General features: G+C 39.2%; 8 protein-coding genes and 3 pseudogenes across 8 annotated transcripts in view; 4 read left to right on the forward strand and 7 right to left on the reverse strand.

Annotated features, from left to right (window-relative positions):
- LOC135277710 (olfactory receptor 14A2) overlaps positions 1–723 on the reverse strand; it is a 942-nt gene extending 219 nt beyond the window's left edge. The window contains 1 exon segment of the mRNA XM_064383702.1: positions 1–723. This exon segment is cut by the window's left edge and continues 219 nt beyond it. Coding sequence (XP_064239772.1) covers positions 1–723 — 723 coding nt within the window.
- Positions 724–14,516: 13,793 nt separating this feature from the next.
- Positions 14,517–15,512, forward strand: LOC105731067 (olfactory receptor 14A16). The gene has a single exon (XM_012472647.2). The coding sequence runs from the start codon at positions 14,583–14,585 to the stop codon at positions 15,510–15,512; it is 930 nt and encodes a 309-aa protein (XP_012328070.2). The 5' UTR covers positions 14,517–14,582.
- Positions 15,513–23,425: 7,913 nt separating this feature from the next.
- Positions 23,426–24,370, reverse strand: LOC105731090 (olfactory receptor 1C1). Its single transcript, XM_012472665.2, has one exon. It carries the CDS (start codon positions 24,368–24,370, stop codon positions 23,426–23,428), a length of 945 nt encoding a protein of 314 aa, XP_012328088.2.
- A 14,458-nt stretch (positions 24,371–38,828) lies between these two features.
- Positions 38,829–58,694, forward strand: TRIM58 (tripartite motif containing 58). The gene is made up of 6 exons (XM_064383708.1): positions 38,829–39,251; positions 41,558–41,653; positions 46,139–46,369; positions 49,485–49,507; positions 49,603–49,703; positions 56,354–58,694. Exons 1-6 carry the CDS (start codon positions 38,829–38,831, stop codon positions 56,941–56,943), a joined length of 1,464 nt encoding a protein of 487 aa, XP_064239778.1. The 3' UTR covers positions 56,944–58,694.
- A 350-nt stretch (positions 58,695–59,044) lies between these two features.
- Positions 59,045–89,593, reverse strand: LOC105731112 (olfactory receptor 2L13-like). Its single transcript, XM_012472722.3, has 4 exons — positions 89,409–89,593; positions 85,412–85,453; positions 62,613–62,739; positions 59,045–60,768 (listed from the first exon to the last, which is right to left on the reverse strand). The coding sequence occupies exon 4, from the start codon at positions 60,748–60,750 to the stop codon at positions 59,815–59,817; it is 936 nt and encodes a 311-aa protein (XP_012328145.2). The 5' UTR covers positions 60,751–60,768; positions 62,613–62,739; positions 85,412–85,453; positions 89,409–89,593; the 3' UTR covers positions 59,045–59,814.
- Positions 85,847–86,772, reverse strand: LOC105731115 (olfactory receptor 2L8-like; annotated as a pseudogene).
- Positions 89,594–89,800: 207 nt separating the features above from the next.
- LOC135277711 (dual specificity protein kinase CLK3-like) lies at positions 89,801–90,852 on the forward strand (annotated as a pseudogene).
- Positions 90,853–91,372: 520 nt separating this feature from the next.
- Positions 91,373–92,314, reverse strand: LOC105731087 (olfactory receptor 2AJ1). Its single transcript, XM_012472663.3, has one exon. The coding sequence runs from the start codon at positions 92,312–92,314 to the stop codon at positions 91,373–91,375; it is 942 nt and encodes a 313-aa protein (XP_012328086.2).
- A 15,210-nt stretch (positions 92,315–107,524) lies between these two features.
- On the forward strand, positions 107,525–111,483 carry LOC105731077 (olfactory receptor 2L13). The gene is made up of 2 exons (XM_012472654.3): positions 107,525–107,644; positions 109,677–111,483. Exon 2 carries the CDS (start codon positions 109,695–109,697, stop codon positions 110,631–110,633), a length of 939 nt encoding a protein of 312 aa, XP_012328077.2. The 5' UTR covers positions 107,525–107,644; positions 109,677–109,694; the 3' UTR covers positions 110,634–111,483.
- Positions 111,484–114,895: 3,412 nt separating this feature from the next.
- LOC105731076 (olfactory receptor 2L8) lies at positions 114,896–115,834 on the reverse strand. Its single transcript, XM_012472653.2, has one exon. It carries the CDS (start codon positions 115,832–115,834, stop codon positions 114,896–114,898), a length of 939 nt encoding a protein of 312 aa, XP_012328076.2.
- An 18,839-nt stretch (positions 115,835–134,673) lies between these two features.
- Positions 134,674–135,590, reverse strand: LOC105731086 (olfactory receptor 2L3-like; annotated as a pseudogene).
- Between the last annotated feature and the right edge of the window lie 8,589 nt (positions 135,591–144,179).

The raw sequence follows: 144,179 nt of genomic DNA on the forward strand, positions 1-144,179 counted from the left end.
GGGGAGGCATGTGGAAAAAGCTTTTGACTGACCTTTAGTGGTAGGAATCTTCAACACAGTGGGGATGATATAAATATAAGAGATCACAATACAGATGAAACAAGAAATGCTTAAATATGCACCAACTCCAATATCTGGATACATTACCATGAGTGCTTCAGAGCAGGAAATCCTAAGTAATGAAGGAACATCACAGAAAAACTATGGGATCACACTGGAGCCACAGAAAGGCATGGAAAATGTGCCAGCTGTGTACAAAGCACCAAAGAGCCCTCCAGTGGCCCAGGAAACACTTGCCATTAACACACAGACACCACTATTCATGATTACCTCGTAGTTCAAGGGACGGCAGATGGCTACATAGTGGTCATAAGACATGGCAGTGAGGATAAATATCTCACTTGCTCAGAAGGAAGTCATTAAAAGTAGCTGGAAGGCACATCCTAGAATGGAAATGGAATTGTTGTGGATCAGGTTGTTGACAATGAATTTTGGGATTGGAACAGACAACAGGAAGACATCCAAAAAGGGTAAGTTCTTCAGGAAGAAGTACATGAGTGTTTGGAGCTTTACATCTAGGGTAATGACAGTAATGATGAGAAGGTTACTCATAAGGGCTGCCAGGTAAATCAGGAGGAAGAGCACACCATATAAAATCTGCATTTTCTGGACAGTAGAAAACCCCATAAGAAGAAATCCTGTCACCAAGGTGACATTGGCCATACTAGATTCTCTTTAATGCCTGTCAAGGTGAGGAAATATGAAAAAAAAAAAAAAAAGGAAAAGAAAGAGAAAAAAATTAATTTATGCAGTCTAGCAATAGTCATATTGATACACAAAAATATTTAGTGGAAAGGAGTCATGTACCTACCTAAAGTGGCTCTGCATTTACTTAAAACTTCATTGTTCATTTTTAAAGATAAACTCCATGAGTAATGTGTAAAGTCAATTAAACTTTATAAGAGTTTTACCTAATTCTAAGTCTCAACCTTAATTTGTTACAAGACAGATATAACTTGACTAAACACAGAAATTTTTCCAACCCACTGGGAATTTGCATCAAATTATTATTATGCCATGCTTCATGATGAATTCTTTGATTTCAGAAAAGCAGTCCAAAGGCTGATGTCTTTAGACTGTTAGTATTCCTAATATTATATACATGTGCAAAACGTCAATTCTCATGTGATGTTACAAACATAAAGTCACACTTACACATATATTAAACAATCTAACATAGGTAGATAACTTTATTCTAATGATAGTAAGCAAGGGAAAATAAACAAGGATTTGTTGTTTAATGTTTGTATTATCATGAGATCATGCAATTCTAACACAATGAACCTCTCATTTAATGTAGAAATAAAAAATTATTTAGGAAAATTTTATGTTCTTTGAATGTGTACTAAAGCTACATCATTATAAGGGTGGCTGATTTGTTTATAAAGGAATTTTGACAGGGCACCATGATAAAATGACTTTCCTATCCTAACTGAATAATCTTTCTTGGTCACGATAAGTTGTCCATAATTTACTTCATAAAACTATCCAATATCTTCTTTTAGTGTTCACAATATTTCCCTTGATTATTAATCAATATTATTGATTATTTAGTTATATCAATAACTAAATAAAAATTATTCAATATTTAGTTGTTGAATAAATAACTACATCATTAGTTACTGATGTAGAGTTATTTATTCTTTATTGAATAAATAACTTGATGTAGAGTTATTTGTTCTTTATTGAATAACTAATAAGTCCAATTATTAGTTACTGATGTAGAGTTTATTTATTGAAAAAATTGGAAAATGTTTCTCATATATCAGACATCAAACTAGATGGTAGAGATTTAAAAAATAAACAACTTGAGAATAGGACGGATCCAAGATGGCCGATTAGGAGCAGCTCAGGATTGCAGCTCCCAGCAAAAGCGCAGCGGGTGAGTGGATGCCGCATTTCCAGATGGATTTTTATAGCCCACAGACCAGGAGATTCCCAGGTGGAGGAGCCCCACGGGTCACCAGCATGGCTGTTTTGGCCAGCACGCTTGTTTTAGCCGGCACCCTGGCACTGCAGTTCTCTGTACAAAATACACGGGTCCGGGTGCCTTTTTAGCTGGCGATTGGAGCTCCTGGGAGACAATCACCCATTCAACTGATTAAAAAAGGGGACTGAAACAGGGAGCCAGGCCAGGAGATTCCTTGGCAAAAAAGTACCACGAATCTCAGCACGGCTGTTTCAGCCGGCGCAGTTGGTCACTGCATGGGAAATCACACAGATCCCGGCGCCTTTTCAACAGGCGACTGAAACACCTGGGAGACAGAGTCAACCCTTCAACTAAAAAAGAAAAAAAGGGCTCTGAGGCAGGGAGCCAGGTGATCAGGCTCGGCTGGTCCCACCCCCACAAAAAAACAGCAGTCAGAAACACTCTGGATTGAGAGTTTCACAGCAAGCACAGCTGAACCCAGGATGGTCCAGCTCTGTGGGGGAGGGGTGTCTGCCATTACTGAGGCAGTCCACCACTATGGAGGTAGTTTGCCATTGCTGAGGCAGCCCACCATTGCTGAGGCAGCCTGCCATTACAGAGAGAGTCTGCCATTATAGAGGTGGGCCGCCATTGCTGAGGCAGTTCTAACTATACCTGTATAAACAGGACTGCAGGGAAGTTCACATGGCAGCTGGGCAGAGCCCACAGCAGCTCAGCAAAGCCTCTGCAGGCAGACAGTGACTAGGCTGTCTCCTCACTGGGTGGGGCAGCCCTGAAAAAAGGCAGCAGCACAACAGAAACTCATAAATAAAGCCCTAACTCCCCGGGACAGAGCACTTGGGAAAAAAAAAAGGGGGGTTATGAGTTCTGCTGCAGCAGACTTACATGTACCTGCCCAGCAGCTCTGAATGAACAACGGAGTTCACACCTCAGCACTTGAGCTCCTCACACCTCAGCACTTGAACTCCTATAAAGGACAGACTGTCTCCTCAAGCAGCTCCCCAACCCCAACATCTGGCGGATATCCTTCTGGGACAAAGATAGCAGAAGATGAAACTGGCAGCAACCCTTACTGTTCTGCAGCCACTGCGGGTGATCCCCAGGCAAGCAGGGCCTGGAGTGGACCTCAGCAGTCCTACAGCAGAGGGACCTGACTGTTAGAAGGAAAACTAAGAAACAGAAAGAAAGAACTTCATCATCAACAAACAGGACGTCCACTCAGAGTCCCAATATGAAAGTCAACAATTACAAAGATGACAGGTGGATAAATCCACAAAGATGGGAAGAAACCAGTGCAAAAAGGATGAAAACACCCAAAACCAGAATACCTATCCTCCTACAAGGGATCACAACTCCTCACCAGCAAGGGCACAAGGCTGGATGGAGAATGAGTGTGATGAATTGACAGAAACAGGCTTCAGAAGGTGGGTAATAAGAAACTTCTGTGAGCTAAAAGAACATGTTCTAACCCAATGCAAAGAAACTAAGAACGTTGAAAAAAGATTTGATGAAATGATAATGAGAATAAACAACTTAGAGAGGAATATAAGTGAATTGATGGAGCTGGAAAACACAACACGAGAACTTCGTGAAGCATACACAAGTTTCAACAGCTGAATTGACCAAGCAGAAGAAATGATATCAGAAATTGAAGATCAACTCAATGAAATAAAATGAGAAGGCAAGATTAGAGATAAAAGAGTAAAAAGAAATGAACAAAGCCTCCAAGAAATATGGGATTATGTGAAAAGACCTAATCTACATTTGATAGGTGTACCTGAATGTGACAGAGAGAATGAATCCAAGCTGGAAAACATTCTTCAGGGTATTACCCAGGAGAACTTCCCCAACCTAGCAAGGCAGGCCAACATTCAAGTCCAGGAAATACAGAGAACACCACAAAGATATTCCTCAAGAAGAGCAACCCCAAAGCACATAATTGTGAGATTCACCAGAGTTGAAATGAAGGAGAAAATGCTAAGGGCAGGAAGAGAGAAAGGTCGGGTTACCCACAAAGGGAAGCCCATCAGACTCACAGTGGATCTGTCAGCAGAAACCCTGCAAGCTAGAAGGGAGTGGGGGCCAATATTCAACATCCCTAAAGACAAGAACTTTCAACCTAGAATTTCATATCAAGCCAAACTAAGCTTCATAAGCGAAGGAAAAATAAAATCCTTTGTGAACAAGCAATTGCTCAGAGATTTCATCACCACCAGGCCTGCTTTACAAGAACTCCTGAAAAAAGCACTAAACATAGAAAGGAACAACCAGTACCAGCCACTCCAAAAATGTACCAAATGGTAAAAAGCATCGACACAATGAAGAAACTGCATCAACTAATGGGCAAAACAACCAGCTAGCATCAAAATGGCAGGATCAAATTCACACATAACAATATTAACTTTAAATGTAAACAGGCTAAATGCCCCAATCAAAAGACACAGACTGACAAATTGGAGAAAAAGTCAAAACCCATCGGTGTGCTGTATACAGGAAACACATCTCACATGAAAGGATACACGTAGGCTCAAAATAAAGGGATGAAGATAGATCTACCAAAAAAATGGAGAGCAAAAAAAAAGCAAGAGTTGCTATCCTAGTCTCTGATAAAATAGACTTTAAACCAACAAAGGTCCAAAGAGACAAAGAAGGGCATTGCATAATGGTAAAAGGATCAATGCAACAAGAAGAGCTAACAATCCTAACTATATATGTGCCCAATACAGGAGCACCCAGATACATAAAGCAAGTTCCTAATGACCTGCAAAGAGACTTAGACTCCCACACAATAATAGTGGGAGGCTTTAACACCCCACTGTCAATATTAGACAGATTAATGAGACAGGAAATTAAGAAGGATATCCAGGACTTGAACTTAGACCTGGATGAAGCAAACCTAATAGACATTTACAGAACTTTCCACTCCAAATCCATAGATTATACATTCTTCTCAGCACGACATCACACCTACTCTAAAATTGACCACATAATTGGAGGTAAATCACTCCTCAGCAAATGCAGAAGAATGGAAATCATAACAGTCTCTCAGACCACAGTGCAATCAAATTAGAACTCAGAATTCAGAAACTAACTCAGAACTGCACAGCTTCATGGAAACTGAACAACTGGCTCTTGAATGTTGACTGGATAAACAATAAAATGAAGGCAGAAATAAAGGTGTTTTTCAAAACCATTGAGAATGAAGACACAACATACCAGAATCTCTGGGACACATTTAAAGCAGTGTCTAGAGGAAAATATATGGCAATAAATGCCCACATGAGAAGCGAGGAAAGATCTAAAATAGACACCCCATTGTCAAAATTGAAAGAGCTAGAGGAGGAAGATTAGAAAACTCAAAACCTAGCAGAAGACAAGAAATAACTAAGATCAAAGCAGAACTGAAGGAGATAGAGACACAAAAAACCCTTTAAAAAATGAATAAATCCACTAGCCAGATTAATAAAAAAGGAAATAGAGAATAATCAAATACATGCAATAAAAAATGATAAAGGGGATATCACCACAGATTTCACAGAAATACAAACCACCATCAGAGATTACTACAGACAACTCTATGCACATAAACCAGTAAACCTGGAAGAAATGGATAAATTCCTGGACACTTACACCCTCTCAAGCCTAAACCCAGGAAGAAGTTGAAACCCTGAATAGACCAATAACAAGGGCTGAAGTTGAGGCAGCAATTAATAGCTTACCCATCAAAAAAAGCCCAGGTCCAGATGGGTTCACAGCTGAATTCTACCAGACATACAAAGAGGAGCTGGTACCACTCCTGAAATTATTCCAAACAATCCAAAAAGAGGGAATCCTCCCCAAATCTTTTTATGAGACCAACATCATCCTGATACCAAAACCCGGCAGAGACTCAACAAGAAAAGAAAACTTCAGGCCAATATCCATGATGAACATAGATGCAAAAATCTTTAATAAAATACTGGCAAGCTGATTGCAACAGCACATCAAAAAGCTTATCCACCATGATCAAGTAGGCTTCATCCCAGGGATGCAAGGCTGGTTCAACATACGCAAGTCTATAAATGTAATTCACCACATAAACAGAACCAAGGACAAAAACCACATGATTATCTCAATTGATGCAGAGAAGACCTTTGACAAAATTCAACAGCCCTTTATGCTAAAAACCCTCAATAAACTAGGCATTGATGGAACGTATCTCAAAATAATAAAAGCTATTTACTACAGAACCATAGCCAATATCATACTGAATGGGCAAACACTGGAAGCATTCCCTTTGATATCTGGCACTAGATAAGGATGCCCTCTCTCACTACTCCTATTCAATATAGTATTGGAAGTCCTAGCCAGAGCAGTCAGGCAAGAAAAAGAAATAAAGGGTATTCAGTTAGGACAGGAGGAAGTCAAATTGTCTATTTGCAGATGACATGATTGTATATCTACAAGACCCCATTGTCTCGGCCCAGAATCTCCTGAAACTGATAAGCAACTTCAGCAAAGTCTCAGGATACAAAATCAATGTGCAAAAATCACAAGCATTCCTATACACCGATAACAGACTTAAAGAGAGCCAAATCAAGAACGAACTGCCATTCACAATTGCTACAAAGAGAATAAAATACCTAGGAATGTAACTAACAAAGGATGTAATGGACCTCTTCAAGGAGAGCTACAAACCACTGCTCAACGAAATAAGAGAGGACACAAACAGATGGAGAAACATTCCATGCTCATGGTTAGGAAGAATCAATATGAAAATGGCCATACCGCCCAACATAATTTACAGATTCATTGCTATCCCTATCAAGCTACCTATGACCCTTTTCACAGAACTGGAAAAAACCACCTTAAACTTCATATGGAACCAAAAGAGAGCCCACATAGCCAAGACAATCCTAAGCAAAAAGAACAAAGCTGGAGTCATCATGCTACCTGACTTCAAACTATACTACAAGGCTACAGTAATCAAAACAGCATGGTACTGGTACCAAAACAGAGATATAGACCAATGGAACAGAACAGAGGCCTTGGAGGCAATGCCACACATCTACAACCATCTGATCTTTGACAAAATTGACAAAAACAAGCAATGGGGAAGGGATTCCCTGTTTAATAAATGGTGTTGCAAAAACTGGCTGGCCATGTTCAGAAAGCAGAAACTGGATCCCTTCCTTACACCTTACACTAAAATTAACTCCAGATGGATTAAAGACTTAAACATAAGACCTAACACCATAAAAACCCTGGAAGAAAACCTAGGCAAAACCATTCAGGACATAGGCATAGGCAAGGACTTCATGACTAAAACACCAAAAGCATTGGCAATAAAAGCCAAAATAGACAAATGGGATCTAATTAAACTTCAGAGCTTCTGCACAGCAAAAGAAACAGTCATTAGAGTGAACCAGCAACCAACAGAATGGGAAAAAATTTTTGCAGTCTACCCATCTAACAAAGGACTTATATCCAAAATCTAAAAAGAACTAAAACAGATTTACAAGAAAAAAACAAACCCATTCAAAAGTGGGCAAAGGATATGAACGGACACTTTTCAAAAGAAGACATATATGAGGCCAAGAAACATATAAAAAAAAGTTCATCATCACTGGTCATTAGAGAAATGCAAATCAAAACTACATTGAGATACCATCTCACACCAGTTAGAATGGCAATCATTCTAACCTATGCAACAAAATCTGGAGGGGGGCTGGGCGCAGTGGCTCATGCCTGTAATCCCAGCACTTTGGGAGGCTGAGGCCAGTGGATCACAAGGTCAAGACATCGAGACCATCCTGGCCAACATGGTGAAACCCCATCTCTACTAAAATACAAAAATTAGCTGGGCATGGTGGTGCATGCCTGTAGTCCCAGCTACTTGGGAGGCTGAGGCAGGAGAATTGCTTGAACCCAGGAGGTAAGATACAGTGAACCAAGATCGCACCACTGCACTCCAGCCTGGCGCCTGGAGACAGAGTGAGACTCTGTCTGGGAAAAAAAAAAGTCTGGAGACAACAGATGCTGGAGAAAATGTGGAGAAATAGGGACCCTTTTACACTGCTGATGAGAGTGTAAATTAGTTCAACCATTGTGGAAGACAGTGTGGTGATTCCTTAAGGACCTAGAAATAGAAATTCCATTTGACCCAGCAATCCCACTACTGGGTATATAGCCAAAGCATTATAAATTGTTGTATGATAAGGACACATGCACACGCATGTTCATTGCAGCACTGTTTACAATAGCAAAGACTTGGAACCAACCCAAATGCCCATCGATGACAGACTGGACAGGGAAAATGTGGCACATATACACCATGGAATACTATGCAGCCATAAAAAACGTGTTCGTGTCCTTTGTAGGGACATGGATGAACCTGGAAACCATCATTCTCAGCAAACTGATACAGGAACAGAGAATCAAGCACCGTATATTCTCACTCATAGGCGAGTGTTGAACTATGAGAACACATGGACACAGGGAGGGGAGCATCACACACTGAGGTCTGTAGATGGTGACTAGGGGAGGGACAGTAGGGGGTAGGGATTTGGGGAGGGATAACCTGGGGAGAAATGCCGGATATAGGTGATAGGGATGGAGGCAGCAAACCACATTGCCATGTATGTACCTATGCAACAATCCTGCATGTTCTTTACATGTACCCCAGAACCTAAAATGCAATTATACACACACACTCACACACACACACACACACACACACACACACACACAACTAAACATCCTGGAAGTCAAAGTAAAAAAATAACTAAATAAAATAAAATGCTCCTGCTGAGTGAAGGGTTAAAAAAAAGGGATGGTAGCTTGGAAAAAAAAAATAGATGTCTTTTGGCTATTTGTTTAATAGTATGAACTGATGTATAGTAAAGGAGGGAAAAAAATCTTACCTAAGCAAAACCCCAAAGCCAGAAGCCTTAAAGGAAAAGATCAGTAGATTTAACTGAGTGAATAAAATCACATGGACGAAATGTAATCACAAAGAGTTTTAGAAAGCAGTTTTAATTTTTTTTTTGTATTTAAGAAGCATTAGACCTATGGGACCTAAATTTTCTAATATATAGAAAACTTAAGCAAAGCAATAAAAATTAGCAACATAGGGAAAAGTTATAAAAAGACAGTAGATAAAAAATTAAAACAAATGGCTCATTACTTTGTAAAATTTGTACAGACTGCCTGACAAATATATGCACATCAGAACAAGAAGGCGTTTATTTCTCCTCTTATTTTAAGGAAGGATGGACCTGGATTGAAAAGTTGAAATAATCTATCTGTCTTTTGAGACTTCCTTGCATCTCTGGGAGTAAAATGAGGCAGCTCCTGTAAAGTCTTGTTCTTTCCAAGGGCAGGATGCTGGTTAATTTGGTTCTACTCCCAGGATAATTATTAACCAATCAAGGAGAATCACCTTAAAACAGGGAAAAACCATGGGCACAGCAGTTCATTGTTCTTGCCCTGTCTGGGTGAGATTGTTTACATGATCAAACCTGCAGCTAAAAGAATCCAATGAAACTTGTGTCATTATTATGTTTGAACCTTTACTTTTCTTTGCAACCCTAGTTGGATGTCTTAACCTCTGTAAGTATTCATTTTTTGTCTTTAGATTGTGAATAATTGGTCTACTTTGAAGCTCAGCAGAGGCAACATGAGTACCATGGACAGAGTAAGAGAGTTAGGACACTAGCTGTTAGTGACATTAGCTGGAAGCCCACAAGAGCCATAGAAAGTGGGAGACCTCCCAATACCACCTTCCTGGAATTCACTGGACTTTGATGGATGCTATCCAGTAGGGGAATAGAGAAAAATGAAGATGTGAAATTGGTTTTTATAAAAAAGAGCACCATGCTAAGGAGGAGGGTTATCACCTCTTCAGAAGCCTTGTATGACGCCATCCTGGGATACAGCTGAGTAAGCCTGCATTCTTAACATTGTATAGGACATTGTAGCACAGAGGCCTATGAAATGAGGCCACCTGTGTTCAAATCCAGCTCCCACTCTTGTGTGACCAGGGGCTAATTGCTTAAGCTCCCCGCAGGTCCAATTTCTCCATATAATAGGCATATAAAGGTTTGTTTTGAGCATTGATGTAAGTTATATTCAGTAATATTTGGAAACATGTTAGAATGTGACTGGTGTAGGTAAGTGCTCTAGAGCTCACATTCCCAAGAGCACATTTCTCAGACCGTGAATCATTCCTGCCTCTGACCATCCTGGCAAAATGCATGCCCTCTCAAGTCCCCTTATTCTGAAGAAAATAAAACAACAACTTGTGGTTACTGAAGGATTAGAGTGTGGGAGGGTGATCTGTATAAACTCCTTAGTATATCCTCCTACACATAAACCATGGATCTGATCTCTTAGATACTTAAAACAAAAAAGATGGACAGTTTACATCAAATTTATTTGCAAGCCTAGAAATATTTTCAGAGGCTTACCAAAATATAAGCTTTAATTTTATTTCAACTGAGGTTTGAGTTCATTTGTTTATCTGAATCAATATAATTTTACAAACCTTTTCTAATATGTTGCCTTGGTCTACGATGGTTAAGAGTTTGCCACTGTTTTGACATATACAGTTGGGATCTTCCTTCCTATAGCAGTCCAAGGAAGGGAAGAGAGACAAATGCTGCTTCCACTCTGAGCCTCTCCATCGAAGCCAGGGTGAATCAGCCTATGGGAAGTCTGCTAGTATTTTAAGGGGCAAAGGCATCCCTTCCCCCATATAAACACTTCTAACCATGCATTGCTAATGCAATGACTTTCTAAACACTAGTGGCAAGTTTTTTATTTGTATTTCATAATTAATAAAGATGTCTATAAACAGTTTATGTCAAGACATAAATTGTGGTGATCATCCTCACTGAGGTAAGAACACATTCTTGCAGGCCCTCTCTCTCAAGCCTGTAATTAATGGAAGAGTTTTCTATAGCACTGGGGTCTGGGGCACAAGGAGATATGAACAACAAGAGCCACAGGGGGAAGCAGACAGAGATAGGAGGCCGTCTGGGAGCATCCACTTCTACCGCCTTCCTAGTTTCAAAGCAAAGGTGGAAAAATTTATATTCACCCCTCTGTATCTAGCATTTTGCCCTTACCTTGATTTCACTTTACTTTATTCAAGAAAACATTCAAACTTCCCATGCGTCTTCTTTCTCAAGTCAGTTTGTGTTTTCTCTTTCCCTTTCCTGTTATGACCGCTTATTTCAAATCTTTTAGTAACTCATTGGTTTACTATTAAGTAATATCCTCACTTGTTTATCTGCCTCAAAATTATCTTCCTTGCAAAAGCGACTATACATAAAGAAAATTAAGTTATAGAAAATGCCACTCTCACTATGCCACCTCCCCCTTAACTACTGAGGCCCCCTTTGCTGTCAGCCCATTGCTCATTCTCTCCAAACCCCTTGCCCTCCTGGCCCACACCACATGCACAAACCTTTGCTGCAAAGCATTCTGCCTACACATCGCTCAGGATGCTGAGGTCCTGCTATGTTCACACTGTTCTTGTAAAGGAACAGTGGCTTAAAAAAAAAACCCTCTGTTCCCTTTTCTTTTCCTAAATAGTATCATTTTCCAAAAGTTAATTATTTAATTTTCCACATTTCTACATCAAATCTACCTTGATTCCCTCGAACTTCTGAAGTACTTAGCGCCTTCCCTTATCTGGTCCAACAGAGGTCGTCGTACATGCTTATTACAATTGTAAGGAAGGAAAATACCAATTGTTGAGAAACTAAAATGTATAATCAGAGTAGTAAATAATCATAAGTAACTGGATCACCAGAGGAAATTTGAGATTGATGCTAAATTAATTTTGATTGCTGGAATCCCCAAAGTACATTTAGGAAATAGAAAAGAAGAAAAGCAAAGGCTATTTGGGGGTAGGGACAACCACTTCTGAGAGAAAAAAAGAACGCAAAAGTCTTCCAGAAAGAAATGTTATGAATCAGGACACTCTAATGCAGTGGTTCTCAAACTCTAGCATGTATACTGAATATTTAAAGGGATGGTTAGAACACCTCTCACTAGGCCCTACTCCCATAGTTCCTGATTCAGTAGATTTGAGGTAGGGACTCGAGACTGTCTTTCTAGCAAGTTCCCCAGTGACACTGACATAGCTGAGCCAAGGACTACACCTTGAGAACCAGTCAGGCCTGTGAAGAAGATTGTAATAAATATCAACAGATATTTGTTGTAAATTCAAATAAGAGATTTATGAAAAAGAAGAATTGACTCAGTCAATCATGGGTAATAACATATTTTATTTTGTGTTTGTTTGTTGTCTGATTGGTTGCTTAGCTGGTTTCACTATAGGGCATATCAGATGGGTTTAGGTCTGTAATTTCTGATTTCTCCCACCATGAGCAGGCAGCCTGCACAAAGCAACCTTTTAGAAAATATGAAGTTTACAGTGGCAGAAATTACAATGAGACCCAGATAAATAGATTATGATGAGAAAATACTTTTTGAGATAAGAGAACTCTGCTGGATACTATCTCACCTGTAACTGACATTGAAAAGCTATTTTTTACTTATTTTCCAAAGTGTGAATTTGCCTCAGGCCAAACAGTGAATTCTACCCTATTTTCATTGTTGTGTGATTATATCTAATGATCACTTGTAGAATACAAGCCTCTAGTGTTTTTTTCCATTAAGCATATACACTTAAAACCAACACCAGCACTTCTGTTGACTCTTATGCGGTTATCTGAATAATGGAGCTACAAATGCAGGCGAGAGAGGAGAAACCAGTAAGGAGCAAATTCTTGGATGCAGAAGTTTTATTAAGATCTAGGCAAAAAACGTAGTTGTAAAAATTAATAATACAGTTCAGGAAAAACAAACTGAGCAAACAGTTATTAGACTAGGAATCCAAAATACTGAGGAAAATCCTGAATCTACTTAATGTAGCTTCATAATGGGATCCTGCAGAGGTTACCTCCTCTCAACAATGCTTATGAATAGGTACATTAAACATGGCTTATTAAATGACACTGAGAGTTTCCAATGTTAGATATCACACTGCAACCTTATGAAGGAGGAAATCATTTTTTCTCTGAGACAAGGAAGAAGGAATGGCAAAACGAGAAGAAATCAGCTTGACAGAGAAATACAGGTTTAATTTGTGATTCTCAGCCATGCAGATGATGAGGTAACCCACAGAGGATGGAAGGAATATGGACAGTGGTGAAAGCTCAGAGCAGGAAGAACAACAAAAGAAAAGGGAAAGCCGGCCCAGCAGCTGTGAACCAAAAGGAGAGCTTGTTGTCCCAGCTAACTAGATAGGAGCCTTGACTAAAACCACATGGAGCAATCAATTGCTGAAAGGTGGACAGCACTAATGCTGAGACATCTGGTAGAAGGTAAAGACTTTAACATATAAGAAATGAATGTGAATATTATGTTGCACAATTCAGATATTTCAGTTCTACTGAAGGACAAGTAGTTTCTATCGAACAAAATGTAGTACAACAACAGAAATGAAAAATTTCTGACATTTTTTCTGTGTGTCCCTATAAATTAGAATGATTTTTCTAAGATGTCACAAGTTTTTTCATAAAATTTGACTGTAAGTGTCAGCAATCACTATCCATGTCAGATGCTAAAGGGTATTTTTTAAAAGAGAATAAAATCATGAGTCTCATACGAATATAAAACAAACACAGGTCAAAGATTTTATTTAATTCAATAATTAGTAGGGGGAATTTGCAAGATATTCCAACTGGTTCAGAAGAGAAATCAAAATGCCACACATATAAGGGCAGATAAAGAAAGCTGAAATAAATTTACAGATAGATGTAAAATAGGTCTACCTACAGAACAATCAATTACATTACATCAGAATATAACTAATTTATATTTTTGTGAACAAGAATAATTTGCATATTAACTGCTTCCTACAACTTCCAGAATTGTAACGCAGCTCAAAGATAATAAAATACAACTAGACAGGACACTTAGTATTTTGTATTGTTATTTTCTTTCTTTCTTCCTCTCTCTCTCTTTCTTTCTATTCTTTCTTTTCTTTCTTTCTTCTTTCTTTTGAGATAGAGTCTTTCTCTGTTGCCACGTGCCAGGCTGGAGTGCAGTGGCACAATCTCAGCTCACTGCAACCTTCGCCTCCCGGGTTCAAGCAATTCTGCTGCCTCAGCCTCCCTAGTAGCTGGGACTACAGACATGCACCACTATGCCCAGCTAATTTTTGTATTTTTTGAGTAGAGACGGGGTTTTACCATGTTGGTCAGGATGGTCTCAATCTCTTGACCTCGTCATCTGCCCACCTCAGCCTCCCAAAGTACTGGGATTACAGGCATAAGCCACCATGCCTGGCCTTAGTATTTTCTTATTTCAAAGTTTTTCAAAATTTTTCCTGACTCTGGCATAAGAATGAAGATTGGATAAGCAGAGAAAATGCTATTTGTGAAAGTCCTCCTTGTTCTTTGGTGTTGTCTGATGTTATCTTGAATTTTCTGGCAGATGCACATGTGAGTGGGAGAAAGAGAAGTGAAGAAAATAAAACAGTAAACCCTTTTGTCCAAGTCTAAAACTGCTTACTTTATATTTTACAGTAACTGGTAAAATGTTCAAAGAAATGAACAACTTTACCTTTGGGAGAACATTCTTCCTCATGGGTTTCTCTGATACTTGGGAGACCCAGATCCTACATTCTGTGCTCTTTTTGCTAATTTACTTGACAGCATTGCTGGGGAATCTTCTCATCATCACCCTCATCATCAAGGATCATCGGCTCCACACCCCCATGTACTTTTTCCTAAAGAACTTATCTTTCCTGGATGTGTGTCTCATTTCCATCACTGTTCCTAAGTCCATCACAAACTCCCTGATGAATCGCAACACCATTTCATTCCTTGGATGTGTGGGTCAGGTTTTTTTCTTCTTTCTCTTAGCCACTACAGAAGTAGCTCTTCTGACGGTCATGTCCTATGACCGCTATGTTGCCATCTGCCACCCACTCAGATATGAGGTCATGATGAGTCACGATGCCTGTGTGCAGATGGCTGTCTCTTCATGGGTCAGTGGAGGTCTCAATGCAATCCTGCACACAGCTTGTACCTTCTCTGCACCTATGTGCGGGTCTCCTGAAATTCATCAGTTCTTTTGTGATGTCCCACAACTCCTCTCCCTCGCCTGTTCCGATAACATTGGCGAATTAGTGATCACTGGGCTCAGCCTCCTGTTGGACTTTGGCTGCTTTGTGTTTATTGACATTTCTTACGTTCACATACTCTCCACGGTGCTGAGGATGCCCTCCAAAGAAGGCAGGTCCAAAGCTTTCTCCACATGCCTGCCTCATCTCATTGTTGTAGCTTTATTTCTCTCTTCTGGGTTTTTTGCCTATTTACGCCCTCTGCCTAAATCTCCATCACCCTTGGATATGCTGGTTTCATTATTCTACACTGTGATGCCACCTACCATGAATCCCTTCATCTATAGCCTAAGAAATAAGGATATGAAGATGGCATTCCGAGAACTGCAAATGAGTAGATAGCATCTTTCAAGTGAGAAGAGTTACTCTCAAATATAGCATTTTTTCATAATCATCTGAACCATATGGTTACATAGACTAGCGATGATATTGAACATCTAGAATAAGAGTTCTCATGAAAAATCTGGTGGCACTCATTGGAGTGCTACTGAGAAGCGCCCTTATACCCAGATCGAGTGTGTGGTGAGGCCAGTAGCATTCCAGTTGTAGACACTGGGAAGATGTTTGCCTTGTATGTGTCACCCTGGTGGGAGCTCCTTTGTTTCTGACAACTGGACAGGATGCTGGGACGTTGGAGATAAACTTGGACACTCCCAGGAAAACCAAATGTATGCTCATTCTTAACAAAGATAATACCTGAAATGCTATGTGAGGTGACATGTAAAATTAATTCTCAAATTAAAAGGACTAGAGGTGATAGTTGCACAACCTTGTGAATGTGATAAATGCAACTGAATTGTACAAGCGATAATGTTTGATTTTATGTTATGTGAATTTCACAACCAATAAGACAAAACAAAACTAAAACCAAAGAAGTCTCTTTTCCTGTTTTCTTTCCCAAATCTACTAACATTTCCTAGCATAGTGTGTGTCCTTATCATCTGGAAAGAGACAGATATATTAAAACTCAAGTTTACTACATATCGATACATTTTTTTTTAAATATTAAAACAAGTTCCTGGGTACCCTGAGTAAAAGTGCTCACATTAAAGTGCTTAGAATAAATCTGGGTGTACGGAGGCAATATAATATTTTTTTTGGAAAGGGAAATATCTAAGCTGTATTTTAAAGGATGAAGAGGAATAAATCTGGAAAAGAGAGAGAAAGACTAAAATGAAGTCTGAGAGGAAGGCAAAACTAAACAAAACCTGCAACGGCTGGGAGAGGATGAGAGCCTGGTCTAGGAGGGGAACCACAGTGAGCTGTGTCCTGAAAAGGAACGAAAAAGACATAGGGAAAAGCTTGGGTAGGCAGAGGGATAAAGGCTGGCAAAATTTTGAGAGGCCGAAAACACACACAGGGAGATGAAGCTTTGCTTGGCTGTTGACATGAAGAGAAAGTAGCTACAGAGGCCTTTCTATCACATACCTAAGCTATTAGATGTGTTTAGAGAGACAACAGCCAGGAAAATTGAGGTTACTCCCGATAACAATTTCAGATCCTATATGTCTGGATATTCAACTCTCTGTGATTTTAAGTCTGCTTTGCTTCCTACTGTAATGATTATTTCCTGTTGTGGTGCACTAGTGTGGATCACCTTGGCCTAAGAATGCTGCAGCGGAGCTCCAATTCTCTCCTTAGACGCTCTCCTAGCCCCACTGGCCTCCCTACGACAATGCTTATTTCGCTGTGATTTGACATTCTCTAAGTCTTTGATATCTGCTGTTTTCCCTGACTAAGCTGTGCATTGTGAAGGTAGATTTCTTTCTACACATACATAACGTGTGTGTGTGTGTGTATATGTATATATGTATGTATGTATGTATGTATATATTTTACTTTAAGTTCTGGGATACATGTGCTGAACGTGCAGGTTTGTTACGTAGTTATATATGTGCCATGGTGGTTTGCTGCACCTATTGACCAGTCATGTAGGTTTTAAGCCCTGCATGCCTCAGGTATTTGTCCTAATGCCTTCCCTCCCTTTGCCCACCCGCTACAAGCCCCAGTGTGTGATGTTCTCATTGCTCAACTCCACTTATCAGTGAAAACGTGGTGTTTGGTTTTCTGTTCCTGTGTTAGCTTGCTGAGGATGATGGTTTCCAGCTTCATCCATGTCCCTGCAAAGGACGTGAACTCATTATTTTTTATGGCTGCATAGTATTACATGGTGTATATGTGTCACATTTTCTTTATCCAGCCTATCATTGATGGGGGTAGATTTGTGTCTTTAGCATATGGCTTCATATATGGCCTACAGTGGACATTTACCAAGCGGTTAACACCTGGGAGCTACTCACATCTTTCTCTGTTGTCAGAAACCTTTGTTATTGTCTCTATTGTCTCTATCTTTACAAAGTTTTAGGCCCCTGTGGCTGCCTGACCTTGGCAGCCCCATGACCCCTGGGAGCTCAAGGCCATCCAGACCTAGAGTGATGCATGGGGCAGCACAGCGTCTGTGCCGTTGCCAGGTTCTGTCTGGGAGAATGTGGACCAGGGAGGGCAATCTTTGTGGCCGTAGGTGTCAAGATGGCAGCCATGGCTATGGAGGATGGGGAGCAGGAGGTGGAGGAGATGCAGGAGGGACAGTAAAGGGGAGGGAAAAAGAGAGAGGCATGGGGTGGGGGAGGGGAAAGGGGAGGGGCCACCAGACCCACCAGACCCCCTGGGGCGGGTCCTGAGCCGGCGCCCACCATGTGTCGAGGCCATGCGGCTGGAACACGTGGGTCTGTGGTGGAAGTGGCCCTGGGGAAGAGGCCCTCGTGACCAAACTACAGGGTGCAGAGCGTGGCAACAAGGAAAAGGTCCGAGTCTCTACCGCCGCCTCCATGGCGAGGATCTAGGCAAGCACAAGCGCCACAGCAGTGGCTTCTGGAGGGAGCCTGCAGCAAAGCCCTGCTGGAGCCTTGCCCGAGCCCCTGGTGGCTTGTGTTGCAGGCCTGCCTAGGGCCTCCGTGGAATCCTGCAGAAATGGGCTGAGCATACTGATCACGTGGAATTTCCACCACAAGACATGAGGGAACGGGAAGTAAGTGCTCTTGGTGCCTTTGTCAAAAACCAGTTGACTGTAGATACATGAATGAATTTATGGGCTTTTGTATTCTGTTCCATTTGTCTATGTTTCTGTTTTTATGCCAGTACTATGCTGTTTTGGTTACAATAGTTTTATACTTATATTGTTTTTAACTTTTAGGTTCAGTAGTACATGTATAGGTTTATTATATAGGTAAATTGTATGTCATGGGGGTTTGGTGTATAGATTTTTTTGCTACTCAGGTAATAGGCACAATACTCCATAGGTAGTTTTTTGATTCTCACATTCCTTCCCCCCACCCCTCAAGTAGGCCCCGATATCTGTTATTCTATATTTTGAAGTTTGGTAGTGCGATGCCTCCAGCTTTGTTATTTTTGCCCAGGATTGCATTGGACTTGGGGCCTTTCGTGATTCTATACAAATTTTAAGATTTTTCTTTCTATTTCTGTGAAGAATGTCATTGGTATTTTGCTAGAGACTGCATTGAATACGTAGGTTACATTGGGTAGTGTGGCAATCCTAACAAATGAATATAAAATAAATTTAAATAATCTTTCCAGTTGTGTGTATCCTCTTCAATTTCTTTTATCAGTGTTTTGTAGTGTTTCTTGTAGAGATCCTTCACCTCCTCAGTTAAATTTATTCCTAGGTATTTTATTTTTGTAGCTGTTGTAAATGGGATGGCCTTCTTGATTTTTTTCAGCTAGTTCATTGTTTGTGTATAGAAACATTACCAGTTTTCGTATGTTGATTTTATATCCTACAACTTTATTGAATTTGTTTATCAATTCTAAGAGTCTTTTGGTAGAGTCTTTAGGATTTTCTGCATAAGATCTTGCTATCTGTAAACAAGTGTCAATTTGACTTCCTGTTTTACAATTAGGATGCCCTTTATTTCTTTCTTTTTCCTTATTGCTCTGGCTAGAACAGACATTTTACAAAAGAAGGCATACAAATGGCCAACAAATATATGAAAAAAAATGTTCATTACTGATCATCAGAGAAATGCAAGTTAAAAACACATTGAGGTATAATCTTACTCTAGTTAGGATGGCTATTATCAAGAAGACAAGAAATAACATATGCTGGTAAGGATGCAGAGAAAAGAGAACACTTATACACTGTTGGTGACAATGTAAACTAGTACAGCCACTAAGGAAAACAGAGCAAAGTTTCTCAAAAAAGTATAGATAGAGCTACCATATGATCCAGCAATCCCACTACTGGGCATATCCACAGGAAAGGATATATCAGTATATATTGAAGAGGCATCTGCAATCCCATGTTTATTGCAGCCCTATTCACATAGCCAAACTATGGAATCAACCTAGGTGCCCACCAACAGATGACTGGATAAAGAAAATGTAGACTGTCTATACAATGGAATACTGATCAACCATAAAAAAAAGAAGGAAATCCTGTTATTCACAGCAGCATGGATGGTACTGGAGGTAATTGTGTTAAGTGAAATAAGTCAGGGACAGAAAAATAAACAGTGTGTTCTTACTCATATGTGAAAGCTAAAAATAAGTTAATTTTATAGAAATAAAAAAGTAGAACAGAGTATAATAGAGGCTGAGAAGGGTAGGGAGAGGATTTTGATAAACAATTGAAAAACTCAAGAAGAGTTTTGATAATACAAAATTACAGCTAGACAGGAGAAATAAGTTTTGGGTGTTTTGTTTTGTTTTTTTCTTGAAACGGAGTCTCAGTCACCCAAGCTGGAATACAGCGGTGCAATCTCGGCTCACTGCAACCCTGCCTCCCGGGTTCAAGCAATTCTTCTTCCATCAGCTTCCTGAGTACTTGGGATTATAGATGGGTGCCACCACTCATGGGCCACCAGGGCTGGCTAATTTTTTTTTTTTTTTCATTTTTAGTAGAGATAGGGTTTCACCATGTCAGCCAGGCTGGTCTCAAACTTTTGACCTCAGGTGATCCATCTGCCTCAGCCTCCCAAAGTGCTGGGATTACAGGCTGGAGCCAATGTGCCGGCCCCCAAGTTCTAATGTTCTATAGCACTGTTGAATATCTATATTTAATAATATATAGTTTCAAATAGATGGAAGGATGATATTGTTGTCAACAAAAATAAGTAATAAATGTTTGAGATGGTAGATATGTCAATTACCATGATCTGATACCTATATATTATATATATCAAAACAGCACTGTGTACTCCATAAATATGTATAGTTATTTTACATCAATTTTAAAAATAAAATAAATTTTTAAATGCAATACAAAGACACAGTAATCAAAAATGGCATGGTACTGGCATAGAAATAGACGCATAGAAGTAAATTGATACACTCATGGTCAGTTGATCTTTGACACAAGTGCCAAGGACACACAATGTGGAATGGACCATCTCTTCAATACCTGGTGTCAGAACAACTGAATATCCATATGAAGATGAATAGAATTGTACCCTTATCTCACACCGTATACAAAAATCAACTCAAAATATATTAAACACATAAACATAAGACCAGAAACTATAAAACAAATAGCAGAAAGCACAGAGGAAAAGCTCCATGACTGGTCTGCACAATAATCCTTTAGATATGACTCCCACAACACAATCAACAAAAGCTAAAATTAACAAGTGCTATTAAATTAAACTAAAAATCTTGTGTACAGCAAGGTAGCAACCAAAAGAATGAAGAGATTATCTACAAAATGGGAGGAAATGAATGCAAACCATTCATCTGATAAGGAGTTAATATTCAAAGTATATAAGAAATTTAAATAACTCAGCAGCAAAAAATTGCCAAATAACCCGATTTTTAAAATGAGCAGGACACTTGAATAGACATTTCTAACAAGAAGACATCCAAATTGCCAACAGATGTATGAAAAAATGCTCAAAATCATTAATCGTCAGGGAAATGCCTATTAAAACCACAGTGAGATGTCACCTCACACTGTCTGAATGGCTACTATAAAAAGGCAAAAGATAAAAAAAATTTGATGAGGATATAGAGAAAAAGGAATCTTCTTCACTATCGGTGGGAATGTAGATTAGTATAGCCTTTATGAAAACAGTATGCTGGGGACTGCTATACCTCCACTGCCAGCACTCAGTATCACTTCTTCCTTCCTTATTGCCCACACGTCTCTTTTCGTTTCTTCTCTTCCTTTCTCTTCTAAACTTAAATTTAAAAATAAACCCTGTAAACTAGAAGCAGGACATTTAGGAGCAGCATCCTCTACTTTGCTGTTAAGTGAACGGTGGAATCTGAGATCCTGTGATCTTCCATTGTTCCATGTTTTTGCTCATGTTTATCATCACCAAGCAGGTGAAATTTTAGAAAATATTATTGAGAGGAGGATATAGTATTTCCCCTTACATAATTGTGCTATTTTTGCTATTTAGAGAAGAAAGGAGTCAAACAATTAGGCTTATATCACTGTTTTCATTCTGGAAAGTTACTACATGATTCAAGCTTTACTATGATTCGGTAATGCAGTTTAAGGATTTAAAGCTGATAAAAGAAAATGCAAATTAATGTAGAGAAGTAGACTAACTCAGGTAAGACAGGAAAGATGGTAAGAATGAAGAGTATAATATATTCCTTACTAGACGAAATTACCATTGTTAATGTAATATTTGATATCATGGGGTCGTAGGGCTGCCCAATCTGGGACTGGCCTGTGGGATATTTGAAAGCGTAACATGGATGGTCTCCAAACCCTAGCAATGTCCTGCACCAAAATTTGTCATCTTAAACAGTTTTCTACACCTACACTCTAGTGACAGATTGAATTCACTTTTGTGACATAATCTTTTCACTACAGACAGACACATGAAGCAAATATCCATTTTTATTGGAAAAAACTGAAGTTACAATTTGCTTCACCAATGCATTTATTCATTTATTTATTTATATTCTGAGAATCTACATTTTTAAACTATTATTTTAGGGTCAGGCGTCCATGTGCAGATTTGTGCAGGTGAATTGCGCGTCACAGGAGCTTGGTATACAGATTACTTCTTCCCCCATGTAATAAGCATAGTAACTAGTAGGTAATACTTTGATCCCATTTGGTGTTATAAATTAGGTATACATGTTAGAAGAGCTAAAATATCTATGTCAACATTCTTGCTTTTTTGAAGAAACATTTTTTCCCTGAATGGATTTAAATTTTCTTATGTATGCATGTATTTGTTCTTCCTTGAAAAAAGGGTGTATGTGTGTGTTTAAAAGGTTCTAAAAGTATTGTACATGTGTTCATTCAAGAAATTATTTACAGAGGTCTAAGAGCAGACATTTTAATACTAGAAAAGATCTTAACTCATTCTTAGATGTGAAATTCTAGAAAGAAACTAGAATAGGTTGAATACACAACTAGATTGGATTGGATGGTTAATATCTTTCATGGAGTCTGTTTAATTGAATGACCTAAAATATAATTATTTTTGCATATTGTACATTCATTTTTGTTAGGAAATCAAGATAAAATGGGATTGGGCATAAGGCTTTGTTTTGAAGGAAGTTAATGTATTCCCCACATGAAAAACACAGCTGAGAACCTGATCTCTTCCTTAAAAATGTTGTATACCCAAAGCACTCCTAGTTGTTGGGGGTATCAGCTAGCCTCTGCCCTATAAAGATGGCTGGGAGATTCTGAGTTCCTCATGCCTGAGATCAATTAGGGACACACATGACAAGGACATGAGTCAACAGAATAAAATCACTGACTGTATTTGAAGTGAGGGGAGATTGGAGGAAAGCATACATACTTTAAAACTTGAATAAATTATTCAAGTGATTTTTAAGATGACTTATTATTTAAAAAGTGAGAACCTTGATATTCTACCACATTGTGGAATTAGCATTCGAGTTTATGTCCCTTTAATTCTAAATCTGAACTCACAGACAAGAAGTTTAGGAAAATGTATCTTGATTGGTAGAATTTGGGGACTATATCACAGAGATTTTCATCACTAAGGTATATGTGTACTGGAGTCAGAAACTATTTATCAGCTGTGAATTGTATGCAGACTATTTGACTTTCTGTATAAAGAATGCTGTGTAGTTTTTATATATTTACTCAGAGGATTTAATGTGATAATTCATATAAAGTACTTAACACAATTTCCAGCGTAAGGGAGACATTTAATAGCAGTTGGTTTCTCTTATCACTGTTATTATGAGCATCTAGTCACATTTTCTTATCACCAGGTTAGTATTATTTAATTCGGTCCCTGAGATCATTATTGCTGCTGAAAGACTGTACACCTGGAAAGTATTTTCTGAAGTCCTCTCTTCATATCCTTATTCCTTAGGGTGTAGATGAAGGGATTCAGCATCGGGGCCACCACTGAATACATGAAGGTTGACAGAGTGTCACTCTCAGGCGTATGGGAGGATGAGGGGCTAAAGTAGACGGCAATGGCTGTGCCATAAAACAGCACCACTGCTGACAGGTGGCAGCCGCAGGTGGAAACAGCTCTCTGTTTCCCCTGAGTAGAGGTGATCTTCAGAACAGTGGAGAAGATAAGTCCATAAGATACGAGGATACAGACAAGGGGCGTGAGAGCCAATAGACCTCCTACTGCAAAAATGATCATTACGTTGAAGGAGACATCAGAGCAAGAGAGCTGTAGGAGAGGGTTGAGATCACAGAAGAAGTGATGGATGATATTGGAGGCACAGAAGGACAGATGTGCTATTAGGGAAGTATGCAGGAGGGCGTGGAGGTAAGTAACAAGCCACAGCGCAGCCACTAGCTGGACACAAAGGCGCAGGTTCATTGTGGCGGTGTAACGTAAGGGCTGGCAAATTGCCACATATCTATCATATGCCATCACACACAGAAGGAGGCTGTCCATATTCACAAAAGAAACGAAGAAGAAGAGCTGGGTGAGGCAGGCTGCAAAAGAGATAGTCTTGGTGCCAGTCAAGATACTCACTACCATTCGGGGGACAGTAGTTGACGTAAAACAGATGTCAACAAAGGCCAAGTTACCAAGGAAGAAATACATAGGGGAATGGAGGTGAGAGTCAAAGCCAGTGGTCATGATGATGAATGTGTTCCCCAAGGTGGTGACCAGGTACGTACAGAGAAAGAGCACAGACAGGAGGTGCTGCTGCTCCACTGAGCTGGGGAGTCCCAGAAGGACAAATTCCCTGATGACGGTTAGATTTCTTTCTTCCATGTTCCCAACAATCTAGAAAAAGAAATTATTAAATTGTAAAAGTCAGAAGTGTCATCTCTTATTTGAGAGAGAGAGAGAGAGAGAGAGAGAGAGAGAGTGACAGAGAGTGTGAGAGAGAGTGTGTGCGCGCAGGTAAGTACAATCCAAACTCTTGCTTGCTTGAATGCTTGCCAATTACATCTTGTGTTTATGACATTCTGTCTGCATAGTCACATAGATACGCTGGACATGTCAGTATCAACTTCTTTCAAGATTGATTTCTTCCCCCAAAAGAAAATGCAAATTATATGAATAATAACCATTTTTATTTGGGTTAATTATTTTGCCTTGTCTACAGTAATCACATAATTCATATTGACTTTATATATAAGATTGTTTTTTTCTTTTGGTGTTTTTTGTTTTTTTGTGATGGAGTCTAACCCTGTTGCCCAGGCTGGAGTGCAGTGGTGAGATCTTGGCTCACTGCAACCTCTGCCTCCTGGGTTCAAGCAATTCTCCTGCCTCAGCCTCCCGAGTAGCTGGTACTACAGGTGCACACCACCATGCCTGGCTAATTTTTTGCATTTTAGTAGAGACGGGGCTTCACCATGGCCAGGATGGTCTCTATCTCCTAACTTTGTGATCTGCCCGCCTCCAGCTCCCTAAGTGCTGGGATTACAGGTATGAGCCATCGCGCCAGACCAGTTGTTATTTTTTAGTAGTCAAGCTATTTACTCTTATCCAGTAGAAATATGTACCTTTAACAAATAATTTTCCTTTCAATCCGATGCTTATACTTGTGATGGAAGATATCCTCATGTTAGCTTTCTTTCCTTTTAATGTATTTGGTCACTGATAAGCGCCAGCTCACCTCTGTTCCTTGAATACACCGTTGCTGTTTTGATCTCTGCTGGTCGTTTGGTGGAGCCTCTGACTTGTGTAGTAAGTCATCAAGAGACCAGTGTTTGTGGTCTGTGCTTTCAGGACCCTTCCTTATAGCATCTTGGGTGTATCTCGTTATCTAGAAGATACCAGTATCCTCCCATACCTATCAACATTTTTTATAGAATGTCTTGCTTCTTGACATCCCACACTGTACTCTCCAAATTCTCACTTCTGCGTCAATCCAATTTATACCTTCTTTTTAATTATAAAAATTATCAAATTACACAGATTGTTTTATAACAAAAAGCAAGCAAACATACATCATTTATGTAACCCCTTCAGCAAACATTTATTGAGCAACTTCTATGATCCAGGTGCTGAGCACAACTTATTTAGGATCAAAGTTTTTTTCTGACTGAAGCAAAATTTGTGATATCTTCCCAAACATTCTCTTTGACATCTGAGGCTTTTCTGGTCTTTTCAAACCTATATTATTTCAGTTTGTGTTGTTTTAAGCCATATGGCTGTCAAGTAAAGGGCATGGTGTAGAAATGGGAAGAGATTTGAGATTTTTAGTCCAAGTATCATTATTTTCTCACAATGTTCCAAGAGTTTTTCTAGGACTTCTATTTTATTGATTTTTATAACAAGGATCCTAATGAACATAATTTTAAAAATACTTCTCTGTAGAGCTTGTGTTATATATATTTATTAGAACACTTTTTTTTTACATTTCGAGGTTATCCCAAATTGATAATATGTGTTTTTTTTTGTCTAGAATTATTTACTTAAACATTACAAAATTATTGTATTCCACCAGATGTATTATTATATATAAGTAAGGAAAACATCTCCTTCAAGACATAGTCATACACACATGCTCAGAACAGGGTTGTAGGATCAATGCCTTAATGGAGGCTACTCAAGATGCCTCATTTTCTTTCTTTACCGATCATTCCTGCCATAAAATAATACAGTGTAGCACTGTATAATATACATGTTCTGGTTTTATGCTAAGACAGCTGATTAATTCTAGAGAACATAATACAGTATGTTTGTTTCTATTACAATGTTTTGAATTCCAGCTTAATCAGAAACCTCACTAACACTAATGATTACATTCATCTTCCTCTGGTTCCTGTAACTTCAATTCCATGCATCTTCTCTTGCCCAGCTTGACGCATGTCAGGATAAAAAGTGTCCTGAGAAGAAGCTACGCACTCTTGTACTTGTGTGCCTTTGAGGGAGAAGCACTGTTTCAAAGATAGTTTCCTTCTCCTGTAGGCACTATCAGTTATATTATTTTTATTAATCTCATACTCTGTACAATATTCCTTTCATGACAAGCATAACAATTCCCCTTTTTCTTGGTCTACTTCATTGTAATCAGTGAAATGTTAAGGAAATAATTGTTATTTATTATATTGAATTCTTAGGATATAACACACATAGGCATGTAGTTTGCACAGAGTTGGTGTGAAAGAGTGCTTATGGAAATAACATTCTGGAGAAACCATTTGAATATACAATGAATATATGAATTTTAGAAAGTATTTTTTAATTCTATATTCTTATTTGCAGCATATTTTCTTAACTTCAAAATGTTCTCAACTAGGATTTGGAAAAAGTTAGTCCACCACTGAAATGCTTAATAGCTTCATTAAAAAACTTTCATACATTACAACTCAGAGGATTACACATTAGGTTTGTCTTCACTAAAACAAGGAAAAAATGTGTGAATACATACCCTTTCCTGAGACCTTTTGCCAGCTATGATTTTTCTCTGTCCTGAATATCCAATCACAAAAACATAGATAGACCTATGCATTGATTCAGATTTCTCGTCAAGAGTGAAAAAGAGAAGAATGAGATATAGACAAGTGTGTTTCTCTCAACAAAGAATAACAGTATGTCACAAGGGGAGTAATTGCTGAGATTTATTTACTTTTATAATACAAAGGGGCAGGCCTTTAACGTGGCACAATTTTATCCCTTGAGCTGAGCACCCGAGAGGCTTCGTGCAGTTCTAAATTTAGCTTCTAATTTAGAACTAATTTATTTAGTTTACAAATTACTTTTTCTTTTATTTTGAAGAGAAGACAAACACAGGGTGAAATATTGTTTATAGGAAGAAAGCATGAAAGCTCATGAAGTTTCCAAGATACATTCTAGTTTTCTTTACTGGGTGCTTGGGCGAATGAATGATACAAAAAGATGGAAAACTGAAGCCACAATTTTACAAACATATCTATGCCATCTCAGTAAAGCTTAAAGCATATCATGTCTCCCCAGTGCTAAAGAGAGATGTAGAGATACACTTTTGGAGTAAGACACATTTCACTTCAAATCTTAATTTGTAAATTAGTAAGCAGTTGCTTGATCTTGCACAAGGCATTGTATTTTGTATAGTTTTTTCATCTATAAAAACATAAATACTACTTGTCTCTTTTAGTTGCTATAAAAATACTATAATATTTATATAAAAACCTAGTATTTTGCATAGACCCAAAGGTTATCCTGAAGCCTCTGGTCATCTAATGAATTAATGGCTGAGATAATCAAATATTTGCAAACAAGAATGAAAATCAACAGAGAGTCTTTTTGGAAATGAGATTTTTCACTGTACATTAGATAAAGATTATGTGTGTGGGTGATTGCAGATAGATAGATAGATAGATAAATAGATAGTTTAAAATCATACCATGGGCTACATTGTTACTCCACAGGACTATATAACTTAGTTCAAAGACTACAGCTAAACCAACCAATATTATTTCAAAACATTTGAAACATATGCCCATTTAGCTGAATCCAAAGATGTATTTATTCTTCTTTATTGAAATTGATATTTTATTAAACACATAGGTTTTGGTTTGATGTATTTAGGTAAATATAGGAACAGTCTACAATGACAAACATTCAAATAACCTTAATGTATGCTATACATGTATATAGATATATGTATGTATACAGACACACACACACATATATAATGCAAGGTATACATTGTGTATTATATACATATACAATTTGTGTATGTGTGTATAAGTGTACATTTATATTTACAAATACATTTATACTTTTTTTCTAATATGGGGAAGACCTCTATATTATCAATTGAAAGGAAAGAAAAGAATGGAGGTTCACTTACATTGATGTTTAGTGATAACGTATGTTTCAAATTTCATACAATGTGGATAACTTAACAGCTTTCCTAAAATTCTTTTATAAGTATTAAGTGTTAGACTCTTGCAGAAGATCCATGAGCTACCAAAAACACTTTAGATTTAGATATCTGGAAAGGAGCAAAACAGGGATGATCTGTTAATAATTATCATGTGTGGTGCACTATGAAGTGGCTTTTAATGCATCCTCTTAGGTAATACCTAAAACAGCTTTGAGACAATTCATTTTCCTTTTAGAGAGAAAGAAACAACACTTAGAGAAGTTAAGAAGCATGTAAGAAGTATGGAAGAATGGAGGAACCCTGAATATGGTCTGTGTTTGCATGTTCTGTCTATTTGTACATGTTAAACCTTTTAAAAACACCCATGTAATTGTTGCTTATATTCAAGAAGACAAAATATATTTGTGTCTCTGCCAAACAAAATTTGATTTACGTTAACTCATGCCTGTGAAGAGATGGGTGAATGGTAAGCTTCATGTTAACAATTTGATATCCAAGCAAAACTCCAGTTTTTACTCATTTCTATCCAATATATGTGTGTGTGTATGTGTGTGTGTCTGTGTGTGTGTGTGTCTGTGTATGTGTATAATGGGAAAGGTCAGAGGGGGGTTGAAACAGACAATGTTTTGTGGGTCTGGTGATAGGGCATCACAATTAAAAACTATTTATGATTGGGGAATACCTGGGGTAGCCATGATCTGTTCACAGGCACTGCAGTAAGGATGTTGGAATAACACACATATACTATATAAAGTTTATAACATAATAATAGACAAATTCTGTAAAGTTATGGTATACAAAATCAACTAACATATATCAGTATTTTATACATAAATAATGACCTAGTTGTCAAAAAAAATTAAGAAAAACAATCCCATTTATGATAACATTAAAAAACCTTAGCAAAAAATTAAAGGAGTAAAAGATCTGTACACTGAAAACTATAAAAGATTGATTAAGGAAACTAAAGAAGACACAAGTAAATGGTAAGATATCCATCTTAGATCAGAAAAGGTTCATGGATCAGAATAATATCAAAATGCTCATAACAAAATCAATATACAGATTTAATGCAATCCTATTAATAACTCAATGTCATTCTTGATAGAAAAGATAAAATAACCTTATAATCTGTGTAGAACCACAGAGGACCCTGAATAGTTCAAACAATTTTGAGACAAAACATAAAAAAAAAAAAACAACTAAGAGGTACATACTTTTGATTAAAAATTATATTACAAAGCTATAGTAATTAAAACATATGGCATAAAAATAGACACATACACCAGTGGAACAGAGGAGGGATCCCAGAGATAAATGCAAGCATATATGATCAACTAATCTTTGAAAAAGAAGAGCACACAACAGAGGAAAGGATAATCTCTTCAATAAATGGTTCTGGGCCCATATATTTATCACAGCACTGTTAACAAGAGAAAAGACATGGAATTGACCCAGGTATCCATCAACAGTGGTTTGGGGAAAGAAAATTTGGTACGACTACACCATGGAATACTATGTAGCCCCCTCACACACGCACACAAAACACAAGAAATCATGTCCTTCACAGCAACATAGATATAGCTGAAAACAATAATCCCAAGCAAACTAACACAGAAACAGAGAACAAAATATCATATATTCTCACTTACGACAGGGGAAGAGTGAAGGGTTGATAAAACTACCTATTCGGTACCATCCTTACTGTCTTGGTGACAGATTCATTCATACTCCAAACCTCAGCATCACACAATATACCTTTGTAACAAACCTGTACATATACCTCCTGTTTCTAAAACAGAAGTGAAAAAAATAGTAAATAAAAACAGTACTGAGACAAGTAAAAGAATAAATTAAACCCTTACACCATACACAAGTCAACTCAAAATGGTTAAAAGTCCTAGATGTAAGACTTAAACTATATAATCACAAGAAAATTCTATAGGGAAAAAGTTCCTGGACTTTGGCCTTGGCAATGATATTTTTTTGGATATCACACCCACAGCTCAGGCCAAAAAGCAAAAATAAATACATGGGACTACATCATCAAACGAAATAGTTTTTCACAGCACAGAAAACAATCGACAAAACAGACTCATAGCCTATGCATTGGCAAAACAAATGTAAGTCATATATTTGATAAGGTGTTAATATCCAAAATTTATACAGAACCCATGAAATTCAATAGCAGGAAAACAAGTAAACCAGTTATAAAGTGGGCAAAGTAGTTGAAGAGACACGGAAAAGTATAAAACATTGATTAAAGAAACTGAAGAAGACACAGATAAATGGAAACATATTTATCTTGGATGAGAAAAGATTCATGGATCAGAAAAAATAATGTGAAAATGCCCATAACACATAACACTCCCAGTTTTTCAGTTAATTTGGATATTAACCCCTTATCAAGTATATGGCTTACATTTGTTTCCCCAGTCCATAGGCTGTCAGTTCATTTTGTTGATTGTTTTCTGCGCTGGGCAAAACTTTTTAGTTTGATATGTCCCATTTATTTATTTTTGCTTTTTGGCCTGAGCTGTGGGTGTGATATCTAAAAAAATCATTGCCAAGCTTTTCCATGCTTTTTAACTGTTTCAAAGAAGACATAAAAATGACCAACAAGTATATGGAAAGGTGCTAAACATCATTAATAATCAAGGAAATGCAAATCAAAACTATTATGAGGTATTACTTCACACCTGATGGGATGGCTACTATTAAAATGTCAAAAGATAGTAAATGCTGGTGATGGTGTGCACAAAAGGGAATATATATATAAAGTATATATATATAAAGTATATATATATACTTTAAGTTCTGGGGTACATGTGCAGATCATGTAGGATTGTTACATAGGTATACACACGCCATGGTGCTTTGGAGCATTTATCCCCCCATCACCTACATTAGGTATTTCTCCTAATGTTATCCCTCCCCAATCCCCCTATCTTCTGCTTTCCCTCCCTTAGCCCTCCTATTCTCCCAACAGGCCCCAGTGTGTGATATTTCCCTCTCTGTGTCCTTATGTTCTCATTGTTCAACACCCACTTATGAGTGAGAACACGCGGTGTTTGGTTTTCTGCCCTTGTGTCGGTTTGCTGAGAATGATGGTTTCTATATTCATCCATGTCCCTGCAAAGAACATGAACTCATTCTTTTTTATGGCTGCATAGTATTCCATGGTGTATATGTGCCACATTTTCTTTATCCAGTCTATCATTGGTGGGCATTTGGGTTGGTTCCAGGTCTTTGCTATTGTAAACAATGCCACAATGAGCATACCTGTGCATGTGTCTTTGTAATAGAATGATTTATAATCCTTTGGGTATATACCCAGTCATGGGATTGCTGGGTCAAATGGAATTTCTATTTCTAGGTCCTTGAGGAATCGCCACACTGTCTTCCACAATGGTTGAACTAATTTACACTCCCACCAACAGTGTAAAAGTGTTCCTATTTCTCAACATCCTCTCCAGCATTTGTTGTCTCCAGATTTTTTAACGATCGCCATTCTCACTGATGTGAGATGGTATCTTAATGTGGTTTTGATTTGCATTTCTCTAATGACCAGTGATGATGAGCATTTTTCATATGTTTGATGGCTGCATAAATGTCTTCTTTTGAAAAGTGTCTGTTCATATCCTTCACTCACTTTTGAATGAGCTTGTTTCATGTAAATCTGCTTCAGTTCTTTGTTCATTCTGAGATGGGTAGATTGCAAGAATTTTTGCCCATTCTGTTGGTTGCCAGTTCACTCTAATGATAGTTTCTTTTGCTGTGCAGAAACTCTCAAGTTTAATTAGATCCCATTTGTCTATTTTGGCTTTTGTTGCTATTGCTTTTGGTGTTTTAGTCATGAAGTCCTTGCCTATGCCTATGTCCTGAATGGTATTTGTAAGGCTGGTTGCCTTGCCGGGAGCATGGATGCACCCCCTCCCCACCCACTCGCTGGGAGCTCGCACACATACCTCCTTCCCTCGCCGGGAGCTCGGACACACCTCCTTCCCTCGCCAGGAGCTCGGACAACCCCGGACGAGCTTGGGCATGCTCAGGCATGTTCCCTTTTCCCATGCTCGCACAGTGTGACCTTCCCTTAAAAAGCCCAGCATGCAAACAAGGTGCTGCAACCCTAGCCTCTTTCTAGCCAATAGCAGCCAAGTCTTTCTAACCAACAGCAGCCAAGTCTTTCTGGCCAATAGCAGTCGAGCCTTTCTAGCCAATGGCAGCTGAGTAATTCTAACCAACGGCAAGCCAAGTCCTAGCTGAAGTCTTGTAATTCTACCCAGTGACAGTCTTGCTCTCCCACAACCAATCAAGCGCCTTCACTCCCTATAAAACCCCATGTCTGAGAGGCGTCCGTGTGACTTCTCTGGCCCCTCCTGTCGGACTGCAGAACCTCGTCCGGGAGCCTGAATAAATCCTTCGCATTGGATCTTCTTCTGTTGGCCTCAGTTTCTTCTCTTTAAGCTCGGCAAGAACAAACCTTACAGTATTGCCTAGGTTTTCTTCTAGGGTTTTTATGGCATTAGGTCTTATGTTTAAATCTTTAATCCATCTGGAGTTAATTTTAGTGTAAGGTGTAAGGAAGGGGTCCAGTTTCAGCTTTCTGCACATGGCTAGCCCAACCATAATTTCAACCATGTTGCTCAATTTTGTTAGAAACAAAAAAGGACTAAAAATATTTCTTTTCAATTTATCCTGAATTTTATAATTTGATAAGTGAATTACCTTGTTTCTTCTGTAACTCTCTTTATAGTAAAACAAGATATGAAGCATGTAAAGGGGAAACTGGACATTACCTGAGTTTATTCTTAATGGGGATACCGACAACTGGAGTCGTTGGGGGTCTCCTCTTTGTGATATTTTTATCAGCCCATTTGGTGACGGTCCTTGGAAACACCCTTATTATTACTCTGATTCTTGTGGATTACAGGCTGCACTCACCCATGTATTTCTTCCTCAGCAATCTTTCAGTGAAATGTTAACCATAACCTGTGCTGTTTCTACAATGCTAGCATGCTTCTTGCCAGGAAGAAAGACCATCTCATTTGGTAGATGCTTTGCCCAATCGTATTTCTGTTTTCTTTCTGGATGCCCTGAGTTTATTCTTTTTGCTGTCATGTCCTATGACTGCTATGTGGCCATTTGCGGTCCTCTTCAGTACCCTGCAATTATGACCAGCTCACTCAGTGCCCGCCTTGTCATCTTTTCCTGGGTGGGCGGTTTTCTCCTCATCCTCCCATCTACCATCCTTAAGGCAGGACTGCCATACTGTGGTCCCAATGTGATTGATCACTTTTTCTGACAGTGCCCCTCTCCTCCACCTGGCCTGTGCTGACATTCTTGCCATTGAGCTGTTGGACTTCCTCAGCTCCCTGGTCCTGCTCATCAGCTCCCTCTCACTCACAGTGGTCTCCTATGTTTACATCATCTCCACCATTCTGAAGATACTGTCAGGCCAAGGTCAATGCAAAGCCTTTGCCACCTGTGCCTCTCACTTCACGGTGGTCTCCATGGGCTATGGGATCTCTATCTTTGTCTGTGTTCACCTGCACAGAAGAGCAGCCTGCACCTCAACAAGATCCTCTTTATCCTGTCCAGCGTCATCACCCCCTCCTGAATCCCTTCATCTTCAGTCTGCAGAATGAAGCCATGAGAGATACACTGAAAGACGCCTTGGCCAAAGGACAGAGCTTGCCCAAGAGGATGGAGCTTAAATGACAGAATGTTTGACAATCATCCCCAAACTTGAGTGATCTCTGCCTTGCAGAGAATGAATTAGGGAACTGAAACTATGAATGTGGAAGAGTGGCTATGTTAAGTCCTATTATTTACACTCATAACACAAACTGTATTTATTTACAAGTTATTTTTAATATGTCTAAATAAATATTAAACATAGTAATTGGCAGTGGTGACAGTGATACAGTACTACATTCACTAGTTTATCAATGTGCTGGTGGCAGATCTGTCTTTAGAGTGGTCAAAGCAATAGTCAGTATTACAGATGGCCTTGATTGTGTGTATTACTTTGTTGAGTTTATATGTTGCAAATTCAGGAAAAAAAAAAAACCTTTCAACTCTGTGATTCTATATGAAGTATGTGCAAACACATTAGAATATAATCAGTGTGAAATAAGTAGGGAGGAATATGGTCAGATGACTGCAGATTCTATGTTTTAATGATGTCACAGAGCAGGGAGGAATATGGTCAGATGACTGCAGATTCCATGTTTTAATGTCACAGAGCAGGGAGGAATATGGTCAGACTGACTGCAGATTCCATGTTTTAATAATGTCACAGAAGGCAGGACACAATTGGAGAGGAATATTAGAGAAGGAGGATGGTTGAGGATGGTATTAGCTAAAAGACTTGCGACTCTGCAACCTGTAAATGAGTCAGAGGATGGATTTATGCTACAAATTAAGGAGGGAGTGGATTAAAATTTGGTCGTATTGACAAAAACAAAGAGATGCTTTATTCAACCCAAAAGAACTCTCAGGAGAATATATAAATTTAAGTTAGATTACTCCTATTAAACCAGAAACTGCCTGGTGAGACACTCCACATAGCATCTGTAAATACAATGACATCTACATATAATCCAGTCCACCACTTCAATGCATGGATGTGCTGTAAGGGAAATGTGTTTCTAAGAACAATGCTACAGATGACATTCTGTCAGTCAGTGTCAAGAGACAAAACAGCTTAAGCTCAGCAACTCTAGAACCAGCAGGGGAAGAAGTGAGCTGACCCACTCCATCACACCCTCCTCAAAACTAGTGACCCTCAACATCAGAAGCCAGTGCCTTTCCTTAGGATCCAAGGCACTAGGAAATCTGAATTCAAGTGAGCCTGGTTATCAATTCGCCCATACATTTGAGCAAATATATTGTTTTGCTGTGTCTCATTATGCCTGCAAAAGAGAAAAATGTTCCAGCATCTGCCAGAGTTACATAGAACCAGAGCAAGATCATATACATAAAATGTAGAAAAACATGGATTTTACTTTTGACATAATCATCTTTTAAATTCCCTCTTTCAATAGCTTCTATGATAAACTGTGCTAATTCTGTTCATTCACTTATTAACTTGTTTATTCAGTTAGTATTTGTTGAGGGTCCATATGTGCCAGTTGCTCTTCAAGGTCCTGGGGATAAATAGAGCAGTGAGCAAAGTCAAAAAAAAAATCTCCCTACCTAATGCAGCTTACCTTTTGACTCACCATCCTTCCACTCATTTTGCTATTTCATTTCCTTTTCTTCAATTAAATATATTTAATACATGCCCAGGCGAGGTGGCTCACACTTGTAATCCCAGCACTTTGGGAGGGCAGACTGCTTGAACCCAGGAGTTTGAGACCAGCCTGGCCAACCTGGCAAAACCCTGTCTCTACAAAAAATACAAAAATTATCTGGGTGTGGTGGCGCATGCCTGTAGTTCCAGATACTTGGGAGGCTGAGGTGAGAGGATCATTTAAGCCTGAAAGGTGGAGGCTGCAGTGAGTCACTTTGTGCAACTGCATTACAGCCTGGACAGCACAGCAAGACCCTGCCTCAATATATAGACATATATACATACAGACATATGCCAGGACCTATACTAAGCATGTATTATCTATTAGCTCATTTAATACTCTGAACGGCCTTCTAAGTGTGACACTAACACCTCTTCATTAACTGTCAGAAGAAATGCAGCAGCTGGGTGCGGTGGCTCACGCCTGTAATCCCAGCACTTTGGGAGGCTGAGATGGGTGGATCACCTGAGGTTGGGAGTTCGAGAACAGCCTGACCAACATGGAGAAACCCTGTCTCTACTGAAAGTACAAAAAATTAGCCAGGCGTGGTGGCACATGCCTGTAATCCCAGCTACTCAGGAGGTTGAGGCAGGAGAATCACTTGAACCTGGGAGGTGGAGGTGGCAGTGAGCCGAGATCATGCCACTGCACTCCAGCCTGGGCAACAAGAATGAAACTCTGTCTCTCCAAAAAATAAAAAAAAAGGAGAGGAAGAAATGATGCAGCATGAAAACGTGGCACAGCTTGCCTCGATCTTCTTAGCAAGGGACACAGCCTTTAATTTGGAGCCAGAGTCTATTTTTCTTTGCTAAGCCTTCTGCTCTTTAGCTTTTATCTTTAATGTCACATCTTTAATGTTTTGCTAATACAGATCTATGTGTGTTCTCCAAGAAACTATTCATTTTAATTATGCACTTGGCCAGGTGCCTGTAATCCCAGCACTTGGGGAGGCCGAGGTGGGTGGATCACCTGAGGTCAGGAGTCCAAGACCAGCCTGGCAAACATAGTGAAACCCTGACTCTACTAAAAGTACAACAGTTAGCCGGACGTTGGTGGTATGCACCTGTAACCCCAGCTACGCGGGAGGCTGAGACAGGAGAATTGCTTGAACCTGGAAGGCGGAGGTTGCAGTGAGCTGAGATCATGCCACTGCATTCCAGCCTGGCAAGAGAGGGAGACTCTGTCTCAAAAAATAAAAAATAAATTATGCACTTAACCTTTAGGCAGAAGGCCTCAAAATCCTTTGCTCTGGCTGCCACCAGAGATCCAGGCCAAGACTTTGTCCTTATAATAAAGACCCACAAACCCCACAGGATCCCCAAGGACCTGAGTCATCTGGCCGGGCCTCTCACTGCAGCCTTATCTGCTGCCACCAGGCTGGCCCCGCCTGCCAGCCTGCCTGGCCTTCCTGTGTCATCTGCGTATGCCTTGCTCCCTCCTGCTGACATTTACCCTGTGCCCTTCATGCCTTCTGGGTGCATGGCCTTGCGGAGTCCCACTTCCGGCTTTCCAGCTTGTGTTCACCTATCAAAGGTTAGCTCAGAGACCTCAGGAGTCTGCCCCCGACCCTGCAGCCTAGTTCAGAGTCCTCTGTTCTATTCCTGCAGGACTGGTGAGTGGCCTTCCTTGAAGTTATTAGTTTATCATTGTGTGTTTGCATGACTTCATATCCACCTCTTCTAGTTGATCTTAAGGCTCCTTGAGAAACGGAGTCCTACCTCTTTTCCTTAACACGTGTGCTTTCAGTACCTGGAGTAATGTCTGAGGCTCCTGGCCACAAACAAATGCAATGTGTGCTCAGGGACCATCACTTTAAACTCAGCCATACTAAAGTTATTTTGCACAGATGCAGACACTGCCCCAGACTTGTCTCCTTTCTGGACGACATTAGAGACTTCAGTCCCCGCACTGGATGGAGTAACATACTCTCTGTCAAATCATTTTGCTCCTATCTCAGCCTCCCCCATCTGACAGGTACAACACTGAGAGGCTAAGCTTGAATTATTCCTTCTGATAATCTCTACAGCTCTGTCATCTCCAAGACTGGCTTTGCAACAATCCTAAAACACGTGTATTCCTTATGGGACCCTCATTGAACTAGGCCAGATATTTATTGAAATATTTAGAATTGTTTTTTGCTGGCCTACAAACCTGTGATTATACACACCTAAGGCAGGCTTCTTCTCGGGTCAGGCGGTGTCTCATGTCTTTATCAAGAGGTAATTAGTGTAAGAGAAAAAATGAGGTTTGAAAGAAAACATTTTAAAGAGTGATTATGCCATATGAAGGGGAAAAGGCTTTTAAGAAACAAAAGGCATGAGAGGACCAGTAGCTCAGTAAACAATGAAAGGGCCTCGGAGGGTGGAAGGTGGGCGAGGATGAGCGATCACTTAATAAGAACAATGTACAGCATTAGAGCGACCGCTGCACTAAAGCCTAGACTTGATGCAATGTATCCAAGTAAAAAAACTGCACTGGTACCCCAGAAATCTCTACAGCATCTATTTAATAATGATGGAGGCCAGGCACGGTAGCTCATGCCTTAATCCCAGCATTTTGGGAGGCCAGTTTGGGAGACCGAGGGGGACGGATGACCTGAAGTCAGGAGTTCAAGACCAGCCTGGCCAACATGATGAAACCCCCGTCTCCACTAAAAATCCAAAAATTAGCCCTGTATGGTGGTGCACACCTGTAATCCCAGCTACCTGGGAGACTTAGGCAGGAGAATCGCTTGAACCCGGGAGGTGGAGGCTGCGGTGAGCCGAGATCGCGCCACTGCACTGCAGCCTGGGCGACAGAGCGAGACTCCTCAAAAAAAAGATGGAAGGAAGAGTTGAGCAATTCTCCAAATCTACAGACAGTGAAGGCGCAGCACGAGGGATTCCAGTTAGAAGCGCTCAGGTTCCCGGGGCGCAAGGCGGTTAGTTTTATCCTCGCCGGTGGGAGGGCCTGGGCAGCAGCTCTCACCGGCGTGGCTCGTCTCAGCGCTCCAACTGGAGCCAGCGGTCGCCGCCCACCCGCGCCCGCCGCGCCCGAGCCCGAGCGGAGATAGCGCGGCGGCCGGCACGCGGGGAGCAGGGCAGCGCCCCGGCGGTCGCGGAGGCCGGTCATGGCCGCGGGGCCGCCCGCCGAGCGGCTGCGCGACGAGGCCCGGTGCCCCGTGTGCCTGGACTTCCTGCAGGAGCCGGTGAGCGTGGACTGCGGCCACAGCTTCTGCCGCACGTGCATCTCCGAGCTCTGCGAGAGGTCGCGCGGCGCGCAGGGCGGCGTCTACGCGTGTCCGCAGTGCCGGGGCCCCTTCCGGCCCGCGGGCTTCCGGCCCAACCGCCAGCTGGCGGGCCTGGTGGAGAGCGTGCGGCAGCTGGCGCTGGGCGCGGGGCCCGCGGGGGCGCGGCGCTGCGCGCGGCACGGCGAGGAGCTGAGCCGCTTCTGCGAGGAGGACGACGCGGCGCTGTGCTGGGTGTGCGACGCCGGCCCCGAGCACGCCACGCACCGCACCGCGCCGCTGCAGGACGCCGCCGGCCGCTACCAGGTGAGGGCGTCCCCGGCGGGGTGGGCGAGCGCGGGACGGGGAGACGCGGGCGGCCGCGCAGCCCGGGCGCCCTCGCCTTTGCCGTGGGGACCCCCTTTGCGACCCCTGTTCTGGAGCGCGCGCACACCCGCCGTTTTACACTGGCTGCCTCTCCGGCGAGCCCTCTCTTGTCTTCTCATTCGCGCGGGGCTTGTTCTAAGTCGTCTTTAATCTACGGACATATTTAACCAAAGGGCTGTCAATCACGCTGTAATGCACTGCAAATACTAGCTTTCTTAACATTTTTATTCGTTTATTTTGTTTGATTGTTTTAAATTAAGGTTTAGAATATTTTCCCCTTAACTTCTCTCTGCATCTACCAGTGTCTCTCTTGTTATTTCTTCCTGATTTTGGTCATTTGAGAGACTTAGGTACTTGGTAATTTCTAGCTAGACTTTTGTGGTATGTTCTTGGCTTTTTTTTTAAATCCAGAAAACACCATACAGAGGATTGCTAGCGTAACATTTCTTTTCTTCTTCTTCTTCTTTCTTTTTTTTTGAGACGGAGAGACGGAGTCTTGCTCTGTAGCCCAGACTGGAATGCAGTGGGGCGATCTCCGCTCACCGCAACCTTCGCCTCCCGGTCCTATTTCAAGCAGTTCTCCTGCCTCAGCCTCCCGAATAGCAGGGATTACAGGCACGCACCACCACGCCCAGCTGACTTTTGTATTTTTAGTAGAGACGGGCTTTCACCATGTTAACCAGGCTGGTCTTGAACTCCCGACCTCGTGATCTGCCCACCTCCGCTTCCCAAAGTGCTGGGATTACAGGAGTGAGCCACCGCCCTGGGCCTCTACTGTAATATTTCTAAAGGTGTTCTCTGTATTTTCAGTAGTGATTCAGTGAAATACCAAATAAGTATTATCTAAACTCCTGAGCCTGTCAGTGAAAGCTTTCTAGGGCCGTAAGTTATTTTTCTACAGCTCCTGTCTTAACTAACCAGGAGACCCAGCAAATTCAGCTGTGTCACTGTTGTCCTGACTGGGCCACATCTGCTTGCTTTTGCTGACAGTTTGTTTGGCCTGAGGGAGCTTTTCTCTATCTACAAGTGTCAAAGTGCTCGGTTCTTTGTAAACACCAAAACAAATGCCACTTCCCCGACAGGGTCAAATGGTATCATGAATTCTACTGTTATTTTATGTACAACAATTATAATAGTCTCTTTTTAAAAACAATTGATGTGTATGTAGGATTTATTGAGTAACTTTGAGAATAGAATTTTTAAATTAAAATCCTGTTTTTATATGTATCTTTGTAGGTATTTTCTGTAAATAAAATACACACATTTACCTCTAGTGAGGGCCCCATCATTAAAGGGAGATTTAGTTCCCATTGTATTTTACTTATCGTAAGATTTAAAATATGTTGTATTTTTTCCTATGAAATATGTTAACCTCCCAAGTTTCTTCTGACCTAATAGTGCTACTAATAATACAATAATAAACCCTTGTTTTATCATAAAGTAATCAATAACTTCAAGAAGTTGAAATATAGAGAGATATAATAGCATCACTCTTCATCCAAACACCAATAGATGGCATTTCATCTAATATCATTCTCATTTACATCAGCCCAGTTTCAGTATATCCATTACAAGCACATTTTTTTCAAAATTAATGTTGCTTTGTAAAATACTCTTATCTATTGATGTTAGCATTTTATTTCTTGTCATGAAACTTTCCGTAATGTCTTATTTTAATTCTATGCTATTAATGTAAGTTTTTTCTCCCCTATTTTAAACATTTTAGTTATTCTATCATATATAGTGATGCAGTGAGCATACTTTTAGATAAATATTTGACTGTATCTGGCATTAAAATACATTTAGGGAGGTAGGCATTGTGGCTCATGCCTGTAATCCCAGCACATTGAGAGGCCAAAATGGGACACTCTTTGGAGGCCAGCAGTTTGACATCAGAACATAGTGAGACCACGTGTCTACAGAAAACACAATTAACTGGGTATAATGACGTGTGCCTGGAGTCCTAGCTACTTGGGAGGCTGAGGTGGGAGGATCACTTGAGCCCAGGAGTTGGGAGACTGCAGTGAGCCATGATCGCATCACTGCATAACAATCTGAGTGACAGAGCGAGACCCTGACTCTAAAACTAAAATACATTTATTTAGTTTTTAATGATATTGAACATTTTTATGTGCTTTCTAGGGATCGTTTAAGTTCATCTTTGTATTTCCTCACACATCTGAGTGCTGTCAGGTACTGACTGACGTCAGGCATCTGTAACAGCTTTGGAATATCTTCCCAAACAGGTACAGCTCCAGATGGCTCTGGAACTTGTGAGGAAAGAGATGGAGGAGGCCTTGACTCGGGAGGCCAACTTGGGGAGAAAGACTGTCGTTTGGAAGGTGAGAGCACGTGGGGGCTTTAGGAGGCTTGTGTGTTTGAAGGATCCAGACTTGGATCAGTAAGTCTTCCAGCATCATCCGTTCTCCAGCACTTTTGTTCCATCTCTACAGTTGCTCAAGAAGAACATCTCAGGGCCCTCCTGGATCATCCCTTCCCCTCAAATGATACGGTTCATTTTTGTTGTTTTGGTCTCTATTGCCATCACCCAACCCAAATTATCATTCAGTAGCTTTACTAGCCTGATGTTACTGTGAAATCCACTGCTGTATCCCTGTCACGTAGAATAACATCTTACACTGTCACTACTAGTTCACAAATATTTGTTAGGTGAATGAAATAATGAATATTTCACAACTTTGTAACAGATGAAACTACAGCGCAAGATGATCTTATATACAGGGAGTAATCTGAACATGCAGCCTTTTTTTGATCATCTATACATACGCATATTCCATCTTTTTTACACCTCACCAGCTCTTTTTATTCCCTTAATGTTTTGTTTATGCACATGCGTATGCACTTGTGTACACACACATACACACACACAGTGATTCGCATGCACACAGTGATTCTCAGTCTGGGGTGACCCCCCCGCTTAGATACATTTTGCAATATCTGGAGATATTTTTGGTTGTCACAACTGAGGAAGGGTGGGTGCTGTACACCTATCAATCCAGTACAGGCAGGAATGCAGCTTAACACCCTGTAGTCCACAGGACAGTCCCCATAACTTACAATAAAAACCGATCTGTTCAAGATGTCTGTAGTGTCAAGATTGAGAAGCTGTGTATAGAAAGTGTGTGTATCATTCTCTATATTCATGCAGTGTGTTACATAATACGGTACATGTGATAGGTCAGACTTGACAGAATGTGTATATTCATGTAGTGTGTTATATAATACGGTACATGTGATAGGTCAGACTTGACAGAATGTGTATATTCATGTAGTGTGTTACATAATACGGTACATGTGATAGGTCAGACTTGACAGAATGTGTATATTCATGCAGTGTGTTACATAATACGGTACATGTGATAGGTCAGACTTGACAGAATGTGTATATTCATGTAGTGTGTTATATAATACGGTACATGTAAGAGGTTGTACTTGACAGAACGTTCCTGTTCTTTCTCCTTTTCCAAATAACCCTTGTTTTCTGATCACTCTGTATATTTCTAATTCTTCCCTTCTTTTCTTTGAAAATTTAGTCTTAAACTCCATCTTTACACAGATATTACATAAAGACTTTTTTTTTTTTGAGATGCAGTTTCACTCTGTCGCCCAGGCTGGAGTGCAGTGGTGCGATCTCGGCTCACTGCAACCTCTGCTGCCTGGGTTCAAGTGATTTTCCTGCTTCAGCCTCTTGAGTAGCTGGGATTACAGGCACCTGCCACTGTGCCTGGCTAATTTTTGTATTTTTTTAAGTAAAGACGGGGTTTCACTATCTTGGTCAGGCTGGTCTTAAACTCTTGACCTTGTGATCCACCCACCTCGGCCTCCCAGAGTGCTGGAATTACAGGCGTGAACCACCACGCCTGGCCATAAAGACTATATTTTAACTACATTTACTACATTACTAGTTTATAATATATGTACATAGTGATAGGAAAAGATAACACTTATCCCAGAAGAAAAGTGTACATTATAGGTAAATAATGTACATAGTGGTAGCAAAGGATAAAAGTTATCAATATTAGATAATATTGATGTTAATAACATCAGTACCTAACGTTACTCAGATGTATGAAGAAATGGTAAAACTTATTAATATCAATACTGACAATCTTGTTTATCAATATTATTAACAAATATTTTTAAACTAGTAGTGACAGTATAAGATGCAATTCTAGGTGACAGGGATATGACTGGGTGTTACAGTAAGAGCAAGCTAGTCAAGCATGGTTTGGATTGGGTAGTGGCAATAGAGATGAAAAGAGAACAAATCTTTACAATATTAAATAATGTACATTATTGACATATAATGTACCTAGTGATAGGATGTACGTTATTTAATATTGTAATATTGATTAACAGTGTTTGTTCTTTTCAGGCTGAAATACAAGTCCGTTGTTTTCAATCCTGGCCTTACCACATATCTACAAAATCAGAATCCCCATATTTGGAGATCTGAGTTCCTGCATGCTTTAAACCCTCTACCCATTATTCTTAAGTGGGGATAATACTAAGATCCCTGTTCTAAGCCAAGTAAACTTTCATGATCATTACCATCAAGAATGTATCGCGTGAGCCAAGTACAGCAAGCACATGTTTGGTGAAAAGGTGTTCTAAATACTACAGAACAACCTTCCCTTTTTCTCTATCTGCAAATATAGTTGTGCTCAAGAGGGTGGTGTGAAAGGAAGATGAATTACAGGCCAATCGCTTCCCACCACACCCTCCCTCACGCCCCAGGTATGACTCTACTCTTTTCTAGCGGCTGGGTTACTTGCCCCACCCCACAACAGCACAGCCCCTGATATGAAGAGAGCTTCTCCTATTTACATGAGTTACATCTTTCAGGAATCACCACATGGAATTCAGAGTTGACTGATTTCAGAAACAAGGTGAAGTCTTCTGAATCTGGTGATCTAGAAAATGGTAGAAGGGGCCAGGCACGGTGGCTCATGCCTGTAATCCCAGCACTTTGGAAGGCTGAGGTGGGAGGATCACCTGAGGTTGGGAGTTTGAGACCAGCCTGACCAACATGATGAAACCCTGTCTTTACTAAAAATACAAAAATTAGCTGGGTGTAGTGGCAGGTGCCTGTAATCCCAGCTATTCAGGAGGCTGAGGCAGGAGAATCGCTTGAACCTGGGAGGTACAGCTTGCAGTGAGCTGAGACTGTGCCACTGCACTCCAGCCTGGGTGACAGAGTGAGACTCCATCTTAAAAAAAAAATGGTAGAAGGAAGTAGAGATGGAAAATGGAAGGAAGGAGTTAAGTCTTAGGGCATGTTTAGAGTTTAAAAAGGTGATAGCTTCTGCCTTTTAGTCAAAGCAAGAAGTTAACCATGTTTAAAAACAGGCAAATGACTTCACCTATGAAGCAATATAACAATGTAATAAAACTGCATTTGTACTCCATGAATATATACAAAAAATGCAATCAATAAAAACAGGACAGAGAATCCGAGGTATAGGTACTTTGAGGGAATGATTTGACTCTCAAACTCAGTTTAAAGTTAGTTTCTTACATAGTCATCTTGAGAGAAGAAAATCTACCAAATAAGCATGTGACAAAGTATGTTCCTTAGGTCTATTCAAAAACTGTAGATGAGATTTGGGTAGCAGTCAGGATTAATTCCCTGATGTGAACTCTGAAACCGTGGCCTGAGCATGGCTCAGTTCTTTCTTGGCTTTGTAGAGAACGCTAGGCTTATGGTTGTGTTCACTATTACCATATTATGAAACAGCATTCCTATTTTCTCATCTCTAGGCCTTTCTTATTCAAATAATTCTAGGTCTCTAATATTTCTTCAAAGTTCAGTTGTTTCGAGTGGTTCTGGTGAGTAACGTACTGGTAAATAGAACTTCTGTTGTGTGACTGCTCTGTGCTAATCACTGTTCTTGTGGTTTAATAGATATTTAACTGTAATCCACATATTCTTCTTTTCCCCACATTTTTAAAGAGATGGAGTCTTGCTCTGTTGCCCAGGCTGAAGTGCAGTGGTGCAGTCATCGCTTACTGCAGCCTCGAGCTGTTAGGCTCAAGTGATCCTCCCACCTCAGCCTTGTGGGCAGCTGGAACTACAGAGCTTACCACCATGCCCAGCTAGTTGATTTTAATTTTTTTAGAGATGGGGTTGCATCTTGCTTTGTTACCCAGGCTGATCTTGAACTCCTGGCCTCAAGCAATCCTCCTGCCTCAACTTCCCTGAAATCTCACATTTTGTATATGGTACTGAAACTTGTAATGAAAGTGCCTCACCCCAAAGCCTATGGCAAAATGGGAACCCCAGTCCAACAGTATTTTTTAAACTTCAGTTTGAAAACTTGGCCGGGCACAGTGGCTCATGCCTGTAATCCTAGCACTTTGGGAGGCCGAGGCCGGTGGATCATGAGGTCAGGAGTTTGAGACCAGCCTGGCCAACATGATGAAACCCCGTCTCTACTAAAAATACAAAAAAAAAAAAAAAAAAATCAGCTGGACATGGTGGTGCACACCTGTAGTCCCAGCTACTTGGGAGGCTGAGGCAGGAGAATCACTGGAACTCGGGAGATGGAGGTTGCAGTGAGCTCAGATCGTGCCACTGCACTCCAGCCTGGGTGACAGAGTGACACTCCATCTCAGAAAAAAAGAAAACTTTACTGGGCTGCTTCTTATATGAATGGACTGCAGTCTGCCCATGTTGTTGGAATGCAGCCAGTCAGTCCACAGAGTTATGGAGCTCAGGAATCGCTGGACGTTGGCTTCTCCAGCATCGTCCTGTACACAGCTGCAGGGGGCCAAGTGTCATGCCGTGATCCACTGTGTCACCTCAGGAGAAAGTGGAAATGCAGAGGCAGCGCTTCCGCTTGGAGTTTGAGAAGCATCGTGGCTTTCTGGCCCAGGAGGAGCAACTGCAGCTGCGGCGGCTGGAGGAGGAGGAGCGAGTGACCCTGCAGAGACTGCGTGAGAGCAAGGGCCGGCTGGCCCAGCAGAACAAGGCCCTGAAGGAGCTGGCAGATGAGCTGGAAGAGAGGTGCCAGCGCCCAGCCCTTGGTCTGCTGGAGGTGAGGCCGGGTGCCAGAAAAGCAGGCAGATGTGAGACTGACGTGGGAGACAAGGACCGTGGCTTTCAGAGACAAACACTTTGGCCTTTATGTTCTTTAGGAAACGGGCACCCTAGAATTTCTCAGAAGGCAGCTTAAACACCCTAGAATTTACTCAGAATCGTGAGATTCTAGAGAATCATATAGTTTGAATCTGGCATGGTGGCACATGCCTGCAGTTCCAGCTACTATGGAGGCTGAGACAGGAGGATCACTTGGTCCAAGGAAATTGAGACCAGCCTGGGCAACACAGCAAGACCCTCTCTCAAAAAACAAACAAACAGCATATAGTTCATATTAAGGACTGAAGAATTTTTAAAATTAAAATTAATTTAATGATTTCTGAGGATGTAAACAGCTAGGAAAAGGACAGGCTGCCCGCTGCTGGCTGAGAAGTGTTTCTTGAAACCTCACAGTCAGGTTGTCACGATGGCACTTCAGTTTTTCAGTGATGGCTAACCCAGAAAGTCTGCATGACACATTTCAGTGTCACAGCCAAAAGGGTGAATAATGATTTAAATTGTCCAGCTTGAAACTGTTATACTGGATTGTAAAGCAAACACTTGTTGCCTGGCCCACGTTGAATGCCCATTCCAGGAATGGTGAGGAGGGGTGATGTGGACTTCTGTGCAGCTTGCTCTCAATCTATTTGGGATTAGAGAACAGAAAGACGAATAACAGTGAAAGGAAATCTTTGCTTTTAATCCTCTGTGAAGACATCACATCCCAGTGAACAGCAAAAGCCAAAGTTGTTGATGAATCCGCGTTTTCTTCACAGAATCAATGGCAACAGAAATTTATCCGGGCGACTTCTTTTTTTGGAGATGGAGTTTCGCTCTTGTCGCCCAGGCTGGAGTGTAATAATGACATGATCTCAGCTCACCACAACCTCCGCCTCGCGGGTTCAAGCGATTCTCCTTCTTCGGTCTTCTTAGTACCTGGGATTACAGGCATGTGCCACCAGCCAGGCTAATTTTTTGTATTTTTAGTAGAGACGGAGTTTCTCCATCTTGATTGGGCTGGTCTTGAACTCCCAACCTCAGGTGATCTGCCTGCCTCAGCCTCCCAAAGTGCTGGGATTACAGATGTGGGCCACTGCACCCAGCCTATCTGGACCAACTTCTGTCTCCTCCCCAGTGACTCATTCAGGGAGTTCTACACTAAGTGATTTCATGCGCTCATTTAACAGCTGACCCACAGATCGTACCTTTTCAGACTTAGTTCTAGACACTGAATATAAAGAATCATATGAATTGTCTGTATAATATTCACAAGTACAGTGACTAAACAGTACTGGTTACGTGGCAGGGGAGCATTAAATGAATGAATTTATAAAGCAGTTTAATTTGTCTCATTTTCTTTTATATATATATATGCATATATATAAATTATATTTTATTATTGTTATGTTCATTTCCTTGTTAGTAAACTAGAGTCAGAAAGGAGTTAATTTTCTAAATAGCAGAAAGCAAATAAACACAAGAACTTTGACAGTTTCTTTCTTTCTTTCTTTTTTTTTTTTTTTTTGAGACAGAGTCTCACTCTGTTGCCCAACCTGGAGTACAGTGGTGTGATCTTGGCTCACTGCAACCTCCACCCCATGGGCTCAAGCGATTCTTCTGCCTCCGCCTCCTGAGTAGCTGGGATTACAGGCATGCGCCACTGCACCTGGCTAATTTTTTGTTGTTGTTGTTGTATTTTTAGTAGAGACAGGGTTTTGCCATGTTGGCCAAGCTGGTCTTGAATTCCTGACCTTAGGTGATCCACCCACCTTGGCCTCCCAAAGTGCTAGGATTATAGGCATGAGCCCTCATGTCAGGCTTGACAGTTTCAACAATAACATTTATTGCCTTAACTCACCATGTCTCACGTTAACAACCTATTTAAATTTAGCAGTTTAGCACCAAATAGATGTTATAAAACAAATTATAGGGAGGATAAATTCTTGAATAATGTATCTATCTTTTTTTTTAAAGGCAGGATCTCGTTCTGTCACTCGGGCTGCAGTGCAGTGGCATGATCATAGCTCGCTGCAGCCTCGGTCTCCTAGGGTCAGGCAATCCTTGTGCCTCGGCCTCCTGAGTAGCTGGGACGACAGGTGTGCACCACCATGCCCAGCTAAGTTTTTAAAAAGTTTCAGTAGACACGAGGCTTGGTTGTGTTGCCTAGGCTGTGTATTTTTACACTCTCCTTTCCCTTTCTTCCCTGGTACCAATAAGCTACATTTTACCCCAGAGGCCAAGACCAAGGCCTGACATTCCCATACAGGGAAAAGCAGATTTTTTTCCCTGCTTTTATGCCATCAGGACTTATCTGACTGGTGACTGTTTTTAAGGGGGGAGGGGGAATGTATCCCAAATATAATTATTAATATAATAAATATATCACAGATATATTTAGGGAAACATTTTGTGTCTTTATTTGAGGAACCTGTCCTTGCCCCTCAAATAAATTCTACACGTTCTTAGGATCTATTTTATCCTATTCCATCTGAATTGCATGCAGAATGTTACTCTGCTACAATATCCAAGTGCCAGAGTTATTAATTCAGAAGATAAGTTGATAGATGTTACAGGAATTAACCTAAATTTTGTGTGGCTTTAAAGAAAAGAGATTTGGCCAAGCACAGTGACTCATGCCTGTAATCCCAGTACTTTGGGAGGCTGAGGTGGGTGGATCACCTGAGATCAGGAGTTCGAGACCAGCCTGGTCAACATGGTGAAACCCCGTCTCTACTGAAAATACAAAAAAATTTAGCCAGGCGTGTGGTGGCATCTGTAATCCCAGCTACTCGGGAGGCTGAGGCAGGAGAATCACTTGAACCTGGGAGGCAGAGGTTGCAGTGAGCCGAGATTGCACCGTTGCACTCCAGCCTGGGCAACAAGAGTGAAACTCCATCTCAAAAAAAAAAAAAAGAAAGAAAAGAGAAAAGAGTTTTATTGTCCCGTATAATTTTATCTTAATCGTTAATGTTTTCCAGTAATTTCTAAGGAAATTTTCATGGTGTCCCTAGTCTGACTGTGAAAAGCAATTTGGAGGTCCAGCTCATGCTCTTTGTGTTTTTCTTTCCTTTCAGGGGGTAAGAGGAGTCCTGAGCAGGTATGTCTGCTTTCTGAATTGGTGAAGGGATTGGGAGAGGCAGAGGAGCTGGTGGATAACGCCGCTGACTTCTGTGGTTTCTGTGCTCTTCTCAGAAGTAAGGCTGTCACGAGGCTGGAAGCAGAGAACATCCCCATGGAACTGAGGACAGCATGTCGCATCCCTGGGAGGAGGGAAATGCTGAGGAAGTTCCAAGGTAGTTTGCACTTTGGGGATTGGGAGTTCGTTGCCTGGGGTTTGCCTGGTGTTGCAGTGTGCCAGTCAGCCGCAGTGACCAACAGAAGCTGAAGTCTCAGTGTCCCACATCAATGGAGATTTATTTTGAGAGTGCTGTTGGTTTGTTACTGGGTGTGGGGCCTTCTGTGGCACCTCCCCTCGCTCTAGGACCCGTGCTGACAGAGCTCCACCTCCCTGCTGGTGCTGGGAGCCCTAGACAAGGGCAAGGTTACTAAAGGGATGGGGGAAGAAGTTCTCTTTACAGCATCAATACAGCACATCACTTCTGGTCCCCAGAATGTGTGGGAATTTCTCCCGCAAACACCAGTCCGTTCTCCAGCAGATGCTCCAGCCACAAGTCTTCCCTGCCATTTGATTTTGACACTGTCTACCTGGAGATGGCACCAGGTCCCACAGGTTGAGGGTTTAGTCCCACCGACTGACCCCACTTCAGACGCTGGTCACAAGCACAGCGTGTGGCCTGTAATTCTGACCAACTGACTGTAAATTGGGGTTCCCACAACCTCCTTGAGTTCAGCTAATTTCCTGACACAGCTCACAGAACTCAGGGACACGTATTTACTCACTCACTGTGATGGGCGTTGCAGAGGATACAGATGAACAGCTGGAAGAGATACATAGGGCGAGTTTGTGAGAAGCGGTGTGGAGCTTCACACCCTCCAGGTGTGCTCCCTTCAGAACCGCCATGTGTTCAGCTGTCTGGAACTCTTCAGAACTCAGTTCTGGTTGTTTCTGTTTTTGTTTTGAGATGGAGTCTCACTGGAGTGGAGTGGTGCAATCTCGGCTCACTGCAACCTCTGCCTCCCAGGTTCAAGCAATTCTACCTCAGCCTCCAGAGTAGCTGAGACTACAGGCGCATGCCTCCACGCCCAGCTAGTTTTTGTATTTTTAGTAGAGATGGGGTTTCACCTTGTTAGCCAGGGTGGCCTCAATCTCTTGACCTCGTGATCCACCTTCCTCAGCCTCCCAAAGTGCTGGGATTACAGGCGTGAGCCACTGCACATGGCCTCTTTTGACTTTTTATGGAAGCACTATGTAGACATGATTGATTAAGTCATAGGCCATTGGTTTATCAACCCATCTTTCTCTTCTTCAGAGGTGGGTGGGGGCGTGGCACACAGGACTGAAAGTTTCCAGCCTCTATAATCATGTGGCTGGTACTCCTGGTAACCCATACCCAGTGGGGGGCTTTCTGGGGTCACCAACTACAAGTCTTCCTACTAGCATACAAAAGACACTTGTCTTTCTGGAAATTCCAAGGATTTTAAGAACTGTATGTCAGTAGACAGGATGTAGACCAAATATATCCTTCACAGTATCAATGGTATGGTGACTCATGCACTCCTCTTAAAGGTGTCCATGCTGAATGGGGGCACGTGGCCTTGCTGAGATCTCATGGCTATGACAAACTGTAAAGGAGACAGTGCAGAGGGCACGGCAGAAATTTCCACTTTCCCTGGGAATGTTTGCTGAAAATCAGCTGACCAAAGACAAACAGGAACACAGGAACATTCATAGCACAGTGGAGCTGCAGGAGAATAATTACCTGTAACTCAGTGGGATACGGAGGAGGAAAGGAAGATGGGGAGGTGTGGGTGATTTTAGGGGGATAGTAAATAATTTTTTTCGAGGATTCTTTGGGCTTGGTGTACATACAGTGGCTTGGGACAAAGTCTGTTGAAAAGTAGACAGTGGTTTGTGACTAAAGTTTGTCCAGGTGTGTTCACAGATTAAGTGTGTCTTCCTGCAGTATGAGCTAAATTATTTAAGAACACAGCGACTTTAGGCAGATAAATGACCGTTAGAATAAAGCTTCCTCCAGTGTGTGCTGGTCTCCAAGGACCTTTACTTTAAAATAATGGGTTTACCAGGGTGCCATATTTTAGGGTAAAATTCCCTGGTCTCCTTCAGTGGGAGAGTGCACCAGGCCAGAAGAATGAGGGTTGGTGTGTTCATGAACAACATCAGTGTCACGGCCACCCGAGTCTATCTTTGGTTAGAACAATGGGTGCAAAATTGTACTTTATCTCCTATTAGCTGTGATATGAGTAACGTTAGTCCCACTAAATTTCCATTTTTCCTTGTTTATAAAATGCTAAAAAAATTGTTTGGAGGACAAAATGAAACATTTAAAAGCACCCCACCTCCTGAAAGTAATCAATATGAAAGCATTGCAGTTATCAGTTAACAAGTTTGGTTTAATTTACTGGCTGAGCATTTTATGATTTGCTTGAATTAGTCAATAAAGCCGAAAATATTGTCAATTATTTTTATGTAGGAATAAACAGTGTCACAAAAATTTAGTTTGTTCAGTCTGATTGTGTTATTCTTTAAAACAGTATAGATTCAGTATTTTTTAAGATTTCATTTTAAAATCTAATTTATCCCAAGTAATGAAAATAGACTATGTCTGAATGGTCACTTCACTACTTGCAGAGAAAGATTGTAATGTCCCCTTAATGAGAAAACCCGTCTCCTCACAATAGTACCCACGTTAGCATGGGCAGGTGAATATGTACTAAATGCCTGACTTGATTAAAGTTATGGCACCATCAGACACAGTAACCTCATATCAATATTTATTTCTATTGAATGAAATAATCAATTCAAAATGTGTTATTCATTTTATCTCATCCATTCTTTTAAACGTTGGAATGTATCATTCAACAACAGCAACAGAATACACTACAATCCATAGCTTTGTGTTGCAGGTATTTACTTAAAATACACAAACTGTAAGCGGATGATACAGGATGTTGAAGAAAATAAAAAGGAGTGTGAAAAGGGTAACAAGAAGTTCTAGTTTTGAATAAGGTGACCAGGGAAGACATTGGCCTGTAGCGGATAACCCAGCAAACGTGATCTAGAAGAAAGCATTCAGGCAGCAGAAATAGGCACTAAGGCCTGACATGGAGGATGGCAGGTGTGTTCGAGCCGTGAGGATGTCAGTGTGAGGACTCCGGCAGAGTAAGTGACAGGAGGGTTGGAGAGACCAAGGAAGGGCTAGATAGGCAAGCCGCTCTGAGTATGATACTTTATCCCTGAGTGAAATAGGACATCCCTGAAAGATGATTGGGCTAGGCAGGCGGCTCACGCCTGTAATCTGAGCCCTTTGGGAGGCCAAGGTGGGCAGATCACTTGAGGTCAGGAGTTTGAGACCAGCCTGGCCAACACAGTGAAAACCTGTCTCTATTAAAAATATAAAAATTAGCCCACACCCAACTACTTGGGAGGCTGAGGCAGGAGAATTGCTTGAACCCAGGAGATGGAGGTTGCAGTGAGCTGAGATCGTGCCACTGCCCTCCGGCCTGGGCAACAAGATTGAGGGTCTGTCTCAAAAAAAAAAAAAAAAAGAGAAAAATAGTTTGGACTAATGTTTTGTGAGGATCACTCTATGCTTTCTTGTAAGTAAATTACAGAGGAGAAGATTGATGTGGGAAAAACAGTTAAGGGTCTTTGGAGTAATTTGGTGAGAGAGGATTATGTTGGAACAGATGTTATTACTGAAGATGCCGCAAGATGGACAGATTGTTGTTATATACTGAAGGCAGAGTTGGTAAGATTTGCTGTTGGATTATATATGATGTGCCATAAAAAAGAACAGCCAGGAATGACTCCAAGGTTTTGGATCTTGCAAACTGGCAAAATATGATTGCCACTTATATTGATGAGGAAAGCTGCAGTTGAAGCAGAAGGAGGAGATTGGGTTTTGGACATGTGGATATTGTGACACGTGCTAAATATCCAAATATTGATGTCAGGTAAACAGATGAATGTACAATGTGGAGTTTCAGGGTAAAGGTCAAACCTAAGGACATGCACTGAGAATCAGTCAGCATATGAATGGAACTTTATCAAAGCAACGAGCCAGCCAAGCCCCGGGTAGACGGGGAGTGAGCTGAGAGAGAAAGAAGAGGTCCAAGTCTTGGGACCACAGGTTTCTCCAGTGGTGGTGGACGAGGAGAGGAGAACAGCAAACCGGGCCAAGGAGCAGTGGGCAGAGAGGAAGGGGAGACATGGATGAGTGCTGTCTTTGAAAGCAGGAGATTTTTCAGACAAATGGATTCTCAGCAGTGTTGAGAGCTACAGAAAAATCATTTAAGATGAACTCTGACAAATAACCATTCATCGACGTGGAGGCTCCTGGGAAGATGGACATGAGCAGTTGGGGTGGAGTGTGGTCATATCATGATGAAGAATTGAGTTTAGCAGAGAAAGGGTAGGGAGAGGAATGGGATATAGACCACGTCAGAAGCCATTTCACAGTTCTCTTTTGTTAGAAATGAAGCAGACAGGTGTGCCGGAGCAGGAATGGTGTGGGGACACATGACCTATGTTAAGCACACACTCCGTGGAGGCCTACCTCCCAGCCTCTGTTACTCATCATAGAGTCTGGAAAACCACATCAACTCTTTGACTCTGAATCTACTCTCGTGTAATGCAGGGATGACTGTGGTGACCCTCAGGGTGGTTGCATGAGTTAATATAAATAATGCAGTGGGCAGTTATATGACCACTCAGGTTGGATATAAATAAGAGTTTACTAGGCTGGCCGTGGTGGCTCACGCCTGTAATCCCAGAACTTTGGGAGGCTAAGATGGGCGGATCACCTGAGGTCAGGAGTTTCAAACCAGCCTGGGCAACATGGCCAAACCCCATCTCTACAAAAAATACAGAAAACTAGCTGGGCAAGGTGGGGCATGCCTGTAGTCCCAGCTACTCAGAAGACTGAGGTGGGGGGATTGCTTGAGTCTGGGAGGTGGAGTCTGCAGTGAGCCGTGATTGCACCACTGCACTCCAGACTGGGCAACAGAGCAAGGCTCTGTCTCAATTTAAGAAAAAAAGTTCACTGGAAGTGTTCAGAGGCAAATAAGTGTAGCGGTTAGTGTGGCAACAGCAGTCGCAGTAGAAGCGGTGTTTGTTCTGATGTTAAAAATCAAACTGTATTAACATGTTAGTCTGTTTTTGCACTGCTATAAAGAAGTACCTGAGGCTGGGTATTTTGTTAATATAAGGAAATGCGGTTTATTTTGGCTCATGGTTCTGTAGACTGTACAGGAAGCTTGGCTGGCACCTGCTTCTGGCGAGGCCTCAGGAAACCTCCAGTCATGGTGGAAGGCAGAGGGGGAGCCAGCATGTCACATGGCAGGAAAGGAAGCAGTGAAGCGGGGGCTTCCCGGTTCCTCTTAACAAGCAGCCCTTGCAAGCTGAGCCACATTTCAACATGAGATTCCGAGGGGATACACATCTAAACTGTGTTACTAACTAACTCGCTACTTATGAGGAATGCTTATAAGAAAATCCACTGAATATTTTACATTCTCCCTTCTTCCTTGAGTTTCATATCTAGACATATTTATTTATTATGTATATGGGTCAGATGTCTCATCAGTCTCGCTGGGACTTCACAGTATCAGTTTTTTAAATTGTTATATAACAAGTCACTGCAAGCTTAGCTGCTTAAAGCCATACCATTTAGTATCTCACAGTTCTGCAGGTGGGATCACCTGTCTCCTCTACTTAGGCTTCCTCAAGGCCCAAATATGGGTGTTGGCTAGGCTAGGCTTCTCTGTAGGTCTGGGGAAGAATCTTAACCCCTGAGCTTATTCAGATTGTTGGCATAATGCAATTCCATGCAAAGGCAGTACTGAGATTCCTGTTTTCTTGCTGGCTGTTGGCTGGGGGCCATTCCAGCTCCAGAACTCACTCGCCTTTCTCCTCGTGTGACCTTTCCCTCTTCAAAGCCAGCAAAGAGATAGCAAATCCATGTCTCATTGACCTTTCCTGCTGCCACCAACCCAGTAGCCAGAGAAAACGTTATGATTTTATAGAACTTGTGGGATTAGATTCGACCCAGCTAGATAGATAATCTCTCTCTTGTCATATAATGTAACATAGTCATGAGGCTAACACCAGGGTGTGAAGGTCGTGGGGTCCATCTTAGAATCCTGCCTACAACAGTAGTATAATCTTGAAAGTAGTGGATTTCATGTTCATAAAATTCTCCTATAGATTTTAAGAAAGAGAAATCCCTAAGGGGTTTATAAATTTTATATTAAATGCAGAGGATCTTCGTACATGTACCCAAATGCTTTGGATGTAAGCCAGACACGGTGTTGTGCACCTAGAGTCCCAGGTGCTCGGGAGGCAGACACAGGAGGATCCCTGGAGTCCAGGAGTTTGAGGCTGTAGTGTGCCATGGCTATGCCCCTAAATGCCTCTGGACTCCAGCCTCGGCAACATAGTAAGACTCGTCACACACACACACACACACACACACACACACACACACACACACACGCTTTAGATGTAAATGAAACTAAATGATTATGCACTTGCTTTGTCATCATCACTAATTGTTTTCATTGGGGAAGTTAATGAGTTCTGAGTTATGCAGAGGAAACAGTGGAATACGCCAGAAAGTAATACAGAATAAAGAATAATGAAGTAATGAAGAATATTTCACCAGTAAGGTGAAATGCTGATTTGTTTTCTCTAGGAGTTATTAGAGAGAAGTGAGGAACTGTGGGGCTGTTCTTTGCAGTGGCTTCCTAAGTTTCCACCAGTCCTTTCTTTCCTTTCACCTGCTCCACCAAATTCTCTCCACAGTGGATGTAAAGCTGGATCCCGCCACGGCGCACCCTAGTCTGCTCTTGACTGCTGACCTGCGCAGTGTGCAGGATGGAGAACTGTGGAGGGATGTCCCCAGCAACCCTGAGCGATTTGACACGTGGCCTTGCGTCCTGGGTTTGCAGTCCTTCTCGTCGGGAAGGCATTACTGGGAGGTGCAGGTGGGAGAAGGAGCGGAGTGGGGGTTAGGGGTCTGTCAGGACACACTGGCAAGAAGGGGGGAAACCACGCCGTCTCCCGAGAACGGGGTCTGGGCCCTGTGGCTGCTGAAAGGGGATGAGTACATGGTCCTTGCCTCCCCGTCGGTGCCTCTTCTCCGACTGGAAAGTCCTCGCTGCATTGGGATTTTCTTGGACTATGAAGCCGGTGAAGTCTCATTTTACAACGTCACAAATGGATCTTATATCTACACATTCAACCAGCTCTTCTCTGGTGTTCTTCGGCCTTACTTTTTCATCTGTGATGCAACTCCTGTTGCCTTGCCACCTATGACAGTAGCAGAGTCAGGAAATTGGGCATCCGGGGATCATTTAGATCCTGCTTCTCTTGTAAGAGATGATCATCTCTAAAATTCTGTTCCCAAGATGCAGTCCTAGCCTAGCCAACCTTCCTGGAGTGGGTGAAGGATGCCAGCATGCTAAGTTTTAACAAATACCCCCATTTAGGCCAGCACTTTATTCCTTGTTGCTGTGGAAATATTTCCATGGGAAAAAAGAAAGAATATGAAATATTTGCATATGGGAAGATTGTGGAGCATAATGATTTTAGAAATGGAGCAATCTCAGCCTCTATTTCTAGATCACACTTTCTTGATGAGTCTGCCTTCAAGTTAATGACCTTGGATTGCATAAGGATTTCTGTTCATTCGTTAACATTTTTTATAACTTTTAATATCCTTTTATTCCAAATCTTCTGTGTAAGAGTTAACATGGCAATTCTTGAATGGATTCAGAATGGTCTGACACTATTCCAGTATCACATCCGTAATTCTGTTTTTCCTCCTTTCCCCGATTTTCCTCCTCATTCTCTGCTTCCTCCTCTTTGTTTCTCTCACTCTGTCTCTCTTGTTCCTTGTTTCTTATTGTTTAACCTGTTGTTTCCTTCTAAATTAATAGATTTTGAGCCATTCCTTTATACATTCACGTTGCCTATGACGTTACTCAATTACTTCAAAAATCCTTTTTATTCTGGACCTAATTTTTAAGAATTATGAAGCTCATTCCTCTGAATCTAATATCACTGACTCCTAGACTTTTTCCTTTTTCTTTGGATACACTCTAAACAGAATTTATCAGAATTTTCATTCAACTTGTTCTTTGCCGTAGACATTTACTAGTTATAAGACATCAAGGCTGGGTGCAGTGGCTCACGCCTTTAATCCCGGTACTTTGGGAGGCTGAGGTGGGCAAATCACAAGGTCAGGAGTTCAAGACCAGCCTGGCCAACATGGTGAAAAATGTCCATTAAAAAAAAAAAATAGAAAAGATTAGCTGGGTGGCAGGTGCCTGTAATCCCAGCTACTAAGGAGGCTGAGGCAGGAGAATAGCTTGAACCCGGGAGGCGGAGGTTGCAGGAAGCCTAGATCATGCCACTGCACTCCAGCCCAGGCAACAGTATGAGACTCAGTCTCAAAAAAAAAAAAAAAAAAAAAAAAAAATCTCAAAACAACACACCGGTGTTTCTTTCTTTCAGCTGCTTATTATGCTTCCTATACATGGAACAAATATACTGGCCTCACAGTGTTACAGTGTATACTTAAGGTTGTAATTGATATTGCTGGCTTGAATTCAGATGAAATGAGGACAATATTTAACATTTTTAAAGTAGATTCTATACCTTTCCAACAAAATTCTTAAAAGTTATTGAAGGCTAACCTTGCTGCCTTCTTTATATCAGTATCTTATAAATAATCGCTACATAAATGCTAAAATGCTTAAATGATAAATGCTTCCATGTGAACCAAATATTAATTAATGGCAAATTATTTAACATTATCTGGTAATGATCTGCAGAAGGTTTAACTTTTCCTTCTCAATTTGAAGTTCAAGGTACTTTTCCAGGGAGATTTTTTTTGACTGACATCCTTAACTTACCTTCCAGTTATATTACTAACATAGCTTTCTTTCCAGATTTTTTCAATGGTCTGATCATGAGTGAACACTTCTGTCTCAGCTTTGCAAACAGGAAATAATGCATCCGTATGTCCCTCTTGCTGGTGTTCCGTAGGCCATGCCTGCCCTAGGCCTCCCTCATGCAAGGTCCGTGTGGAGAAGATGGGCTTCAGCTCGGCAGCAGCATCCCTTCCCACGGGGACGAGGAGGGATGACGGCAGAGGCTGGAGATGCCCCTTCCATGGGGCACCAGCCATTCACAGAGACGCCTTCCACTCTCTTCATAGGGGGAAACAAGAGTCCCAGGAGTATTCTGGTCTCAACTGTCTCCCTTGAATCTTGTCTCACTTTGCATTTTATTATGGTTTAAGTTAGTCAGTAACCGAAGGGAGTCTTCATCTCTTGCATTCGGTTCAAAGAGCTTTGGTGTCTCCTATGATGCCCTGTCTCTTTCCCTCTCCAACTCCTAAAAGATTTCCACTCTTTCTCTGGAATTTTGTTTCATGACCAGCAAAATCCTCTAAATCTGTACCCATTTCCTGGCTTTCCCTGTCCTTTCCTCTGAATGCCAGTCTTTTACATTCACCTCTCCACTTGACATCAAAATAGACATTTTAAACTCAATATTCCTAAAACTTAACTCCAATTTTCCCCCAAGTCTCCCCACTAACTACAGCAGCAACAGCAACAAACACCACAGGCATCTCGTGTCACTGGATGGCAACTCCATTCCTTTGGTGCCAAGGCCAGGCGTCTGATGGAGTCCTCTCAATTTCTCTGGCCCAGGTCCAGCCCATCAGCAAGCACTGTTGGTCCGGCCTTCGGAACATGTCTAGGGTTCAGTTGTCCTGGCCACCCTGCTGCTGTAACTGTGCTTGGAACTCTGTCCTGCCTCTCTGGATTGTCACACTCGTTTCCTAACAGTGGTCCTGCTTGGGCTCTAGGCCCTTCCACTCCCATTGTCTCTACAGGAGCTGGGCTGATCCTTTTAGCACCCAAGGATGTGTTGCCATCACTGTGACTTAGAAATGATATGCCAATATATGAGTATAAATATTACTACATTAATAGTAACACATGTACAAACATGTACTACAAAATATCACATAAAACATATTGGAAATGTATGCTATGTAATTAATATCAATATTGTTAATATTAATTATAACATTGTTTTGAATTAAATATTTTATTGAAATTAATTTTACTGCTTTAATGTACCTGCTAGAAAATTCTAAATTATGTTTTATTTATATTGGACAACCCTGCACTCGGGTGTTCGAATCAACTAGAAAAGAGGAAGTAAGAAGGGAGTGGGGACGGCCATGATTATTCTCTCAGGAAAGAGAATATCCCAAACACTCTTGTCATGGCACCCAGCACTTCCTTATTCCTCAGGCTGTAGATAATGGGATTGAGCATGGGGGTAAGGATGGTGTAGAAGACTGCCAGGATCTTGTCTTTGGATGGTGAGCGGAGATTCCTGGGCCGGAGATAGGTGTAGACAAAAGGTGCATAGTAAAAGATCACTACAGTTAAATGGGTTGAAACGGTGGTGAAGGCCTTTTTTCTTCCCTCCTTTGAACACATATGATAGACAGCAAATAGGACTCGGCCATAGGAAGCAGTGATGCCAAGGAAAGGAAAGAGCAGAAAGAAGCTGGTACTTACAAAAACCATATATTCATAGACCCAAGTATCCATACAGGCAAGAAGCAACATGGCTGGGACATCGCAGAAATGGTCAATGGCCCTAGACCTGCAGTAGGGAATATGGAGGGCATAGACTGTGCGTGCCAAGTAGTTGATGGACCCCATTGTCCAAGAGCCTCCAATCATCTTCACACACACTCTTTTACTCATGCGGATGGGATAGTGGAGAGGGTGGCAGATGGCCACGTAACGGTCGTAGGCCATGGAGGTCAGGAGTAAGCCCTCAGAACCTGCCGTGGTCAGGAAGAAGAAGCTTTGCACACCACATCCCAGGAGGGAGATGCCTTTCTGCCCAGAAAGGAAGTTGTACGCCATCTTGGGGACGGTGGTGGAGATGCACATCAGGTCCATGAGGGAGAGCTGGCTGAGAAGAAAGTACATCGGTGTGTGAAGACGAGGATCCACGTGGATGAGGTGAATCATGGCCGAGTTACCCACCGAGGCCAGAAGGAATATGAGGATGATAAGGCACAGGAGAAATATGCCAGTTTGATTTGGGGGAAGCAGACCCAACAAAATGAAATCATTTGACGTGTGATTCCATTTCTCCATGAAAACTGTCTGCTGTAACTGTGTTGAAAGAGATACAGAAACAAAAGCAAAGCAGAAAACATGAAACACAACAGAAAAACAAAAAGGAACTGACTTTATCAATGTTTGTTTCGATTGAGTTGTTTCTCCTCTAACTCTGCAGGTTTTATTGAATCGATTTCTACATCTCAACAAAATGTTACCTTTCCAATTATTTCTGATAAGCATCTCAGCAAGTCATAGATTTTTCAGTACAAAGTCTAGCCCTGTAGGCAGAAAAGATAAAGAATATAACTAAAACGTTCTTTTCTAGAGAACTCCTGGCCAGTCACATCACTCATGAGTTATCAACAAGTCATAGGATTTGAGAAAGGCAAGGATACCTACATTCTCCAGTGTTTTAATCTAATAGGGCATAATCACAATAGAAACTTGATGTATGACTCAGAAATTTTCTATATGCTTACATAGTCCTCTTCTTTATCTTTAATTTCTGGTCTTTCCTCCCCAGCTGACAGTACTCCAGCCAGATAAACCTCGATCCTCTCCTTGATACTCTGCCTTTCATATTCCAGACAGGCACTTCTGTGCCTTTCCTGAAAACGTGCCCACAATGCAAGTCACTCCTTGAACTGTAAGGGCTTTGTATGTCCAGTAAGATCCACCTTAACTGTAAAGTATTATTTAAATATTCTCTTTTCCCTAATAAGGTTCTCAGGTATTGAAGACCTACAGAATGCAAAATCAAATGCACGGATAGTCAGTCACATACAATATTATTTTCTTCATGGGAGTAAATCACTCAAAATAAATATGAAAGATTACATAATAGGTTTATTTTTTAAAAAGTATATTTGCCACAGCTGGAAGCAATTACTAGTGTCATAATGTAAAGGTAACATGAATAAATGTTATAAAATTATGTAGATAATATATTTATTATATATTATATAATTTACAATATTTAATATAGATAATATATATAATCTATAATTTTATAATCTTTATTCATCTGTTACCTTTCATATATGTGTATGTGTGTGTACATATCTACCTATTCTCTCTCTCTCTTTCTATATGTAGGCATCTTTGATGTACCATACATTTCAGCTGTTCCTCACATTATTTATTATAACCTTTCCACAAAACAAATTCTGTGAATTTAGGCATCTTATCTTCATTTTTCAAGTATTTAAAGTAGTATTTAGAGATGTAAAGAATAACCTTCGCAAATACTGTTAGTGATGGAATTAGATTTGATCCTATGTAGCTGCTTCAAATTTCTAGTCATTTCAGTTTTATCCCAAGTTTAGTAATTATTTGCTAAATGCCTTCCTGTGTGTACATTATGTCATTCAACTTAAATTGTGTGATTATTCCTCTTCTGCAAAAGATCAAGCCTACATCAATTTTCAGACTAGTTTGGAGCATATGGAGTTTAGAGGGGATGTTCACTTTCTGTTCTCGTAGTCTGGTTTTCATCACAGTACATGACGGCAGAGTCAAGCAGCTGCAAAGCTGTAAAACTGGAAAAGCCAGTGTGAGCAGGAGGACATTTGCGATTCATGGCTTAAGTATGTCTTCCTATTTCATTAGGTAAAACAATGAAATTTGAATTAATAGTTAATAATTGAGAATAAAGAAATCCAACAGCCAAAATAAATCATTTTTCTCTTTCTGGAAAGTTTGTCTAGCTTTTTATGCCCAGGCCTTTCATCAGGAATTTTTATTTCTGACTCAGCCATTTATAGTCTCTCTTTTTCTCTTTACACCATCTCAAATCTGGCAATTTGTTTTTTACTTCATGCAGTTTCCCAAGTATGCATAAACTGTAATTGTGGCATTTCTTATTTTTCCAACATCTGTGTGACTTTTTTCATTACCTGGGCTTGCAGCGAGATGTCATGTTTTTGTGTGTTCTTCTGTCTGAGGCAGACACTGATGTCACATCCTGCCCAGTGTATCGATTTGGGTAGTCATCTTGGCTTATTTATTTTCCAACTTTTACTGCTGAAAAGCAATTAATAGTTAGTTGGCAATTATTCACATTTGGTAAGTTAAACTCAACTGTTTCTTCATATAACCTCAGGTAGCATGAATGCAATTGCGAAAGAGAGCCTGCTGTGGAAAAATGAAAATGCATTTCTACAGCTGTCTAAGTGACAAACACTATCAGTGAAACGTCGGGAGCATGACGGGTGCACGGCGGCATTGCACATGGGTGCCGGGTGGGATCAGAGGCATGCTCTGCTTCTTGTAGAGCATTAGAAATAAAAACTGATCAGAAAAACACATGAAACCCATCATTATGATACATTCATTTCCTCAAAAAAGTTCACTGAGTTCCTGTTTTATGACAGTGCTGCTAGCTACTGCTGTGCTTTTGTGATTAAAACACAAAAGATTTTAGAACATATAATTAAAGTTTAGTTGATGCTACAAACGACAGACCAACAAAGTCAACCATACAGTGTGATGTTGTGTAGTGACTGGTATTCTACACAAAAATAAAGGAGCAGAGACATCATCGGATTAAACAAAGGAATTAAGAAGGTACTCCAAGAGACTTTGCCAATTTCCAGGGCATGTATGATAAAGACTGATTTTGGAACTAATCTGGCCAGATTTTAACAGTAAGAACTATCCTATTAAGCTAGTTCCAGGCAAGTATTTGATTCATTTCATCAGATGAATGTGTTGAGAGCCTTTGACGCAGTTGTCGCTGTGTGAGGCAGTAGAGACAGAGTGATTCATCAGGTGCTGTCCCATCACCAGGTGGGCGACCAACTGTCCTGACATGCCCAGGTCTTAGGGGATCCCCAAGATGCCCTGAAAACTGGAAAAACTTTTGAGAGTATGTTCTTAATTCCTTTGTTTAATCCAGGTTTAAGTCCAGGGGAAGAAAAGTGCCAGCAGGACTGCCATGAGGTGTTTCCAACAGCAAGCACTGAACAAGCCGACTTGGCTCTAAGTTTAGTGTTCCATCCAGGAATTGTTTTGAAGGGAGACATTTGATTATTTATTGCATAGACTACAGCTCAGAATATTAAAAAGATTGTTTCATGGTAGTTACTAGAATAATGATTTTGTTTCTAAAAATGGAAAACTAGCATATTGTTAGGCAATGGAAGAGAATAATATCTTTTAGGATCCTGCGAACCTAGGACTATAAGTTTTAGGTCATGGGACACTGGATTTTGAGTTTAGCATCTTTTTCCATTGTTGTCCAGCAGCTTTCCTTATTAGATGCAGGACCTTACTTAATAACCAGAATTACATGAAGCATCACTCTGTTGGTTACATTATAGCTGGGAAAATATTGTTCCTGTGGCTACCAGGTGAGTCTAAGATTAGCGACTGACTTGGTTATTATTGACTTAAAGTATAACATTGAGAAGAACTTGAACAAATTTACAAGAGAAAACAAAAAACCCCATCAAAAAGTGGGCAAAGGATATGAACATACACTTCTCAAAAGACATTTAGCAGCCAAAAAACATATGAAAAAAGCTCAACATCACTGGTCATTAGAGAAATGCACATCAAAACCACAGTGAGATGCCATCTCACACCAGTTAAAATGGTGATCATTGAAAAGTCAGGAAACAGCAGATGCTGGAGAGGATGTGGAGAAATAGGAATGCTTTTACACTGTTGGTGGGACTGTAAATTAGTTCCACCATTGTGAAGACAGTGTGGTGATTCCTCAAGGATCTAGAACCAGAAATATCATTTGACCCAGCAATCCCATTACTGGGTATATACCCAAAGGATTATAAATTATTCTACTATAAACACATCTACACGTGTGTTTACTGCAGCACTGTTCATGATAGCAAAGACTTGGAACTAACCCAAATGCCCATCAATGATAGACTGGATAAAGAAAACGTGGCACATATACACCATGAAATACTATGCAGCCATAAGAAAGGATGAGTTTATGTCCTTTGCAGGGACATAGATGAAGCTGGAAACCATCATTCTCAGCAAACTAACACAGGAAGAGAAAACCAAACACCACATGTTCTCACTCATAAGTGGTAGCTGAACAATGAGAACACATGGACACAGGGAGGGGAACATCACACACCAGGGCCTGTCAGCGCTTGGAGGCTAAGGAAGGGAGAGCTTTATGAGAAATCCCTAATGCAGATGACGGGTTGATGTGTGCAGCAAACACCATGGAACATGTATGCCTATGTAACAAACTTCCTGTTCTGCACATGCATCCCAGAATGTTGTAAAGTATAATACTTTAAAAAAAAAAACTAATAAAAAAAAGAATGACACTGAGAAAAATTAATACAGAGTTTATTTGGGCCTAGGGTGAGATCTGCAGCCCAGAAACACTTCCTTGGGAAGTACCCTGGAGAACAAGAGACCCACGTTTTTAAGGAAAAGAAAAGGAGGAATCAGAAGAGGGGACAAATTCTAAAGTTCTTTGTCAGCAAGTCTTACTGGTTGCAGAAACAACATTGAACAGTGATTGACTATATATTATTTAACTATAGGCTATGTGGTATAGGGTATTGATAGATAATTCATGGGTAGTTCACACAAGTCAGTCTAGAGCCCACATAGCAAGCAGCTTCAACAAATGATTTCCTAGCTCAAGGAAGAGTGAGATGTGACTGCAGTCACATTTCCATGCTTCTTCGGACCTGATAATTTGAAGGAGGCTTGCATTCTTCAGCTAAAACATTTCTCTCTCATTCTAAAAGATACATTGCTGAAATTTGTAGAGTTAAAAAAAAAAAAAACTATCTTTTTTCACAGGAACTAATAATACAGTGTAGCAATTATAGGGCTCTGAATTTATTTTCTAAGTGTTACGAGTAGTGAACACTTTAAAACGCTTGTAGACAATCAGCAGAAGACCAATAGCAAATTCTCATAGACTCTGCTACCTCAGTCTCAACAATGTATAGGACAGCTGTATTTAGAGGGTTCTGTGTGTTCAGCACATAGCAGATTCTTAGTGTCACTCTCCTTTGCCCATTCCCTGTCTTAACTATTGAGGTCCTGAGAAGTTGTCTTTGTTAATGTTACATTGTTTGAGAGCTGCATATAGTATAACTCTAACAAGTTTATATTACTTCATTTTACATTTTAAGTTCACTCTTGCTTTTCCGATTTGTTATAGAACTGTCTATTCCCTGTGAAGCAGAGTTTACTTATGATAGGAAAACAACATTTCTATAGTAGCTTTCTAGATTAAAACCAACCCAAATCAATTCATTTTAATTATATTGCTATGACTCACCTTGTCTGACATTCTTCAGTTTGTATAGTAAGAGAAAAATCAGCTTTATAGTGACACCCTTCTCTGCTAACCTGCCATATAGTTATTTAAAACATGTAAGCATCAAATTGTGTTCCAATAGTCTGTCAGGCTATCAATAAGATTATGTCGCTGATCAATAGGCCCTGCATTAAACCAAAACTCTTTCTAAAATGAGAATCTCTTCCTTATCTGCCAAAATTCATGAGAAAGAAATTCCAGATAACACTTTATAGGATTAGTTCTGTACAGCTCCTACAGCTAGTCATTCCCTTTACGGTGAAATCAGAAAACAACTTCACCAGCTCTTGTGAAATATTTTCCTGTTTGCACATGTGGAGCTTAGATAAAACCTCTTTCTTTCCTATTACCTAGTTTCGGTGAAAACAGAACAAGACATTTTACACTTAATTCCCTCAGGTTCTACCGCTGGAAGACAGAATTCTGAGTGAATTGCTTTATTTTATATGCAGAACCTGTGTCACCAACCCTTAGATACTCCTCTTCCTCCTCTGATTGATCTCCAATCTCCAGGTCCAAGGGGGCCAAAACTTTTGTCACTTTACTTGACTTTGCTGATTTGAGGATCAACTCAGTTCTGAACTTAAATCAACCAACCCAATCAACTTTGCTGCATTCCGCTGCTACCCAGATCAGACTAAAGAGAGTGTATTTAATATTCCAGAACATGAGTTCAGAGCTGTAAAAGATGTTAAATTATGTTTATGAAAATTCTCTCATTTGTAAGTTAGAGAAATCAGGATTAAAGAAGTGCAGGAACCACTTACACAAGCTTGACTAAGTAATAGCAGAACTAGTCCCAGGGACAGCTTCCTGTCTACCGGCTAGTGATTTCCCAGGGGGAATGACTGGTGATTTGACTAAATTATGCTATGATAAAACACTTTCTTCTACTTGTTAGGTGGGGGGAGATAATTGATACGTGAAAATATTTATCCATTCAGTTATTCTACTAAAGTGAAAGCTGACTCTTAGGGATAGTGTGATGAAATGAGCATTTAGACTCAGAGAGAAGAGTCTAGTCTGACAGGTACGCCACTGATTAAGAAGTCGAGCTGGGAAAAGTACTTGAGATTTCAGCCTGTTCTAATCTTTATAACTGGACTAATCTGAGGGTCATTCTAAGAATTAAATAGAATGATGTTTGCCAAATGTTTACATAGTGTCTGTTGCAGAGGAAGGGCTTAATAAACTTTAGAATCTCTTATCCCCTCTAATCCATACATTGGTTAAATAGAAAAGTGCCCATTTTTTTGGTGTCATATTATTCTTTTTTTATCTTTTAAGACACTAGCTGTGCCGTATTTTATGTCCTAAATTAGAAATAATTGGTACTGTAAAATTAATGTCTGCATTCTTTATTTTTTCCTTTAATTTTTTAGAATTATTATGGTTATACATGAATGCATATATTCATGAGGTACAGGTGATATTTCTATATAGGCATACAATGTGTAATGAGCAAATCAGGCTTTTTGGGATATCTATTACCTCAAGCATTTATTACTTTTTTTTGTGTTAGGAGCATTACAATTCCACTCTTAGTTATTTTGAAATATTCAGTAAGTTATTCTTAACTGCAGTCACCCTATTATGTTACTAAATACTGAATCTCATTCATCTGAACTGTCTTTTGTACCCATTAACCATCTCCACTTTATCCCCTGCTCTGCTCTACTCATCCAAGCCTCTAGTAACAGTCATGCTACTATATTTATTAAATTTTTTATTTTTAATTTTAGCTCCCACATATGAGTAAGTACACTCAAAGTTTTTCTTTTTGTGCCTGGCTTATTTCATGTAATATAATGGATAATGAAAATGTAGTAGGTATACAGATTAGAAAACTATTCAACCAAAAAAAGAATGAAATCCTTTCACGTGCAACAACACGAACAGAACTGGAACTTTAAAGTAAAGATGCCTGATTTGTCTTGCACCCTTTGTCCTAGGAAAAGATGATGAGATGAGACTCAATAGATATTGGATGTGAATATGATGCAGTACAAAACTGGACAAAGCTATTCCAATGCTTTAGATATGGACAGAAACAGTTTTCCCAACACTATTGACTGAATAAAGAATCCTTTCCCCATTGCTTGTTTTTGTCAGATTTGTCAATGATCAGATGGTTGTAGATGTGTGGTGTTATTTCTTTTTCTTTTTTTTTTTCTTTTTTATTTTTTATTGCATTTTAGGTTTTGGGGTACATGTGAATAACATGCAAGGTTGTTGCACAGGTGCACACCTGGCAGTATGATTTGCTGCCTCCCTCCCCTTCACCTATATCTGGCATTTCTCTCCATGCTATCCCTCCCCAACTCCGCACCCCCCCACTATCCCCCCTCCCCTCCAACAGACCACCGTGTATAGTACTCCCCTCCCTGTGTCCATGTGTTCTCCTTGTTCAACACCCGCCTATGAGTGAGAACATGTGGTGTTTGATTTTGTGTTCTTGTGTCAGTTTGCTGAGAATGATGGTTTCCAGGTTCATCCATGTCCCTACGAAGGATGTGAACTCCTCCTTTTTAATGGCTACATAATATTCCATGGTGTATATGTGCCACATTTTTCCTGTCCAGTCTATCATCGATGGGCATTTGGGCTGGTTCCAGGTCTTTGCTATTGTAAACTGTGCTGCAATGAACATTCGTGTGCATGTGTCCTTATAGTAGAACGATTTATAATCCTTTGGATATATGCCCAGTAATGGGATTGCTGGGTCAAATGGAATTTCTATTTCTAGGTCCTTGAGGAATCGCCACACTGTTTTCCACAGTGGTTGAACTAATTTACACTCCCACCAACAGTGTAAAAGTGTTCCTATTTCTCCACATCCTCTCCAGCATCTGTTTTCTCCAGATTTTTTAATGATCGCCATTCTAACTGGCGTGAGATGGTATCTCAATGTAGTTTTGATTTGCATTTCTCTAATGACCAGTGATGATGAGCATTTTTTCATATGTTTGTTGGCCTCATGTATGTCTTCTTTTGTAAAGTATCTGTTCATATCCTTCGCCCATTTTTGAATGGGCTTGTTTGTTTTTTTCTTGTAAATCTTTTTTAGTTCATTGTAAATTCTGGATATCAGCCCTTTGTCAGACGGGTAGGCTGCAAAAATTTTTTCCCATTCTGTTGGTTGCCGATTCACTCTATTGACTGTTTCTTTTGCTGTGCAAAAGCTGTGGAGTTTGATTAGGTCCCATTTGTCTATTTTGGCTTTTGTTGCCAATGCTTTTGGTGTTTTGGTCATAAAGTCCTTGCCTACGCCTATGTCCTGAATGGTTTTGCCTAGGTTTCCTTCTAGTGTTTTTATGGTGTTACATCTTATGTTTAAATCTTTAATCCATCTGGAGTCAATTTTAGTGTAAGGTGTTAGGAAGGGGTCCAGTTTCTGCTTTCTGCATATGGCTAGCCAGTTTTCCCAACACCACTTATTGAACATGGAATCCTTTCCCCATTGATTGTTTTTTTCAGGTTTGTCAAAGATCAGGTGGTTGTAGATATGTTGTGTCACCTCCGACGTCTCTGTTCTGTTCCATTGGTCTATATCTCTGTTTTGGTACCAGCACCATTCTGTTTTGATTACTGTAGCCTTGTAGTATAGTTTGAAGTCCGGTAGTGTGATGCCTCCTGCTTTGTTCTTTTTGCTTAGAATTGACCTGGCTATGCGGGCTCTCTTTTGGTTCCATATGAAGTTTAAGGTGGTTTTTTCCAGTTCTGTGAAGAAGGTCATTGGTAGCTTGATGGGGATAGCGTTGAATCTGTAAATTACTTTGGGCAGTATGGCCATTTTCACGATATTAATTCTTCCTAACCATGAACATGGAATGTTTCTCCATCTGTTTGTGTCCTCTCTTATTTCGTTGAGCAGTGATTTGTAGTTCTCCTTGAAGAGGTCCTTTACGTTCCTTGTTAGTTGTATTCCTAGGTATTTTATTCTCTTTGTAGCAATTGTGAATGGCAGTTCATTCTTGATTTGGCTCTCTTTAAGTCTGTTATTGGTGTATAGGAATGCTTGTGATTTTTGCACATTGATTTTGTATCCTGAGACTTTGCTGAAGTTGCTTATCAGTTTCAGGAGATTTTGGGCTGAGGTGATAGGGTCTTCTAGATATACAATCATGTCGTCTGCAAATAGAGACAATTTGACTTCCTCCTTTCCTAATCGAATACCCTTTATTTCTTTTTCTTGCCTGATTGCTCTGGCTAGAACTTCCAGTACTATATTGAATAGGAGTGGTGAGAGAGGGCATCCTTGTCTAGTGCCAGATTTCAAAGGGAATGCTTCCAGTTTTTGCCCATTCAGTATGATATTGGCTGTCGGTTTGTCATAAATAGCTTTTATTATTTTGAGATACGTTCCATCGATACCTAGTTTATTGAGGGTTTTTAGCATAAAGGGCTGTTGAATTTTGTCGAAGGCCTTCTCTGCATCAATTGAGATAATCATGTGGTTTTTGTTTTTGGTTCTGTTTATGTGGTGAATTACATGTATAGACTTGCGTATATTGAACCAGCCTTGCATCCCCGGGATGAATCCTACTTGATCATGGTGGATAAGCTTTTTGATGTGCTGTTGTAATCGGCTTGCCAGTATTTTATTGAAGATTTTTGCATCTATGTTCATCATGGATATTGGCCTGTAGTTTTCTTTTCTTGTTGAGTCTCTGCCGGGTTTTGGTATTAGGATGATGTTGGTCTCATAAAATGATTTGGGAAGGATTCCCTCTTTTTGGATTATTTGGAATAGTTTCAGTAGGAATGGTACCAGTTCCTCTTTGTATGTCTGGTAGAATTCGGCTGTGAAACCATCTGGGCCTGGGCTTTTTTTGGGTGGTAGGCTCTTAATTGCTGCCTCGACTTCAGACCTTGTTATTGGTCTATTCAGGGTTTCGACTTCTTCCTGGTTTAGGCATGGGAGGAGACTACTGTCCAGGAATTTATCCATTTCTTCCAGGTTTTCTAATTTATGTGCATAGAGTTGTTTGTAATAATCTCTGATGATGGTTTGAATTTCTGTGGCATCTGTGGTGATATCCCCTTTATCATTTTTTATTGCATCTATTTGGTTATTCTCTCTTTTCTTTTTTATTAGTTTGGCTAGTGGTCTGTCTATTTTGTTGATCTTTTCAAAAAACCAGCTCCTGGATTTATTGATTTTTTTGTAGGGTTTTTCGTGTCTCTATCTCCTTCAATTCTGCTTTGATCTTAGTTATTTCTTGTCTTCTGCTAGGTTTTGAGTTTTTTTGATCTTGCTCCTCTAGCTCTTTCAATTTTGATGATAGGGTGTCAATTTTAGATCTCTCCTTTCTTCTCATGTGGGCACTTATTGCTATATATTTTCCTCTAGAGACTGCTTTAAATGTGTCCCAGAGATTCTGGTATGTGGTGTCTTCGTTCTCGTTGGTTTCGAAGAACATCTTTATTTCTGCCTTCATTTCAGTGTTTATCCAGTCAACATTCAGGAGCAAGTTGTTCAATTTCCATGAGACTGTGCGGTTCTGGGTTGGCTTCTGAATTCTGAGTTCTAACTTGATTGCACTGTGGTCTGAGAGACTGTTTGTTATGGTTTCCGTTCTTTTGCATTTGCTGAGGAGTGATTTACTTCCAATTATGTGGTCAATTTTAGAGTAGGTGTGATGTGGTGCTGAGAAGAATGTATATTCTGTGGATTTGGGCTGGAGAGTTCTGTAAATGTCTATTAGGTTTGTTTGTTCCAGGTCTGAGTTCAAGTCCCGGATATCCTTATTAATTTTCTGTCTCGTTGATCTGTCTAATATTGACAATGGTGTGTTGAAGTCTCCCAGTATTAATGTGTGGGAGTCTATGTCTCTTTGTAAGTCTTTAAGAACTTGCCTTATGTATCTGGGTGCTCCTGTATTAGGTGTATATATATTTAGGATCGTTAGCTCTTCTTGTTGTATTGATCCTTTTACCATTATGTAATGTCCTTCTTTGTCTCTTTTGATCTTTGTTGCTTTAAAGTCTATTTTATCAGAGATGAGAATTGCAACTCCTGCTTTTTTTTGCTCTCCATTTGCTTGGTAAATCTTCCTCCATCCCTTTATTTTGAGCCTTTGTGTATCCTTGCATGTGAGGTGGGTTTCCTGGATACAGCACACTGATGGGTTTTGGCTTTTTATCCAATTTGCCAGTCTGTGTCTTTTGATTGGGGCATTTAGTCCATTTACATTTAGGGTTAATATTGTTATGTGAGTTTGGTCCTGTCATTTTGATGCTAGCTGGCTGTTTTTCCCATTGGTTGATGCAGATTCTTCATTGTGTTGCTGCTCTTTACCATTTCGTGCGTTTTTGGAGTGGCTGGTGCTGGTTGTTTTTTTCTATGTGTAGTGTCTCCTTCAGGAGCTCTTGTAAAGCTGGTCTGGTGGTGATGAAATCTGTGAGTACTTGCTTGTTCACAAAGGATTTTATTTTTCCTTCACTTATGAAGCTTAGTTTGGCTGGATATGAAATTCTGGGTTGAAAGTTCTTTTCTTTAAGGATGTTGAATATCGGCCCCCACTCTCTTCTGGCCTGTAGGGTTTCTGCTGAGAGATCTGCTGTGAGTCTGATGGGTTTCCCTTTGTGGGTAACCCGACCTTTCTCTCTGGCTGCCCTTAGTATTTTCTCCTTCATTTCAACCCTGGTGAATCTGATGATTATGTGCCTTGGGGTTGCTCTTCTAGAGGAATATCTTTGTGGTGTTCTCTGTATTTCCTGGACTTGAATATTGGCCTGCCTTACTAGGTTGGGGAAGTTTTCCTGGATAATATCCTGAAGAGTATTTTCCAGCTTGGATGCATTCTCTTCGTCACATTCAGGTACACCTATCAAACGTAGATTAGGTCTTTTCACGTAGTCCCATATTTCTTGTTGACTCTGTTCATTCCTTTTTACCTTGTTTTCTCTAATCTTCCCTTCTCGTTTTATTTCATTGAGTTGATATTCAACTTCTGATATCCTTTCTTCTGCTTGGTCAATTCTGCTGTTGAAACTTGTACATGCTTCGCGAAGTTCTCGTGTTGTCTTTTTCAGCTCCATCAATTCATTCATATTCCTCTCTAAGTTGTCCATTCTCGTTAGCATTTCATCAAGTCTTTTTTCAAGGTTCTTAGTTTCTTTGCATTGGGTTAGAACATGTTCTTTTAGCTCACAGAAGTTTCTTATTATCCATTTTCTGAAAGCTGATTCTGTCATTTCATCACACTCATTCTTCGTCCAGTCTTGTTCCCGTGCTGGTGAGGAGTTATGCTGCCTTGTAGGGAGAGAGGTGTTCTGGTTTTGGGTGTTTTCATCCTTTTTTCGCTGGTTTCTTCCCATCTTTGTGGATTTATCCGCCTATTGACTTTGTAGTTGCTGTCTTTCTGATTTTGGTAATTTTAAGTCTGCAGCAGCTGAACTCATAAACCCCCTTTTCTTCTCCCCAGGTGTTCTGGCCCAGGGGTTTAGCACTTTATGCTTTTCAGCTGTGTTGCTACCGTTTTCCCTGCCCACAAGGTGGCAGTCTAGTCACACTCAGCCTGCAGAGGCTTCGCTGAGCTGCTGTGGGCTCCGCCCAGCTTCCGTGTGAGCTTCCCTGCAGTCCTGTGGGTGTAGTTAGAACTGCTTCCGCTATGCTGGCCCGCCCCTGTAGTGACGGAGTCTCTGTAGTGGCAGGTTGTCTTGGTTACGGAAAATTGCCCCGGAACTGCAGGGTGTTTCCCGATGGAGGACGCCCCTCCCCCACAGAGCTGGACCGTCTCGGGTTCAGCCGTGTTTCCAGAGGGGCCCTCTTTGTCTGGTAATCTCTTGGCTTGCCTCCTTGCCACAGCTCCCCTTGCTGGCCCAGAGGGGACACAGTCTCGTTCACTTTGTTCAAGGAGCCGCTGCTCCCCGCCCCCCGTGCAGGCCGAGCGGCTGCTCCGGTCCAACCAGCGGCGCTGGGAACCCGGGGAGCTTCTCCGCCTGTGAATCTCCTGGTCTGTGGGCAGTTAAAATCCGCTGCCCTGTGTGCCGCTGCGTCAGCCGAAGCAGCGGTTCTGAGATTCGTGGCGCTCCCTTGCCCGGGGGTCTCCTGGCTTGGCTCCCTGCTTCAGCTCCCCTTTCTGGCTCAGAGGGAACTCTGTCTCTCTCGCTCTGCATAAGAAGCCACTGCCCCCCGCTCCAGGGCATAGGCTGAGCGGCCACTCCGCTCAAACCAGCGGCGCTGGCGACCCGTGGGGCTTTTCCTCCTGTGAATCTCCTGGTCTGTGGGCAGTAAAAGTCCGTCTGGAAATGCGGCGTCCACTCACCCTCTGCGCCTTCTCTCGGAGCTGCAATCCCGACTTCCTCCTAAGCGGCCATCTTGGATCGATCTCCGTGTGGTGTTATTTCTGAGGCCTCTGTTCTGTTCCATTCATCTATGTGTCTGTTTTGGTACCAGTAGTATGTTGTGTTTGTTACTGTAGACTTGTAGTATAGTTTGAAGTCAGGTAGCATGATGCCTCCAGCTTTGTTCTTTTTGCTTAGGATTGTCTTGGCTATGTGGGCTTTTTGGTTCCATATTAAATTTAAAGTAGTTTTTCCAATTCTGTGAAGAAAGTCAATGGTAGCTTGATGGGGATAGCATTTGGGACATAGGCATGGGCAAAGACTTCAGCACTAAAACACCAACAGCAATGGCAACAAGCCAAAATAGACAGGTAGGATCTAATTAAACTAAAGAGCTTCCGCACAGCAAAAGAAACTATCATCAGAGTGAAAAGGTAACCTACAAAATGTGAGAAAATTTTTGCAATCTATCCATCTGAGAAAGGCTAATATCCAGAAACTACGAAGAACTTAAACAAATTTACAAGAAAAAGACAACCCCATATCAAAGGATATGAACAGATCACTTCTCAAAAGAAGACATTTATGCAGCCAACAATCATGTGAAAACAAGGTGATCATCACTGGTCATTAGAGAAATGCAAATCAAAACCACATTGAGATACCATCTCACGCCAGTTAGAATGGTGATCATTAAAAAGTCAGGAGACAGATGCTGGAGAGGACGTGGAAAAATAGTAATGCTTTTACACTGTTGGTGGGAGTGTAAATTAGTTCAACTATTGTTGAAGACAGTATGGGAATTCCTCAAGGATCTAGAACCAGAAATGCCATTTGACCCAGCAATCTCATTACTGGGTATATACCCAAAGGATTATAAATCATTCTGCTATAAAGACACATGCACACGTATGTCCACTGCAGCACTGTTCACAATAGCAAAGACTTGGAGCCAAACCAAATGCACATACCGGGGCCTGTTGGGGGGTAGGAGGCTAGGGGAGGTATAGCATTAGGAGAAATACCTAATGTAGATGATGGGTTGACAGGTGCAGCAAACAACCATGGCACGAGTATACTTATGTAACAAACCTATAGCTTCTACACACGTACCCCAGAACTTAAAGTATAATAAAAATAATTATCTCATAAATATGGTCAGTGGATAAATTATAATCACATACAGATTTTTTATTGTTCTGGTTGGTCTTTGATTGTTAACTTCTATGTTTTTCCGTGCTGCAATATGGTGCTCATTGCATTTACCTGGCAAACTCAAATCTAGGTAAACCCCATTCTCAGCCTGTTACCATGCCTGTAACATCCATACACAGCAATGAAATGTGACTGCAGGAAAGCTCAAGGCACAATGATGCATCTCACTTCGGATTTATGACAACACATCTCAGATTTATGACAACACGTCTCAGATTTACGAACACAAATCTCATGGCCCTTTTGCCAGGTCACGATATGTTCCTGTCCTCTGCAAACTTTCTCTAAAACCTAGTGATCCATGCCTCCTCCTCCTTTCCCCAAACCTCAATCCACTTCCACATCTCTTAGACTCCTCTGGGAAAAATAAGTACATCTGTTAAGAAACAGTCAATCAGATTTCAAACTTTTCTTCCACAAATTGTATTAGCCTCCCTCATTCTGTACCCATAAAGTCAGCCTTGTTTACTGTGACAGTGTATAAAGTGACCCTGCTCCTGCTTAAACCCACCCTCTACTTTTGCACAAGTCTCAGCTCCTCTCACTATTTCCTCCTTCCATTTCCATTTCCATCTTAATCTGCACAGAAACACAAATTCTTTAGAGGAAAAGTATGCTGTCAAGGATTCAATCATGCTCTTTAACAGAAAAATTGGAGGCTCTGACCAGAGATTGAGCATCTTTTTCTTCCTGCAGAGATGGAAGTTGCTCGTTATCAAGCTGGAGTGGTGGTGGGTATTACAGATAATGGGTTTCAGTAGGTGTGATCAATAAAATTAATCCAGGATGTAATGAATTACTCTGTGATGATGTCTCCGTGAAGCCTGGGGGCTTAGAATGAGTTGAGAGATTCTTTGCAATTTCTTAGGGACAATAAAGCTTTGGTTTAACCAATGTGATTTCTCCGAGAAGACTGTGAGACAGGTGATCTTGGTAGGGACACACTACCTAAGACAATATAGTACATGATTTTGTAAGTCTGGGAAGGCATGAGAAGGAAATAAACGAGGCAGGGTACAAGATCATTACTGTGGATAATGACCTGATGGTTAGACAGGGATTTGGGAAAAGTAAGATTATGAATGGTGTCTTTTTAAATGGAACTGTAAGGCCGGCTGCCTCGCTGAGAGCCAAATGGACACACTTATCTCTCTTCATGCTGGCTCCCCACACCCACTCCTATCTGGCCTCTCCATGCAGGCTCCACATGCCCACTAAAAAGCCCGCCAAAGATTTGTCCAACGGCAGTTTAACATTGACCTCCCCGGCCAGTCAGCCTACCAATGAAACTGTCTGCTCTTTGTTTCCCTAACAATCAATCAAACCTCCTTACCAATGAACCTGTCTGCTCTTTGTTTCCCTTAGCCCCGCCTGACTACCAGTGGCAGCTCACCCCATCGGCATCTTAACTTCCCCTGACCAATGAAACTGTCTGCTCTTTGTTTCCCTAACAATCAATCAAACCTCCTTACCAATGAAACTGTCTGCTCTGTTTCCCCAATGACCAATCAACTATCTCCACTCCTTATAAAACCCCACGCCCCGAGAAGCCCATTGCGACTTCTCTGGCCCCTTCCCGGACCACAGAACCTCGCCCAGGAGCTGAATAAATTGGATTCTCATTTTCTCACACTGGCCTCAGTTTCCTCATTTTGACTCAGCAATATACCTTATAGGAACCTAAAAGGGTCACAGTTGGAATGTGAATATATGGACACTAAGTGCTCGCTTCATGGTGGCATCACTTCATGAAAGGTCCCAATAATCTAGAGGAGGTGTTGACTCTTCCCAGGACATGCCAGCTTCTCTCTCCAGAGACCATGGTGTTTACTTCATGGACCCCTTTACAAATTAACTATGGTGGCTTTGATGGAGGCAATGCATGCACTCAACAACATGAACTTGGCCTCACCATGGCTAATTTGCCTAATGCCCAACCTCCATTAGGGAAAACCAAAGGTAAGTCTCTCATGCCCCACGATTCACCTCATTTAAGCCCTCCTCCCTTGCCCTCCCAAACTTATACGTACTATATTGTCTTAAATCATGTGTGCCATATCAGGGTCACCTGTCTCACAAAGTTTTCAGAAGAGTCACACTGGATAAAACAAAACTTTATAATCTCTAAGAAACTGTAAAGAATCTCTCAACTCATTCTAAACTCCCAGGCTTCATGGAGACACCATCACAGAGGAATCCATTACACCCTGGATTCTTTCACTGAAGAATTTTTGAATCCCATTATCTATAATACTCATCACCACTCCATCTGGAAAATAAGCACCTCCCATCTCTGCAGAAAGAGAAAGATGCTCAATCTCGCATCAGAACCTCCAATTTTTATATTAGTTTAAACAGCATGATTGAATCCTTGACAGCCATACTGTTGCTCTAGGGAATTTATGTTTTTGTGCAGATGAAGATGGGACTGGAAATGGGAAGAGGAGACGGTGAGAGGGGCTGAGGCTCGTGCAAAAGTAGAGGGTGGGTTTAAGCAGGAGCAGGGTCACTTCATAACTGTCACAGTACACAAGGCTGACTGGGTACAGAATGAGGGAGATTGATACAGATTGTGGAAGAAAAGTTTGAAATCTGATTGGCTGTTTTCTTAACAGATTAATTTTTCTCAGAGGAGTCTAAGAGACATGGAAGTGGGTTGAAGTTTGGGGAAAGGAGGAGGAGGCATGGATCACTAGCTTTTAGGAAAGTCTGCAAAGGATAAGAACATACTGTGACATGGAAAAAGGGCCACGAGATTTGTGTTCGTAAATCCGAGATGTGTTGTTATAAATCCGAGGTGAGATGCATTATGGTGTCTTGAGCTTTCCTGCAGTCATGTTTCATTGTTGTGTATGGATGTTACAGGCATGGTAACAGGCTGAGAATGGAGTTTACCTGGATTTGAGTTTTGCCAAGTAAATGCAAAGAGCACCACATTGCAGCAGGGAAAAACACAGAAGTAACGAATCAAAGACCAAGAAGAACAATAAAAAATTTGTATGTGATAATAACTTATCCACTGTCCATATTTAAAGCATTGGAATAGTTTTGTTCAGTTTTGTACTTCATCTTATTTGAATCCAACATTTACTGAGTCTGATCTCACCATCTTTTCCTAGGACAGAGGCTGCCAAGACAAATCAGGTATCCAGTATTATTTTAGTTCCAGTGCCATCCATGTTGTTGCAAATAAAAGGATTTCATCCTTTGTTTATGGTTGAATAGTATTTTATTCTGTATATCTACAGAATCTATCTCCTTCGACCTTGAGATTACTTGATCTGACAGTCTTAGGCAGGAAATTACCCCCATTTATTTACTCTATGTCCCAGTGATGTCTGGAATTTATTCCCAAGCACATATTGGGCATTGTGCATAACGTGCATATACCATGCCTGATTCTTCTATGTTTCTGAAGATTTATGAGCCACTAGATTTTTAAAGCTGAGATTAAGTCCCAAATGTCAACTTGGCCTCCATCCAGTTTCTGTGATCCCTGTATACATCTTTATATTCTCCTGCAATGCTGTAAGTAATGAAGAAGTATTCAGTGATTGATAACATATTTAGTCTGTAATGTAATTGCCTATTTTCTCCAGATTTTAAAAGCAAGTAAAAAAATTAGTAGTGGTGGTTGAGGTAAATCTTAGAAAGGGAAGTTACTTGTCACTTCTATAGAAACATGAGAGGTCACTGCCACCTCACTCACTTTATATCCTATGTGAGATTTTTGCCAGGTCTAGGAAACAAACTGATATAAGATGGATTAATGAGGAAAAGCATGTAAGTTTTATTCATTTCACATGTACATGGGAATCTTCACAAGGGTGTGAAGTCCAAATAAATGGTGAAAGGAAGATGTTTTTATACTTTTAGACAAAAAATGATGTTATAGGAAACATTACAAAAAAAAGAGAAACTGGCTCGAAGCCATACATTCTAGGGGAGTCACTAGGAAGTAAATGGGGGTGTAAAACTATTGGAGAATAAAAGTTAATTCTGGAAGTTTATTTATTCAGGTACCCTGCATCCCTCCAATTCCCAGGCTCTGGTGATAATGGCTGTTGTCTATTCTGATACAGGGAGGGTACCAGAAGAGAATCAGAATGTACCAGATTCCTGAAGGAATCTTTATAGCTTGCTGCATGCAGAAAAAAGACAGGTCAGGTAACCTTTTTCTCCAATGTCAACCAAAATTTCTCCAACGTTTTCAGCTCAAACTAATAAATATGCCAACTCAGCATATTTGTGGATGACATGTCATTCACTCCTTCACTTTAATTATTTCACTATCGAACCACAGCTTGTTGTGATGAGAAAGATGCTCATCCTCCAGCCAGAATACTCATGTCCCTTTCTATAAATCAAACTTTGCTAATTTAATACATAAGAAATTTCTAAATGCACACAGTGTATGTTGTGAAATCCAAATAGATACCATGTGCTATAAAATTTGCATCTTCCAGTCTAAGGACATGAAACAATTAAAGAATGTCTGTGAAGTGTAAGACAGTAACTACAGCATAACATCTGGGTGGAAAGAATAATGGCTAAAATGAGGCACAATGAACAGTGAGCCAAGGACTCAGTGAGGTAATGAATTTGTTAGTTTCTCCACCAAGAGGAATTATTGTCCAACTTTCAAAAGTATCTGGAGTACATTCTCATTAACGATGTAGCAAAGGACAGATTTGGATAATTTGACTTATTTTCATGTTTTTCTTCTTAACGACCTTAAGGGGAAAGGCGTGGCCTCTGAGTGCATACACCTTGTCAGAGGGGACCAGCTTATTGCTTTCCTGAGCCAGAGCCTACTGGGGCAAAAGAAACTTTTAAAAGTCATTTCTGACAGCCTTGAAATGCTCAGTATTCACTGATGACCTCTTTATCTCCATTCCCAGAGTCGCTGGCATGAAAAATAGGATTACTCTTGCCTATACAAGAATATCAGTATAAGGGACTTCAGTGATGCCATTTACAGTTTTGGTCCACTGGTAGTGACTACACAAGTGTGCTCAGGCAACACCCACATGGGGCAATTGGACCGGCCTTCTCATGTGCGTACGCACGCACACACACACACAGGCACGCACACACACACACACATCTTGTAATACTTTATAGTACCACAGGACCCCAAGGAGTGTCTGTGGTCTGACTGGGCTCAGATTTGTGGTAAGGACAGAAGCAGCAGCACAGGTGGCAGTAGGTACAAGTGTCCCTAACTGGGAAGAGAGGAGGTGCTCGCCCTGGCAGCAGTAAGTGACTGGTGATCAGAGTCATCATTTCCCACTTTCCCAGAGCCCATCTCTGTTGTATTCATGGAATATGACCTATCTGACTGAATTCAGGACAGGAAATGCCAGGAAGCTTAGGCAGTAAACTTTGTTAGCAAATCATTACAAAATAAAAATACACACTGCTCATTGCAATAAAGCACAAAAAGCACTTACTCTGATTCATAAAATAAGTTCAAAATTTATCTTTTAACTGGTACAACATTGCAAAACAAATATCCGCAGGCTTAGAAATAGAAATGATATTTAAAGAGCACTGAAAGAATTTTAGCTATGTAATACTTTACTGTTAACTGTAGTCATGGAATAGAACACCAGAATTTATTTATACAAATCACTGATGAAATAAAATGAAGAGGAATACAAAGGGAAAGACATCCAATGCTCATGGATTGGAAGAATTAATATTATTTAAATGACCAAACTACAGATTCAATAAAATGTGTATCAAAATACGAATGACATTCTGCATATAAATAGTAAAAATGATTCTAAGATTTGTATGGATCTATAAAAGATCCCAAATAGCCAAAGCAATCCTGAACAAACAGAACAAAACTGGAGGCATAACAGTAACAGACTTCAAACTATACTATGAAGATATAGTAACCAAAACAGAATGGTGCTGGCATAAAAACAGACATACAGAACAATGAAACAGAACAGAGAACCTAGAAATAAACTGACATATCTACAGCTGATTTAAATTTATTTTTATTTTTAATTACTACTGATACAGAATAGTAATATATAATTATGGAGTATATGTGATGTTATGATAAAGGCATACAATGTGAAATGATCAAATCAGGGTAACTGGGGTAAACATCAACACATTTTCAGTTATTTTTTAATATATAGAATAAATTCTGAAATAAATTATTGTTTACTATAATCACTCTACTGTACTATTCTTTGGCTCTTATTGATTCTATCTAATTAAACTTTGGCAACAATTAATCATCCCCACTTTATCCCCCCTCCCCCATACTCTTCCTACCTTCTGGAGACCATCAGTCTATCATCTTTTTCTATTGGTTCAATTTTTTAAAAATTTAGTTCTCACATAAGAGTAAGAACAAGCAAACCTTGCCTTTCTGTGCCTAATACAGTCAACTGATACTTCATAACAGTGCCAAGAACATTCACTGGGAAAATGACAATATATATGGTGTTCTTCAATATATGGTGCTGGGAAAACTGGATATTCACATGCAGAAAAATGAAACTAAACACATAATTCTCCCATTATACCAAAATCAACTAAAAATGGGTCAAAGATCTAAACTTAATCATTCTTAATTATACTTGGCACCTTGCAGTACTTGTTGATCTAAAATATAACTGATGTTTAATCATTTCCCTGGGATTCATTTCCCTACAAAAAGCATAAACTTGTTATAGGCCATCCAGGGTGGTATCAGGACTTAAGAATCCCTGATGAGCCCTCTGCAAAATCCCTGTAATACTAAGTTCCCTAAATCGAAAGTAAGAGTAACTGGTATGTTAAGTGTCTAAGGTAAGAAAAATAAGACATCTTACAGCTTCCAATTAGATCCACAAAGTCAAGAACCTTTTTTTTTTTTTAGACATTAACAAAAAAGTATTTCTTTTTCTTGCCTGATTGCTCTGGCTAGAACTTCCAATACGATATTGAATAGGAGTGGTGAGAGAGGGCATCCTTGTCTAGTGCTAGATTTCAAAGGGAATGCTTCCAGTTTTTGCTCATTCAGTATGATATTGGCTGTGGTTTTGTCATAAACAGCTTTTATTATTTTGAGATATGTTCCATCAATATCTAGTTTATTGAGAGTTTTTAGCATAAAGGGCTGCTGAATTTTGTCAAAGGCCTTCTCTGCATCTATTGAGATAATCATGTGGTTTTTGTCTTTGATTCTGTTTATGTGGTGAATTACATTTACAGACTTGCATATGCTGAACCAGCCTTGAATCCCTGGGATGAAGCCAACTTGATCATGATGGATAAGCTTTTTGATTTGCTGTTGCAATCAGTTTGCCAGTATTTTATTGAAGATTTTTGCATCTATGTTCATCATGGATACTGATCTGAAGTTTTCTTTTCTTGTTGAGTCTCTGCCGGGTTTTGGTATCAGGATGATGTTGGTCTCATAAAATGATCTGGGAAGGATTCCCTCTTCCTGGATTGTTTGGAATAGTTTCAGAAGGAGTGGTACCAGCTCTTCTTTGTACGTCTGGTAGAATTCGGCTGTGAACCCATCTGAACCTGGACTTTTTTTGGTGGGTAGGCTATTAATTGCTGCCTCAACTTCAGCCCCTGTTATTGGTCTATTCAGGGTTTCGACTTCTTCCTGGTTTAGGCTTGGGAGGAGGCAAGTGTCCAGGAATTTATCCATTTCTTCCAGGTTTACTGGTTTATGTTCATAGAGTTATTTGTAGTAATCTCTGATGGTGGTTTCTATTTCTGTGGAATCTGTGGTGATATCCCCTTTATTGTTTTTTATTGCATCTATTTGATTATTCTCTCTTTTATTTTTATTAATCTGGCTAGTGGTCTATTTTGTTGACCTTTTCAAAAAACCACCTCCTGGATTTATTGATTTTTTGAAGGGTTTTTTTGTGTCTCTATCTCCTTCAGTTGTATTCAATTATGAAAGGAGGAAGTCAAATTGTCTCTATTTAAAGATGACATGATTGTATATTTAGAAGACTCTGTCATCTCAGCCCAAAATCTCCTGAAACTGATAAGCAACTTCAGCAAATTCTCAGGATACAAAATCAATATGCAAAAATCACAAGCATTCTTATACACCAATAACAGACTTAAAGACAGCCAAATCAAGAATGAACTGCCATTCATAATTGCTACAAAGAGAATAAAATATCTAGGAATACAACTAACAAAGAATGTAAAGGACCTCTTCACGGAGAACTACAAACCACTGCCCAATGAAATAAGAGAGGACAAAAACAGATGGAGAAACACTCCATGCTCATGGTTAGGAAGAATCAATATCATGAAAATGGTCATGCTGTCCAAAGTAATTTATAGATTCAACGCTATCCCCATCAAGCTACCAATGACCTTTTTCACAGAACTGGAAAAAAACACCTTAAACTCCATATGGAACCAAAAGAGAGCCCGCATAGCCAAGTCAATTATAAGCAAAAAGAACTAAGCTGGAGGCATCACACTACCTGACTTCAAACTATACTACAAGGCTACAGTAATCAAAACAGCATGGTACTGGTACCAAAACAGAGATATAGACCAATGGAACAGAACAGAGGCCTCAGAGGCAATGCCACACATCTACAACATATCTGACAAATACTGCTGATCTTTGACAAACCTGACAAAAACAAGCAATGGGGAAAGGATTCCCTGTTTAACAAATGGTGTTGGGAAAACTGGCTAGCCATGTGCAGAAAGCAGAAACTGGACCCTTTCCTGACACCTTACACTAAAATTAACTCTGAATGGATTAAAGACTTAAACGTAAAACCTAACACCATAAAAACCCTAGAAGAAAACCTAGGCAAAACCATTCAGGACATAGGCATAGGCAAGGACTTCATGACTAAAACATCAAAAGCATTGGCAATAAAAGCCAAAATAGACAAATGGGACCTAATTAAACTCCACAGCTTCCGCACAGCAAAAGAAATAATCATTAGAGTAAATCGGCAACCAACAGAATGGGAAAAAATTTTTCCAATCTACCCATCTGACAAAGGGCTAATATCCAGAATCTACAAAGAACTAAAACAGATTTACCAGAAAAAAACAAGCCCATTCAAAAGTTGGCAAAGGATATGAACAGACATTTTAGAAAAGAAAACATATATGAGATCAAAAAACATATGAAAAAAATGCTCATTATCACTGGTCATTAGAGAAATGCAAAACAAAACTACGTCGAGATACCATCTCACGCCAGTTAGAATGGCAATCATTAAAAAATCTGGAGACAACAGATGCTGGAGAGGATGTGGAGAAATAGGAACTCTTTTACACTGTTTGGTGGGAGTGTAAATTAGTTCAACCATTGTGGAAGACAGTGTGGCGATTCCTCAAGGACCTAGAAATAGAAATTCCATTTGACTCAGCAATCCCCTTACTGGGTATATATCCAAAGGATTATAAATCATTCTATTATAAGGACACATGCACATGAATGTTCACTGCAGCACTGTTTACAATAGCAAAGACTTGGAACCAACCCAAATGCCCATCAATGACAGACTGGACAGGGAAAATGTGGCACATATACACCATGGAATACTATGCAGCCATAAAAAACAATGAGTTTGTGTCCCTTGTAGGGACATGGATGAAACTGGGAACCATCATTCTCAGCAAACTGACACAAGAACAGAAAATCAAACACCGCATGTTCTCACTCATAGGTGGGTGTTGTACAATGAGAACACATGGATATAGGGAGGGGAGTATCACACACTGGGGTCTGTGGAGGGGGGAACTAGGGTAGGGACAGTGGGGGGTGGGAAGTTGGGGAGGGATAACATGGGGAGAAATGCCAGATATAGGTGATGGGGAGGAAGGCAGCAAACCACATTGCCATGTATATACCTGTGCAACAATCTTGCATGTTCTTCGCATGTACCCCAAAACCTAAAACACAATAAAAAATATATATATAATAAATAAATAAGTCAATTCAAATTACTGGAAAATAAATTGACAATAATAAAATTGTTATGCTGAGTGCCAACTTCAGTTAGGTAATTTTCATTTTCATTTTTGATGACCAAACATAAACATTCTCATTGACAACATATTAGCAAAAGTATGCTCTTTCAAAATTTATGGGGAAAATGCCATGAATAAAAATGGTTTTTCAGAATTATAGATATATATTTGTAAAAACAATTTTGCCCAGACATCAGTGATTTTCTTCTTCCCTTGATTACTTTTAGTTCTTGCACTCTAGGAATGAAATAATATTTCAAATACTATACATTGCTGAATGGATCTGAGTCCTGGGACCTTACGCAGAAAGTGTTTCTATATTTTCACCGAGCAGATTCTCTGACTCACTCACTTCAGGGCCCCATCACCTCCTTGTTTCTCAGGCTGTAGATGATGGGGTTGAGCATTGGGTAAGGATGGTGTAGAAGACAGCAAGAACCTTGTCCTCTGTTGGAGATCGCAGGGATCTTGGACATAGATAGGTGTAGACAAAAGGCGCATAGTAGAAAGTTATACAGTGAGGTGGGAGCTGCAGGTCATGTAGGCCTTCTTCCTCCCCTCTGCAGAGTGCATGCGGTAGACAGCAGAGAATCCAGCCATAGGAGCATGCAATACCAATGAAGGGAAACAGGAGAAAGATGGTGCTCAAAAACACTGCGCCCTCATAGACTCAGGTGTCCATGCAGGCCAGAGTCACCATGGCTGGGACATCACAGAAGTGATTGATGGCCCTGGATTGGCAATAAGGGATACGGAGTATATACACAGTGTGAGCACAAGCATTGATTGAGCCTATGATCCAAGATCCAGTAATCATCAGCACACACACTCTTTTGCTCATGCAGATGAGATAGTGGAGAGGAAAGCAAATAGCAATGTAACGATCATAGACCATAGGTGTAAAAGTAGTGCCTTTGCACCTCCTAACGCCAAGAAGAAGAAGCTCTGAATCCCACACCCAAAGAAGGAGATACTTGTTTCCATACCGAAAATCAGATGCCATCTTAGGAACAATGGTGGAGATGTACTTTAGGTCAATGAGGGAGAGCTGACTAAGTAGGAAATACATGGGTGTGTGGAGATGGGGGTCCAATAAGATGAGAATAATTATGGATAGCTTTCCAATTAGAGCCATTAGGAAAATGAGAACAATGAGAATGAAGAGGAAAAGGCCACTTCTTGATGGTGGGAACAACCCCAACAAGACAAAAATCAGTTGATGTTTGATGATAATTTTCCATGGTGCATTCCTATGATCCTTCCTGAAGCGAGACACAAGGGTAAGTGAAGCACAGTAGTTCCCCCTCATCCACAGGGGATACATTCCAAGACCCCCAGTGGATGCCTGAAACTGAGGATAATACTGACTCTTATATACACTATTTCTTTGGATTTTGTGATGTATTTATGATGAAGTTCAATTTATAAATTAGGCAAGATTAACAAAAATAATAAAATAGAACAATTATAAAAATAAACTATAATAAAATTAGGTAAACATGGTATCTTTTTCTCTCAAACTATCTTATTTTACCCTAACCCTCGTTTTGTGATGATGAAGTATTTTGTGACATGATAAAAATGCCGACTTTACAAAATGCCTACGTGATGGGAAAAAATGAGGTGAATCATGTAGGCACTGTGATGCAGTGTTAGGCTACTATTGACCAATCTTAAACTTATTAATTGTTTCTTTCTCAAATTTTCCACATATTTTCAGATGGCAGTCCATCACAAGTACCTGAAGATACAAAAACTAAAACAGTAGATAAGAGGTAACTACTTTATAGAATAGTCAGCAATTAAAAATAATTCTTTAGTAATACTATAAATTATTTGTAAAATTTTACAGATCCTAAATGAAGAACTGATTTTACCTATTTATTATTTTATTTTATTTATTTACTGAGACAGGGTTTCAGTCTGTCACCCTGGCTGGACTGATTGATTGATTGATTGATTGACACAGGGTCTCACTCTGTCTCCCTGGCTGGACTGCAGTTGCCTGATCTCGGCTCACTGCAGCCTCAACTTCCCAGGCTAAAGCCATTTACCCACCTCAGTCGCTTGCAGATTGAGTTTAATGTATGTGCGTTCACTTGGCAATGTCCACTGACACATAAAACTTGTGGGATAAGTCATTTAAAACAGAGGCTGGCCTTAATCCAAGGCTTTAAAAGGAATTCTGTTCACTTCTTTAAATGTTTCCTGGGAGTGTTAAGGATCATTTCAATGGAGAAAGATACAAATATATTTATTCAGATTCTCCCAATATTGTTGTGTCTCAAAATTTTATGGAATCCTGTATTTTATACGTTGTTACTCGGTAAGTGCATTGCAATAACGTGTCTACATATATTAATTTGTTAATTTTCATTTTATTGCCTAGCAACTAAATACATTAAAATGGAATGTGGTGAATTTAAAATACACATATGACCACAAATTCTTATAATATCTTACATACGGGGAACAATTTTTAATTTGCTGTAAGTACTATTAATTTTCAAATTGTTCTCATTATGGTCCAAATTGCTATTGAATTATAAAGACATTATTAAATTGTAAAATAAGAATTAGAAGAAAAATGCAACTTATTTTGCTGAGACAAAATTTAGAAAATATTCAATGTCGCATTTTTTATTGCAGGTAATGCCTTGAATGTTCTTAGACTTCCCATGATGTCCAATAATTGAATTTCTCTTGGGACAGGGTCTTACTGGTTCTGTTTAAGAATTTTTCTATGAAATTTTTGTGTCTTACTGGTTCTGTTTAAGAATTTTTCTATGAAATTTTTATGGCAAAATATACATTACATAAAATTTACCATTATAATAATTTTGGACTGTACCATTCATAACATTAAGAAGGTTCACATTTTTTCGCCTTTTCAGTAGTGACAGATAACATTGTATTTTTTATCATGAAGATAAGGTATAGATTCCCAGTTCTGTGCAACCGTCAACACCTCCACAATTTTTTTTTAATCACCCAAACTATATCCTCTCATCCTATAAATAATCTGTCCCCATTCTCACCTTCTCTGAGTCCTTCTAACCACTATTCCACTTTAAGTCTATTTTAATTGCCTCCTCCAAGTTCCTCTTAAAGGTGGAATCATGCAACATTTGGCTTATTTATATTTGGCTTAATTCAATTAAAATAATGTTCTTAAGGTTCTTCTACGTGGTAGCTTATATCAGAATTTCATTCTTTTATGCGGCCAAATAATATTTTATTGTATGCATATATCATACTTTTTTCCATTCATTCCCTTTAGACATTTGGGTTATTTACCTTTTGGCTATTGTGAATAATCTTGCTATGAACATTGGTGTCCAAATATCTGTTTCAGTGTCTGTTTTCAATTATTCTTTGTATATACCTGGAAGTGGGATCCTTAATATATGTTGCCACAATGTTCTTTAAAAATTTTTTGTACGATATTTCATGAATGCCTACAGTATATTACGATGTGCAATTCACCAAAACATTGTTAACATTTATTACTATTGTTTTAAAATTTCCAATTGTGAAAGGCAAAATAATGACTTTTCATTTGTCAAAGTTTCATATATATCTTCATATTTTATGTTAAATATGTAATGATATTTCTCTAGTATAAACAGTTAACATGTTATAATAAAATTAACTTGGACATTTACTTCATTAAAATGTTTTTCTAGTTTTTGCTATGAATCACATTATTTAGGGGAGAAGCGCTCAGAGGGGCTTAGGAGCAGCTGAGCCTGGGAGAGACCCCTAAGCCTGCCCCATACCTGAGCTGCTGACGGGAGAGGAGGAGGCCTGACCCTGGGAATGAGAAGGGAGACTGTGAAGGACATCCCCATCCCCAAGGGAGCCTCTCCCCAGATACCTCGGTCCAGAACGCGCCCGGCTGCCCTTCCAGAGGAGACACCAGTGTGAAGAGCAGAGCCCTCGCTTTGGAGAGGATCTTGATGCTCTCATCGTGGTCGGCGTCAGGGGAGCGGGGCTATCCTGGACCCACAAGCCCGCGCCCGCTGCCGAAGACGCCCCCTGGGTCCTGCAGCAGCGCGTCCTCTGGGGCCTGGAAGTGAGCCCGGCGCCCGGAAGTGAGCCCGGCGCAGGTGCGGAAGACGCTAAGGAGGCGCCACCTGCTGTGCCGGGTCGGTGATTGGCTCCAGGTGCGGTGAAGACAGCGGAACCTGGGCCGGCGCCTTCGGCGAGGTGGTGAGCGCTTGCGCCCTGCGGGAAGGAAGGCTCGGGTTGCTCTGAAGGTCATCCGCAATGTGGGCAAGTACCGGGAGGCGGAACCAGCGGAAATCAACGCCCTCCGTAAAAATAAGGGAGGACTAAGAGAACCAGCTCCTGTGCGTCTTGGTGTGTGACCTTCCAGGGTCATCATCTTCGAGCGCCTGGGCAGAAGCGCCTTTGAGCTGCCGAGGGGAATCGCTTCCAGACATTCCCCTGTCACATGTCTGGCACATGGCCCGCCAGCGCCGCCACACCCTCAGGTTCTGCGTGAGAACCGGCTGACCCACACACGCCTGAAACCCGAGAACATCCTGCGTGTGAATTCTGAGTTTAACACCTTCTACAGCGAGCACAGGAGTGACGAGAAGTCAGTGAGGAGCACCAGCGTCCGAGTGGCCAGCTTCCACGGTGCCACCTCTGACCGTGGGCATCACACCGCCATGGTGGCCACCGGCACTGTTGCCTGCCTGAAGCGATCCTTGAGCTGGGCTGGACACGCCCCTGCCATGTGGGGCATGGGCTGCATTCTCTTTAAGTACTACCAGCGTTTCCAGACTTATGAAAACCAAAAGCACCCTAGTGCCCATCCCATCACGCATGATGTGCTGTACCAAGAAGCAGAAATTTTTCTACAAAGGGGGACTAATTTGGGATGAGAACATCTCTGACGGCTGGTATGCGAAGAACTGTAAACGTCTGAAGAGTGACAGGCTCCAAGAGTCTCTGGAGCACATATAGCTGTTTGACCTGATGAGGAGAGTGGTAATATCGGATCCTGCCCAGCACATCACACTGGCTGAGACTCTTCTGCACCCTTTCTTTGCTGGCTTGACCCCTCTGGAATGCTCCCCTGCCACACAAGCCCCAACCCAAGGAGACGACAGGCACAGGACACCGCATGAAGAAAACAGAACTGGGCTGCCCAGCCCACTTTCTCCAGCCCCACCACCAGGTCCCAAAGCCAGAGCCACCCAATGGACAGTGCAATGTGAAGGAAGCCAGGAGCCTGCAGGGGGCAGACTTGGTGCCCAGCTGCCAGAAAACACAGATTCGATACAAGGGGTTTTTATGTTTACAGTTATAAAGTGCACCTTATTGTTTGTTAAAAAATTTTTAAAATGATCTCTCAATAGAAATATTTATTGTCTTGTTTGAAATAACTTTTAGGATAAATTGCTAGAAGAGTTTGTAAAATATAATCCTATATGTGTAAATTAAATGATAAATGATTTTTAGCAATATAATTTTACAAAGTTTTATGAAAATAAACATTATTTTAATAAACAATGGATGTGTGATTGTATTTTTAAAGATATTCTTATCAAGTCTTACAACTTTAGTATTAGGGAGTAGGACGCCTTGGGTAATTTTTACTTCCTGCAACTGCTGCCTGATTATAATTGGTACCACAGAAGGAAGAATACGTTTTTAGAGGTATGTGTTTACAACATGAACACGTTATTATCCATTATTAACAAGGTTTCTGAAATATTCACTTCTTTCCATATGGACAAGATAGAAGCTTTGATTGTCTTTCTAGAAAACCTATCATAAGTATCCTTCAGGTATTTAATGTAGAAATAGAACACACATTCAGGAACTTTCCTATTTTTCATGCCGAAACTTACTTTTGAGCATATTTTTCATCGCAGCCAGAACATCTTTATTCCTAAAGCTGTAAATGATAGGATTGAGTGAGGGCGTGAGGATGGTATAGAATATTGCCAGGAACTTATCCTGGCCTGGAGTATGGTATGATTTAGGTCTCATATACGTAAAAATAAATGGCCCATAGTACATCATGACCACAATCATGTGGAAAGAACAAGTGGAAAATGACCTTTTCCTTGCCTCTGAGGATTTCATCTGGAGGACAGTAAGAACAATTTGACCATAAGAAGCAGAGATCAAGGAGAAAGGGATCAGCAGGAAGATCACGCCGCTTACGTAAACCCCTCGTTCATAGCGTGTTGTGTCTACACAGGACAACTTCAACATGGCAGGGACTTCACAGAAAAAGTGATCGATTGCTCGAGAGCCACAGAAGGGAAACTGCAGTGTGTAAGCTGTGTGGACTGTGGAGTTGAAAGCCCCAACAAGCCAGGAGCCTCCAGCCATGAGAGCACTGGCACACTCCTTCATAAGAATCGGATAGCGCAGCGGGTGACAGATGGCCACATAGCGATCATAGGACATTGCAGCCAGGAGAAGGCACTCACCACCCAGGAGGGTGAGGGATAGAAACACCTGGAACCCACAACCTGCAAGTGAAATCGTTCTGCTGCCTGACAGAAAGTCAGTGACCATTTTGGGAACGATGTTGGAAACATGCAAGATATCCATAACGGAGAGATGGCGAAGCAGAAAATACATTGGAGTGTGGAGTCGTGAGTCACTGCAAATAAGGAGAATCATGAGGGCATTTTCTGTTACACTCATAATGAAAATGGCAAATATAAGTGAGTAGAAGACCAGACTTGTTGGTGAAGAAGAGAACAGTCCCAAAAGTGTGAAATCGCTGCTCAAAGTGTGATTCGGACAGCCCATCATGAATTCTCTATTTTTTTTTTACCTAAAAAGAAATAACAGAGGAAAAAATACTGTAAATCTTAATTTAATAATAATATACCTGCATAACAAAATGAGAGTGAGTGATGCTTGTTTTGTGATCAACATGAAAGGACTCTTAGCCGGTCCTTGGAGTGGGCATATTTTACAAGATGGACATTTATTTGTTTAGACCAATTGATGATATTCAGTATATTGAGTGGGCCCATGGCTCCATGGTGAGTCTCCTAATCTTAATTAATTCTGTATAATTTACTCAAGCCTACTCTTTTCTCAAATGTCGCCTTCTCAAGGAGGCCTACCCAGCCATACCCTTTAAGAAATTGTAAGGATCCCACTTGAACACAAATTTCCTGGTCTTCCTTGCTCTGCTCCATTTCCCCATGTTTGCATATCACTTTAAACCTTCTAGTCCATTAAATAGTAAACACATTGGTTATATTAACTGTTTATTTTCATTCTGTGACAGAATTTTGCCTTCACAATGACAGATCCTTGTTCTGTTCACTGGTATAGCCAAATGCCTGGAACAGTGCCTGGTGCATAGCAGTTGCTCAGTAATGTTTGTGGAATATTTGAATGACATGAATGAACGGTGGAACTTAATTTTCTGTCTAATGCATTTACTATTTAGATTAATTTATAGAAAATGAAATGTATAATTCTAAGACTTTTTCCAAAATAATAAGTAGTCAATAATAATGAAATGGTCACAAAACCCAATATGTTTGTAATTTGAAACACTATATTTTAAATGTTAAAAATAGAAGTATCATTTAGTCAACATCAACAATATATCTTTAAGGATATAATTTACATTTTCCTGTTTTGTTAACTTGTAGAAATTGAATTATAATTTATTAATTCTATGTGCAAAATAGTAGGTGTTTACATTATTTACATTTTGATAGTGGTTTTTAAATCGTTACAATATAGTTATTTGTGTACCTCCTGTATGTATACTTCCCTCAGCATAAATACATATATATACACATGCACATATTAATATGTAAATTATAAAATTTATGAATCTATCAGTCCAGGTTTCTGTCCTTCAATAAATTTTGTAATCATCAAAACAAATAACAAACGTTCAAAAATTAGTTTCCATCTTATTAACAACTACTTAAGTTTGAATAAAATGAGCTTAATTTTCCCTTTTGTAAGATAAAGTCAAAAGTAGGTCACCAACAATATATAAATAGATTTTTATTTTAATTTTTCTGAATATTGAGATTCTTCATAAATAAATTACAGACTACTTAGTTCTATTTTAATTCCCTTGAATAACAACAGTGGTGTGTTACGACTTTTAGAGTTAGAAATGATAAGCACCTCAGTAAGGTTTACAGATGTATGTGTAATTAGTGCTGCCTTTTAATTTTCTTTTGTTGTTTTTGAGACAGAGTCTTGCTCTGTTGCCCAGGCTGGAGTGTAGCGGTGTGATCTCAGCTCACACCCACCTCAGGCTCCTGAGGTGAAGCAATTCTCAAGCTGCAGCCTCTGAGTAGCTGAGACTACAGGCACCACTACCACACCCAGCTAAGTTAGTAGAGACGGGGTTTCACCATGTTGGTAGGCTGGTCTCAAACTCCTGACTACAAGTGATCCACCCACCTTGTCTTCCCAAAGTGCTGTGATTACAGGCGTGAGCCACCATGCCCAGCCAGTCCTTCCTGTTTTGACTGTTTTGACGCATGGCTTTGTAAAATTTGATGATATGCATAGATTCAGACATAAGGGCAGTGGTGCCTTGCATGAGCTGATCATAAATAAATTTACAAAATCAATAAATATTGCTGGCAACTCAAAATCAACATACCTGTATCCAAAGTTCTTAACTTTCCCCACTCCCTGGAGTCATATCTTTCTTAATGATTTATTTATATTGTAGTTCCATGTCTTACTGCATCATCAATTCTTAGATGACTTCCTCACCCATTTTGGGTCTCATTAATTCCTTTCTACAAGAATGATTTAAATTTTTTAGTGGTCTTTGAGTAAAAACATTTTCAGCTAAACATAAATTCTCCTTCTCTGTGTTTCATATGGGCTTTTACATTTTTTAGAGCTCACATCACCTACACAGTAATACCTGTATTTTTTCTTCATGAACCAGAAGCAATCCACAATTTATTTATTATCTGCCTCATTCATCTTACTTCCAAGACTTATGACAACTATCATGAGGCACCTGAAATTTCTGCAACTCTTTTTCATGTCTCTTGGCCTGACCAGTCAATCGGGGCTCTGAAATATTCTCCCATGATGACGGAATGATTAAAGAAAGCACATCTTCTATGTTGCTCAGGAGTATTCCAATTTTGGGTGAAATCTGCCATTGTATGCAAAGAGGAATGTTCTATTACTGAGCTTATTACAAGCGTTCTGAATTCCACGTTTGAAAGTGGAGAAAACACGTATCACCTCTCCTGTAGCTTTCTCCCCACACATGCAACCCTTTGCCAAGGTAAAGTTCATTTCTCACCCATCTAGCTCCAAGTATTCCTGTTAATAATGCTAAATGTAGGCAAAAAATATAAAATACACTCTACATCCATCTCTTTTCTGTAAGCTTGGAGATTAATCAGAAAACATGCTCTTCTCAGGATTTTGTTTTAACTTTTTCAGTTTTTTGGTTCTGTAATTTTCGGGAAATTCTTATGTTTTCCAAATCTGTTCACATCTTTACATATACTTAAAGTTTTATCATTTGGAAGAAGCAGTCAGACAGTCCAGTCTAAAATTTAACCAGTGTCATTATACTTCACATACACTGAGCATAAGAGAGCCACTTCGATTTGAGGAAACACACGTCATGATTATGGAGAAAGAAAAAGTGACAGCAGCATAAATTGTGTGTGTAATTTCATACTAAGTTTAATACAAACAAAAGAATAGGCCACAGTTTTTTCCAGATGCATCATACTTCTTTCAAATGATAAGTGTATGTGATTAAATGTCTGTGTGTGGGTGTGAGTGTCGGTATGTGTGTGTGAGGCCTCACCACATCTAAAAATGTCTTCATTTTACAACAATAATTTCAGCTCCTTAAATTAGTTAGCCAATTATTCCAAATAGTTTGTACATGTAGCTAAATTGTTTAATTTTGCCAGTGGAACCACTTCAGAGTCAATATGTTTATTCCCTTTAGTGAACTAAACTGTTTCTTTCTGGTTACTGTGTAAATGTTCCCTTGAATTTACCCCTGCTTGAAAATTACTTTCTATGTATAGACACCATCATATCCCAGTCTCCTTTTGTACTCTTCACTCATTGACTCACTACACTCATATCTTTTTGAGCATTTTATATTTATGAAGTTTGGTAAAACACACTACATATTCATTAATTTAGACTTAGTTCAACTAAAACATACTGTTTCATTTATTTGCCAGATCTCTCATTATACTGATAAAGCATACATGTTTTTTTAAATTTGTATTTACTTAGAGGTCAATTGTTCACTAATATTGATATGATTTTACAGTCAAATGTTAAGCAGTGATTTATTTGCTCCTACATTATTTCTTTACATTAAATGTCTGACTGCAAGACAAACACTAGACAAAGAATAAATCATTGAATCTACTTTGTCTGAAAAATACTTATCTTGAAAAGTATATGAAATGGAACTTCTAGGGAATATTAAATATGTTTGCATATTTATATGTTATACTGTATGAGAATTATATTTTTACCATTTCAACTTTCTATAAACCCGTAATATGAATGTCCTACTTGCTATTATAACTATAAGCTTTATCATAAAAGCTTCAAATATGAGACTTGATGAATTAGTGACTAATAAAAAAATGGTCACTGGTAATTCACTGAACTACAGTGGAATCTCATAGGAGAGGCAAAAGTCAAATGCTAAATTAACCTAAATATGGATGAAATTTATGACTTTATCTAGAGCAGACACAGGTATAATACAAATATAATGGATGTCACCTAGCCCAGGATTTGGTATGCTATTGGCTCAAATATTTTATTAATAAAATAGCAATATTATCAATTTCCCAGTGCTTTGAAACAGATAAACAAGAAAATGTAATGCAAATACGATATCCTGAAAATATTTAATTTTCTTTCTTATATGAAACACCAATCAAATATGAAATTATATATGAAATAAATATCTGTCAAATTATATCTGAAATGAGTTTCTCTTCAATGAAGATCATGACAATACCTGCCTGATAAAGTTATTTTGATATTAGATATTAAATAAGGCTCATTAAATACCCCCCACCATACACACACACGCATACACACACAGATGCACACACAAATGTTTGCGGTTATTAATATGCTAATTATCTTGATGTGATCATTACATTGTATGTGTCCAAATATCACTCTGTATCCCATAAATATGTACAAGTATTATGTGACAATCAATTTTTTAATTATTGTTTTGTGTTTAAGTCCCTACTTACCAGGTCTGATGACAAAACTTAATTCTCTCTTATTATGCACTTAATAACTCTTAGTGGTGGCATTAGAAAAAAGAAAACTATTTTCTTATTATAGTAGAGGTGATTAAAAGCAAAAACTGAAGTGATCTCAAGAAATTAGGGAAATGAATTTTGGGTGGTACTTAGCAAGTTATTTGTTAATTCTGTTACCTCTTCTACAATAGAACGCATGGCAAAGTCCAGCAAGTGTGAGATGAACCAAGCTAGAGTTAGCAGAAATGAGAAAATAAGCTTTGCTGATCAAAGATTTCTCTGTCTGAAGCATGAAATAGATATCACCCAAGTCTCATATTTAGAAGCCTTGCAGGACTGAAAACATCCGCTGTGGGTGTATTGAAACGAAAGCAGCTGTAAGTAGCAGATGGGGAGTGTCAGTCTGACAAGGAAATGACTCCAGGGCTCAGACCTCATCAAGCACTTTCCCTTGAGAATGCTGCAAAAAACAGTGGGTACCTTGCTTGTCACAAAGAATCAAGCTAAGTTTGTTCCTACTGAAGTCTATTGTTGAAATTACTCTCAATGCAGTCACATTTAACTCACGTTGGGAGCAATGAAGACATTAAAAACTCTACCTTAGTAGATTTTGGCTGATACTGATTTCAAATGGAAATGAATAGATGCCAACTCTGTTTCTGAAGCACCCGCACTGCCAAAGGAAACCTAAGTCTGGTCAGCACCACTCTGTGTGTGTGTTGTAGAACTGTAAGAATCTCCTAGACCACTGAGATTGTAGTAGCAGGAATTTGGCCACAAATTGTATACATCATTGTAGAATCTCTGATTTCCCCTACAGATCAAAAAAACAATAGGATTATGCCCAGGGAAAGAAAATTTAATGCCAAAGGCAATGTCAAGGTTAAAAGAGCACAATGGACAAACACAGTTTTTTCAGAGGCCAAATTCAGGGGCATATGACAAGTTAACCAACATGATTCTCCAATGGTAGCAGAGAAACCCTCCACCATTCCTGTCCATCAAAGATCTTTGGATTATTGTTTGTTAATGTAGTATATTTCAACAGCATGTACAACAATTTAGTCAATTATTATCTTGCTTGTTACATGTATATTACCTTTCAGTTTTTAATAGTAAAAGTAATGTGATAAGTAACATTGAGTTTCCAACTTTTTACAGTAAAATGAAAACTAAAATTCTATGTTAAAGTTTATATTTCTTTTATTTCTAATGCTTTCAAATGGTGTTTTATTTATCTTAATAAAACTGCACTATTAAATTTGCTTTATTGAACACATTTGTAAAAATCAAACCTACTACAGGCATCTCTTAAAAGTTTTATTAAAATTCACTTTACTACATCATGTGTGTACGCAGATTATTTTAGAATGTTATGCTATTTGTGATAAGAATTTACAGCAGAAATATATTGATGAGAAAGAATCATTGAAGAAGGCAAGTAAGTCGACCTGGGAATAGAAAAACTAGTACAGCAGTCTGTAATAATCATTTGCTGCCCTTAACGTATCTATTAGGTTTCATATTGGGGGGAATCTTCAATCTACTATAATTCCAGTATGTTTTCTCAAAATATTTAGCATCTGCTCATAGAGGATAGAAACACAAATAACAATTGAGTTAATTCCCTGCCTCAAATTTTTCCACATATGAATACATTTCAGTCCTAATACTAGATTCGTCTTTCTGGAACCACTGTTTTGAGTCTGCAGACATTCTGCTGGGTCACATTCTCTTAAATTAAAAATTTATAAAACTTACCTACGCTTAGTTTACATTTCCAGTGACTCTGAAGTATTTATATTTACATAAATTGAGCCATCTTGCATCTTTTTCATAATTTGGGTTCCTCCTTGCACATAACACTCTTCCCTAGCACTTCTAAGGGCTTCAATTTCTTCCATTCTCCCAAGATTTTACATGTAAATCTTCCCTCCATGGAGACTTCCTTGTTCTCTTAAAGAGGATGACTCTCCCCGCCTCAGCACCTGCTCTGTCAGAACCTCGCGTTTAATCTACAGTTTAGCTGCTCATGTTTTGGGGGACTGTCATCCTTCCTGATGAGGGGCTGACTGCAGGTGTACCCTAGAGCACCCTGAACATGACCTGTGGCTTCCTACGTAACTGACCCCTGAAGTCCTCCCGGGGCCCTCACCTTCCACCACATTTGACCTTACCAGGTTCTGCGTGGCGCAGGACACTCCAGCCAGGGCCACTCACATCCAGCACACTGGGCTTCACACCCCTTCCTCTCTCCTGGTGTCCAGCTGCTCTTCATGCCGCTCAGATGTTTGTTTCGATGTCACATCCTTGACAGTGACTCAGATGCATTGGGTGATACTCAGTTCAGCGATTTCCTTCAGATTAGCTGACAATTTGCAGGGAGAGGGGGAAGTGTGGTTTGAAAGGATCAAGGAAGAGGATGAAAGACACCTTCCATCTGGAAGTACTGTAGTGTGTGGCTTCTGGGAGAGGAAACAGCCCCCATTTCATAGGCTGCCATGAGGAGCCATGTCCCTAGGGGATGCCTGAGGTAAGAGGGAGGAGAGCATGCAGAAATAGCTTGTGTGAAAGGAGGAAAACCATTTGACAACATCTTGACTCTAGTAGAAGAAAAGATGGCTATTTCAAATGAGTGTGCATGTGTCTATGTGCAGGGGTGGGGGGAGGCGCGTGTTCACTTAAACACTATGACAACTAGCCCTTTCCTAGGTGCAAGTTTTTTAAAGGCAGACAACTGCATTCAGTTATGTATAAAGGTGGACAATGAACTTTGCCCCAATAAGCTTGTCTCCATTTAAAAAAAAAAAAGTGAGAATTAAGACTGAGCGGATTCTAGAACATTATGTTTATAACTAAAAGAATAAAATGAAGGTGAAATATTAAGCAAAATACAGTTGCAAAGTAATAACTTTCCTAAGAAGTTATACTCTTTTTATTCCATCTAGGTGAGGGTTAAACCAATTCACTTAATGTGCCTGAAAGAGAATATGGAAGTAGGTTATTTGATGAAATTACCCTATGATCGAATCATGCCTCTGTTTATGTGAATAAACCAGGTTGAAAGTGTAATAAACTGGCTGAGTTCTGTCAGATACCCTAGAGCAGAACCTGCAGGCTCGGGGTAAATGCCTGGACCAGCCTTTCTTCCACAATCCCCGGGTGCCACTACTTCCAGAGGACTGCAGGGCCCCGCCAGCCTGTGGAGCTCCCTGACAGCATCTGCTCTACATTCCTCTACTCCTCAAAAAAAAGAACAAGTCACGAAAGAAAAGAATCAGACTAAAAAAAAGCAAAGTCTCTAAGTATGTTAAACTATGGAATTACAGTTGATTTGGGGATTTAATTTTTGGTCATGAGAATATATTTGTAATAAATACTTGTAAATAAATTGATAGAGAAATAAATATATGTTTATGTTTGGTTCCTTGTTCAAATCAACAGTCTCTTCAAAAGTGTGAAATTTCTTGACTGAAAATAAGTATAACTACATACTCATTCACCAGTAAAAGACTGAAGGACATGCCACTCCCCAATACCAAAGTGAAATATTGACTTCTTTGAATTAAAAGCAAATGACCAATGGTTGTTTCAGAAAGGGGCAGCTGACCTGTGTCTTCCTGCATGCACGAAGCCATACAGATTCCTCGGAGGTGACCCTCCATGTACCAGGTGGGAAAATAGCCCTTACACCAGACACTGGGATCTGGGGCTGCAATGGAGCTAAACAAATGTAGTTACCTGAGTAACCCTTCTACGAGTTTCACACCCCTTCCTATACCTCCTAGCAACTCACCTAGAAATTTCTACTAGCCACATCCCCTTTGTCCTGTCATTTCTTCTCACATTTATCTTTTTTTTTCAGAAAAACATAAAATTGTCTTTCTTTGGTCACTTCTTCAGACTTCATGCTCTTGTGAAGAACCCTAATCTATGTAAAACTAATACAATTTGTATGCTTTTTACTGGCATCATTCCTCCAATGAAATAAAATATTTCATTACAATTCATAATAAAAACAAACAGATATCTAGCTTTTAGCAAAATGCAGGAGGTGGAAAAGATGTTTTACATAAATACCTGGTTCAAATAGAATAGCAACAATTGAGGCATTGAATAACAACAGATGTGTCAGAAAATATAATAACAACTAACCCAATGTCTGATTTTATTTCCAAAACTCCAGTTAGTCCTATGAATGTCATAGATTGCCTATTAATTAATGACCAAGTTGTGTTCACTTTGGAAGCATCTACAGACATTTTTTTTTCAAAATCTGAAGTAGACAGTTTATACCAATAGGCAACAGATGTAAGCTAATGCAAGAGGCCTCAACATCATTAGTCAGCAGGAAAATGCAAATTAAAAGCAAACTGAGCTCCTACCACACTCAGAAGAACTGCTCAAATGAAGAAAACACGGGTATCTGGAGCAGCTGGAACTTGTGTGCATTGTCAGTGGGAGTATAAGAGTCAACAACCACTTTGAAAACAGTTTACTGGAGTTCATCAGACATCTACCGAGAAAAATAAAAACATGATCACAAATAGGGGATTCATAGAAGCTTCAGTCATAAGAGCTTCAAATTGAAAACAGCCCAGATGTGCATCAGCAAATAATAGATAAACAAATGGTGAAATGTTCAGAAAAGAGAATCTCACTTAGCAGTAAAATAAGAGGAAAGCATCAGTGAGGTAAAAATGTGGAGGGATTTTAGAAATACATTCAACTGAAAGCAGGAAACAAGATGCAAAGACAATGCTATGGTTTCCTTTGATATGCAATTTTAGAGTAGACCAAACTCTCAAATAGGGATAAAAATTAGAGCAGTGGTTGTGTCTTAGGCCTGGGGTATCACTGGAAAGGGCACGAAGGACCTTTCTGAGATAGTGAAAATGGTGTCTCTTGCTAATGGCTGAGTTACCAGAATAGATATTTGTGGAATCTGGTTGAAAAGGAACACCTTAAATGCAAGGATTCTACTGCATGAAACTATACCTCTATTTTAAACAAATGGCAAAAGTTAATCTTCAAAACTGCTTGAATGGTTAATTCATTCTTTGAACAAAAATTATTGTGGGGTATGGTGTAAAATCATCTGAGGATTACCGATTCATGGATTTTTAAAAATCCACTATTTGATTGGATAATGATAACTCAGTAAATGAACCCAAAGAATGAAGGTTCATCTGCAATTCAAAGATACACACACACACACACACACACACACACACCAGATGTAGATATAAAAGTGTAAATTCCTTATCTCTAGGAAATTCCACACAATCACTTTGCAGAAGTTTGAACTTTAGGGCAAATCCATGTACTCTTATTCAGGACTAAGCCACACACTGACTCACACTTGTGCCCATTAAGTAATTTCCCATGATCCACCATCCCCACCCCTTTGCCTTCCGAGTCTCCACTGTCTATCACTCCATACTCCACATTCATGTGTACATACTATTTAGCTCCCACTTATAAGTTAGAACGTGTGGCATTTTTCTTTCTGTGTCTGACCTAACAATATACTTTTACAGAACATAGGAACAGAAAGAAAAGCATATTTAAGTAAGTTATTTTTGTAATAATGAGAGCAGCCACTTCTACTTCTGCTGTTTGGTAATGGAACCAAGCACAGAGAAGACACCACCACATGTCAGTCATACATTTAACTCGTAGACTTCAGCCTGTAGAAAAACACTTTGTAGAGTGTTTTCCCGGCAGGACCACCAGTGAGCCTTTGCCATGTCTATCCACTGCTGTATCAACACAGATATTTTTGGGTGATGGTGAATATGAAAAGACCAGGGGCTTCCATGGGAATTGGTGTATTGTCCATTTTCAGTTCCATAAAAACCCGTCTGCTGGTCAGAGACCACGTGCTACAGGATCCCATGGGTAAGGTAATACGTATTTCCAAGAATAATGGAATATGGAGGTTCCAGAAATACGCTATTGTCCAGAAAAGCAAACACACACGCTATGAAATACAAAAGCTAAAACGTGAGCCCATCCTTCAGAGAATGTATTTCTGCCCCCATTTGCATGGAAGAGTCCGAGATAATCGGCCCCTCCCCAGGTGGCAGGCTCACTCCCTCAGTGAATCGTGGTGCGTCAGAGACTTCCCTTTGGTTTGCCCTAGTGGAGGCCGGACATCAACCAAATTAGCCATGGTGAGGCCAAGTGCATGTTGTTGAGCCCGTGCAGTGACTCCATCAAAGCCACCAGTTACTTTGTAAAGGGGCCCATGAAGCAAACACCATGGTCTCTGGAGAGAGAAGCTGGCATGTCCTGGGAAGAGTCAACGCCTCCTCCAGATTATTGGGACACTTCATGAAGTGATGCCACAACAGGCACTTTTTGTCCTCTAAGGAAGGTAAAATAAGCACTTTGGTTTGCATCTTCAAAGCTTTGTGTTTTAATGTGGAAAACCAAGTGTTTAGTCTTCAAAAAAAAAGAACACTTTTCAAGTGTCTTGGAATGACAAATTCTATGCCCTTTTGAGATTATTTTCTTTGCCAGGGAATTTTAAACACTTTCTATTCACAACTTTGAAACAGGGTCCACATTACCCTTAATTCAATCATGAGAGATGTGTAGACACTGAGAGCAGGGAGTCATGACCTGGGATAAATACTGTATTGGTGTGCATTTTGAAAATGACACATATTGTAGGGAATAATGCTCACCTTTCTTAATAATAATATATATTATTTTGTATGGAATTACCTCAAAATGAGAAAAAAAAGATGTAATACCTTGTACTAAATTTTTTTAACAATACTACTCAAACTGTGCTAACACAAAAATAGTGGTAAATGCATTCAGTAATACATATGCCAAATACCCTGATTTGCTCATTACACGTTGCATGCCTGTACTGAAACATCACATGTACCTCATGAATATATGTAACTATTATATAATCATACTAATTTTAAAAAGTTGAAGGAGAAAAAGAAAGTAGACATTTATAGTACCAATTATTTTTAATTTAAGGCATAAAATATAGCACAGTTAGTGTGTTAAAAAATAAAAAGAACCACATTACACCAAAAAATGTACACCACACTTTTCTAGTTAACCAATGTATGAATTAAAGGGGATAAGAGATTCTAAAGTTTATTAAGCCCTTCCTCTGCAACAGACACTATGTAAATATTTGGCAAACATCATTCTATTTAATTCTTAGAATGACCCTCAGATTAGTCCAGTTATAAAGATTAGAACAGGTTGAAATCTCAAGTACTTTTCCCAGCTCGACTTCTTAATCAGTGGCGTACCTGTCAGACTAAACTCTTCTCTCTGAGTCTAAATGCTCATTTCATCACACTATCCCTAAGAGTCAGCTTTCACTTTAGTAGAATAGCTGAATGGATAAATATTTTCACGTATCAATTATCTCTCCCCACCTAACAAGGAAAAGAAAGTGTTTTATCATAGCATAATTTAGTCAATTCACCAGTCATTCCCCCTGGGAAATCACTAGCCAGTAGACAGGAAGCTGTCCCTGGGACTAGTTCTGCTATTACTTAGTCAAGCTTGTGTAAGTGGTTCCCGCACTTCTTTAATCCTGATTTCTCTAACTTACAAATGAGAGAATTTTCATAAACATAATTTGACATCTTTTACAGCTCTGAACTCATGTTCTGGAATATTAAATACACTCTCTTTAGTCTGATCTGGGTAGCAGCGGAATGCAGCAAAGTTGATTGGGTTGGTTGATTTAAGTTCAGAACTGAGTTGATCCTCAAATCAGCAAAGTCAAGTAAAGTGACAAAAGTTTTGGCCCCCATGGACCTGGACATTGGAGATCAATCAGAGGAGGAAGAGGAGTATCTCAGGGTTGGTGACACAGGTTCTGCATATAAAATAAAGCAATTCACTCAGAATTCTGTCTTCCAGCGGTAGAACCTGAGGGAATTAAGTGTAAAATGTCTTGTTCTGTTTTCACCGAAACTAGGTAATAGGAAAGAAAGAGGTTTTATCTAAGCTCCACATGTGCAAACAGGAAAATATTTCACAAGAGCTGGTGAAGTTGTTTTCTGATTTCACCGTAAAGGGAATGACTAGCTGTAGGAGCTGTACAGAACTAATCCTATAAAGTGTTATCTGGAATTTCTTTCTCATGAATTTTGGCAGATAAGGAAGAGATTCTCATTTTAGAAAGAGTTTTGGTTTAATGCAGGGCCTATTGATCAGCGACATAATCTTATTGATAGCCTGACAGACTATTGGAACACAATTTGATGCTTACATGTTTTAAATAACTATATGGCAGGTTAACAGAGAAGGGTGTCACTATAAAGCTGATTTGTCTCTCACTACACAAACCGAAGAACTTTGGACAAGGTGAGTCATAGTAATATAATTAAATTGAGTTTATTTGGGTTGGCTTTAATCTAGAAATCTATTTTAGAAATGTTGCTTTCCTGTCATAAGAAAACTCTCTGCTGCATAGGAAATAATTCTGTAACAAATTGGAGAAGCAAGCTTGAACTTAAAATGAAAAAGGAGGTAACAAGAACGTGTTAGAATTATACTATATGCAGCTCTCAAACAATGTGATATTAATAAAGACATTTTCCCTGGGCCTGAGGGCTCTCAACAGTTAACATAGGGAATGGGCAAAGGATAGTGACACTTACTAAGAACCTGCTATGTGCTGAGCACACGGAACTCTCTGAATTCTGTTTCCAGCTGTCCTGTTCATTGTTGAAATTGAGGTAGTTGAGTCTATGACAATTTGCTATTGGTCCCCTGCTGATTGTCTATAAGAGTGTTAAAAACTGTTCACAACTTGTAACTTTTTTTTTTTTTTCAAAATAAATTTGGGATCCTACACTTGCTACACTTACATTATTAGCTACTGTGAAATTAGGTGTTTTTAAAAAAATTCTCCAGTGTGTCTTTTAGAATGAGAAAGAAAAGAAAATTTTCCTGAGGAATGCAAATCCCTTTTAAATTATCTGGCCCAGAGAGACGTTGAAATGTGACTGCAGTCACATTGTTCTTGAGCTAAGCAATCACCTCTTGAAGCTACTTGCTCTGTGGGCTCTAGACTGACTTGTGCTAACTAGTGAGGATTTAACCTATCAGTGCCCTATACCACATATCCTATGGTTAAGTAATGTATAACCACTGATCAATGTTCTTTCTGAAAACAAATGAGAATTCCTGACAAACAACTTTAGAATTTGTCCCCTCTCCGGATTCCTCCTTTTCTTTTCCTTAAAAACTTGGGTCTCTTCTTATTCTCCAGGGTACTTCCCAAGGAAGTGTTTCTGGGCTGCAGCCATAAATCTTGGCCCGAATAAACTTTCTGTATTAATCTTGCTTTGGTGTAGTTCTTTAAGTCAACACCAACGGCCACAGCACTTACTAATCTTAGATTCGCCTTGTAGCCACAGGAACAATATTTTCCCAGCTATAATGTAACCAACAGAGTGATGCTTCATGTAATTCTGGTTATTAAATAAGGTCCTGCACCTAATAAGGAAAGCTGCTGGACAACAATGGAAAAAGATGCTAAACTCAAAATCCAGTGTCCCATGACCTAAAACTTATAGTCCTAGGTTCGCAGGATCCCAAAAGATATTATTCTCTTCCATTGCCTAACAATATGCTAGTTTTCCATTTTTAGAAACAAAATCATTATTCTAGTAACTACCATGAAACAATCTTTTTAATATTCTGAGCTGTAGTCTATGCAATAAATAATCAAATGTCTCCCTTCAAAACAATTCCTGGATGGAACACATAAACTTAGAGCCAAGTCGGCTTGTTCAGTGCTTGCTGTTGGAAACACCTCATGGCAGTCCTGCTGGCACTTTTCGTCCCCTGGACTTAAACCTGGATTAAACAAAGGAATTAAGAACATACTCCCAAAAGTTTTTCCAGTTTTCAGGGCATCTTGGGGATCCCCTAAGACCTGGGCATGTCAGGACAGTTGGTCGCCCACCTGGTGATGGGACAGCACCTGATGAATCACTCTGTCTCTACTGCCTCACACAGTGACAACTGCGTCAAAGGCTCTCAACACATTCATCTGATGAAATGAATCGAATACTTGCCTGGAACTAGCTTAATAGGATAATTCTTACTGTTAAAATCTGGCCAGATTAGTTCCAAAATCAGTCTTTATCATACATGCCCTGGAAATTGGCAAAGTCTCTTGGAGTACCTTCTTAATTCCTTTGTTTAATCCGATGATGTCTCTGCTCCTTTACTTTTGTGTAGAATACCAGTCACTATACAACATCACACTGTATGGTTGACTTTGTTGATCTGTCGTTTGTATCATCAACTAAACTTTAATTATATGTTCTAAAATCTTTTGTGTTTTAATCACAAAAGCACAGCAGTAGCTAGCAGCACTGTCATAAAACAGGAACTCAGTGAACTTTTTTTGAGGAAATGAATGTATGATAATGATGGGTTTCATGTGTTTTTCTGATCAGTTTTTATTTCTAATGCTCTACGAGAAGCAGAGCATGCCTGTGACCCCACCCGGCACCCATGTGCAATGCCGCCGTGCACCCGTCATGCTCCCGACGTTTCACTGATAGTGTTTGTCACTGAGACAGCTGTAGAAATGCATTTGCATTTTTCTGCAGCAGGCTGTCTTTCACAGTTGCATTCATGCTACCCAAGGTTATATGAAGTAACGGTTGAGTTTAAGTTACTAAATGGGAATCAATGCAACAAACAATTAATTGCTTTTGAACAGCAAAAGTTGAAAAATAAGCCAAGATGACTACCCAAATCAATATGTTGGGCAGGATGTGACATCAGTGTCTACCTCAGATAGAAGAGCACACAAAAACATGACATCTCACTCTAAGCCCATGTAATGGAAAAAGTTGAAAAAATAAGAAATGCCTCAATTACAGTTTATGTCTACTTGGGAAACTGCATGAAGTAAAAAACAAATTGCCAGATTTGAGGTGATGTATAGAGAAAAAGAGAGACTCTAAAAGGTTGAGCCAGCTGGGCATGGTGGCTCAAGCCTGCAATCCCAGCACTTTGGGAGGCCAAGGCGGGTGGGTCACAAGGTCAGGAGTTCAAGATCAACCTGGCCAATACGGGGAAATCCTGTCTCTACTAAAAATACAAAATTAGCTGGGCGTGGTGGCAGGCACCTGTAGTCTCAGGTACCCCAGAGGCAGAGGTCTCGTTGAGCCAAGATTGCCACTGCACTCCAGCCTGGGCATCAGAGTGAGACTCCATCTAAATAAATAAATAAATAAAAAGTTGAGTCATAAATGAAAATATAAAAATTCCCGAGGAAAGGCCTAGGCATAAAAAGCTAGACGAAGCTTCCAGAAAGGGATAATTATTTATTTTTGGCTGTTTGATTTCTTTATTCTCAATTATTGACATTTAGTTTTTTAAAAAAATCTAATAGGAAGACATATTTAATCCATGAATCACAAATGTCCTCCTGCTCACACTGGCTTTTCCAGTTTTACAGCTTTGCAGCTGCTTGACTCTGCCGTCATGTACTGTGATGAAAACCAGACTACGAGAACAGAAAGTGAACATCCCCTCTAAACTCCATATGCTCCAAACTAGTCTGAAAATTGATGTAGGCTTGATCTTTTGCAGAAGAGGAATCATCACACAATTTAAGTTGAATGAGATAATGTACACACAGGAAAACATTTACCAAATAATTACTAAATTTGGGGTAAAATTGAAATGACTAGAAATTTGAAGCAGCTACACAGGATCAAATCTAATTCCATCACTAACAGTATTTGCGAAGGTTATTCTTTACATCTCTAAATACTACTTTAAATACTTGAAAACTGAAGGTACTAACGCCTAAATTCACAGAATTTGTGTTGTGGAAGTGGTATGATAAATAATGTGAAGAACAGTTGAAATAACTTATGGCACCTTGAAGACTTCTATACATAGTTTAGATAGATCATAGGTAGATATGAACATACACACAAACACATATATATGTTTTGTAATATTTATTCCTCTGTTATATTTCCACTATGACAACAGTTATTGTCTGCAACTGTGGCAAATACAATTTCAGAAAAACAAACCTAGTATGTAATCCGTGACCTTTATTATGTGTAATTTACTTACATAAAGAAAAGAATATTGTATGTGAATATCAGTGCATTTGATTTTGAGTTCTGTAGGTCTTCAAAATATGAAAAACATCATTAGAAAAGAGAGATTATTTAAATAATATTTTATAATTAAGGTGGATCTTATTGGACATATAAAACCCTTACAGTTGAAGGAGTGATCTGGATGATGGGCACATTTTCAGGAAAGGCACAGAGTGTCTGTCAGGAACATGAAAGGCAGAGTATCAAGAAAGGATCAAGGTTTATCTGGCTGGAGTAGTGTCAGCTGAGGAGAAAAGACCAGAATTTAAAGATAAAGAAGAGAGCTAGGTAATTCAGTACTTATAATTTAAGCATATAGAAAGTTTCTGAGTCACACATCCCAGTTTCGATTGTAATCATGCCCTATTAAATTAAAACATTGGGCAATGTAGGTATTTCTGCCTTCCTCAGTTTCTGTGACTTGTTGGTAACTCATGAGTGACATGGCTGGCCAGGAGTTCTCTAGAAAGAAATGCTTCAGTTATCGTCTTTATCTTTGCTGCCTGTAGAGTTAGACTTTGCACCGAAAGATCACGCATATATCTATGACTTGCTGAGATGCTTACAAGAAGCAATTGGAAAGGTAACATTCCGTTGAGATGTAGAAATCGATTCAAAAAAACCTGCAGAGTTAGAGGAGAAACAACTCAATCGAAACAAACATTGATAAAGTCAGTTCCTTTTTGTTTTTCTGTTGTGTTTCATGTTTTCTGCTTTGCTTTTGTTTCTGTATCTCTTTCAACACAGTTACAGCAGACAATTTTCATGGAGAAATGGAATCACACGTCAAATGATTTCATTTTGTTGGGTCTGCTTCCCCCAAATCAAACTGGCATATTTCTCCTGTGCCTTATCATCCTCATATTCCTTCTGGCCTCGGTGGGTAACTCGGCCATGATTCACCTCATCCACGTGGATCCTTGTCTCCACACACCGATGTACTTTCTTCTCAGTCAGCTCTCCCTCATGGACCTGATGTACATCTCCACCACCGTCCCCAAGATGGCGTACAACTTCCTTTCCAGGCAGAAAGGCATCTCCCTCCTGGGATGTGGTGTGCAAAGCTTCTTCTTCCTGACCATGGCGTGTTCTGAGGGCTTACTCCTGACCTCCATGGCCTACGACCGTTACGTGGCCATCTGCCACCCTCTCCACTATCCCATCCGCATGAGTAAAAGAGTGTGTGTGAAGATGATTGGAGGCTCTTGGACAATGGGGTCCATCAACTCCTTGGCACACACAGTCTATGCCCTCCATATTCCCTACTGCAGGTCCAGGGCTATTGACCATTTCTTCTGCGATGTCCCAGCCATGTTGCTTCTTGCCTGTATGGATACTTGGGTCTATGAATATATGGTTTTTGTAAGTACCAGCTTCTTTCTCCTCTTTCCTTTCCTTGGCATCGCTGCTTCCTATGGCCGAGTCCTATTTGCTGTCTATCATATGCGTTCAAAGGAGGGAAGAAAAAAGGCCTTCACCACCGTTTCAACCCATTTAACTGTAGTGATCTTTTACTATGCACCTTTTGTCTACACCTATCTCCGGCCCAGGAATCTCCGCTCACCATCCGAAGACAAGATCCTGGCAGTCTTCTACACCATCCTTACCCCCATGCTCAATCCCATTATCTACAGCCTGAGGAATAAGGAAGTGCTGGGTGCCATGACAAGAGTGTTTGCGATATTCTCTTTCCTGAGAGAATAATCATAACCATCTCTACTCCCTTTTTATTTCCTCTTTCCAAGTTGATTCGAACACCTGAGTGCAGGGTTGTCCAATAGGAATATAACATAATTTAAAATTTTCTAGCAGGTACATTAAAGCAGTAAAATTAATTTCAATAATATATCTAATTCAAAACAATGTTTTAATATTAATAATATTGATGTTAATTACATAGCATATGATTTCAATAAATTATATGTAATATAGTACATGTTTGTATTTATATATTACTATTAATGTAATAATGTTTATATTCATATATTGACATAGAATTTCTTCATATAATAACACAAATTTGTTAATGCTGTCTTTTACTCTGTTTTCATTCTAAGTCTTCAAAGTCTCATGTTTATTTTATACTAGAGTGCAGTGCAGCTTGGACAAAACACATTTCAAGTGCCCAGTAGTCACACGGGGTCAGTGTCTACAGTGTTGGACAGCACAGTCTTAGAATACCCAATCAAAGATTTCAGAAGTTATACATATGTGTGCATGTGTGCATATGGTGTATACGAACATATTTTTGGTACATACAATATTGCTGCTGGGCTGAAAAGTAACAAGCAAAACTCACATGCTAAAGTAGTGTTTATGTGTTTTTTTATCTGTTGGCTGATTTTTAACATATGCGTATTTATTGTAATTAACATCTGGAGTCCATTTTATCCTCACGTTCTTTAATAAAACTGTTCAAGGAGAGCTTATCTGACTTATGATTTTGCTAATTTCAATAAAAATACTGAGATTAAATAACATGAATATGAATATAAGAACAACTCACATTCATGTATACATACAAATTAATAAAATCATTATATAAATAACCTTATCAAAATTGTTCCTACTTAAAGAAATTATTTACATAAAGGCAGGGAGACTATGACAGGGTAGAGACAACATGCAACATATAAAATAGAAACTAGGACGTCAGGCTTCAGCTCTGATTTGTAAAATACAAACATGACTTTGCACAGGATGAAATCTTATGTTACTATATTGAATGTTGTGTTTAACAAAATTTTTACTACTGTAATTTTACTAATTCATTTAAGTTACTTCAAGTCTATCAATGGTTGGAGTTATGGAGGGGTTTTGATTTTTGTGGGAAAAAACTGAGGCATTGATGTATCCCTTTCATTTAAATTCAAGCTTCCAAAATCTTTCTCTAATTTCTGTCTACTTTCTTAAGTGTTTTCATGTCTTGAGTCCAGTTCTTACTTAGAATATAGTCTCCTCATTGCCATTCAAGTTATTATTCTGAACATAGATTTGGTCTTGCCGTTCTATAATCTATGATTCCTGTTGGATTATCAAAATTTTGGAACCTTAAACACATATCCCCATGCTTCTACAGTGTACATTATGTCTCGCTTTACCTGTTTATGTCACTCACACTCAGTACCACAGTCACTCTAGACCTCCTGCCTGTCTCTATAGCCCTCTATTTCCCTGCACGTCTGAGCCTTTTCACAGACCATCTCTCAATTCTGGAAAGTTCTATTTTATATGGCTTATGACTGTCAGTCTGAATTGCACATATTCATTAACACATTACTCAAAATTTACATCTCACCTTCTCTTATGCTCAGCTGATTTCTCTTTCCCCCACACTTCTGCTCCTGTTGTGCTTGTGGTAACATTTTATTAACACATATTCATATCTATGTCTCTGTCTTATTTTAAGTTGAAGCTCATAGAATATTTTAAAAGTTATTATTAAGCTTATAATTATATAATCCTAATCATTATATAATCCAAATAATTTAATAATTGTTCTAAATTATTAAATGCATTTCCCACATATATATCTTAACCTTCACTACAACACTACGACTCTGATATTTATTTCATGTTTAGTGAGCACTTTGAGTCTCTGTGAGACAAAACAAACAAGAAAAATTCTGTCTTGGGTCAAAGACCTGGGAAGAAAGGAACTCACATTAGAAGACTTAGGCCAGGCACCGTGGGTCACAGATGTTGTCTTTTTAGAGACAATGTCTCACTCTGTTCCCCAATCTGGAGTTCAATGGCTCAATCACCGTTGACTGAACCTTGGACTTCCCGAGCTCAGCTAGGCAGACACTCTTCAATCTTCTGTGTTTATGAAGATATATGAGCCACCAGATTTTTAAAAAGATGTTTCTTTTATGTCTCAATGAAAATAATTTTTTTCTTTCACTTTCAATTAAGAACCTTGGTTGATACAATCAGATTCTTAACATGAGTTTAAAGTTAACTAGAAAATTGTATGACTAGTAAGGGCAGTGATCACAGGGATTGAGGAAGACAAACATATTTTAAAATATTTAGCAGGCAATATTAAAACGATCTTATGTTGAATTTGTGGTAATGAGACAAAATGGCTGAGATTAAGTCTCAGATGTCGAATTGGCCTCCATCCAATTTGTGTGATCCATGTATATGTCTTTGAATTTTCCTACAGTGCTATAAATGCTGAAAGTATTCAGTGATTGATAAAATATTTCATCTGTAAGTAATTACCTATTTTTCCTCCAGTTCTTAAAGGCAAGTAAAAAAAATTAGTAGTGGAGTTGAGGTAAATCTTACAAAAGGAAGCTAATTATTACTTCTATAGAAACATGAGAGGCCGCCTCCACCTCACCCACTTTATCTCTTTTTTTTAAATTTTAACGTTAACTTATATTTTATTTTCCTGAGCATTTCATGATTTCATTCAATCATTTATAAATAGTTTAACTTTTATGTGTCCTTAATTTATGTTTTCCCATTTTATTTGGTTGACACAAATTTTAAACTTGCCAAGCAGACCACTTATAGCTCCTTGGTACCTGCTAAAACCTGGAGGCAGTGTTATCAGATAGGGTTTTCCTTTTGTGGTGAGGTTCTGAGGGGAAAAGTGGGAGAATATGAGAGAAGAGGAGAGAGCCACTGCGTCTAGCCAGTTCTTGTACTTTTAAATAGTTGAGGGAAATAAAAGAGTTTTGAAATACTAAATCTTTGCATAAGACTAGGGTGCTATTTATTAAGAAATAGAGGCCAAGGGGCTGGGTGTGGTGGCTCATGCCTGTAATCCCAACACTTTGGGAGCCTCAGGCAGGTGGATCACCTGTGGTCAGGAGTTTGAGACCAGCCACTTTATCTCTTATGTGAGCTTTTTGCCCAGGTCAAGGAAACAAATTGATACAAGACAGACCAATGAGAAAAAAGCATATAAATTTTATTCATTTTACATGTACATGGGAATCTTCACAAGGTTGTGAAGTCCAAATAAATGACAAAAGGAAGATGTTTTTATACTTTTATACAAAAAAATGACAAATTTTAGAAAAATACAGAAAAAAAAGAAACTGGCTGGAAGCCATACATTCTAGGGGAGTCACTAGGATGTATATGTGGGTGTAAAGCTAGTGGAAAATAAGGGTTAATTCTGGAAGTGTGTTTATTGAGGTCCACTGCATTCTTCCAATTCCCAGGCTGTGGTGATAAGGGCTGTTTTCTATTCTGTTACAGGGAGGGTACCGGAAGAGAATCAGAATGTATGAGAGATTCCTGGAGAAATCTTTATAGCTTGCTGCAGGCTGAAAAAGACTGGTCAGATAACCTTTTTCTCCAGTGTTAACCAATTATATATTACTATTATGTATCCATAGAAATTAAAAATAAAAATATTTAACTCAGCAGGAGATATGTGGATATGTTTCTGGGTTCCCTGATCAGGACTTAAGAATCCCTGATGATCCCTCTGCTAAATCCCTGTAATAATAAGTTCCCTAAATCAAAAGAAAGAGTAACTGGTACATTAAGTGTCTAAGATAAGAAAGACAAGGCATCTTACAGCTTTCAATTAGATTCACCAAGTCAAGAAACCCTTTTATTTTCAACATAAACAAAAAAGTAAATTTAAAATTGCAGGCAAATAAAGTGACAGTAATAAGATTGTTATGCTGAGTACTAACATCAGTTAGACAAATTTCATTTCCATTTCCGCATGACCAAAATGACTAAACAAACATTCTCATTGACAACGTATTAGCAAAAGTGTGTGCTTTCAAAATTCATGGAAAAAAGGTCATGAAGCAAAAAGGTTGTTTAGAATTGTATATATATTTGTTGAACTATTTTTTTCCAGACATCAGTGATTTTCTTCTTCCCTTGGTTACTTTTACTCCTGCACTCTAGGTGTGAAATAATATTTTAATTACTATATACTGCTGAATGGACACATATCTGAGTCCTGGGACCTTAGGCACAAAGTGTTTCTACATTTTCACAGAGCAGATTCTCCAACTCACTCGTGTCAGGGCCCCCATCACCTCCTGGTTTCTCAGGCTGTAGATGATGGGGTTGAGCATTGGAGTGAGGATGGTGTAGAAGACAGCCAGAACCTTGTCCTCTGTTGGAGATCGCAGGGATCTTGGACGTAGATAGGTGTAGACAAAAGGCGCATAGTAGAAAGTTACTACAGTGAGGTGGGAGCTGCAGGTCACGTAGGCCTTCTTCCTCCCCTCTGCAGAGTGCACGCGGTAGACAGCAAGGAGAACCCGGCCATAGGAGCATGCAATACCAATGAAGGGAAACACGAGAAAGATGGCAGTGCTCAAAAACACTGTGCCCTCATAGACCCAGGTGTCCATGCAGGCCAGAGTCACCATGGCTGGGACATCACAGAAGAAGTGATTGATGGCCCTGGATCGGCAATAAGGGATATGGAGTATATACACAGTGTGAGCGCAAGCATTGATTGAGCCTATGATCCAAGATCCAGTTATCAGCAGCACACACACTCTTTTGCTCATGCGGATGAGATAGTGGAGAGGAAAGCAAATAGCAATGTAACGATCGTAGGCCATAGATGCCAAAAGTAGCGCTTCTGCACCTCCTAACGCCAAGAAGAAGAAGCTCTGAATCCCACAGCCAATGAAGGAGATAGACTTGTTTCCATACAGAAAATCAGATGCCATCTTAGGGACAATGGTGGAGATGTAATTTAGGTCAATGAGGGAGAGCTGACTAAGTAGGAAATACATGGGTGTGTGGAGATGGGTGTTCAAGAAGATGAGAAGAATCATGGATAGGTTTCCAATTAGAGCCATTAGGAATATGAAAACAATGAGAATGAAGAGGAAAAGGCCACTTCTTGATGGTGGGAACAACCCCAATAAGATGAAATCAGTTGATGTTTGATTGTAGTTTTCCATGGGGCATTCCTACGATCCTTTCTGAAGGGAGACACAAGGGTAAGTGAAGTACGGAAATTCGCCGTTATCCGCAGGGGATGCCTGAGACCGAGGTTGACACTGAATCCTATATACACTATTATTTTATGTCCATACATACTTCTGATAAAGTTTAATTTTAAACAAGGCAAGTAAGAGATTAACAAGAGTAACTTATAAAATAGAACAAGTACACGGTATAAAATTATGTGAATATGGTCTCTGTATTTCTCTCTCAAAATATTTTATTGTACTTAGCCTTCTTTATTCTGAATTTTACCTATTTTGAAAAAAGAAATCTTATTTTCCTACCCAGAGATTAACATTTGCTGAGATCAACAGACCAACATTTCTGACCAGATTTTTTTTCTGGGAAATTTATAAGAAATATATCTCTGTTGAAACTTTAATAGAATATGAATGTTTACTGCCTGACACAAACTGACACAAACTCAGATATAGTCAAAGTCAGATGTTATATTGAATACATATGCATAGAAAGTCAATCTAAATGCATACATTTAGATTTATATTTGCAAACATTACTATTATCTTTATAGGATGATCTATTATACGTACATATTTACATATATATTTTTTGAGTAACCAGGTCTCTCTCTCCTTTACCCAAGCTGGAACGCAGTGGCAAGATCATAGCTCATTGCACCCTTGAACTTCTGGGCTCATGTGATCCTCCTGCCTCAGCCTCCTGAGTAGCCTCATGCCACCACACCTGGTTTTTTTATTTTTGTAGATGTGAAGTCTCACTATGTTGCCCAGGCTGGTTTTGAACTCTTGACCTCAGCAATCCTCCTGTCTCGGCCTTGCAAAGTGCTGGTAGTGCACCCATGAGTTGCTTCATCCAACCCTTGTTTATTCTGTAAGATTTACTTCTAAAACTGCAGCAGCCTGTCTCTCATTTTGAGTAACTTAAATAATGTTTGTGAAATAACAGCAAGTCAAACTTCTTTTGTCAGTTATCATTATTTGGTTCTTTTATTTAGAAATCCAGAGTGAATCCTAGGTCGGGCGCGGTGGCTCAAGCCTGTAATCCCAGCACTTTGGGAGGCCGAGGCGGGTGGATCACGAGGTCAGGAGATCGAGACCATCCTGGTCAACATGGTGAAACCCCGTCTCTACTAATACAAAAAATTAGCTGGGCATGGTGGCGCGTGCCTGTAATCCCAGCTACTCGGGAGGCTGAGGCAGGAGAATTGCCTGAACCCAGGAGGCGGAGGTTGCGGTGAGCCGAGATCGCGCCATTGCACTCCAGCCTGGGTATCAAGAGCGAAACTCCGTCTCAAAAAAAAAAAAAAAAAAAAGAAAAAAAAAGAAATCCAGAGTGAATCCTTATTGCTATGTCCCTTTAACCAAAGTCATGTTAATTCACACTCTTGATTTTCAGTATTCACTGCTATCTGAATGGATAATTTCAGAATACTCTAGTTAAAGCAGACTCCTTACCAAATAGGTTACATATTTTGTCATTTCCTTCTCTAGTGCTTAAGGTAACATTGTACTTGCTTTATGGATCCTTCAAAAGAATGAATTTGGAGGAAAGTCCAATCACCAAAAAACAAAAACAAAAACAGAAAAAAACCAGAATCCTGATAAACTTCTTGGTAGAGGAGTGTTAGAAACTCTACTCTAGGCAGAAGACATCAGGGAACAACTTTGCACAGTACATCTAAAAAAACTCCAGTTTTTTAAAAATTTACGCCTAAAAAAACTGGAGTTTTTTTAGACATAAATTTTAGTCTCGAGCCAAATATCAACAGAATTTTGAGCAAGTACAACAACATGTACAAATAAGATACATATAGCATGCAAACACACGCAAATATGCACAATCACACACAGTCATACACATAAATACACTGAGATCACAGCATGCACACGCAAATATGCACAGACACAGTCATACACATAAATACACTGAGATTATAATGATCAAAAAATGAAGAAAGAATGAATTGTTGTGATCAAAATTCATGTCTTCAGAGATGTATGGTATGTTAAGAAATCCATGAAATAAATATCCTTTGCTATATAAAAGGATGTGACAGTTATAAGGGAATTTTCAAAATTAAAAATATAATTGATAAAAATGCAAAGTTAAAATCTCAAAAGACAAAGTAAGAAAATTCTATTAGAAGGCACACCAAAGCAAGAACAATATGAAAAGATTACTACTTAGGACAGATAGAAAAATTGGGGAATTCATACGGGAGGACCAGTATGTACTTAAGGATATTCTTAGAAATGTATATAGCAAAATAATAGTGAAGTTAATATTCTTAAAATATTTTCTTTGAACTGAAATAATATTAGCTATCATATTCAAATGGCATGCATATTCACAAAAATAAGTGAAAAATATTTTCCTGAAAAATACTATATGAAAATTCTATTTCCTTGGAAAAATTCTCCAAAAATTCTAAATATTACCTAGAAGACAAAATTCTAAAGCTTTTGAAATAATAGTAATAAATATCAGAGGAAATATGTATATATATATATATTTATGAAAAATCAGGTTTTACAATAGTTTATATTTTTTGTATTGTAGCAATAAATCTATAAGATGAAATGAGCTGTCAAGCCCTCACTGCAGACATAAATGGAATATAATTCTGTGTGACAATGGGAGAAGGGTGAGGAACCTGGGGGTGGTGATGGAGGAGGGAGCAGGTCAGTATCCATGGGGGCCTGTATCATGGGTCAAGGAATGGTATCTGAGATATAGAAGATCAAGTATTAGCAGATGAATGTATTGTCTAAAAATACATGGGCAAATGTGGGGGAAAACTGGAAAGATAACTTGAAGTCCTTGTCTTTGGGGTCAGCAAGAGTTTCTTATGTTTCTAACATTTTACCTTGTGGTCTGTTGAGACCATGTCTATGCATTTCTTGCATAAAACATTAAAATGATGTAAAAATTATACCACAGTTGAGAATTTAACCCACAGCTTCTTCATGAAAGACTGGCAGCTTTTACTCTAAGATTTGCAACAAGACACGCAAGTCCACTTTCTCTGCATCTATTCTACATATTACTGGAAGTTCAGTCAAAACAATTAAACAAGAAAAGAAATTAAAATTACCTTAATTCAAAAGAAAGAAAGAAAATATTTCTATTTGCATATGACATAATTATATATGTAGAAAACTTAGGATAAATAAGAAATAAAATTAGCAAAATAACAGGATGCAACATCAACAACAACCACAAACTGTTGTACTTCTACACACTAACAACGAACAATCTGAAAATTACACTCTGAGTTTTTTACAGTAGTAACAAAAAGAAATAAAACACTTAAGAATAAACCTAACCAAGGAGGTAAGAGTTTTATACATTGAAAATGACAAAATGCTGTTTAGAGCAATTAAAGAAGACACAAGTAAATGGAAATGCATGCTGTATATTTATCGATTTGAGGGCTTCATACTGTTAAGATGTCAACAATACCCAAAGTCACCCATCAGTGTGCTGTATTCAAGTGACACATCTCGTGTAAAGACACACATACACTCAAAATAAAGGGATAGAGGAAAATTTATCAAGCAAATGGAAAGAAGGAAAAAGCAGGGGCAGCAAACCTAGTTTCTGAAAAAATAGACTTTAAACCAACAATGGTCAAAAACAACAAAGAAGGGCATTACATAATATAAAAGAGTTCAATTCAACAAGAATTTCTAAACATTTTAAATATGTATAAACCCAATACAGGAGCACCCAGATTCATAAAGCAAGTTCCTTGAAATGCCCATAGCAAAAAGCTAGAAAGATCTCAAATCGGCAGCCTAACAGCACAACTAAAAGAACTAGAGAACCATAAGAAAACAAGCCCCAGAACTAGCAGAATACAAGAAATAACCAAGAACAGAGTGAAACTGAAAGAGAGGGAGACACAAAAAACCCTTTAAAAAAATTGACGAATCCAGGAGTTGGTTTCTGGAAAAAAAAAAAAAATTGATAAACTAGATAGACCGTTATCAAGAATAATAAAGAAGAGAGAAGATTCCAGTGAACACAATCAGAAATGGTAAGGGAATACCACTACTGACCCCACAGATATACAAATGACCATCAAAGAATACTATAAGCACCTTTATGCAAATAAACTGGAAAATCTAGAAGAAATAGATAAATTATTGGACATATAAGCCCTCCCAAGACTGAACCAGGAAGAATTTGAATCCCTAAATAGACCAGTAAGAAGTTCTTAAATTGAAGCAATAATAAACAGCCTACCAACCAAAAAAAGCCCACGTTCAGATGAATTACAGCTTAATTCTACCAGAGGTATAAAGAGGCATTGGTATCATTTCTTCTGAAACTGTTTCAAGCAATGAAAAGGAGGGACTCCACACTAACTCATGTTTTTGTTTGTTTGTTTGTTTGAGATGGAGTCTCACTGTCACCCAGGCTGGAGTGCAGTGACACAATCTCAGCTCACTGCAAACTCTGCCTCCTGGGTTCAAGTGATTCTTGTGTCTTAGTCTCCAGAGTATCTGGCACAACAGGTACACAACACCATGCCCAGCTAATTTTTTGTGTTTTTAGTAGAGATAGGGTTTCACCATGTTGTCCAGGCTGGTCTCGAACTCCTGACCTCTGGTGATCTGCCTGCGTCGGCCTTCCAAAGTGCTGGATTACAAGCATTAGCCACCATGCCCAGCCCACAGCCCATGCTAACTCATATTATGAGGCCAGCATCATCCAGATACCAAAACCTGGCAAAGACACAACAAAAAAAGAAAACTTCATGCCAATATCCCTGATGAACCATGTGATGCAAACATACTCAATATAATACTGACAAATTGAATCCAGCAGCACATCAAAAAGCTCTTCCACCATGATCAAGTTGGCTTCATCCCTGGGATGCAAGGCTGGTTGTACATATACAAATCAATGAATGTAATCCATCACATAAACAGAACTAAAGACAAAAACTACATGATTATCTCAATAGACAGAGAAAAGGCTTTTGATAAAATTCAACATCCCTTCATGTTAAAAACTCTCAATAAACTAGGTATTAAAAGAACATACCTCAAAATAATAAGAGTCATTTATGACAAACGTGCAGCCGGTATCATACTGAATGGTCAAAAGCTGGAAGCATTCCCCTTGAAAACTAGCACAAGACAAGGATGCTCTCTCTTACCACTCCTATTCAACATAGTGTTGGAAGGTATGACTAAGGCAGTTGATGAAGAGAAAGAAATAAAGGATATTGAAATAGGAAGAAAGGAAGTCAAATTGCCTTTGTTATCAGATGACATGATTCTATCTAGAAAACCCCATTGACTCAGCCCAAGGACCTGTTAAACTTATAAGCAAATTCATTAAACTCTCAGGGTACAAAATTGATGTGCAGAAATCTCAAGCAATCCTACACTCCAGCAACAGACAGGCAGAAAGCCAAATCATGAATGAACTCCCATTCATAATTGCCACAAAGAGAATAAAATAACTAGGAATACAGACAACAAGGAAAGTAAAGAACTTCTTCAAGAAGAACTACAAACCATTGCTCAAGGAAACCACAGAGGACACAGCAGATGATTAAAAGCATTCCATGCTCATGGATAGGAAGACTCAAAATAGTGAAAATGGCCATACTGGCCAAAGCAATTTATAGATGCAATATTATTCCCATTAAACTACCACTGATATTCTTCACAGAATTAGAAAAAAAAAATTTTAAAATCATATGGAATCAAAAAAGAGCTTGCATAGCCAAGATCATCCTAAGCAAAAAGAACAAAGCTGGAGACATCATGCCACCTGACGGCAAACTATACTAAATCTGCAGTAACAGAAACATATGGTACTGGTACAAAAACAGGCACATAGACCAATGAAACAGACCAGAGAACTCAGAAATAAAACCGCACATCTACAGCCATCTGATCTTCGACAAACCTGAAAAAAACAAGCAATGCAGAAAGGATTTCCTATTTAATAAATAGCACTGAGAAAACTGGCTAGCCATATGGAGAAAATTAAAACTCAATTTCTTCCTTACACTTTATACAAAAATTAAGATGGATTAAAGACTGAAATGTAAAACTCAAAACTTTAAAAACCCTAGAAGAAAATCTAGGCAATACCATTCAGGAAATAGGCATGGGCAAACATTTTATGGCAAAGACTCAAAAAGCAATTGCAACAATAGCAAAAATTGACAAAAGAGATCTAATTAAACTAAAGAGCTTCTGCACAGCAACCAAAACTATCATCAGAACGAACAGACAACCTACAGAATGGGAAAAAGTATTTGCAATCTATCCATCTGACAAAGGTCTAATATCCAGAATCTACAAGGAACTTAATCAAATACAAAGAAAAAAAAAACCTCATTAAAAAGTGGACAAAGGATATGAACAGACATTTCTCAAAAAAAGACATATGTGTGGCCAACGAACATATGAAAAAAAGCACATCACCGATCATTAGAGAAATGCAAATCAAAACCACAATAAGATACCATCTCCTGTCAATCAGAATGTCAGTTATTAAAAAGTCAAGAAACAACAGATGCTGGTGAGGTTGTGGAGAAATAGGAATGCTTTTATACTGTTGGTGGGAGTATAAATTAGTTCACCTATTGTGGAAGACAGTGTGGCAATTCCTCAAACACTTATAACTGGAAATACCATTTGACCTAGCATTCCCATAACTGGGTATATACCCAATGGAATATATAATCTATTATAAAAGTACAGACATGTGTATGTTCATTGCAGTACTATCCACAATAGCAAAGACATGGAATCAACCGAAATGCCCATTAATGATAGACTGGATAAAGAAACTATGGTGTGTATGCACCTTGGAATGCTATGCAGCCGTAAAAAGGAACGAAGATGAAGCTGGATTTCATTATCCTCAGCAAACTAATGCAGGAACAGAAAACCAAACATCACATGTTCTCACTTATAAGTGGGAGGTGAACAATGAGAACGAATTGACTTACTGGGTCCCGTCATGGGAGTGTGGTGTGAGGAAGAGCATTAGGGAAAAGAGCTAATGCATGCTGGGTTTAATACCTAGGTGATGGATTGATGGGTGCAGCAAACCATATGGCACACGGTTACCTATGTAATAAAACGGCTCTTCCTGCATATACCCCAGAATGTAAAAACAAACAATAAAATAATAATAGTAATAATAAAGTATACAAAGAAAAAAAGAAAAAAAGATTCAGTAGAATCTCTATCAAAATTCAAATGATAAATCTTTTTTTTCAGAAACAGAAAAGGCCATCCTAAAATTTATATGAATCTTAAAGGATCCTCAGTAGTCAAAACATTGTAACATTTTGGAAAAAGAACCAAATTTAAAGACTCATACTTTCTGATTTTAAAACTTAATTAAAGGTATAGTAATCAAAATGTGGCAATGGCACAAAGCCAGACATATAGTCAATGGAATAAAATAGAGTCAAGAAATAGCCTCTCATACACATGGTAACCTTTTTTCAAAAAAGGAGCTAAATTCACTCATGGGGATGGAACAGTCTTTTCAATAAACGGTGTTTGGAAAAGTGAATATTTACATTCAAGTTATTGAAGCTGGATGTTTACTTTCTACCATATGGAAAAATTAAGTCAAAATGTATCAAAAATCTAAATGCGAGAGATAAAACTATAAAAGAATAGTTGGTGGAAATGTGAAATGATAAAGGCAATGTGGAAAATGATACAGCTGCTTCTCAACTTACCATGGAGTTTCACCCTTTTAAGCACATCATAAGTTGAAAATATTGTAAGTAGAAATGCATTTAATATCCAGATAAACTCATCACAGTGTCAAAAATTGCAAGTCAAACCATCATATGTCCAGGTGCTCCTCAACTTACAATGTGCTTATGTTCCTATAAACTCATTGCAAAGTCAAAATCCATCAAATTTTGGTAAATCTGGAACCGTCTGTATAGTAATTTCTCCAAAATTTAAACATAGAATTAGTACATGATACAACTATTTCAGTTCAAATGTGTACCAGAGAAATAAAAGCAGACACTTGAACAGATACTTTTGGATTTATTATTATTATTATTCAGGGAGTATGTTTGTGGTTTGTTACATGAATATGTTGCGTGACACTGAGGGCTGAGGTTTGGGCTTCTGTTGAACCCTTTACCGAAATAATGAACTAGGGGCCTTATCAACCCTTGCCTCCGGCCTCACTCTCCGCTGTTGGAGTCCCCAGTGTCTTCTGCTCCCATCTTTATGTCTGTCTGTACCCAACGCTTAACTTCCACTTATACCTGAGAACATGCAGTATTTGTTATTCTGTTTCTGCATCAAACAAGTATTTCTATGCCCATGTTCATAGCAACATTATTTGCAATAGTCCAAAGACAGAAACAAAGTTAAGTGTTTATCTACAGAGAAATCAATAAAAATGTAGTATGTATATATAGTTTTCAAAAGTGAAGAAATTTTGACAAATGCTACCACATGGATGAACCTTGAATATATTATGCTAAGTGAAATAAGCCTGTCACAAGCAGACAAATATTGTACGAATTCACTTACATGAAGTAACCAGAGCAGTGAAATTCATAGAGACAGAAAGTGGAGTGGTGGACCCTAGAGGATGCGGGAAGGGAGAGAAGGAGAGTAATTGTTTAACAAGAACAAAGTGTTCGTTGGAGACAATGAAACAGTTTTGGAGCTAGATGCAGGGTCGTGATGATGGTCGCACAACAACATACGTACCTAATGACACACAACTCTACATTTCAAATGGTTAAAATGGTGTTTCTCTTATGTATATCTTCCCTAATAAAAAATCACTTAAATGTACTGAAACCATTTCAATTTGGTTTTCCAAATACATTTTTATAAAATCTTGACAAGTTTCTAAGCCTCTGCAGAGCAATTTATTTTGTTATTTTATGACATCTGGTAATTTTTGAAAGAAAATTTAGAAGAGCAAATTATTTTCATAAATGTTATTTGGAATCAGTATGAGATTGGCATTAAGATTAATGGACTACTATATAATTTATATTACTAGTTTAATTATTGGCGAGTAGAACATGTAATATTTGAAATTACTAACACAATTAACCTTTCAAACATTTCTATCATTTGTGTTTTCCATAGGGCTCTTTATGACAAACCATCCAAGAGATAGTTAACATTACCCTAATTTGAAAGAGAGGAAAAAAGAACATAGAGCAGCATAATAAATAGCGCATCAGATCTGATGTTTAATGCCATGTTTCATGACTGCCAATGAACAGCGTAATAAATGGCACATCAGATCTGATATTTAATGTCATGTTTTATGACTGCCAATGTAGCATCCTTTTTATTTTCCATGTTCAAGGTTCTAACATTCTAATATCCTATCGTATAATATTATTTGAATAAAATTAGAGGCTAGTTCCTGACAGGAAGGTGCCTCAGCCATGATATTCCTGTTTTAATAATGTAAACAGGATATTTTTTCTCATGTAAAAATAAACCCGAATGGATTATTTCTGGCCCTTTTATTTTTTTATCCACAGAAATAGCTACAAGGAAGGTATTTAACTCTATTAAGAAACATCTTCACTTTTATCTTTTTTCACTAAAAATTCAGTGTGCAGCCATCAGCATTAATGGCATAATACACAGGGATAAAGAACCCACAGAAAAAGTTCTGTCATGATTTCAGAATGAGTAGGACCCACAAACCTTAAACCTGAACTACAGTTCACGTGAAAGGAAACAGAGAAGCATGAACTTTCACGGACTCTCCGCACACACTGGCACCTGGAATGCGACAGGATTTGTTCTGAGATTATATTGGATTTAATCAAAATAACACTTCAGATTGATATTGCCACTGATATTTTATAGATGACAAAGCTGAGATTCAGAGATTTTCAGTAAACTCCTCTAGATCCACAAACATACATATATGCACATTTACACACACACACACCTATGAGTAAATGTGACACATATATAAACATACATTAATATAAACCTTTAAAAAATGTGTCATCTAGTTTATCCCTCAAACATTTTTGGCAGTAAATCTAAAATAAGTGTGGCTCACTTCTTAATCACCCAAAACAAAAATAAAAGAAAAAAATTAAATTCATTAAAATTAAAACTTCACACAAGTGGTAAATAATTGAGAAAGTATAAACATTTTAAACTCAACAAGTAGGACTATTTTAATGATTAAAATGTACTCATTACAAATCTTCTGTTTCTTCATATCACCTAATTTTACTGTACTTTCATCTGGCAACGATTATATATCTTCACAGAAAAATAGTCCCTCAGAAAATCTAAATGAAAGATATTTTCTATCTTGTTCCCAGTGTAAAAGATTCCCTACTGGAGGAATTCACTTACAAAAACACACCCCTATAATCTCCTGTGTAAATCAAGTTGAGGATGTACACATTCAGCATAATAATTAAAATTCTCCAAACACTGCCCATGTTTCAAATGAATTACATATTATAACTTTGAAGTAAAAAAGCATCATAGCATTTTTCCTATTCTTCAATTTAGAGTTGAAAGTGAGATAAGGAAACTAGCCTAATTTTAGTGATTCATATATTCATAGAAGACAAAGATTTTTCATCTATATTCTCACTATCAGAAGGAATAATAACTGAGTCACAGAGATCTGAAGAGAGTTACTTGTGACTGTGCAGTGACCTCGTGATAGAGCTGGGAACCAAGGGGGACAGTCCTTTTGTCTAGATAGAATGCAGTTTTCCACTGAGACACAGATTTAATTCCTATACTTTCCTCAGATTTGATCAAAACTATTCTCAAAGAAAAAACGTTCTTCATCACAAAATAAATCTGCTCTCCTTAAAGTTGGTATGATCATTTGTATTGGTGCAGAAAAATTGTGGATTTACCAAAAAAGAAAAAAAAGCTGGGAAGGCAGGGGCACAAGTTGACTTCACTGGAAGTTTTACAAGAAATCAGACTGAACTTTAAAATATCTGCAAAATCCAACACACTCTTTATGGGGTTTTGCACAATCTGGATTACTTCCTCTGTTCTGAAGCAATATCTGTAATATCCTAAAGTTCGGAACCTCTGAAACTTCCAGAAAGTGATTTCCCCTACTTACACATAGGACTTGGAAATGATAAAACAGCAATGGATCAGTTTCACTGGAAGGACTGAGAAGTGACTGACTCCACGAGTCAGCCTTAATTCCCTAAAAGAAGCTGTCTGTACCTGAATCTGCGTGACTATAGTAAGAATTATTTAACATTGACAACACTTGTCTAGAATGTCAACCAGATGACTCAGTAGAGTGTCTTCTGGAGTCTAGACAAGGACGGCTCTCCACAGCGTCCTGGCATGGAATCCTATAGGAGATGCCTCCTTCCTTCAAGTTCCTTCACGATAGATTCTCCTAAGAAGAGACATGGTACATAATGTTGTATTTAACTCACTTAGGAATAACTGGTCTTATTAATATTTACACAATGTGTATTCTTAATGGCTGAGAAGGGTATGAAGTTGGAGAACCATAACTCTTTAAGGTGTAAAGAAGTAAAGAATATAAAGTGAATATTTGCTTGTATGTACATTTGCTTCCAAGTCACAACCTGCCATTAAGGTCGACGATGGTGCATCAGCTCTCACAGATAGGTACATAGGTAAGTGGGCAGACAGACATTTTCATAGACAGACAGAAGTTGATTATGATAGTACATCCTTTCAGTGTTGTTTTGGAATGAGGATGTGCTTACTCTGCTTCACTGTGTAAGTTCATGGGAGAAAGACTCAGTTTAATACTAAAAGGAATTCTAGTTTATAATTCTAGTTTTTAACTTTAAAAAGTTAAAAGCACAAAGTATTACAATTTGGCAAAAATTGGGTGTAAAAACGAAATCTGGATAACTATAGCACAGCTACTAATCATATGGTTACCTTCATAATTTCCAAAAGGAGATCCTTCATGTAAGAAAATATATCATTGCGCTACAGACTGGTAATTTTAATCATTCTTGTTGTGCCTTTACTTTAATGTCCTTTTAAAGTAACAACACTAGTACTTTCCAGGTATTTCATTAGACTGGATTTATATGAGGTAAAAGAGAAGTAAGAAGCAGCAATAAGATTATGATGAGCATCATAGAATCAGTCATCACTTATGACAAAAGAAATGAAAACAAAACACCAGCCAAGTAGGAACGAGGCAATGCCGCTCCCTGCAATCGTTGTGAATGTGGGCTCTTTAATTTCACTTGTGCCCATAAAAGCCTATTCTAACATAACTTAGCCCTTTCACTTGCCATAATTTCCCTTCTCGTCTAGAAAACACATTTATGTATTAGCTGCAAAACCACTTTTGCTTGTCTGCATTTCATACTCAAGATTTCTGCTGAATGGTTTTACAGAAATAGTCACTAGTGCTCAGAGCTCAGACTTCACTTCAATTTTATTTCTGAAACAAAGTTCTCTTAAGCACTTGCTAGAGTTCCTTCTTCCCTATAATCAATAAAAATTTAAAAACACAAATATAATTAGTACCTTTTATTATCTCCTCGATTTCAAGCACTCACTGCCTTACTTAGCTGACAGCAACCCTACAGTCATCATAAGAACAAAGTCATTTTTCTGAGCAAGTTTTAAGAATATTGTTTAAAGAAATGTATATATTCATTTTTCGTCCCTGCACAGGAGATTTCAGAGACTTTCATGGGGATTCAGTAGCAACCATGAATCCAGTCATTTCTAACTCGGAGAATGAGATTACCAGTTGTTTTGCTGGTATTCACTGGGGAATGTCCACTGAGACTTTGGAACTCTAGACTAAGTCACTAATAGCATAGGATGGCCTTAGTCCAAGGTTCGGAAATGACTTCTGATAATATATTTAGATGTTTGAAGGCATGTCAAGGGTAAACTCAATGGAGAAAGAAATATTTTAGATATTATACATGTTCAAATTGTTTCTTTTCTTTTGGAAATGCTCATTAAACTATAAAGCTATTTTATTTTATTAAATTAGATGATAAAATTATGTTACTATTTATTAATATTTAGAAAATATTTAATAATTGAATTGAATTGAATTTTTATTCAGCAGAGTGCTTTAAATGTTCTCGAATTTCTTATTGTTTCCAGTAAATGAATTAATTATACCATCTACCTGGGAAAAGTGATATTGGTTCATTTTCATTTTTTTGAGTTTTAAAAATATTTGAATTTTTAAAACATGTATTTAATTGACAAATTATAATTTGATGTATTTCAATATATATTTTGATTTACATTTACTTATATGTATTTTTTGATATGTATAGGCCAGTCACATGAAGCAGTGGGGGTGGAGAAGGAACCAAGGAACCAAGGAACCTGTAACTGGTGGTGATCAATTAGCTGTAAACACCACTGCACTTGGACCGTATATTGATGCATGTACATGCTGTATAATGATCCAGTTAGGGTAGTTAGTGTACTTTCCTGGAAAGGACAATTTCCTGAAACTCAAAGTGCACAGATATATCAATACTCCTGCATTTGAAAAGCTGAAAAATTCCTTTGTTAATTTTACGACCTTGGCTTTTTAGACAGGTGCCATGTCTAATGCAACCAGGGAACTGTTTTCACATCTTTAAAAGACAGAAGACAAAACCCATGTGTGCTGAAAGAGAAGGTAAGAATCCTTATTTGATGTAGGACGACAGACTTCAAGGGAATTTCTGTAAAAAATAAAGACTTTTAGGTATACCTCAAAACTACCCACTAGGGTCATGGATGCAATATGTGAAATATGAGTCAGCAACTTCCTCCGTAAATACCCCTCTTCTCCCTGAGAGTGTTCTGGAAGTAGGAATGGACTATTTCACACTTCTTCAGTAGAAATCACAAAACTAAGCATAGTGTTGGCCACAGCTTGGTTTATTCTGAAAGAAGAGATTAGAATAAGGCATGTAAATAAAACTGAGCTGTTTATTTTACATTTTTAAATGTCTGTGTTCACTGCATTTGAATAATTCATTAAGTCACAGTTCTTTAAATGAATAATTATATTTACTTAAAAAATAAAAACCTCATTCTATGTCCCAAAGATACAAGATTCAGATGATAACCATTTATGTCAATCTTTTGTAAAAACAGCAAGGGATGGTGGCACATGCCTGTAATTACACCCATGGGGACACTGAGGCAGGAGAGTTGTTACAGGGCCACAGGGTTCAACTGCCCATGGAGTGGTAGCAGACCAAAACACCAAGACAGTGGGAGTTGCAGCACAGAAAGAGTTTAATAATTGTGGTCAGCTGAAGGAGGAAAGAAAGGAAGCCTCAAATCAACTTTCTGGAGAGATTTGGGGATGGCTTTTTAAAAAAAATTTTACTTTAAGTTCTGGGTTATATGTGCAGAATGTGCAGGTTTGTTACATAGGTATATGTGTGCTATGGTGGTTTGCGGCACCTATAAACCTGCCATCTAGGTGTTAAGGTCCTCATGCCTTAGGTATTTGTCCTAATGCTCTCTCTACCTTTTCCTCCCACCTACCAACAGGCCCCAGTGTGTGATGTTCCCCTCCCTGTGTCCATGTGTTCTCATTGTTCAACTCCCACTTATGAGTGGGAACATGCAGTGTTTGGTTTTCTGTTCCTGTATCTGAATTTGCTGAGATTGATTGTTTCCTCCTTCATCCATGTCCCTGCAAAGGACATGAACTCATTCTTTTTTATGGCTACATAGTATTCCATGGTGTGTATGTACCACATTTTCTTATCCAGTCTTTCATTAATCGACATTTGGGTTGGCTCCAAGTCTTTGCTATTGTGAACAGTGCTGCAATAAACATATGTATGCATGCGTCTTTACAGCAGAATGGTTTATAATCCTTTGGGTAAATACCCAGTAATAGGATTGATGGGTCAAATGGTATTTCTTGTTCTAGATCCTTGAGGAATCACCACACTGTCTTCCAGAATCGAAGACATATAATTGTCAGATTCATCAAGGTTGAGACGTAGAAAAAAAATGTTAAAGGCAGCCAGAGAGAAAGCTCAGGTTACTTACAAAGAGAAGCCCATCAAAATAACAGCGGATCTTTCTGCAGAAACTCTACAAGCCAGAAGAAGTGGGGGCCAATATTCAACATTCTTAAAGAAAATGATTTTGAACTCAGAATTTTATATCCAGCCAAGCTAAGCCTCATAAGTGAAGGAGAAATAAAATCGTTTCCAGGAAGGCGAATGCTGAGAGTTTTTGTCACCACCAGGCCTGTCTTACAAGAGCTCCCAAAGGAAGCACTAAATATGGAAAGGAAAAACCAGTACCAGTCACTGCAAAAACACATCTAAATATAAAGACCAACAGCATTGTGAAGAAACTACATCAACTAATGTGTAAAATAACAAGCTAGCATCATGCTGACAGGATCAAATAAGCATGTACCAGTATTAGTCATACTGGGCTAAATGCCCCAATCAAAAGACACAGACTGGCAAATTGGGTAGTCAAGGCCCATCGGTTTTCTGTATTCAGGAGACCCATTTCACGTGCAAAGACATACATAGGCTCAAAATAAGGGGATGGAAGAAGATTTACTAAGCAACTGGAAAGAAAAAAAAAAAGGAAGGATTGCAATCCTAGTCTCTGATAAAACAGACTTTAAACAAAGATCAAAAAAGACAAGGACATTACATAATGGTAGAGGGATCAATGCAACAAGAAGAGTTAACTATCCTAAATATATATGCACCCTATACAAGAGCAACCAGATTCATAAAGCAAGTCCTTGGGGACCTGCAAAGAGACTTAGACTCACACATAATAATAGTGGGAGACTTTAAAACCTCACTGTTAATATTAGATCAATGAGACAGAAAATTAAGAAAGATATTCATCACTTGAACTCAGCTGTGGACCAATAGGACTGAATAACATTTTATGTAGAAAACTTGTAGTTTCCTAAAATTAAAAATGAAATTTTAAGAAGCAATTGGCCAGGCGCAGTGGCTCATGCCTATAATCCCAGCACTTTGGGAGGCCAAGGTGGGCGGATCACGTGAGATCAGGAATTTGAGACTAACCTGGTCAACATGGTGAAACCCTATCTCCATTAAAAATACAAAAAAAAAAAAAAAAAAAATTAGCTGAGCATGGTGGCTCATGCCTGTGGTCCCAGCTGTTTGGAAGGCTGAGGCAGGAATATTGCTTGAGCCAGGGAGTCGGAGGTTGCGGTAAGCCAAGATCACACCACTGCACCAATTAAGGGAAGTTTGGACCTTGTGAACAGGGGCTACATGACTTTTAAACAGTAAGCAGCCATACAGAAGTGGACTATAGGGCAAGTTGGTTAATACCTAGTTTATCATTCTACTAAAAGTGTATGCTTTTGTTTAAAAACCCAGCAATTTAGCTTTATTTATTTTATGATGATGGTTTCAGTACGACTTGCACCTAGGTGTTTGAATCCAGCTTGGGCAACAAAATAACACGGTGCCTCAAAAAAAAGATCTAGATGAATCATTTAAAAAAAAAGTCATTCCCATGAATATTCACTGAGATACGGATGGGTTGCTGCTCCTCATAAATAGACATATATGTAGTAAACTATGTTTCATTAATCAATCAGGAGATTTGATATAGAAAAAAATTATATTCCACAAATTATGCTGTAGATTATATGAAATCACACTGAAACACAAAATTGTTTTCCTGTAGACACTTTGCAGGCTGACTCTAATTATTATGTGAACATGCAATGGGCTAAGAATAGCTACACATGCTTTGAGGTGTGAATCGTTTGAATGTGGAGCAGGTACTCGAGAGCAACATCTGGGCATGTAAAGAGGAAAAGAGCAAGTCACTAATGCCAGATGCTGTGAAGCTGCAGAAAAAAGGGAATTATTATACATTGTTGGTGGGAATGTAATTTATCCCAGCCACTATGGAAAGCAGTCTGGAGATTTCTCAAAACACTTAAACAGAGATACCATTTGACCCAGCAATTCCAGTGCTCACTATACACACACACACACACACACACACACACAATCATTCTATCAAAAAGAGACATGCATTCATATGCTCATTACTGCACTATTCACAATAGCAAAGACCTACAATCAACCTTGGTGCCCATCAACAGTGAATTGGATAAAGAAAATATGGTACATGTGTACCATGAAATACTATACAGCTATAAGAAAGAGTAAGAACATGCTCTTTGCAAGCTACATGGATGGAGCTGGAGGCCATCATTCTAAGCAAATAGTCTCAGGAATAGCAAACCAAGTACTGAATGTTCTCACTTTAAGTGGGAAGTAGGATTTGACCACACATGGAAATAAATATGTTAACAGTAGATACTGAGCATTAGTAGAGGGCGGGGGTGAGATTAAAAACTACCCATTGAGTACTGCATTCACTACCAGGTGATAGGATCTGCATTTTAAATCTAAGCAACATGCAATATTCCCATGTAACAAATCTGCACATGTACACCCATATCTAAAATAGAAGTTGAAATAAAACATATCTGGATATAACTTTGAACTCCCCCAAAACCTAACAATGATAACCTACTATTGACAGGAGCCTTAGGAATAACATAAATAGTCAATGATCTCATGCTTTGTGTCTTATATGCCTTATATACTGTATTCTTACAGTAGAGTAAGCTAGAAAAAGAAAACAGAAAGAGAAAATATATTTATGGTGTATTTAGTGAAAGTGGTTTGTCATGAAGGTCTTCAACCTTGTCTTCAAGTTAAGTAGACCGAAGAGGAGGAAGACGAGGAGAGGTTGGTCCTGCTATCTCAGGAGTGGCAGAGGCCGAAGAAAATCCACATCTAAGGGCACCTTCACAGTTTGAATCTGTCTTGTTCAAGGTTCAGTGCATATCAGTCATTCATCACTGCTGTCACTTGGATAATCCAGGGCTTTTCTTGCTTGTTCATTCCACCTTCCTTCTTTTCTCCTTTCCTCAGAGATTTAAAGTTTCTCAGGAATGGGCTCTTCTGGAGAGCAATGGCCTTTCACTCAGAGAATGGACCTAAGCAGATAACTCTTATGGAAATAATCTTGGCCCTTTTAGGCACATGCTTAAGCTGGTATAAAAATAGTGGAGCAGAGAAGCCAACCTCAACCCAAGCTCTGTAGACCTGTTGATTTGTGAGAAAAATAAGTAGAAATGAAATCATGCAGAGAGAATGTCTTGTATGGGAATACCAGTGGCTACTCAGGAGGCAAAAATTGAGTGTGTTGTGATGTGACTGGGAAATGGTTCACGTAATCTACTCCACACTCAGTAGCCTGTAACTTCTACAGAAACTCTTATAAAGAAACTCTTGTTTCTCTAAAGACAAATTGCTTCTCCCCAAACTTAATTATTTATCCTGAGGTAAACATATTAATAAATCATTACTTTAGGAAAATGAGGAAGCTATACCTACCAGTTGAGAGTAAATAAAATACAATTTTATATTCAAATCTTAAATAATTTGTTGTTCTCTTTTCTTAATAATAATGAGAGATAAACCACATATAACTATTATGCTTAATGATATGATTGGTTTGGACATTTATTATTTTGATTTCTTCACGTTAATGAAACCCAATTGCCGATAATTAACTGGAAAATGTATGATCTACATTTTGATCAAAAGAAACACACACAAAAATATTCATACCTTGATTTATGCAATTATAATGTGAAAACTAAATTTTAAAATACCTTCTAGCATAGTTTTTGTTCCACACTGTGGGCATGGAATATTATTTTCCATAACTGTTGTACACTGCTAAGTTGACTTGAAGCTAGTGCTTGGACTCTAGGGCAGAAAGTTCGTCTACATTTTCGTAGAGAAGTTTCTCTGACTAACTCGTGTCAGGGTCCCCATCACCTCCTGGTTTCTCAGGCTGTAGATGATGGGGTTGAGCATTGGGTAAGGTTGGTGTAGAAGACAGCCAGAACCTTGTCCTCTGTTGGAGATCGCAGGGGTCTTGGGCATAGATAGGTGTAGACAAAAGGCGCATAGTAGAAAGTTACTACAGTGAGGTGGGAGCTGCAGGTCACGTAGGCCTTCTTCCTCCCCTCTGCAGAGTGCATGCGGTAGACAGCAAGGAGAACCCGGCCATAGGAGCATGCAATACCAATGAAGGGAAACACGAGAAAGATGGCGGTGCTCAAAAACACTGTGCCCTCATAGACCCAGGTGTCCATGCAGGCCAGAGTCACCATGGCTGGGACATCACAGAAGAAGTGATTGATGGCCCTGGCTGAACAACAGGGATGTGGAGCATATATAAAGCGTGAGCACAAGTGTAGATAAGGCTTATCATCATATCTTCTTTTGCTCATATGGATGGAATACTGGAGAGGAATGCAAATAGCCACATAAAGATCATAAGCCATTCATGTCAGGAGCAGCGCTTCTGCACCTGCTAAAGTGAAAAAGAAGAAACTCTGAATCCCACCCCCAGTGAAGCAGATAGACTTGTTTCCAAACAGAAAATCAGAAAACATCTTGGGGACAATAGTGGAGATGTAATTTAGGTCAATGAGGAAGAGCTGACTAAGTAAGATATACATTGGTGTGTGGAGATGTGTGTCCAAGATGAGAAGAGGTAGAATCATGGACACATTGCCAATTAGAGCCGTTAGGAAAATGAGAACAATGAGAATGAGGAGATAAAGGCCAATTCTGGATGGCGGGAAGAACCCCAACAAGATGAAATCAGCTGATATTTGATTGTAATCTTCCATGGGGCATTCCTACGATCCTTCCTGAAGGGAGACACAAGAGTAAGTGAAGTAGAGTAGTTCCTCCTCATCCATGGTCGATGCAGTCCAAGACCCCCCATGGATGCCTGAGACTAAGGATAACACTGAATCTTACATACACTATTTCTTTGGATCCATCCATACTTACAATAACATTCAATTTATAAATTAGGCCAGTAAGAAATTAACAAAAATAATAAAATAGAACAATTATAGAAATACACTGTAATAAAAGCTATGTAAATGTGGTCTCTTTCTCTCAAAATATCTTATTGTACTGTATTCTCTCTTCTTGTGATGACAAAATATTCAAATATTCAAAAAATTGAAACAAACTTAATTGCATGGAATCAGTTCATCCTTGATTATTGTGTGACCTATGATAATTCCTGACATAGTAACTGAAAAATAGCAAAAAATTTGCTTTCTTAGTTTTCTTTTTATTCAGTGTACTTTGGTTTTCAATATAGGACACAGCATATTAAACTGATATCAAAATATATAATTTACAATAGTCTGAATTATTGACAGTTGTCACAGTAATATTTGAAATCACTTTTACTATCACTGCCCATCATTTATTTTCTATAAAGGGCTTTCTGTGGTAAAATCTCTAACAGACACTTAATATTAACCTAGATTCAAAGGTAAGAGAGGAAGAGGTGAGTGAGGGATTGAAGAAGGTCACAGGAATATCACACCTGATATTTGACCTGATGTGCATCTTTTTAGTTACACCATTTAAACCATGAATTTATTAAGATTAAATATCTTTCTAACAAGAATTCAATAATTTCAACTAAATGTTTAAAGTTAAAAAAAGCCATTTTTTACATGTGAAAACAAACTAATATTAAATTATTTTTACTCCTTATTTTCTGTTGCTCACCACTGAAATAACAAGTAACTTATCTATGTTCTGTTTACAAAATCTTCCCTTTGCAATACTTTCGATCCTCCATAAACGTTGAGAATTAAGCATCAGCATTAGTTTTACTACAAACAGGAAAAATCTGTAGCAGTATTGAGGGCAGATTTTGTCCTCGTATCTCTGCAGGGTCGAGCCCTGCTGGGTCTAGAGGGCGTTCTCTACCGATATACCGAGATCCAGACAGAAAGAGCTGGGCCCAGGCTCGGAGCCCGTCAGCGGCCCCGAGAGGCTTTTCCCGGGCACCACACGGGGTCAGGGCAAGCAGGGCGAGGCCTCCGCAGCTGCTGACAGGGTCAAGCAGGCCCTGCGTTTGAGGAGCGCGCGCAGCGGGCGCGTCAGCACGTTGTGTTGTGCCCGTGCGGTGAGAACGAGGCTTCGGGAATTGTGCTGCTGCTTTTTTTTTTTTTTTTTTTTTAATTCTTATAATATATTTTATTTCTAGCTTCCAAATATTATCACTTCAAAATGAACTCACTATAAAATACAATTAAAATAGCTTACATTCTTTTTTTCATACAAAGTCTTCAAATTTGGTATGCATTTAACCCTTATAGCACACCTCAGTCTGGACATGTCACATATCAAGAATGCAGTGGCAGGGTGCGGTGGTGACTCATGCCTGTAATCCCAGCACTTTGGGAGGCCGAGGCAGGTGGATCATTTGAGGTCAGGAGTTCATAACCAGCCTGGCCAACATGGTGAAACCCCGTTTCTACTAAAAATACAAAAATTAGACAGGTGTGCTGGCGCATGCCTGTAGTCCCAGCTACCTGGGAAGCTGAGGCAGGAGAATTGCTTGAGCCTGGAAGAAGAGGTTGCGGTGAGCTGAGATCGTGCCACTGCACTCCAGCCTGGGCAAAAGAGTGAAACTCTATCTCAAAAAACAAAACAAAACAAAAGAATGTAGTGGCTGCACACCATGTAGCGTGTGTGTGAGGCTACTGTAACTGGACAGCACAACCCTAGAGACAGGAAGCCAGAGAGATGTGGGACGAGGGGGAGGATCCACATTCAGGAAGCTCCGAGAGACACTGAATCCAAACGTTGACATTCCCTGACATCCTTCCTGTTGATAAATACATCATATCAAATGATTGTAAAATAATGGATTATCTTTAAGATGAAAACTGTGTTGGTCGTCTCTTCATTCTTTCTTTTTTTTTATTTTATTTTATTTATTTATTTATTTATTTATTGCATTTTAGGTTTTGGGGTACATGTGAAAAACATGCAAGGTTGTTGCATAGGTGCATACGTGGCAGTGTGATTTGCTGCCTTCCTCCCCTTCACCCATATCTGACATTTCTCCCCATGCTATCCCTCCCCAATTCCCCACCCCCCCGCTGTCCCCCCCACTCCCCCAAAACAGACCCCCATGTATAGTGCTCCCCTCCCTGTGTCCATGTGTTCTCCTTGTTCAACACCCGCCTATGAGTGAGAACATGTGGTGTTTGATTTTGTGTTCTTGTGTCAGTTTGCTGCTTCTTAATCTACCAAAGCGGGGCCGGGTGCAGCAGGGCAGTGAAGGCGACGCAGCTGTGGCCGCACCGCGCGGCACCGCCTGTCTCCGCTGACCGCAGGAACCGGAAGTTCCCAGATAATCACGCGAAAAGCACAAGGAGGCTTTAATCAAGGCGTGATGTTCAGTAAGACAAATATCTAATCACTCATGCTACTTATTCCTAACTAGATTCTCCTTTCTCTATTCTGTTTATTAAACAGGAACTGGCCAAGGCTTCAGTCTCCTGCCTGGGCACTTAGACTTTCCACCCACAATCTCAGGTAGGAATTTCCTTTCATGCCTGACATCAACCACTTGCAATACAGATGATTTTTTGTTACAAAAGTTCTCAGTTGAAGGCGAGGTATATGTTTAACGCACAAAGAAAACTTTATGTTTTAAAGTTCACAAATGGCCATCCAGTTCCTTAACTTTTTGTTTTTAAAGAACTGTATATGACAATGTAATGCTCATTAAATTACAGGGGAGTCAATCAGTTGATGAAATCATCAGTCTCCTATTCCAGTTCTTGCCAGAAGGCAACACTTTATTAATTGTAATCAAAGTTTACTAAAGCATTTGCATGTTTCTTCCTAAAAACAAAACTTAGAACGAGAATGTCATCACCTTTTTTATTTCTGGGGAGTGTCACACGCACCACTCAGCAAGTTTCCAAGAGGACTTTCTGTGGAAAAGCACACACTGAGCCCTCAATACTGTACTGGGTCTGTCAGGCACACGTGTGGACGCACACCTGCATCCGTGGCTCTGCGCTTCTCTACATGGAGGTTAGCTCTGAGATGTGTTGTTTTGTTTGTGTTCACTTGGTAAGGCTCCCTGAGACCAGGGCGATAGAGGAAGAGTCGATAATACCCCAGGACAGCCTTAGGCCAGCACTGGGGGAGAGGACTTCACTGGCCGAGTCTCCTGGCCTCCATCTTTCTCCCGTGCTGGAGGCTTCCAGCCTTCAGTATTGGACTCCAAGTTCCTCAGCTTTTGCATATACACCAGTGGTTTGCCAGGCGCTCTGTGGCCAAACGAGCAGATGACAGGTGCAGGCCACCGCATGAGGACAGCAGAACTGCGCTGCCCAGCCCCCTTCCTCCAGCCCCACCACCAGGCCCCAGGGCCAGAACCACCCAATGAACAGAACAATGTGAAGGCAGGCAGGAGCCTGCAGGGAGTAGACTTGGTGCCCAGCTGTCAGAAACACTGATTTGACGCAAGCTATGTCTATTTTAAAGTTATAAAGTGTGTCTTTTTGTTTTTTAAAAAATAAAAAAATTAAATAAATTGCCAATAGAAATATTTATTATGTTCTTTGAAATAACTTTTAGGATAAATTGCTAGAAGAGTTTGTAAAACATAATACTATATGCATAAATAAGATAATTTTTATGATCTTCTTATCTACAGGCACCCACCACCATGCCTGGCTAACTTTTGTATTTTTAGTAGAGTCAGGGTTTTGCCATATTGGCCAGGCTGCTCTCAAACTCCCGACCTTGTGATCCACCTGCCTCAGCCTCCCAAAGTGCTGGGATTACAGACGTGAGCCACCACGCCTGGCCTATCTGGGCTGACTTCTATCTCCTCCCCAATGACATTTACAACATACAGAATCTAAATAAAATTAACTGGTTATACTGAACTAGCAGTTTAGATATTATAAAGTTGCTGTCTTTATGTGTGTGTGTGTATATATATATATATATATATATATATATATATATATATAAAGTTCAAGTTCTGGGACACATGCACAGAACATACAAGTTTGTTACATAGATATACATATGCCATGGTGGTTTGCTGCACCCAAAACCCTGTCATCTACATTAGGTATTTCTCCTAATGCTGTCCCAACCCTAACCCCCTAACCCTCGACAGGTCCTGGTGTGTGATGTTTTCCTCCCTGTGTCCATGTGTTCTCAATGTTCAACTCCCACTTATGAGTGAGAACATGCGGTGTTTGGTTTTCTGTTCTTGTGTCAGTTTGCTGAGAATGATGGTTTCCAGTTTCATCCATGTCCCTGCAAAGGACATGAACTTATCCTTTTTTATGGCTGTATAGTATTCCATGGTGTTTATGTACCACATTTTCTTTATCCAGTCTATCCTTGATGGACATTTGGGTTGGTTCCGAGTCTTTACTACTGTGAAAAGTGCTGCATTAAACATATGTGTGCATGTGTCTTTATAATAGAATGATTTATATTCCTTTGGTTATATACCCAGTAATGGGACTGTTTGGTCAAATGGTATTTCTGGTTCTAGATCCTTGATGTCTTCCCCAATGGTTGAACTAATTTACATTCCCACCAACAGTGTAAAAGTGTTCCTAATCTCCACATCCTCTCCAGCATCTGTTGCTTCCTTTTCGATGGTTGCCATTCTAACTGGTGTGAGATGTCTGAACACTGGAGTCTTCAGTCTGCAGAAATTATTGTGAGTTGTTTTACAAAAAAAAGTGAGGCAAACTACTCCATACTAAAGAATATGATATCGTAGTAAGGGAAAATGAAGAGATGTGTGTGATTGTTTAACAGGAACTTATAGCTCAAGTAAGTACAGAACAGAGTGAGCCTGTGCATCTTTCCTTTAAATTCTAACTTACATCACCTTGTCTCCTAGGTTACTGCACTTTTCTTGTTTTTATACCTGAGCAAATGGGTTGCCTTATGGCATCTGTGAAATTTTGTAGAGAGACTGGTTAAAATTAAACCTCACATTAATTTTCCCAGATTAAATAAACCTGTTGTAACAGACAATTAAGTAAATACATGGCATTGTCTGACTTCCTCTCTCTATAAGCTTGGGTACAAAGAACTGTTAGTGGTTACAACAGTTAGCACTCTATCTGTGGACTTACAGATATTCTGACTTTTCTGTTCCATGACCATAACAATCTTTTTAAATTCCTTTTAGGAAAACATATTGTAATATGTTATACAGATCATGTCCTGGGTTATGTAATTCCTTAGAATGTCATTTTTATGTTGTTTGCAGAAAAAATTTATATCAATTGGTTAATTATACAGAACCTAATCTGTATGTCTATCTTAAATGTAAAATAGAATAAGAAATATATTTTTAAAAAACTCATCAGTTAAAAAATCCTGGTTGCTTATTATTTAAATAAATATATTTTGAGCATTCATCCTTAACTCAATTTTACCTTATTTTTTGGAATTAAAGACAGCAGTTCTAATAAGTGCTTAATTGTGGTCTAGAGACCAAGTTTTCCCAGAAGGTCTCTTACACAAGAATATGAGGCTCAAACTTGATTAGGCAGTTAACCCATTTAATTAGAGACATCAGCAGCCTTATACAGAATGAATTTTTTGCTTAAATTCTGCTTTCCACTGAATTTCTTATGCTAAATGAATGAAGGCTTATTGTCTGAGGTAAAAAGAAAATAAAATAAAAGACTGTCTTACAAATTCAGTGTGATAACAATTCCTAAAATGTGTTTCAAATTAGATTTTAAAATATAAGACTTCTTTTTCAGAAGTATCATATTAAATAGCTTAATTATTTAGAATATATGTTGTTCTGCTTCTGTTTCTTTTTGATATATATAGTCTATAAATACCATAATTTTATTCGAAAGTTAATATAAGAAAGAATTGGTGTGACTTTGTAATTACTACCTCCAACCAGGGAGGCCCATTCTTGTAGTTAATTTTGCAGATCTATTAAGATATATCTCCTATTACTTTAAAAAATCTATTTTCTTTCTGGGAAAAAAACGCTTGAAGAACGAGATTTATTTCTATGAAAGAGGTTACGTATAGTACAGTTGAAATTATGTTTTAATTAATTACTTCATAAAATAAAAAATCTATATGTCTGTTTATCTAGGGAAAAAAATGCTTTCAAAACCAGCCTTTGTCAGTTTCAAAGACATAGCTTGGTGGAGGTAACAAGGCTTATTCATGGTAGCAATCACTTAGCTATCAAATAGCTGTTTAACCAACTAATTACTGAAGCAACAGAAAAAAATATAGTCCCTTGACAAATTTACTGTAACTTATGTAAGAGAAAAATATTCTGAAACTAGTTTCAGAGATACTATTTAATGGTATGTATTTTATTTAAATAATTATGTAGAATTAATTGTATTATTGCCTGCACAGATTATTCAGGTATTAAATAATGTCTGCAAAAAGAATCTCGAGGTATGTATTCGAGACATATTTGGTCTTATATTGAATTTAGATAACCTCCGAGTTACCAGGGTGAAGGAGCTGGGGGTATGTTGGGGCAGTGATTTAGGGCAGCGTTGGTGAGTTAAGCACATCCCTACCTGAGGGAACACAACTTGAAGGATTTTTGAGGTCTTAATTGGGGTGGAAACATATCTCTTCCTTACTTTAGCCTGAAATTTTAACATTATGCTTAGTATGTAAAGTATTCTCAATAGTATTTTTGGAATGATGGAAACTTAACTTATCTTTGAACATAAAAGATAATTTCTTGGGGAAAATGTGGCACATATACACCATGGAATATTATGCAGCCATCAAAAATGATGAGTTTGCATCCTTTGTAGGGACATGGATGAACCTGGAAACCATCATTCTCAGCAAACTGACACAAGAACAGAAAATCAAACACCATGTGTTCTCACTCATAGGCGGGTGTTGAACAATGAGAACTCATGGACACAGGGAGGGGAGCATCATACACTGAGGTCTGTTGGGGGGAAATAGGGGAGGGACAGTGGGGGGTGGGGAGTTGGGGAGAGATAGCATGGGGAGAAATGCCAGATATAGGTGAAGGGGAAGAAGGCAGCAAACCACACTGCCACGTGTGTACCTATGCAACAATCTTGCATGTTCTTCACATGTACCCCAAAAGCCAAAATGCAATAAAAAAAGAGATATTTATTTACTGATAAATTATTACAAGAATGTCAAATAAAATAAAAGAATTAGCCGAGCATGGTGGCATGCACCTGTAATCCCAGCTATTCGGGAGGCTGAGGCATCAAATCGCTTGAACCTGGGAGGTAAAGATTGCAGTGGGCCCAGATAGCACCACTGCACTCCAGCCTGGACAACAGAGTGAGATTCTGCAAAAAAAAAAAAAGATAATTTCTCAAGATAACATAACTGTATTTTGAAAAGAATTTTACCAAAAGGCCATACTGGATTTTTCAGTCTTATTTTCATATACATAGAATTCTAAATGCTGTCTTTTTCTTCATTACAAATATAATCAGAAACATTTCCCTATGTCTTCCTTCTTGTTCAATTTAAAAATAAATTTTATTCAGCCAAAAAAAATTAGACAGAATATTTCAAAAACACAATATATGATGAAATTTTTATTCAGTCATATCAAAATAAAATACTTGGTAAGTTGTATGGCTCCCTAGCATACAGAGTTACTATTGACACTTCCCTTGTTAGAACTTTATCTTCTTGCCTGATAGTAGTGATAGTGGTAAGGAGATAATAATAAATTCTTTCTCAGGACTAAGGAGACTCTGGATGTTTGCGTATCCACAGCTTCTATTTCTGCACTTTCTCTAGTTCTCATCTCCTGTAATGAGTTATCTAACATCTTTCAATCTTTCTATAATAAGAATTTGTATAAAAGCAGAATTCAAACTTCAAGATAAATGTGGAGGTCAATAATGCCAAAATATATGTAGATGATGATAAGAATGACAAGAGGCCATATTATTATGAAAATAACAATGAATTAAATTCATACTTCAAAAATTATTCAGGGGAAAATGTGTGGCTTTCAGTTTATGGGTCCAATAATAGTAAGCTAGTTCTCAAAACTATCATGATCAGCAGAAATGATAACGTTGCCCCCTCTCTACCTGGTGAAGGGCTGGGAGTGGTTTAGAAAACACTTCAAATGGATGTTTCCTTAAGTTGCTTAACTCATACTGAAGGTCCAAGCCATTACATAATGGAGTAGGCTACATTATAATTATATGTCTTTGAGGTTGGAAATTGCAATTTGTTGAATGTATTGGTGAATAGAGTATCATAAAATATGTCACACTTAATAGATTTCTTTCACATTAATTTCAATTGAACTTTTTATTTGGAATTTCATCTAAATAAAGTGTGATTCAGGCCTATAATCCCAGCAGTTTGTGGGGCCAAGGCGGTGG

The sequence above is a fragment of the Aotus nancymaae genome, unplaced genomic scaffold (genome assembly GCF_030222135.1).
Source record: "Aotus nancymaae isolate 86718 unplaced genomic scaffold, 86718_ANA_hifiasm-v0.15.2.pri h1tg000032l_1, whole genome shotgun sequence".
Classification (NCBI taxonomy): Eukaryota; Metazoa; Chordata; class Mammalia; order Primates; family Aotidae; genus Aotus; species Aotus nancymaae.

Bases quoted from the DNA above. Each gene is read 5' to 3' on its own strand.
- LOC105731067 (XM_012472647.2), top strand. From the start codon at position 14,583: ATGTTCAAAGAAATGAACAACTTTACCTTTGGGAGAACATTCTTCCTC.
- LOC105731090 (XM_012472665.2), bottom strand. From the start codon at position 24,370: ATGGAAGAAAGAAATCTAACCGTCATCAGGGAATTTGTCCTTCTGGGA.
- TRIM58 (XM_064383708.1), top strand. From the start codon at position 38,829: ATGGCCGCGGGGCCGCCCGCCGAGCGGCTGCGCGACGAGGCCCGGTGC. The intron at 39,252-41,557 runs GTGAGGGCGTCC...CTTCCCAAACAG, and splicing joins ACGCCGCCGGCCGCTACCAG to GTACAGCTCCAGATGGCTCT. The intron at 49,704-56,353 runs GTAGTTTGCACT...TTCTCTCCACAG, and splicing joins AATGCTGAGGAAGTTCCAAG to TGGATGTAAAGCTGGATCCC.
- LOC105731112 (XM_012472722.3), bottom strand. From the start codon at position 60,750: ATGGAGAAATGGAATCACACGTCAAATGATTTCATTTTGTTGGGTCTG.
- LOC105731087 (XM_012472663.3), bottom strand. From the start codon at position 92,314: ATGGGCTGTCCGAATCACACTTTGAGCAGCGATTTCACACTTTTGGGA.
- LOC105731077 (XM_012472654.3), top strand. From the start codon at position 109,695: ATGGAGAAATGGAATCACACGTCAAATGATTTCATTTTGTTGGGTCTG.
- LOC105731076 (XM_012472653.2), bottom strand. From the start codon at position 115,834: ATGGAAAACTACAATCAAACATCAACTGATTTCATCTTATTGGGGTTG.